This window comes from Erythrolamprus reginae, chromosome Z (assembly GCF_031021105.1).
Source record: "Erythrolamprus reginae isolate rEryReg1 chromosome Z, rEryReg1.hap1, whole genome shotgun sequence".
In the NCBI taxonomy this organism is placed as follows: Eukaryota; Metazoa; Chordata; class Lepidosauria; order Squamata; family Dipsadidae; genus Erythrolamprus; species Erythrolamprus reginae.
The window spans coordinates 137961191-138105369 of NC_091963.1; the positions used below are offsets into that span (position 1 = coordinate 137961191).

The 144179-nt window shown below is 43.9% G+C and overlaps 3 protein-coding genes and 1 long non-coding RNA gene across 6 annotated transcripts in view; 1 reads left to right on the top strand and 3 right to left on the bottom strand.

Moving 5' to 3' along the window:
• The window catches only part of SETD1A (SET domain containing 1A, histone lysine methyltransferase), a 33945-nt gene extending 31473 nt beyond the window's left edge, over positions 1-2472 (bottom strand). The window contains 2 exon segments of the mRNA XM_070767087.1: positions 395-536; positions 2272-2472. The gene's annotated coding sequence lies outside the window, so the exon portion shown is untranslated.
• A 13535-nt stretch (positions 2473-16007) lies between these two features.
• Positions 16008-44604, bottom strand: ORAI3 (ORAI calcium release-activated calcium modulator 3). The gene is made up of 2 exons (XM_070726803.1): positions 43991-44604; positions 16008-19699 (listed from the first exon to the last, which is right to left on the bottom strand). Exons 1-2 carry the CDS (start codon positions 44243-44245, stop codon positions 19127-19129), a joined length of 828 nt encoding a protein of 275 aa, XP_070582904.1. The 5' UTR covers positions 44246-44604; the 3' UTR covers positions 16008-19126.
• A 13796-nt stretch (positions 44605-58400) lies between these two features.
• On the bottom strand, positions 58401-109002 carry FBXL19 (F-box and leucine rich repeat protein 19). 2 transcript variants are annotated; one of them, XM_070726800.1, is made up of 13 exons: positions 107643-109002; positions 107408-107458; positions 96495-96699; positions 91650-91793; positions 91465-91551; positions 88299-88508; positions 85683-85715; positions 84118-84258; positions 78925-79637; positions 73130-73293; positions 67984-68145; positions 64009-64227; positions 58401-62290 (listed from the first exon to the last, which is right to left on the bottom strand). In XM_070726800.1, the coding sequence occupies exons 3-13, from the start codon at positions 96666-96668 to the stop codon at positions 62073-62075; spliced, it is 2265 nt and encodes a 754-aa protein (XP_070582901.1). In that variant the 5' UTR covers positions 96669-96699; positions 107408-107458; positions 107643-109002; the 3' UTR covers positions 58401-62072. The 2 variants fall into 2 exon arrangements, with proteins under 2 accessions (XP_070582901.1, XP_070582902.1); XM_070726801.1 differs by lacking the exon at positions 107408-107458 and having other exon boundaries at positions 107643-107715.
• A 7956-nt stretch (positions 109003-116958) lies between these two features.
• LOC139154963 (uncharacterized) lies at positions 116959-129847 on the top strand. 2 transcript variants are annotated; one of them, XR_011556999.1, is made up of 5 exons: positions 116994-117172; positions 118879-119001; positions 121778-121947; positions 125672-125852; positions 126843-127606. It is a non-coding gene; the product is annotated as an uncharacterized lncRNA (long non-coding RNA). The 2 variants fall into 2 exon arrangements; XR_011556998.1 differs by lacking the exon at positions 121778-121947 and having other exon boundaries at positions 116959-117172; positions 126843-129847.
• The last annotated feature ends 14332 nt before the right edge of the window (positions 129848-144179 follow it).

The window sequence follows — 144179 nt, forward strand, 5'->3', positions numbered from 1 at the left end:
GATATCCATCCCTGAATCAAAACATCTTGGAACTTAAATTATGTAGGTAGATGGCTGACCAAAAACTGTTGGGAAAAACCTCGTAGTAGTATATGCCACAATATTATAAAATTATCAATATATTTTTTTTAAAAAATCCCTGACTATAAATTTTAATTTCCTTCATTTTTACTTGATCCTAAATCATACTTCATACATCAAGGTATTCATAATCTGCCAGCAGATTATCTTTTTTAAAAGTATTGAACTATTTTTAAGTAGAAATGCACTCTTGAAAACCCTTTTAACTTACAGTCTACTCCTGTGTGCAGCTGCTAATTGTGTAAGGACAGGCATACATATCTCAGAGTACATAGAAATTATATCACAGTAAAAGAAAGGAATAAATTTAAACCTGATATAGATGATCTCTTCTGTGGTTAAACTACTGGTAAATTTCAATGTATAGCTAGCTATACAAGTATTATTTTCTCTTTCCCAATAAAATCGGGTAACAGTTGGTTCAATCCATAATTTGAAACAGAATATCTAAGAAACTAGGAAGAAAGTAGAAACGTGTTTTAAAAAGCAAGCAACATGACATATTCTCATGAGGGATTCAAAGTTGAATTCTGAAACATTATCAAGCAGTAATATTATAGCATTCTGATTTTATATGCAAAATTCCAATAAGAGATTAAATCTAGATATGGAAATCCAAATTTGAACTTTTGGGGATGATCACTTCCATATGAAAAAATATATGTGTTCACCAAAAAAACCAAACCCCCCCAACCCTCCCCCAAATTATTCAAATAATTTTAAAAATGAACATTACAGGTATTTAGTCAAACAAAATGGAGCAAACTAAACCCATAAACAATAAGCTAAGCAAATTTCCTGTGAGGAAATTCCCAGAGTTCAGTTCTTTTGCCAAGGGAATAATAAATAATATAAATATATATTTTCTAATCCTACAAAGTCTACTGACAAAGATTTGCCCTCTTGTTTCAGTTGTCTACGTTTTTACATCAAGTATTTAACCTCTATTTCCTTTACAGCTAAAAAAGCCCATCTTCAATCTCTGATTTGCTCCATAGTTTTAATTTCTTGATGCTTCTTTATCTTACAGAGAAGTGTCATTACCAATTACCTGCCCTTCTCAAGCAATTCTCTCAATTTTCCCATCTCCACAAGGAAGATACCATCTGTTTCTCCTTAATCTCCCAATATCCCCACAACTGAAGTGTATTTCCTTCTGTGCCCTTATCTTTAACCTCCAGTGTCCCGTCTCTATAGAATATTGCTCTCCCACTGTATTACTATCTTGTCCCTGCTTGTGTTCTCCAAGGAACACAAGAGACCCTCTCTGACCTCATGCTATCTCTTCTAAATACCTGCTAGATTCTTTTCCCCAATTTACTTAATGACACAAACTGTATGAAAAGGGTTAAGATTGGCTGAAGGAAGGTGCCTGGGACTGGATTGGAGGCATGGATCAATCTGATGTACTGTACTGTAATTTGAGAAAGGGTCCCTCAACAGGACCCCTCAAAACCATTCCTCCTCCTCTGGCCAAATGCCTTCTCACACCTTTTCACACTGAAAGCCTCCCTTTTTCAGACATCCAGCGTAACCGTCTACATTACAGCGTCCCATCCTTAGAAAGATGTCCAACTTCCATAATAACCTGTCTCCCAAATTTTGCTGGTTCAGGAGATGTAGTGGTGATAATGAGGATGATTGTTCGTCCATCGCTTTCGAGGAGGGACCTTGATGGGATGTAGCCCACAGAGAAACACAACCTTCTGTGCAGGTAAAAACGATTTGTCTGTGTGTGGGGGGGGGCTCTTTCTCTCTTTCCTCAGCCAAGACTCACCCCCTCCATCCCACCCTGAGGGAACTTTCTCTTCTTTGCACCTCCTCCTCTCTGGACCCCATTTCGGCTATTGCCCCCATCACCCATATTACACCTTCTCTTAAATCCCCACCCACCCATTTCCAACTCCCCTCAGCCTCCTCTTCCTCAAACCCGCGCCCCCCCCTCAGGGGCTCCCCTTCTCCATCAGGTACCCCCCGACCCCGCCCACCAAATGCGCGGTCCCTCATCCCCTCACGCGCGCCTAACACCCCCGCCCCCCGCCCAACACACCCGTCACTCAGGCGCGAGCCGCTCCTACGGCCCCCCTCCGCCCGTCAGTCCCGAGCCGTAGCCGTGGGGGAAAGGTGAGAGGGTGTCGAACCCTTGTCGTCGCCCCCCAGATCCGACCATCGCGCGTCACCTGCTCCTACCCGCTCCTCCCCCCCTTCCTCCGCTCAAGGGGGCGCACGCGCGGCCCCCTCCTCCTGCTCCTCCTCCTCCGGTGCGGCCTCGCGCTCCGCCGCTTGTCTTGCCTTCCTGCCTCGCGCCCTGTGAGGGAAGGACGAAAGGGAAAAAGGGGAGAAGAAGAAAAGAGGGAAAGGGGGGAAGAAGGGGGGTGACAAGCTGCCGCTTCCACCGCCACCGATAGGGTCCAGTGGGCGGGGCCAACGCACTCAAGAGAGTGCGTCTCACGTCGGGCCTCGCGAGATTTCGCGCTCCTTTTTTCCCCTTCCTTTCTATTAACCCCGCCTCTGCGCGAGGCTGGGCCCGACGGGTCTCTTTTTGTTCCTCTAATCGGTACTTTCGAGGCAAGCAGGAAAGGGGAAAAAATCCGATTCTCACCGCCTGGCCCTCCGAGTACGCCGGCACAAATGACAGGAGTTTTCGGGCGGCTCGGCGGCGCTCTGAATTTTTTTTTCCGGCGTTCTCGCCGAGCGTTTCCTCGAGACGAATCGGTGGTTCCGAAATGGCCGCTAGACTCCGACGAAGGGAAACGAGGCGGCGATTCCGTCCTCGCAGATTCTTTCCTGGCTGATAGGGGGGGAGAAGAAAAAACTGTCACTTCAAGGACCCGACGTTCCGCCCTGGCGTCGGGATGTCTTGTGAGGCGCGAGGTGGCCCCGGTGGAAATTTTTCCCTCAGTTCGGCAAAGGGCGAAAGGGCGAATCGGCGTGAGGGAAGCCGACGCTCCTTCTAACGGGACAGGCGACACTTCTCGCCTCAGAGCAGAAGGGCCAGAGCTACTTCTGCTGCGAGAATGAAGCTAAAATGGAGACTCCAGTTCCTCGAAAGCCGCCTTTGGCTCGTTCCCTCCTAGCTAAAACGGTGTAATCTCGTGGGTTTGAATCCCAGAAGAGAAACAAGACGGAAAGGATGCCTGGCTAAGCTGTAGGGCGGTTTGGAGACAGTGGGATCTGCTCAGGCTCCCAAGTCCAGAGGGGACATATTTTAAAATACTGTATATATTTTAATTCGTTATGTGGCAGAATAGCGATTTTTTCAACACAGGTGCATGGGTATCAGCTTCCATTGGGGAATCCGGCAGGGAAGAGCACAACTATTTCTCTGCGGTATTGCGTCTATACAGATTTTTATAAGGTTCAGGAGGGAAGTGTTTTTAATAGGGACGTGAACACAAGAAAAAGGGGGCACAATCTGGGGGAAAGATCAGAAGCAACGTTTCACTGAAAGAGATAATAGATGCTTGGAACAAACTTCCAGCAGATGTGGTTGGTAAAACTTGAATTTAAACATGCCTGGGACAAACATATCCACCCTAAGATAAAATACAGGAAATAGTATAAGGACAGACTAGATGGACCATGAAGTCTTTTACTGCAGTCAATCTATGTTTCTATAGGCTTCCTGAAGTTTTCTTAGGGATGGGAGACATACAGGTGGGAGTGGGGGGTACATATATTCCTCGATTTAATGACCAGAATTGAGCCCCAATTTTTATATTGCTACATTTGCAGCAAGTAGGCATAGCTGAGAGCCAATAGCAGAAGGCTGTGCTAATACTGTACAGATAATCCTCAACTTGCCACCACAAGTGAGTCCAAAATTTCTGTTGTTCAGTGAGACGTTTAAGTGAGTTTTGCCCCATTTTACAATATTTCTTGCCGCAGTTGTTAAGTGAAGCATTGCATTTGTTACTAGGGTGTATAAGTGAATCTGGCTTTGATTTTGTTTGCCAGAAAATTGTACAAGGGCATCACATGACCTTGGCACACAGCAACAGTCTTAAGTATGAATCAGTTGCCAAGTGTCTGAATACTGATCAGATGATCATGGGGAATGTTACAAAAGTTGTAGGTGAAAAACTATCAGCCACTTTTCTCAGTGCCGCTGTAACCGAACAGTCTCTAAATGAACTGTTGTAAGTCGAGGACTATCTTTATAGCAGTCCTGTCAAATAAAGACGCATGCATTTCTCCTCCACTCAGGAGTGGGTTTCCCTTAATTTCAACCAGTTCACTTGAAACTGATAGCGACCTGCTGGTGACATCATGATGACATCACAAATTTGGTTTGGTCGATGCTGGTCCATGGGCACTGCCATCTTTTTAATTTTTTTCTGAGCATCTACAGACGGCAAGTTTCTGGCACTGCATGCAGTAGCCATTTTGTTTTTGGCTTTTGGGCGGAACAGTGCACATGTGTGCATAAATGCGCATGGTCCATTCGGCGCAGGAGGAAGCCAACCGGTAGTGAGGTAAGTTAGAACCACCTCTGCCTCCACCACCCCACAGCCAAAAAAACCCCCCTTGAAGACTAACAAATTCACAAGGTTCTGTGCAGCAGAAATCCATCCCATGATTAATATGCTGGAAAAAGTACAGTAGTCCCTCGCTATACCGCGCTTCACCTACTGCGGCTTCACTTCATCGCGGGTTTCTGAGGAAGTCAATCGGCAGATTTAAACAGCCCGCCGAACTCAATCGGCAGGTTTTTCAAAAAAAAAAAAGAATCTAAAATTGTAAATACTGTATTTAAATACTGTATCTAAAATAAATACTGTGTGGGAAGGGTTTATAAACACTTAAAACAATGAAAACTTACCAAACAATTACAATATAAATACTTAAATAAGTACTATCAGTCGATAAATTCCCCATCGCGGATTTCACCTATCGCGGCCAGGTCTGGAACGTAACACCAGCAATAGGTGAGGGACTACTGTATTGTTGCTTTATTTGTATCGCCTTCAAGTAGAATATCAGTAATGCATGCATGATTTGACCTGTTATTGAAAATTTTTGAAGCTTTGCCACTTCAGAAAATACAGGGAAAGCTGGGAAAGAATAAACATTCCCAGATATTCCTTCTAATTAATGCCCAAGGAGCCTGTTGAGGTCTTTATTAGATGTGTAATAATGCACAGAGGACGTAAAATTTAACAATTGATTATGCTTTCCTGAAAAATGATATTTAATTCTTGATTATTATAATATTTTTTTAAATATAACAATCATTGTGGCTTGATGATAGTGATCAGATTTTTATATTACAGTCCTTGTCGCTAACATATTGGTTTAAATATGCAACTACCATATTTTTCAGAGTATAAGACGTACCTTTTTCCTCCCTAAAAGAGGCTGATAATTTGGGTGCGTCTTATATTCTGAATGTAGCTCCCCTCCCCCCCCCAGCCTTAACTAACTGCTAACATATTCCCAGCTCTTAGCTTGCAAGCTCTTTCATTGTTTTTCTCTGTGAAGAATGTTTTCCAAGTCTTAAGCCTTTGCAGGTTTTTTTTTTCGTTGCTCTAACTTGCTCTGAATAAGTTTATTTCCATCCTTAACCAGGTACTAAGGATGTTCCCAGCTCTTACTGTCTTGCAATCTCTTTCATTGTTACTCTCTCTGAATAAGGTTCTTTTTAAAGCCTTATTTAAAATAATGTGTTGAAGCTGACCAGACTAAGGACGCTAGCCAGATGAATATCTGTTAGACAGATTCTTTTCCCTATTTTCCTCCCCAAAAACTAAGGTGCGTCTTATACTCCAGTACACCTTATACTCTGAAAAGTACGGTAATATATTGCTCCATACACCCACAGAAAGTTACTTTTCTGGAAAGTCCTCTATTACATTTCATTATGCTTTCTCCAAAGAAATAGTGTTGTATGGTGTGGAAGACAGTGTGAAATTTTGATGAATGACTGGGAATCCAGAACAGGGAGACAAAATCATTGCAGGCCCTTAGAGGATTGTGTTTGACCTTGGAAGGCCAGATGGTGATGGCCGTAGTCGTGAGGCCACATTCAACATACAGTGGTGCCTCTACTTAATTCATTGTGACCAGGTTCCTAAGTAGAAAGGTTTGTAAGTAGAAGCAATTTTCCCATAGGAATCAATGTAAAGGCAAATATAGTAATACCTCGTCTTACGAACTTAATTGGTTCTGGGACGAGCTTCGTAAGGTGAAAAGTTCGTAGACGAAACAATGTTTCCCATAGAAATCAATGGAAAAGCGAATAATGCGTGCAAGCCCAAATCTCACCCCATTTGCCCATTACTGCCGGCATTTGGATCCTTGTTCGGGGACAGGTGGTGACGGGAGGGTGTGTGGATGTGACATTCCCTGCGCTGCTGCTGCTTCTCAAAGGGAAACCGCCACCTCCGCCATTATCCTCTTGTCCTGGCCAGAGGGATGGAATCCATTGGGATGTGGCAGCCCCACCCTTTGGGAGGGCAGGGCTGGAACAGAGGGGCAGCTGCGAAGGGCTGGCTCGACGAAAGCGCTCCCAGTGAAGGGGCTGTGAAAGGGTTTTCTCCGAGCGCTTCGGGGATGCCTGCCCGCCCCTCTCGCAGCCCCTTCACTGGAAGGGCAGGCGTTCCCAAAGCGCTCAGAGAAAGCGCTCTCGCAGCCGCCTCTCTGGGAGCGCTTTCGCTGAGCGCTTCCAGAACGCCTCCCCCGTCTCTCCTGCAGTGAAGGGGCTGCGAGAGGGGCGGGCGTTCCTGAAGTGCTCAGCGAAAGCACTCCCAGCAAAGCGGCTGCGAGAGCGCTTTCTCTGAGCGCTTTTGAAACATTTGCCCCTCCTCTCCTGCAGCCCCTTCGCTGGGAGCACTGTCAGCGAAGGGGCTGCGAGAGGGCCGCTTGAAGCTGCCCGCCAGGATCCTCACTAGCGGCTGGAGGAGGAGGAGGCAAAGCCGCAGCCGCCACCGTCACTGCAGCCACTGCTGCAGGAGGACCCGCACCCCAAGTCGGAAGGCGGAAGAGGAGAAAGCCGGGGAGAGGGGCGGATCAGGCAGGTGGCAGCGTTGGGAGGCCAGGGGCGTGAGAGGGCCGGAGACGGGCAAAGGGGCCCGGACTCCTGCACCCGAACATGGCCTCCTTCCCCGCCGAGCCTCCCAGCCGCAGAGGAGGCACGGAAATATTTGCATATTTCGGAGCCCGGCACGACACGAGTGTATGGGAGGTAGCGCAATGGAGTCACTGCTCTCCAAGTGCCCAGAGAAAGGAAAACACTCCATTTGCTCTGGGCTACCCAGAGTGAAGGGAGCGTTTCTTTTCTCTGGGCGGTGACAGGTTTATTCCCTCTCCAAGCGCCCAGAGAAAGGAAAATGCTCCGTTCGCTCTGGACTGCCAAAGTCTCTTTAAGCGCCACTGAAAGGCTCCTCTGGCAGCCCAGAAAAGCCCGAGATGGCCGGGATTAAATGGGAAATGGCAGGAAACTGTCCAGGCCTATGTGCCGCTCTCAAATTTCCTGGGAAATTTTTCCAGGCTTGGGTTCTTAAGTAGAAAATGGTTCCTAAGAAGAGGCAAAAAAATGTTGAACACCCGGTTCTTATCTGGAAAAGTTCTTAAGTAGAGGCGTTCTTATGTAGAGGTGCCGCTGTATAAGATGCACCAAAGTTTTCACCTCTTTTTGGGCAATAAAAAGGTGTGTCTTATACAAAAAATACAGTTGTTTCCTATAGTTGAATTCAGTTGAACTGAGGTTTTTTTTACTATGAACCACCAAAAGTCACTGTGATGAGTAATATAAAAATATGATGATTTTAAAAATTCTGGATTGTTTGTAACTGTTCTGTAAAAGTTTCATATTCCCAATATAATAATAGTATATTTGCCTAAAAGGAAAAACTGGGATTCTTTTTTAGAAATTTTCCTGAAGGCTAGATATCTGCTAATCTGTATTTTAAGAAATTCAAGTTGGTTGGTTGGTTGGTTGGTTGGTTGGTTGGTTGGTTGGTTGGTTGGTTGGTTGGTTGGTTGGTTGGTTGGTTGGTTGGTTGGTTGGTTGGTTGGTTGGATGGATGGATCGATGGATGGATCGATGGATGGATCGATGGATTGGATGGAAGTCTTCATAAAGTAAACACCTAGTTTCAATACTGTACAGTGGTACCTCGAGATACGAGTTTAATTCGTTCCGGACCTGGGCTCTTAAGTCGAGCAGCTCTTATCTCGAACGACTTTTCCCCATAGGAATTAATGTAAATAATTTTAATTGGTTCCAGCCCTCAAAAAACTCACAAAGTTAGTCTAAATTATGCAGAAAGACATGTTTTTAATGAAGAAATGTACATGTACATATAAATGAATAATGAAGTTTCTTTCACTTAACTTGTAAACTTTCTTAAACTTTTAAATTTACATATGTTCAACTTCTCTGCCACCCAATCCTGTAGGACAGAGGTCCCCAACCCTTTTTGCACCAGGGACCAGCTTTAAGCGATCAAGAGAGGAATGGGTGAATGAATGGACGGAGGGTGGGAAGGAAGGAAAGAGGGAAGGGACAGGAACAGAGGAAGGAAGCAAGGAAACTTATGAAAGGGGAGAGTAAGAGAGGAATGAGTGAAGGGAGGGAGGGAGGGAAGAAGGTGGGAAGGAGAAAGAAAAGAAGAAATAGAGGAAGGGAAGGTAAAAGAGAGAAAGAAAAAGAGCAAGAAAGAAAGAAAGGGGGAAGGGACAGGAACAGAGGAAGGAAGCAAGGAAACTTATGAAAGGGGAGAGTAAGAGAGGAATGAGTGAAGGGAGGGAGGGAGGGAAGAAGGTGGGAAGGAGAAAGAAAAGAAGAAATAGAGGAAGGGAAGGTAAAAGAGAGAAAGAAAAAGAGCAAGAAAGAAAGCTGCAAGCACCCCCCCGAGCTCCCCAGGCCGGCTGCAACCTTTTAAAACACGCGCGCCGCTTCGCAGCTGTCTCCTGAAGCCGAACGCGGAAGTTAGCGTTTGGCTTCAGGAGACAGCTCCTTGGCGCTTGTATCTCGAATTTGGGCTTGTAAGTAGAACAAAAATATCTCTCCCCTCCCAGCTCTTATCTCGAGTTGCTCTTAAGTAGAGCAGTTCTTATGTCGGGGTTCCACTGTATATGGCATCTTGCTTCCTAAAGCTGCTTTGTAATAAAGCAATTTTTCCACTAGATGGCAATACTGTAACCCTGCTGTTCTGTTCACAAACACTTGTACTGTTCCAGTCATATGCGACCCGGACCAAAAAAGGTTTATTTAAGGTACTTAAATTTGGTCTTTTTTTTGCTGGGATACTAATTTGAACTTTTCTGAATACAATGAGAGAAAAATTGAGATGAAAAAATTAATGCTTATATTTTTATTTTGCTCATAAAAGCCCCCCCCCCATTTTTTCAAGCATGTCACTATAAATTTTTATAGGCCCCTAGTTCCAAATATTTTCAATAACTTAAGCATTGAATTACTAGTTTGAACATTTCTGAACACAATGAAATGAAAATTGAACTGATAAAATTGATGCTTATTTTTTAATTTTGTTCAGAAAAGGACCCCACCAGGCTGTACTCAATTTTTTCAGTTTATATACAAATTATGCTGTTAATTTCAAAATTACATAATTGTTTTTAGTAAAATGGATTTCTTTCATAAAATTAGGTGTCTGGCCATCATGTACTTGCTTTTCAAAAGGATATTCCAAATATTTTCAGCCAAATCTATATAAAAACTGAAAATAATGGCACATAGCAAGGCTGAGGGGCAGTGGCCCTTTTGTGAGCAAAATAAACAAATAAGCATCTATTTTTTCAGTTCTATTTTCATATCATTTGTTCAGAAAAGTTCAAGTTAGTATCCCAGCGAAAAAAGTTTCAAAAAAGTTGGAACTGGCAGGATTAGGAGCCTAAAAAAAAGGTAAAGTGAAAATCATTGCACACAGCCGTGGCCCTATTTCTGAGCAAAACCCCCCAATAAGTATAACTTTTTTGAGTTCATTTCTATTTTTCTAATGATCAAGGATGCTCAAAATAGTGATCCAACACAAAAAGGTAAAAGAAAAATTGAACTGGCAGCCTGAGCTAGATAAAAATGAACAAAATTGCACAAAAACGCAAGGGGTGGCCTTTTGCAAGCAAAATAAAAATATAAGCATTAGTTTTTTCATCTCAATTTTACTTTCATTGTGTTTAGAAAAGTTCAAAGTAGTATCCCAGTGAAAAAAGGTTTCAAAAATACCAAATCTAAGTACCTAAATTAAACCATTTTTGGTCCGGGTCGTATACAACCCGAACAGTACAAGTGTGACTTTTTTTGCCCAGCAAAAACTAACCCCCCCCCCCCCAAAAAAAAATTCTCAAAAAAAGAACCCCTCACATGATACAAAGTCATGAAATTTCAAATTCCAGATATGCAGGGGGGAAATTTTACAGGGTCTCAAAACATGGCTTCGGGTCACATTCGACCCGAACAGAACAGCAGTAACATTTACCTTCTAGCTGATCCTTTAAAAGACGACTGACAGGCAGAAATAGGATGGTTCTTCCTGGTTTTGGCTTCCATCTCTTCTCAGCAATAGTCCCCTATCATCTCGTAGTCCAGTGATGGCAAACCTTTTTCTGGTTGTGTGCCAAAAATGTGTGCCTGCACTGCAATATTATATGTGTGTGCTGGGACCAAGAATGCAGTGCACTCCCCACCTGCACATAGGCATACATGACTGCCCCTTTGCACATGTGCACATGACTCCCCTCCGTGCATGCACACTTTCCCATCCATGCTCCACCTCTGCACCAAACTTTGCCAGCACGAACAGGCTGCTGCTGCTGCTGCTGCTCCTTATCCTCCTGCCAGCCTCATGCTCCGGCCATCGTCCAGCATGGCTGTTCACACCGGCAAATGTTGGTGCCTTAGATTTCTTCTTAGGGAGCATTCCTAGCCAGCGCACCTCATACCACTTACCGCAGCCACCGGGGAAGCGTCAGTGTGAAATCAGCTGCCGCTAGATGCGAAGGGATGGGGATGGCAGGATCAGCAGGCTGGGGTTTCCCTCCCACCTGCCAGAGGCTTTTTTCCTTTCCAGACCAGCTCCAAGCAAGCTATGCACAAACTTCAGAAGCTCTTGCGCTGCCACCTGTACCACCTGCTTGAAGCTGATCTGGAAAGGGGAAAAAATGCAGCTGAATTAGGCGGGACTCGCCTTATCCATGTCCCTCTGAATGGATCTCCCTATGTAGCCTACACATGAATTATGCGACCCGACAATCGGCCACCCAAAAGGGGCCCACCCTCCGAGCTCTTCCAAGCACCTGCTTTTTGCAGTGAATGAACTGGGAGCACGAAAACCTCTTCCCCTCTACCTGCATGCTGTTTATCACTGGCTCTTCACTCCCCTCTGCACCCAAGTAGTGGCATCTTGTTGGTCTTGGGGAGGGTTGCTGAGCCGGTGACCTCATGCAAGTAGAGGGGAAGCTCTTTTTGTGCCCCAGCTCATTCGTGCAAGAAAGAGCGGGCTCTCAGAAGGTGGGCTCCTTTTGGGTGACCGATCAATGTCAGTTCGCATAATTCATGTGTAGGCTACATAGGGAGAACCATTCAGAGGGACATGGATAAGGCGAGTCCTGCCTAATTCAGCTGCACTGGGGTAGTTCAGCAAGGGGGCTACGTAGGGAGACCCATTCAGAGGGACCTGAGTGGGGTTAATCCAGTTATTTTTCCTTTCCAGACCAGCTCCAAGCACCCCATTTTTAGCAATCCTGGTGGCAGCAGGCAATGAGACTGGAGGCTTCACCCAGCTGGAATCTCCTCCGGCGTCATTGATGCAGCCGGGATGCCAGGCAGCCTAGGGCGCGCAGCCTCCCACCAGTGGGGATGGAAAGCCAGACATCTTGCACTTGGCTGGCTCTGGTGGGCCCTGCTGGGTACAGGGAAACGGCAGGCTGATGGGTGGGCCCTACAGCAAGGAAGCATCGGTGGCCAGCCGAGTGCTCTGCCGAGCCCGGTGCTTGCTTCCCCTTGGGGCGCTCATCCTCTCACCGGCTGCCCCCCACCCCCAACTAAACTGCTGGAACTGCCAGGAAGAGGGGTCAGATGCAGAGTGCAGGCAGGCAGGCAGACGAGTGTCCCGAAACCCAAGCAGGAAAAGGGAGGAAAGGAACCCGAGCTGAGCTTCCCAGTCCTTTCCATCCATTGCCTGCCACTGCGGGCACAAAGAGATTTACTGCTGTTGTTTCCTTTTTGGGGTGGCGGGGAGAGAAGGAGGACGAAATCTGAAGGACAGGTGAGTCATAGCCTTCAATCCTCCTCCTCTGTCTCTGCGCACAGGAGGAGCAAAGCAAGCCAGGGAGCCCTGCCCAGCTGCTTCTTGACTGGTTGGTTGGTTGGTTGGTTGGTTGGTTGGTTGGTTGGTTGGTTGGTTGGTTGGCTGGTGAGCGAGCAAGCAAGATCCCGGGGGGGGGGGAGGGAGAGGTGCACATGAACTAGCCAGTAGTTCTTGCCTTTCCCCCTGCAGTGTGCCATAGGTTCGCCCATGATGGCTCTATTTATTTTCTTACATTTATATGCCACCCAACTCCCAAAGGATTCAAGGTTACTCAATAGCAGAATAAAATATTAAAAATAAGGGCTCTGGTCCCTTACTGCTGTAGTTTTCAAAGCCATTTTTGTAGTTGCTTTAGCTGCATTATTTTATTTCATATGTAATATAGCTTTAGAAAGGATGGCCAGTTATACACAGACAATCTCTTCCACAATTACAAGAATCCTTCAAAATAGATTATGCTGAGTGGAATAATGGCTTGAAATCTTCAATACAGGGAGCCTACTGAGAGAAGACCTGGATCTTCCTGATGCTAGTTCTTGCCATGATTGCTTTCAACAGAGTTCAATTTAGGCATTTCTGGAATTTCAAGGGTAAAGTGTATTGTCTTATTCTGCAATGAGTAGGCTTCACAAATGCTACACTGAGCCCAAAGGGTGTGAGAATGGATTTTTAAAACCCTCTCTTTCTTTCTTTCTCTCTCTCTCTCTTGAATGTAAATTACAAGGTCTTTACCCAATGAAGCCCAAATAAATATCCGTATCTTAAAATAAACAGGCCCAGCTTACATATTGGTTCTTACTTGACAAACAGTAAAGAAAATGACTATAACATAAATAGGCAGGAACTATTACCTAAAGAAAAGGGATTAAAACACTGTTTAGTCCAAAACAGTGATAGAACATTTGGAAATGGTTCAAGCAGATTCCATCCTTATTTACTGAAGTCTAAGGAGGAAGAAGTGAGATATATATATAGTACAAGGTTATTATTATTATAGATAATATCAACATAGTTTTACCTTACCTTTCCTACGGAATTTATTTCCTGATCTAATCTGTTTAGTAGAACTGACACACAGCTATGCCACAGCTACCCCTACAGCAGAATTGATTGTTACAGTAAACCTTTCATTTTTACAAACTTTTAGGGAATAGCAGCTAGATATATATATACAGTATATATATATAGGGTTTTTTTTAATGACTTGACATGAAGATTGACTCCTGGCCAGTATATTATCATTATTTTCTTGGGAACAGTAAGGATATGCCATCCCGTTGCTTTCTTCCAGAATGCTTTTTGGCTTTCCCACCATCTAGAAACTTCCTAGTGGTTTAAGATCCAGTTAACTCTTGAGATCAGCAAGATGAACTGCCGTATTTTTTGGCCTCTAAGATGAACTGGAGTACAAGATGCACTTTAGTTTTTGGGGAAGAAAATATGGAAAAGAATCTGCGCACCAGGAATTCATCAGTCTAGCGTCCTTAGTCTGATCATCTTCAGCACATTATTTCATCCCCTGGTTAGGGCTTTTAAAAAACCTTATTCTGAGAGAGTAACCATGAAAGAGCTTGCAAGCTGGTAAGAGCTGGAAACATTGTTAGCAACTCAACCAAAGGAAAAAAACCCTGCAAAGTGGCTTGGAAAACATTCTTCGCAGAAAGTAACAATGAAAGAGCCTGCATGGTAAGAGCTGGGAAGATTGTTAGCACCTAGTTAGGGCTGGAAAAAATAGCTTTGAAAAAAGCTAAATTCAGAGTATAAGATACACCCAAATTTTTAGGCTCCTTTAGGGAGGAAAAAGGTGCATCTTATACTCCAAAAATATAGTACAGTGGAACCCCGACATAAGAGCTGCTCTACTTAAGAGCAACTCGAGATAAGAGCTGGGAGGGGAGAGATATTTTTGTTCTACTTACAAGCCCAAATTCGAGATACAAGTGCCAAGGAGCTGTCTCCTGAAGCCAAATGCTAACTTCCGCGTTCGGCTTCAGGAGACAGCTGCGAAGCGGCGCGCGTGTTTTAAAAGGTTGCAGCCGGCCTGGGGGGCTCGGGGGGGTGCTTGCAGCTTTCTTTCTTGCTCTTTTTCTTTCTCTCTTTTACCTTCCCTTCCTCTATTTCTTCTTTTCTTTCTCCTTCCCACCTTCTTCCCTCCCTCCCTCCCTTCACTCATTCCTCTCTTACTCTCCCCTTTCATAAGTTTCCTTGCTTCCTTCCTCTGTTCCTGTCCCTTCCCTCTTTCCTTCCTTCCTTCCCACCCTCCGTCCATTCATTCACCCATTCCTCTCTTGATCGCTTAAAGCCGGTCCCTGGTGCAAAAAGGGTTGGGGACCTCTGTCCTACAGGATTGGGTGGCAGAGAAGTTGAACATATGTAAATTTAAAAGTTTAATAAAGTTTACAAGTTAAGTGAAAGAAACTTCATTATTCATTTATATGTACATGTACATTTCTTCATTAAAAACATGTCTTTCTGCATAATTTAGACTAACTTTGTGAGTTTTTTGAGCGCTGGAACCAATTAAAATTATTTACATTAATTCCTATGGGGAAAAGTCGTTCGAGATAAGAGCTGCTCGACTTAAGAGCCCAGGTCCGGAACGAATTAAACTCGTATCTCGAGGTACCACTGTATGTGTACAACCTTCACATACATATGATGATGTGGTAGTTTCTGCACTTCTGGTCGAATTGTATGTTTCAACAAATTATCTATTCATCCATCTATTTGGATTTCTAAGCCGCCCTTCTCCAGCAGACAAATTCCTAACAATGCAAGATAATATTCAATCTATGGTACTAAGCTATATGTGACAACTTTCTGCTAATTTGATGGTTATTCTTTATGTGCAGTTTTTAATAGATTCAAAATAAATGCAAAATGCTGGATATCTTTCAATTTGATTCACTGTTGTGTTTTTCTCTACACCTCGAGTGTCAAACTCGCCACGTCACGCCATCACGTGATGTAGTGCTGTTTTTTTCCGTTTGAGGGGTTGGGGTGGGCGTGGCCTGTGTGTGACGCATCTGACCTGCGGGCCACTAGTTTGACAGCCATACTCTATACAGTTAAAAGGTGATTGACTTAGGCCCAAAATTAATTGGACAAAGATAGCTCCACAGATGAACACTTATTCTAACTCTTCTAACCTTTTGGACTATAAACAGATTGTCTGCTTTCAATAACTACAGTGTAGCCTTCTCTAAACAGCTGCCTTAAGAATTTGAAAATGCAGATTATTGTGACAAAGGGAGAAATGTATCTATTCTGTCTTGTTTCTTTCATGTTTCAGTTAGCATTTGAATTGTGAGAAACATTAGATGGAAATTATATGGAACTTATTGAAATCAAGGAAAAATTTGCCTAGATCAAGAAAAATCTTACAACAACGGCAGATGAAAGGGAGGACATCCAATCCAGGTTGAGCCATTCCAGCTGCATGTCTCAACTTGGGGGAATCTTCCTGTACACAATCCCATGTACATGTAAAGATATTAATGCAAAAGTTGGGCTAAAAAATTCTGATGAGCTACTTTTCAAAAAACAGGGATACCTGTTGGTGGGGGGCTGTCATGTTATATGCAGAGCTTGTAATAATTTTGGGAGTGACATTTAATTTCAGTGTATTTTTAAAATAATTTGTCTTAGACAAACTTTTTTTCTTTAAAAACATTTTATTTTAAATATATATATATATAAACATGCGCCTTTTGGCAGCTGCTGTCCTTCATTAACAGAAATGTTCAAGAATACATGGTAAAGCGTGTACCAAGCTGTTAATTGTGTACCATTCACATGTAAAATCTCTAATCCTGCATGATTAAGATTTAAATCACCTTTGTCCCCTCAGATGTGTTGAACTACAAAACCCATGATCCTTCCAACTCAGAGTTAGGGAAGTTGTGTTCCAGTGCATTCAGAAGAAGCCAGAGTAGCCAGGGCTGACGTAAACTAAACTGGTTTCCTTAATACTTTTTAAAAGTCATGCTCTGAGACGTACGAGCTGGCCTTGTGAAGACTAAATTCATTCATTTTTTAACCAGAAATGAAAGCATTGCTTGATAGAAGAAAGCGTTGAGTATTTAACAGCCACTGCATTTCAAATATTTTTAGTAGCATCCCCAGCCAACTTCCATGCATCTCTTCTTTTCATAACTGGTTGCATGATCCAGCACTCTGCTTTTCAATGTCGGCAACTTTTTTAGATGCGTGAACTTTAATTCCCGTAATTGAAGAATTCACCTTCCCATGCTGGCTGGGGAATTCTAGGAGTTGAAGTCCTTGCATCTTAAAAGTTGCCGAGATCGAGAAACACTGACCTCCAGCTCCTGGGAATGTCAGCTGAGCTTCCTAATTCTGCCTTGATCTCCCTCCCCATCTTCCTACACACACATCTTGAAGATGTGTTTTTCTTCTCCAATAAAACAGCTGTAGAATCCATGATAGAGAAAGGATGGGTTGTTTTTATCCATTCAAAAATCCTTTCCCCATATTTCCAAATTATCTCCCACTTACTTTGCTCCCCCCCTCCCCCCCAAAAAATAACCAACAGATCCATGTGGCTCCTAATCCTAAGGAAGCAGAACTCTTAAGGGAGAACATCTGATTATTCCTGAAGAGATGAACAGCTGAAGACCGAAGGCTTAAGCTGCCCCACTTCCTGTTTAGCAGGAAACTTGCTTCCACTGTGGCTGTTCCCTTGGATAAAGGGCCATATGTACGCTTTGTGATATATTTGATAGAGAGCTGCCCGTGATATCTTGCTTTGACATTCTCACTTTAGACATGTCCTAGAATGTGGCATTTCCTGTCTACAGCTGCCGCTCTCAGCATCTTCAACCATGAGATAAGATTCTGGTCCACATCTGTGCAGAACAGGAAGTTGAGGAAGATGGAGAGGGGGAAGGTTGGTTTTAGCGTTCAGTGGCTCTTCCCCACCAAGGACTGAGACCAAATCTGTTCTTGAGAGAAAACGCAAGAGGCAAGCAAAATTCCGCCCTTATCCCCAAATTCCTAAATTGGCCTTAAGATTTATTTAACTTCTACCACACCCCAATAGTCTGCTTCCTCCTCTGGAAAAATACCCCAAGCAATGAAGCCATCTCCCAGTGGAGCCAAGCAGTCTGTCTCGCCCCCCCTCCCCGTAACCCCAAGATACTATGTGACTTTGTCTCTATAAATAACGATCCCTGGGGAGGGGCAGGCAATTTATGACTGGGGGCAAAGCACATATATGGGGATAATATGCATGTCCCAGGAATTCCTGGGTCAGAAGTCCAACTTTCTGTACTGACCCAAACTCTGACAGTGATCCAAAACTGATGCTAAGTTTCCACAGAGGTAAGCAAACAAGCATTTGAGGAATGGCATAGACTGCATGCAAGAGTTTGGCTACAGCACAGTCTCCTCCATCCCTGTGCCTTCCAGTGCTGGTTCAAATGATCTGCCTAGGAATGAGGGGTTCAGGGCGTCCCAAGATGGGTGGATAGGGGAAGGGATTCAACTGGAAGAATTGCATTTACAATGCCGAATCAAAGACACAAGTACTTCCAGGCCCCTTAGAGCAGTGTTTTTCAACCAGTGTGCCGCGGCAATGATCAGGTGTGCCGCAAAGCTTAAAGAGAGAAAGCAAGCAAGAGAGAGAAAGAGCGAGAGAGAGAGAAAGAGAACAAGAGAGAGAAAGAAAGCAAGAGAGAAAGAGGGAAGGAAGGAGAGAGAGAGAGAAAGACATAGAGTGAGGGAGGTAGAGAGAAAGAGCAAAAAAGAGAGGAAGGAAGAGAAAGAAAGGGATGGAGAGAAAGAAAGAGGAAGGAAGGGAGAGAGAGAGAAATAAAGCAAAAGGGAGTAAGAGAGGGAGAGAATTTTTTTTGTCCAAATTTTTTAGGCCCCCCCCCCCCCCGGCTCAATGTGTCCCAGGGTTTCGTAAATGTAAAAAATGTGCCGTGGCTCAAAAAAGGTTGAAAATCAGGGCCTTAGAGAATCAAAGGCCTTGTGGAGATGAAGCGACTCTCCATCAAATTGATGGAAAGGTTAGGTATTAGGGATATTTTCAGATTCTCCAATAAACAAGCCAGGGAAACTGCACAGTGAAAGCTGCAGAGGACATCAGCTTGAGAACGTCAGGACTAATTAGGCCATAATGTTAAGCGTCTGTCTTGGGACCTAGCAGCTGGAACACCTGTTCAAAAGCTATCCCAACCAATATTGGTTGATGAACTCTACCATTCCATATGTACAAAGATGAAAAGAAATTGGGCTGCAAATGAACAGGCTGCACTAGCTTTTTCAAACCCACCCATTTTGAAATGTTAGAAGTACCTTTTGTTAGAAAGACTTTTGATTATCTTCTTCATTTCTGCAGACAAAGTTGAAAGAGGGCAAAGCAACAGTCCTCCAGGAGAGACTAAAGCTATTCTTTCCCACACAACAACTGCTTCCTGTAAACATTTTACCGTACGATCAAAAAAAATCTACCAAATGGGGAAGAAGTTCCCCAGGGAAGGCTCCCTAGATTTCACTCCCTGCTTTTCAGGAGCAGCCCATTTCCACAAGTTCTCCTAGTTTTGAAAATTGTTTCCTAGGAAATGCAAACAAATGTTGTTGGGACGTTGGAGACTGTTGAGTGACATCAACATCAAAGTGTTGGGTTAAATTCCAACAGTGGCAGTTACTTAACAGTTTTTTTCCGTCAAGACAAAATCAGGATACAACTGACGGCGGGGCCTTTCTCTCTAAAAGTTCACATCAGTTGCAGTTCAAGTGAGGTTGCCAAGTCACACCACTTGCAGAGATGTGACTTCTCCGTCCAACTGATATTTGATCTGGTTGAGTTCTTCCAGCTCTTGCTGGTGCCGATCAGTTTTGTGCCCCACCAAGGAGCGGTAGAAATGCAAAGCAAAGATGATGAATACGACGCCAACTGGGACCATAATCACCGTGGAAGCCATGGCTGCATTCCAGCCAGAGCTGTCTGTAGAGGTGGTGGCGTTGTCTCCATCGTGCAGCCTTTCCGGACCGCAGCACTTCCTGCTTGCTGCCATGTTGCCGACAGGCATAAACTTGACCCAGCAAATCAACACCACTTCAGTGAGGAAGAGGAAGATCCCCAAGGCCGTGGAGAAGCCCCAGGCCAGCTCAATATAGTGGTGCATTCGTTCGTGGGGAGACTCATTGACCGAATTGAGGTTGTGGATATTACTGACAGCTTCGATATTGGGCAAGATGCAAGTGCTGACCATAAGAGCGAAGAGATGGACAGCCACCAGCACCGTCGTGCAGGCACTGAAGGCCACCAGCAGCTCCCAAGGGTAATCATAGTCTTCCAGTTGCACCTCCACCATGGCTACCTGGAGAAGGAGAGATTGTTGTAAATTAACAGAGGGATAGAATCAAGATCACGTGAAGTGTTAATACCACTTTATAAGGCCCTGGTAAGGCCACACTTGGAATATTGCATTCAGTTTTGGTCACCACGATGCAAAAAGGATATTGAGACTCTAGGAAAAAGTGGAGAGAAGAGCGACCAAGATGATTAGGGGACTGGAGGCTAATACATATGAAGAACAGTTGCAGGAGCTGGGCATGGCTAGCTTAATGAAAAGAAGGACCAAGGAAGACATGATAGCAGTGTTCCAGTATCGCAGGGGTTGCCACAAAGAAGAAGGAGTTAAGCTATTCTCCAAAGCACCTGCGGGTAGAACAGGAAGCAATGGGTGGAAACTAAACAAGGCGAGAAGTAATTTAGGACTAAGGAGAAATTTCCTGACCGTCAGAACAGTTGATCAATGGAACAGCTTTCCTCCAGAAGTTGTGAATGTCCCAACACTGGAAGTTTTTAAGCAGATGTTGGATAACTGTCTGAAGTTGTATAGGGTTTCCTGCCTAAGCAGGGGTTTGGACTAAAAGATCTTCAAGGTCCCTTCCAACTCTGTTGTGGTTGTTGTTGTTACTTCCTGGCTCACTGCAAATGTAAACACGGTTTTCAATTTTTCCTTCTGCTGTCAACTTGTTTTTAAAAAGCTAAATATCTTGGCGCTGTCTTTATTCCAGCAGGATAACTCACTACTTCTCTAGTTTTACTACTCTTAGTTCAATACATCAGATAATTTTGGATTGGGTGGGTAATTGCAGATGTGGAATTAGAGACCATCTTAACGAGTGTTCGAACCTTCAGTTGGTCCAAGGCCATTTACTGGAAAATAAATGAATAAAGTTTGCACCCCATCACCAGATATTTTATTTGTTCTACTGTGCCTAATATGCCTTTTCTGTACTTAAACTACTTTCAAGCTAATTTGACGTAGTCATTAAAGCAGTGTTTCTCAATTGAGCAAATTCAAGATGTGCAGACTTTATCTCCGAGACCGCCTTCTGCCGCACGAATCCCAGCGACCGATTAGGTCCCACAGAGTGGGCCTTCTCCGGGTCCCGTCAACTAAACAATGTCGGTTGGCGGGCCCCAGGGGAAGAGCTTTCTCTGTGGCGGCCCCGACTCTCTGGAACCAGCTCCCCCCAGAGATTAGGACTGCCCCTACTCTCCTTGCCTTTCGTAATCTCCTTAAAACCCACCTTTGTCGTCAGGCATGGGGGAACTGAGACATCTTCCCCGGCATATACAATTTATACATGGTATGTTTGTAGGTATGTTTGTTTAGTAAATGGGTTTTTTTAAATATTTTAAATTATAATTTAGATTTGTCATGAATTGTTTTGTTTTGCTGTGAGCCGCCCCGAGTCTGCGGAGAGGGGCGGGATACAAATCTAAATAATAAATAAATAAATAAATAAATAAAATAAACTCCCAGAACTGCTCAGCCAGCCATGTTGGCTAGGGAATTCTGGGAGTTGAGATCCACACCTCTCAAACATGACAAGGTTGAGAAATACTAGGTTAAGGCATCAGGCTAGAAAGCGGAAGACCAGTAATTCTACTCTTGCCCTGGACACGAAGCCAGCAGGATGCCCTTGGGCCAGTCACTATCTTAACCCAAGGTAGAAGGCAATGGTAAAAGACTTCTGAAATCTTGCTCAGAAAACTGAAGGGACTAGTTCAGAAAGTTGTCAGAAATCCAGAAAGTTGGCACTGATCAGAAGACATCCTAAAAATCAAACGTAGAATATAAGCCATCTGTTTTTACCTTGAGGTAAAGAGGCTGGTTTTGCAAACAGCACTAAATTGATTACGCACGCACACCCCAATTTTTATTTCCGTGAATACAAGGCGATCAGTGTCATGCTGAATTAATGAAACAACCAAATTGGTGCTTTGCTTCGCTGCATGTAACTTCCCTTTCTTTAAACACGTATTAAAACAAAAAACCCCACACACCTTATAATACCAAGGAAGCTTTGCTGTAAACAGCACAATTTGCCTAACTTTTTTTAACCTACCCTGCTTTCAACTCAGGAGGAGCCACAGGAGCAAAGTTATTCTAACCCTGTTTGCTCAGAAATAATTCCCTGGGAGATCAAGGAGTCCTGCTCCTCGGTAGGTCTGTTTGGAATGGCACTTTCCACTTCCTTCCAGAGAAATACACGGGCTTTGTAATGTTTTCTTTTTAAACTATTAAAAGAAAAACGGAAAGCATAGCAAAAGCTGAAGGGGAAACGTGTTCCAAACCAGCACGGCCAGCTGTACTCACATTGGTTTATGCAATTTATGCTCCCATGTCCAGACCTAAACCAGCCTTAACAAACTTCTAACCTTAACAACTTTACACTGGGTGGACTTCAGCTCCCAGAATTCTCCAACTAGCATGGTTGACTGCGGAATTCTGGGAGCTGAAGTCCACATAACGTAAAATTTGCCAAGTTTGAGACTTCTTCAATCTGGTGCCATCCTGGCTTGATGTCCATCTCTAGCTATCATAGCCTAGGATAATAGGGGCTTAAGTTTAACACACCTGAACAGTCCATTTATTCAGTTGAGTATCTCTCTCTCTTTCTTCTGCTCTCTCTCTCTCTTTCTCCTCCTCGCACTTTCTCTCTCATCCACATCTACACATGAAGACCTAGGACCTAGATGGTAACAGTTACAGGTCGTCCTGGATTTACAATAGTTTGTTTAGGGTCCATTCAAAGTTACAACAGCACTGAAAAAAGTGGCTTATGACCATTTTTCACAAAACCATTGCAGCGTCCTCATGATCATATGATCAAAATTTAGACACCTGGCAACTGACTTCTATTTATGACTACAGCAGCATTGGGATCGTCTGATCCCCCTTTTGTGGCTTCCTCACAAGCAAAGCCAATGAGGAAGTCAGATTCATTTAACCATCGAGTTTCTAACTTTACAACTGCAGTGATTCACTTAACAACTCTGGCAAGAAAGGCTGTAAAATGTGGCAAAACTCAAATGCCTCACAGAAGAACAGAAATATTGGTGGTAAGTCGAGGGCTACCTGTATTAGCACAGCCTTTGACTATCAGACCTTCTTGCTGTTGGTGGAAGGCCAGCCAAGTTTGATCAAAATTTGATTCAAACGTGCTTTTTCAGGAGACAACTGGACTTATTTTGAGTTCTTTCCTTTTAAGACGTTTTGATTCTCATCCAAGAATCTTCTTCAGCTCTGACAGGATACTGAAGAATGGAAGGATTTAATGGGACAACCATGGCATGGGTAACTGAGAATCTCTACAGACTGCCATTTTTTAAGCTTTTTATTGATAAAATTGAACGGGTCCAAAGACGGGCTACAAAAATGGTGGAAGGTCTTCAGCATAAAACCTATCAGGAAAGACTTCATGAACTCAATCTGTATAGTCTGGAGGTCAGTAAAGAAAGGGGGAACATGATCGAAACATTTAAATATGTTAAAGGGTTAAATAAGTTTCAGGAGGGAAGTGTTTTTAATAGGAAACTGAACACAAGAACAAGGGGGCACAATCTGAGGTTAGTTGGGGGAAAGATCAGAAGCAACGTGAGAAAATATTATTTGACTGAAAGAGTAGAGATGGTTGGAACAAACTTCCAGCAGACATGGTTGGTAAATCCACAGTAACTGAGTTTAAACATGCCTGGCATAAACATATATCCATCCTAAGATAAAATAGAGGAAATAGTATAAGGGCAGACTAGATGGACCATGAGGTCTTTTTCTGCCGTCAATCTTCTTATGTTTCTAAGCTTCCTTGGGGCTGCTTAGATCAGTGTTTTTCAACCAGTGTGCCACGGCACACTAGTGTGCCATGAGACATAGTCAGGTGTGCCGTGGGGAAATTAAACATGGGTCCCCAAACTACCATTCCTGCCTGGATATCCCTTTTGTATTCATCGAAACAGGCCCAGGTTTCACACCAAGTATAAATACATTTAGAAACTATATTATCAACTATATGTATAATATGTACTGTGTTAGAGTGTCATTTTGTGTCATTTTGGTTGGTGGTGTGCCCCAGGATTTTGTAAATGTAAAAAATGCCGCGGCTCAAAAAAGGTTGAAAATCAATGGCTTAGATGATCCCAATTCTCCACGAGTTGATTGGATCATGATGCAGAACAACAGTAAATAAATCTCGCCGGTAGGGTTGCAATTCTACCGCCATCCCTGGAGGAATCTCGGCTTCAGAAAGAGGAGACCGTGTGCAATTTGTCCTGGTGTTTGCCTCTACGGCCAAGTGTGATCCGTAGTGCCTCTTAAAGCTATTAATCCCCAACTTGGCACACGAGTGTGCTGCTTGAAGAAAACTGGGGGAGGGCAGCGTCCCATATTCTGGTCTGACTGGTTATAGCTCCAGCTTTGGCTTAAGTTCCAGTTCCTTGGCAATTTCCCCAGATAATTTGGGGAGGGGGAGAACAAGAGGAGGGAGATGGAAAAGGCAGCTGGCTTTAAGTCCCAGCAAAATGGCCCCCTCCATCTGACTCAACACCACCTGCAGATGCATAAACAGCAGTTTTAATAAAGTTCTTGAAAAGGGGAGACTTTCCAGACTCCACAAAAAGCAAACCTCTCTTGTTGAGTGGGTCTCCCAACAAGAAGGGGGTTAATATGTCCCAGGAAAGCGCCCAACTGGAAGCCATGAATCAAGTTACTGGAGAGGAGGCGGGGAGGGGGGGAGAAGCAAGAGGTGAGCAGTTTATTTTCCAAAATTGGGCCACAGTTAAATGGAGTGGTGACAGCTAGTTGGCCGAAAGTCCAAGAAGGTAGCACGTGCTGCCCAACTGGGGGATAAATAGGAGGAGGTCGAGGACACCGATTCCATGCTCAGTTCCAGGGTGAGAACATCCAGCTCTAGATTTTTTAACGGTGCCCTCCCCAAATCTTAGCATTAAAAAAAACCCAAATTTGGAGTCTCTTCTACTTCCTGCTTTGCAAGAGAAACAGGAAGAAAGGGCTCCACCGCACAGATGCCTCCGCTTAAACGTTTGCTGAAAGTATAGGGAGAACCGTTCAGTACAGTTCATTTAGTGACTGTTCGGTTCGAAGTGACAACGCCACTGGGGAGAAAGTGACTTTTTCAGAGTTGCAACCTTTGCAGCACTCCCCATGATCACGTGATCAAAATTGAGATGCCGGGCGACGGGTTCGTACTTGCTGAGTCCCAATGTCACGTGATCACCTTTTGCAACTTTCTGGCACTTAACAACCAGGTTACTAACTTATCAACTGCAGCGATTCACTTAACGACTGTGGCAAGAAACATTGCAAAATGGGTCAAAACTCACTTAACTAATGTCTCATTTAGTAACTGAAATTTTGGGACTCAAATGTTGAGGACTTACCTATGATGATATCAGAAGACGAGCACGTAAGATGGGCAGAAGTCAACTCCCAGAATTCATGCTGGCTGGGGAATTCTGGGATTGACGTCTGTCCATCTTAAAGTGGCTCTGGTTGAAAAAATGCTACACTAGACTTTTTTTCCCCCTAAGAATTTGAAAACCTGGCCCTTGGGCTGCCCTTTTAGGAATGACCCAGATGACCTAAGCTGAGATGACCTTTAGCTTCATCAAGTTTATTAAGACGTTCCATTCTGAGAGCAACTGGGTGAAAAATGCAATTCAGAATCCCAGAGGGACTTTGACAAACATTCCAATTTTGGCTCCTGCAAACCCTGACGGGCCTCCTGCCATCAGCCGCCTCTATTCCCAGAGACTGAAAGCTGCCTCATATTTCCCCTCATGTGTATTTTCTGCAGTTGCTTTTAAAGGTACAATCCTATTTTCCCAAACCCAGGGCAGGCCAAATTTCCTAATCCAATCTCAAGAGAAAGCTGCCCTGTTAAACAAAAAAAAAAACAGCCGCAATTGTGGTCAACGTTTTTGTTGCTAAGAGAGACAGTTAAGTTGCTTACGTGAGCTTTGTCCCCTTTTACAAGCTTTCTTGCCAAAGTGAATCACAGCAATTGTTAAGTTAGTAGTACAGTGATCCCTCGATTTTCGAGGGTTCAAACTTCGCGAAACGGCTATACCACAGTTTTTCAAAAAATATTAATTAAAAAATACTCCGCGGTTTTTTTTCTATACCACGGTTTTTCCCATCCGATGACGTCATACGTCATCACCAAGAATCACTTCTCTGTCTCTTTCTTTCCTGTCATTCTCTGCTTCAATCATTTTCTCATTTCTCTTTTTTCCTCCCCTTTTTTCTATCATTTTTTTTATCTCTCTCTACCTTCCACTCTCCCCCCTCTTTCTCTCTCCTTCTCCCTCTCTCTCTCCCTCTCTGTGAGAACGCCTGCCCCACCTCTCCTGCAGCCCCCTCACTGATAGCTGGGACGAAAGCACTCTCAGCTAAGGGACTGTGAGAAGGGCGAGGCAGGCATTCTCAAAGCGCTCAGAGCGGCTACCGGCCGAATGAGGAGGATGAGAAGCCGTAGCCGCCAGCGCTGTTGCAGGAGGACCCGTGTCCCAAGAAAGCCGGTGAGAGGGGTGGATCGGGCGGGCGGGCGGTAGCGGTGAGGGGGCCGGAGGCGCTGGGGTGGCGGGGGCAGCCAACATTCAAAACAATCTTTGCCGGCCTCCGCACTTTTGTCGCTCCCCGCCTCCAACTTCAAGCCCGGCTCCTTGCGCTGCCTTGAAAAAGGGTGCGTGGGGGTAGTTTTTGGCTGTCCATAGCCAAAAATGGTGTTTTTACTTCCGCACTGCTATTTCGCGGAAATTCGACTTTCGCGGGCGGTCTTGGAACGCAACCCCCGCAAAAATCGAGGGAACACTGTACAGTCTAACTCGAATCTGGCTTCCTCGTTGATTTTTCTTGTCAGAAGGTCACAATGGGTGATCACATGACCTGGGGACACTTGACCCTCCTAAATATGAATCGGTTTGCCAAGCATCCAAATTTTGGTCACATGACCATGAGGATGCAGTCATAAGTGCGAAAAAAGTGGCAAGTCACTTTTTTCAGTGCTGTTGTGATTTTGAAGAGTCACTGAACTAATTGTTGTAAATCAAAGACAAAATCAAAGAGGTTCTTTTTGAATCACCATGTATGATTATATCCATTATGCTTCTAAGCATCCCAGCATACCTCCAGGTGTGTGGAATCTGCTGAGAAATACAATTTTGGAAAAGAAGGACTGGGGAGACAGGATAGCAATGTTCCAATATCTCAGAGGCTGCCACAAAGTAGAGGAAGTCAAGCTATTCTCCAAAGCACCTGAGGGCAGGACAAGAAGCAACGGAAGGAAACTAATCAGCAAAAGAAATAATCTAAAATTAAGGAGAAATTTCTGACAGAATAATTAATCAGTGGAACAACTTCCCTTCAGAAGTTGTGAATGCTTCAACACTGAAAGTTGTTAGGAATGACTGGACACCCCATTTGTCTGAAATGGTATAGGGCAGAGATGGCAAATCTACTGGCATGTGAGCTGTTGCCCTAGCTCAGCTCCAATGTGCATGTTTGTGCTGGCTAGCTGATATTTGGCTCACACAGATACCAGTGTTCCCTCTAATTTTTTTGGGGGGTGGGTGGAAAAGTATAGTGTCTGAGCGGCAGTCCCTTCGGGACTGGACGGCACATAAATAATAAATAAACAAACAAACAAATAAAAAACCCACCCTGTTTTGCCTCAGAGAATTTCAAAATAAAATACTGTACTGTGTGTCTATAACAGTGAGCTCATAATAGGGCAACTCTATCAATATCAAAATGCCACTTAAATAGTTGAGCTGGTTTCAAACTAGATTTTGATTTTCTTTCTCTCTTCCTTACGCCCATTCTTTTTCTTTCTCTTTTCCTTCCTCTCTTTTTTCTATCTGTTTCTCTCTCTTCCTCTCTCTCTCCTTCCCTCTCACTCTTTCTCTTTCGGCTTCTGGGCAGGTTTGGAAAACTCTAAGTTGATGATGATTTTTAAGTGAGCAATTGCTCACTGCTCAGCTTAGAGGGAACTATGACAGAGACTCTGGGAGAGCATTTTTTACTTCCAGAGAACCTCCAAGGGAATGGGGAGGGCGTTTTTACCCTCCACCAGCTCCAGGGAAGCCTTTGGAGCCTGGGGAGGGCAAAATATGAGCCTACTGCCCCCACCAGAATTTGGGAAACAGGCCATTTCCGGCCTCCAGAGGGCCTCTGGGGGGTGGGTAAAGCTGTTTTTAATTTTCCACCTGCTCTTTCAGCACCCAAGGAAAAAAAGGTTCACCATAACTGGTTTAGGGTTTCCTGTCTGAACAGGAGGTTGGGCTAGAAGACATCCAGGGTCCTTATTCTGACTACCAGAAGAATACGTTTCTTCAAATTAAATTATGCAGGCTAACCTATTTTCAAAATGTTTAGGGGCTGGTATCTCTCAGTAGGTTGAGTGAGAAATCTCTCTCCACATGCTCGGAGATGCTCTGTTTTGGTAGGATTTCTACTCTTCAACTGTCCCAGTCTCTGAAGCAGGATTCAGAACAACAAAGATCAACAACAACACAGTACAGTGATACCTCATGTTACAAATGCCTCGTCATACAAACTTTTCAAGATACAAACCCGGGGTTTAATATTTTTTTGCCTCTTCTTACAAACTATTTTCACCTTACAAACCCACCGCTGCCGCTGGGATGTCCGGACTTCCATTGCCAGCGAAGCACCTGTTTTTGCACTGCTGGGATTCCCCTGAGGCTCCCCTCCATGGGAAACCCCACCTCCAGACCTCTGTTTTTGTGATGCTGCAGGGGAATCCCAGCAGTGCAAAAACGGGCGCTTCGCTGGCAACGGAAGTCTGGAGGTGGGGTTTCCCAGCGAGGGGAGCCTCAGTGAAATCACAGCATCGCAAAAACACAGAGGTCCGGAGGTGGGGTTTTGAGGACTTCAGTGTTTTTGCGATGCTGCAATTTCACTGATGCTCCCTTCACTGGGAAACCCCACCTCCGGACTTCCGTTGCCAGCGAAGGGCTCATTTTTGCGCTGCTGGGATTCCCCTGCAGCATCGCAAAAACACAAAAGTCCAGAGGTGGGGTTTCCCATGAAGGGGAGCCTCAGGGGAATCCCAGTAGCGCAAAAACGGATGCTTCGGCTGGCAAAAGAGGTGAATTTTGGACTTGCACGCATTAATCGCTTTTCCATTGATTCCTATGGGAAACATTGTTTCGTCTTACAAACTTTTCACCTTAAGAACCTCATCCCGGAACCAATTAAGTTTGTAAGACAAGGTATCACTGTATATTGTTGCTGGTTTCTCTAAACCAGTGATTCTCAGCCTTAGCAACTTTAAAAGATGTGGACTTCAACGCCCAGAATTCCTTAAACAGCATGCATGCATGCTGGCTGGGGAATTCTGGGAGTTGAAGTCCACATATCTTAAAGTTGCCAAGGTGGAGAAACACATTAAAATATTCAAATTGGAGCTCTGGCAGAGGAACTGTGACTGCTTGCTTGAACTGAAGTGAAATGAGAATTTGTAGTACAGTATTTTCTCCTTCTTTAAAATGCTACTTCACTCACATTATATGATATTTTGGAGGGGGGGGGGACATACACACATTTCCAAAACAAAAATTGTTGATTCTAGAACAGGCCTTACGACCGGTTCAGTACTCAGCCTGAACTCCCTGTTGCTTTGGTTTCCAACAACTAAGATCTGGCAAGGTACACGCAGCAAGGCTACCGAAGAGTTGTTTGATCCCACACTTCCCGCAAGAAATGATGGCTGGCATCCAGTGACACACCCACATTTTGTAATTCTGAACAACCCCCCAGTGAGGTACTTTATGCTGGGCTGAATGTCAGCCTACAGGTCACTCAGCTGCTCTTGTGACTAGATTTGAACTCGTTTCAAGGTTCACAGTTGGTTATAAGTGGGGTAACTATATAAATATTTTGAATAAATAAAGTTGGTCAGAAATTTAACTACAGTAGTCAGAACTCTTGGGTTTTAGCTAAGTTTTTAGTAGGTAAGTCTCCGGATGCAGAGACTTCAATTCCCAGAATTCCCCCATTAGCAGGGCTGTTTCTAAGAATTCTGGGAGGTGAGATCCCTATACAGGGGATACTAAGTGGGAAAAGGCTAACTGCTGCCCCTCACTGTCTATGATGAAAATAAAACAATGCTTATTAAAAACTAATCTGATAAAGCTATTCAGGATCATTATATGGATGAAAGAAAATGTGTTGGATGCAAGGCTCTTTAGACGCAAAACACAACATAGAAACACATTTACACCTAATAAAAGAATTCTAATTCTTTAGTAGATATGGATTTATGCAGTAGCATAAAACCCAGCAGTTTAAATAAATATTTAACATACATATGTAAGTATATAGCATGTCTAAATGCGTATTATGTATGTGTACATTTTTGAGATCAGGCAACAAAATTTCATTTTTAATGTGTGCCATTAAATGTGCCCGTAGACAAAAATGTCAATAAATCTTGTTGTTCTCTTATCTTACATATACACACACATATATATGCATGCACACACACACACACACACAATCATAGTTCTCAAATTACAACTGTTCATTTAATGACCATTTGAAGTTATAGCAATACTCAAAAAACTGGCTTATGACCAGTCCTCACACTGACTGTTGAAGCATCCCCAAGAAACTATGTGTGTGTATATGTAAGATAAGACAGTTCATGTGCTCAAAATTCAGGCATTTTGAAAACAGGCAGGTATTAAACAACTGTAGTGATTTGTTTAACAGCCATGGCAAAAGGCCATAAAATTGGGTGCAACTCACTTAAATTCTGGTCATAAGTCAAAGACTGTAGGCAATCAATCACATCCGCAATCCTCCAGTGGTTTTGCGCCTAAAAGAGGGCTGCTGTGTTGCGTAAGAACTGTCAGGCTAAACCTACCAGAAGAGTGTCAATTTAAGGGGAGCTGTCCTAGGAAGCAGTATTCCAAATTCAGCAAACAGAGACGGCAGAGCCCCCAATTGGTAGGAGAAAGCGAGATGTAGGGGTTAACTTGCAATCTCTTATTGATTGATTGATTGATTGATTGATTGATTGATTGATTGATTGATTTAGAAGATTTATATCGCTGCCTTTTTACACATGGCAACTCAAGATGGCTTACAAAAACATAAAAACATACTAAAAACTATAAAACTAACAAAAGAGAGATCTTATAATTAATAAATAAAATAATAAAATAGCCCCTCCAACCTCTGATGACAGCAAATCACATGAGACATTTAATGGGCTCCATCCAGTGGTGGGCTGCTGCCCGGATGGGGAGGAACGCAGTGGAGTAGCAAAAATGGAGCTCCACCCTAGAGCCCCCAATTTGCACTGAAATATGTTGAAAGAAAATGCAGGGCGTCCTGCAAAGGCCTCATCCACAGTGTGTTAGTAAAAAATTTGATAGCCCTTCACTGGCTCCATCCCACTTTGGTTTCTCCAGATGTGCTGGCAGAACCAGGTCTTCAGCGCCTTCCAGAAGCAAGCTAGAATGGGGGCTATTCTAATCTCTGGGGGAAATGATGTTCCAGAGAGAGGGGGGCACAATGAAGAAGGCCCTTATTCTGGGTCCCACCATGTACATCTCACTAGAATATTGTTAGCATATTGGAACTTAGAAATTTGTCAATGAAGATTCTCAGTCATCCATGTAAAGTCATCTGAACATTAAGTCACGCCAACCTCTTTTCTTGTTGGTCCAAAACCTTTCGCTGCTTTTTCCAAGTAGCATGAGCAAGTTGGTTAGGGGGGACCCCATAGATGTCCTCTGGAATAGGAAATGAAATCTCCCTGAAGGACATGCATGGGGTCCACATAACCAAGTTGCTCAAACTGAAGATACCACTTGGATAAGCAGTGAAACATTTTTGACCCATCCAGTTGACATGAACTAGGCAAGATTAGAGATTCTTAGCAGCCAAATTTGGCTCCTCTGTCCAAGAAAACCTACCTACACCTAATCCCAATCTGATGAGTGAGAGGGTAGTGCAGATGGGTAAAACCGAGGAGTGCAGGAGGAGAAGCAAATACTTACAGGACTGTCTCCTGCCTCACCTATCCCAGCGGCTGGTCAGATACCACAGAGTTGGCCTTCTCCAGGTCCCATCAGCCAAGCAATGTCGCCTGGCGTGGCCTAGGGGAAGGGCCTTCTCTGTGGTGGCTCCAATCCTTTAGAACCAACTCCCCCCTGGAGATTCGCACCAGCCCCGCTCTCCTGGCTTTTCAAATGGCTTTGAATACACAACTTTGCCAGCAGTTGATACTTTGCTGTGGCTGATGATATGATTGGTGTTTTGAATGAGTCTGGTTGAATGGTTTTAAAATTGTTTGGGCTTTAGTCTTGGTTTATACTTGGTGGTTTTTAAAGATTTTGTACTTTGTATAGATTTTATTATGTAAGCCGCCCTGAGCCTCTTTGAAGAAGGGTGACCTAGAAAGCCAAGTAAGTAAGTAAGTACTTCAGATGACCTAATCACCTAAGTGCCAAATCCCACTGCAATAACTTTACCCAAAAGGCTTCAAGAGTTGTTAACCTAATCCTACGTAGCTTCTGCTCCGGTAATCTCACACTACTAACCAAAGCAAACAAAACTTTCACCAGACCAATCCTTGAATACAGCTCATCTGTCTGGAACCCACACCGCATTTCGGACATAAACACTTTAGAAAATGTCCAGAGATACTAGAAAATCCCTCCACTCCTCCACTCGCAGCAGAATACCCTACACAGACCTACAATCCTAGGTTCAGAAAACTTAGAACTATGTCACTTTAAACACAACTTAAGCATAGCCCATAAAATCATCTGCTAGAACGCCCTTCCTGTCAACAACTACTTCATCTTCAACCACGACACACAAGCAAACAACAGATACAAACTTAAAGTAAACCGCTCCAAACTAGACTGCAGGAAATACGACTTTAGTAACAGAGTAGTTGAACATGGAACTCACTACCAGACTGTAGTATCATCACCTAACCCCCCAAACTTTACTCTTAGACTATCCACTGTTGACCTCTCCCGATTCCTAAGAGGTCAGTAAGGGGCGTGCATAAGTGCACCAGAGTGCCTTCCGTTCCTTGCCCTAATGTTTCTCTTTTACTAGTATCATGTATACCGCCAATGCATACAAAACAAACAAATAAAATAAAAAGTAGGCAGGCAGGCAAGCAAGCAAATAAACAAATAAATAAAATAATAATAATAATAATAATTAATAATAATAATTAGTTATTAGATTTGTATGCCCCCCCCCCTCTCCATAGACTTGGGGCGGCTCACAGCAATAATTAAAACAATGTACAACAAATCTAATATTTAAAAATATCTAAAAAACCCTTATTTAAAAAGCCAAACATACACACAAACATACCATGCATCAACTGTATAGGCCTGGGGGAGAAGTCTCAATTCCCCCATGCCTGATGGCAGAGGTGGGTTTTAATGAGTTTACAAAAGGCAAGGAGGGTGGGGGCAATCCTAATCTCCAGGGGGAGCTGGTTCCAGAGGGTCTAGGCCGCCACAGAGAAGGCTCTTCCCCTGGGTCCCACCAGACGACATTGTTTAGTCGACGGGACCTAACTGGTCGCTGGGATTCGTGTGGCAGAAGGCGGTCCCGGAGGTATTCTGGTCCGATGCCATGAAGGGCTTTATAGGTCATAACCAACACTTTGAATTGTGATTGGAAACTGATCGGCAACCAATGCAGACTGTGGAGTTTTTGGTGTAACATGGGCATACCTAGGGAAGCCCATGATTGCTCTCGCAGCTGCATTCTGCACGATCTGAAGTTTCCGAACATTTTTCAAAGGTAGCCCCATGTAGAGAGCGTTACAGTAGTCGAGCCTCGAGGTGATAATAATTTATTAGATTCGTATGCCGCCCCTCTCCATGGACTCGGAGCTAAATACAAGATGATTGCATCCAGGAAGCAAATAATTGATTGGGTGGTCCATGCCAACACCCAGCCATGGACATCCAAACCCATCCCTCCGATACCAACAGAGGGAAGAAGACACATCAAAGGCTTTATCATCAGGACTGTTTCTGTTTCCATGGCCTCCTAGGAAGAGCATCACAGCAAGCAGGAAGACCAACCTCAACCCACCCACCAGCTGGAGGTGCGGCTGCAAGAGACTTTTCTTACCCTTCCTGTAGATCTGAAGAAAAGAGGAACCCCCCTCTAATATAACAGCCAGAGAATTAAGACATGCTGTGTTGGCTGGGATGTGAATATCTTTTCAAAGCCACCTTTGATCTAATAATTATTTGGGAGGGGGGACGGGGAGGGAAGTTAACAGCACTGTTTTTTGTTTCTTTCATACAACCATGTCCAGTTTTTCAAAGATTCCCTGGACAAACCTCTGCAGTTTTGTTCCACAAGGTTTTTCAGAAGTTGCTTGCTGTTGCCTCCTTCTCCAGGTTGAGAGAAAGTGACTGGCCTAAGAGGTCCCCTACCTGGGTTTGTACCCAAGGTAGGATTAGAACTTGGGTTTTCTGGGTTCCTAGTCTGATGCCTTAATCGCTAGACCAAAGAGCACAATATCTTTGACCATATATGGAGCATAACCGTTTCTGAGCGTACAAGCAACACAATTCCCTTCTGAATAACATGCTGTGAATTCTCTTTCTCGGGGTTGCATCATTCCAAAGCCACTGTGCATTTAAAAATAAAACATAGCCATACTCATGTTTTTTGCCAACAATGAGGCATTTTCTCTTCCAGCAGGATCAATAAATTAAATCTGTCCAGCTGTCCATCTAGTTAGAGCCATATTTAAGACTTCAAGCCTGACTGTTGGGAAAATAGTACTACTTTACCCCAAGGAGTATATGTAATTAATTAACTGTGGTCCAAATTATGGCTTTTTAACTATCACTGCCAAATTAGAATCAAGCTCAGTCTTCAGAAGGCTGTGCAAGATTCCAAGACCTGGAAGAAACACTAGAAAGTTGGTCAAAATGTAGACAAATATGCAGTTTTATTCCCTTGAAAAGTTTTAAGATCTGTACAAATTCTTTTCTCTAGTTTTGTCATTGCAATTACCTATTTGATGACACCGGGAAAACAGTTTCCTAGACCCCATAATCGCCATTTATTTGAATTTTTAATTTTTTAAAAAAAATGATTAAAAAAACCCACGTTAGATCAGGATTTTTTTCTTCTTCTCCCAATTAAAAAAGCTTCAGAATATGTAAATCAGTGGTTTTTCAAACTTGGCAAGTTTTAAGAAGTATGGACTTCAACTCCTAGAATACCCTAGCTAATATTTCACATATATTAAAGCTGCCAAAATTCTGATTAGATAAGAGGAAGAGACATTTGTTGCTATTAAAAAAAAACAACAGCAAGTGTACAGGTAGTCCTTGATTTATGACCACAAATGAACCCAAAATTTACTTGTATGTTGCTAAGTGAAACATTTGTGAGTTTTGACCCATTTTACAACTTTTCTGGCCACAGTTGCTAACTGAATCGTTGCAACAGTTAAGTCAGTAACACAGCTGTTAAGTGAATCTAGCATCCCCCCCCCCCATTGACTTTGCTTGTCAGAAGGTCGCAAAAGCAGATCACATAACCCCAGGACACTACAACCGTCATAAAAATGAATCAGTTTCCAAGCATTTGAATTTTGAGTATGCGACCACAGAGATGCTGCAATGGTCACATTACTTTTTTCAGTGCCATTGTAACTTTAAATAAACCGTTGTAAGTCGAGGACTACCTGTACTAAAAAAAAATATCAAAGATGCTTTGAAGGAAAAATAATTCAGGAGACTATTGCGTTCTAGCTAGACTTGTTTTTTCAGAGCTAGAAGAGAAACAGAAATAATAGGGATAGGATAGGACAGGACAGAAAACAGAGTTGAAAGGGACCTTGGAGGCCTTCTAGTCCAACCCCCTGCTTAGGAAGAAAGGCCTAAACCATTTCAGATAAATGGTTGTCCAATCTCTTCTTTAAAACTTCCACTGTTCACTGAAAATGCCTGATTGGTCGGATTGTAAAAATATGTTCCAAGGCGCCAGAACGGTAGCTTTAGTTCCCAACACCATGGGAAATTTGTCTTTTCCCATGGTCTCAGGCAGACCCTGTGAAACGGTCATTCAACCCCCAAAGGGGTCCTGACCCCTAAGTTGAGAACCACTGTTAGCTGAAACTGGCAGGATAAATGGCAACCTATTCAACTAGTTTTCTAACTAGTTGTCTGCATTGGCTGCCAATTGGTTTCCGGATGCAATTCGTAATGTTGGTTATGACCTATAAAGCCCTACATGGCATCGGACCAGAATACTTACAGGACCACCTCCTGCCGCATGAATCCCAGCGACCGATTAGGTCCCACAGGGTCGGCCTTCTCCAGGTCCCGTCAACTAGACAGTGTTGCTTGGCGGAGCCTAGGGGGGGAGCCTTCTCTGTGGGGGGGCCGACTGTGGAATCAGCTCCCCCCCCGGAGATTCGTACTATCCCCACCCTCCTCGCCTTCCGCAAGTGTCTCAATACTTGCTTATGTCGCCAGGCCTGGGGCCATTATATTCTTGCCCCCTGACCGATGAATGGACTGAGAGAAACTGATTGAATGAGAATGACTGGTTTTTTTTAGGGTTTTTAGTTTTAGATTATGCAGTGTTCCCTCGATTTTCGCGGGTTCAAACTTCGCGAAAAGTCTATACCACGGTTTTTCAAAAATATTAATTAAAAAATACTTCGTGGTTTTTTCCCCCTATACCACGGTTTTTCCCGCCCGATGACATCATATGTCATCACCAAACTTTCATCCACCTTTATTAAATATTTTTTAAAATAAACTTTAATAAATAAATATGGTGAGTAAATGGTTGCTAAGGGAATGGGAAATTGCAATTTAGGGGTTTAAAGTGTTAAGGGAAGGCTTCTCATACTGTTCATAGCCAAAAATAGTGCATTTACTTCCGCATCTCTACTTCGCGGAAATTCAACTTTCGCGGGTGGTCTTGGAACGCATCCCTCGCGGAAATGGAGGGAACACTGTTATATTTAATTAATTGGACCCGAAAAGTTATGTATTGTTTTATTATATGTTGTGAGCCGCCCCAAGAGGGGCGGCATAAAGGTACAATAAATAAATTAATAAATAACACTCAAAAGCAACTTTTCCACCATTTTGCTTCCTAGTGCAGTGTTTTTCAACCAGTGTACCGTGGCACACTAGTGTGCCGCGAAACATGGTCAGGTGTGCCGCGAAGCTCAGAGAGAGAAAGAAAACAAGAGAAAGAAAGAAAGAGAGCGAAAGAAAGAAAGAGCAGGAGAGAAAGAAAACAAGAGAGAAAGCAAGCAAGAGAGAGAAAGAACAAGAGAGAAAGAAAGCAAGAGAGAGAAAGAACAAGATAGAAAAAGCAAGAGAGAGAAAGAAAGAAAGAGAGAGAGGGAGGGAAGGTGGGAGAGAGAAAGACATAGAAGGAGGGAGGGAGGGAGAGAGAAAGAGCAAAAAAGAGGAAAGAAGGAAGAGAGAAAGAAAGGGATGGAGAGAGAAAAAAAGAGGGAGAGAAAAATAGAGCGAAAGGAAGAGATATTTTTTTTGTCCAAACTTTTTTTAGCCGCCCCCCTCCCCTCAAAGTGCCCCATGGTTTTGTAAATGTAAAAAATGTGCCGTGGCTCAAAAAAGGTTGAAAACCATTGTCCTAGTGAATGTGACAGGCAACTGAAGAACCCCAAACCCTGATTCATTTCCTTCGACTGCCATGCAGCTCAGCGACTGATCGTAATCAAGGCAGAGACTGTGTCATTAAACACGGTGAAAAGCTGGCTGCCTCAGGCGGCAAGTGTTAGCAGGGGCAGCCAAGAAAGCCTTCCAGATTTTTCCCGATCGCCTCAGGCCTTCCCTTCTACTGGAGCCCAAAGCTCTGATTCACATCAAGCCGCCTTGATTGCCCGCTAAATTATCCTTCTGCGTTAGGTGTGGCCCCAAATGAGGAAATGTAAGGCTCTGGCTTGGAGAAAGGAAACTTCTCATTTTTTACTTCAAGCCACCTCTGTCTTTTTCACATTATACAGACTCTGAAAAACGGCAGAAAAGAACATCTAAGACGATTAGGGGCCTGGAAACTAAAACACGTGAAGAAGGATTGCAGAAATTGGACACGGCTAGTCTAGAGAAAAGAAAGACCATTCTAATATTTAAGGGGTTGCCACAAAGAAGAGGGAGTCAACTTATTTTCCAAAGAATCTGACCGCAGGACAAGAAGCAATGGGTGGAAACTAATCAAGGAGAGAAGCAACCTAGAACTAAGCAGAAATTTCCTGACAGAACAATTAATCAGTGGGACGTTTTGCCCCCAGAAGTTGTGAATGCTCCAGCACAGGAAGTTTTTAAGAAGAGATTGGACAACCATTTATCTGAAATGATATAGGGTTTTCCTGCCTAATGAGGAGGTTGGACTAGAAGACCTCCAAGGTCCCTTCCAACTCTGTTATTCTGACTATCAGGAGACCATGCCTTGTTAGAAACTTCCTAGCCAAGTTAATACAGCTTCTAGTTTTAAGATAGAAGAAAATGGACTACCACTTGTCTGAAATGGGGTCCCCTACTTGAGCAGGAGGGTTGACTAGAAGACCTCCAAGGTCCCTTCCAGCTCTATTCTCTAGCCTCAGTTTTCCACCTAACCCACTAATAGGGTTGTTGTAAATAAAGGAGTGAGTGGAAAACCTTATCGGTGAATCTGAGTCCTCCCAGACGAAAGGAGGGACAAAGCTAAATAAAAATCTATGATATACTGAAATTGTGGCAATTTTTTTTTTTTAATTTATTGATTGATTTGATTTGTATGCCGCCCCTCTCTGTAGACTCGGGGTGGCTAACAACAATAATAAAACAGCGTATAACAAATCTAATATTTAAAATAACTAAAAACCCTTATTAAAACCAAGCATACACACAAACATACCATGCATAAATTGTATAGGCCTGGGGGGGAATGGAGTATCTCAATTCCCCCATGTCTGACGACAGAGGTAGGTTTTAAGGAGCTTATGAAAGGCGAGGAGGGTGGGGCAATTCTAATCTCTGGGGGGAGCTGGTTCCAGAGTGTCAGGGCCGCCACAGAGAAGGCTCTTCCCCTGGGTACCGCCAAACTACATTGTTTAGTCGACCGGACCCGGAGAAGACCAACTCTGTGGGAGCTAACTGGTCGCTGCGATTCGTGCGGCAGAAGGCGGTCCCGGAAATATTCTGGTCCGATGCCATGAAGGGCTTTATAGGTCATAACCAACACTTTGAATTGTGACCGGAAACTGATCGGCAACCAATGCAGACTGCGGAGTGTTGGTGTAACATGGGCATATTTAGGGAAGCCCATGATTGCTCATATATGTTCTATGAGGGCGTAAGGCAAAAGATGCTCTGATATCCAAATTTTATTTATTTATTTCCAAAATGTATTGGCTGTTCTTCTTACCACAGGGTTACTCTGGGTGGCTTACAATCTTAAAAATATAAAAACTGTGCAAAATCCAAAAGACATGGGGGAAAATATTGCATTTAATAGGCCATAGATAGCAATCTTACATACAGGTAATCCTCAACTTATGACCACAACTGAGCCCCAAATTTCTGTTGGTTAATTGAGATATTTGTTAAGGGAGTTTTGCCGCATTTTACGAGCTATCTTGCCACCGCTTTTAAGTGAATCGCTGTAGTTAGAAAGTTACCAGCCTGGTTGTTAAGTCAACAACTTTGCTTGTCAGAAGGTCACAGAAAATGGTCACATGATCCTGGACACAGCAAAGTTATAAATATGAACCAGTTGCCAACTATCTGAATGTTGATCATGTGACCGTGAGGATGTTTCAAAGGTCACAACCTGGGGCGGATTTCACTTGCCGCCATTACCGGTGCGCTTCCCATGGAGCTTGGCGACGTCAGCACGCGTGACCCCGTGAGATTTTGCTTCTGCGCATGCACAGGGAGCAAAATCTCGCAAGATCTCAACGGGTTTTTTTGCTTCTGCGCATGGGCACAACATGCTTCTAATCACGAGATTTATCAATTTTCTTTTTTGTTTTCGAAAACAAAGTAAGACCTTTTATTTTAGGGTTTGTAAGTAAGGCCGTGAGTGTGTGTGTGTGTGTTTGTGCAAAAGGTGGAGAAAGTTAAATCCCTTTAATCTGACACATCCTCCTATTTTCTCCGCAATTACAACCCTGTGAGATGGGTCAGGCTGATAGAGAAAGAAGGGGACCAGCCGAAAGTCACCTAACTGGCTTTCTTTTAAGGCTTTCTTTCAAGTAGGACTTGAACTCACAATCTTCCATTTTCTAGCCTCAAGCCTTAACTGTTAGATTAAGCTGGCTCTGGGATGGCTTTTTTAAGCATAGTTTTTAATAATGCAAGCTACTGGAGTTATGAATCTGAGAGGAGTGGCCAGTGAAAATATTTACTGACCCTTCACATCCTGGACACAAACTGTTTCAACTCCTACCCTCAAAATGTCTGCACAATAAGACAACTAGACACAAGAACAGGTTTTTCCCCGAACGCCATCACTCTGCTAAACAAATAATTCCCTCAACACTGTCTAACTTTTTACTAAGTCTGCACTACTATTACTACTAGTTTTTCTCATCATTCCTATCACCCTTTTCCTCCCACCTATGACTGTATGACTATAACCTGTTGCTTGTATCCTAAGATTTTTATTAATATTGATTGTTTCTTCATTGCTTATTTGACCCCTAGGACAATCATTAAGTGTTGTACCTTATGATTCTTGACAAATGTATCTTTTTTTTTTAATGTACACTGAGAGCATAGGCACCAAAGACAAATTTCTTGTGTGTCCAATCACACTTGGCCAGTAATGAATTCTATTCTATTCTATACTAAATAATTGGGCACCCCCCACTATAGAGGTTTTCCCAGTTGCAATCTATGGCTGTGAAAGTTGGAGTATAAGGAAGGCTGCGCACCAAAGAACCGAGGCCTTTGAACTACAGTAGTCCCTCACCTATCGCTGGTGTTACGTTCCAGACCTGGCCGCGATAGGTGAAATCCGCGATGGGGAATTTATCGACTGATAGTCCTTATTTAAGTATTTATATTGTAATTGTTTGGTAAGTTTTCATTGTTTTAAGTGTTTATAAACCCTTGCCTCACAGTATTTATTTTAGATACAGTATTTAAATACAATATTTACAATTTTAGATATATTTGTTTTTTGAAAAACCTGCCGATCGAGTTCGGTGGGCTGTTTAAATCTGCCGATCGACTTCCTCAGAAACCCGCGATGACGTGAAGCCGCAGTAGGTGAAGCGCGGTATAGCGAGGGACTACTGTATATCATATAGTTATTTCATATGATATATCACGTATCATATCTACTATTCTTCTATTCTATTCTTCTTATACTACTCTCAAAATACCCTTCTATTCTCTAATTCAGTGTTTTTCAACCAGTGTGCCGTGGCACACTAGTGTGCCGCGAGAAATGGTCAGGTGTGCCGCGAAGCTCAGAGAGAAAGAAAGCAAGAGAGAGAAAAATCAAGAGAGAAAGAAAGCAAAAGAGAGAAAGAAAGAGAGAGAAAGAGCGAGAGAGAGAACAAGAGAAAGAAAGAGAGAGAAAGCAAGCAAGAGAAAGAAAGCAAGAGAGAGAGAGAGAAAGAGAGGGAGGGAAGGAGAGAGAGAGAAAGACATAGAGGGACGTAGGGAGGGAGAGAGAAAGAGAGCAAAAAAGAGGAAGGAAGGAAGAGAAAGGGATGGAGAGAGAGAGAGAAAGAAAGAGAAAGGAAGGGAGAGAAAGAGGGAGGGAGAAAAAAATAGAGCGAAGGGGAGGAAGAGAGAGATAATTTTTTGTCCAAACTTTTTTTAGTTCCCCCCCCCCCCCCCGGCTCAATGTGCCCCAGGGTTTCGTAAATGTAAAAAATGTGCCGCGGCTCAAAAAAGGTTGAAAATCACTGCTCTAATTGATATATTCTATTCCTAAATTTTCACTTCTATTCTTTCTCTAATATATTTTACTCGAGTATAACCTCTATAACCTTCATTGTGTATTGTTGTGCATTGGACAAAATAAATAAATTAAATTAAATTAAATACTGGAGAAGTGCTGGAGAAGATGCCTATGAGTCCATTGAACTGCAAGGTGATCCAATAGGTCAGTCCTAGAGGAGATCAACCCTGGCTGCTCTTTAGAAAGCCAGATCCTGAAGATGAAACTCAAATACCTAATGGGAAGGAAGGGTCACTGGAGAAGAGCCTAATGCTGGGAATGATTGAGGGCAAAAGAAGAAGAGGAATGAGGTGGCTGGATAGAGTCACTGAAGCCGTCGCTGTGAGCTTAAATGGACTCCAGGGGATGGTAGAGGACAGAAAGGTCTGGAGGAACATTATTGTCCAGGCGGTTGTGATGGGTCAGGACACGACTTCATAACTGACAACAACAGCAAACTTTACAGAGAGACTCAGACCATGTGCATGAATGTAGCCTTTTCCCAAGCAGAATGCTCTTGGTTGTTTTGGACTACAACGCCCATCATTTTAGCCAGCCGTATTGTAGACCGTGGGATTGGCACTCCAAATTTTTTTTGAAAAGCACGCCTGGTTTGAGAAAGGAGCCTGGAAGCTGCACATGGCAAATGCTCCTATCCCAGAGCCATATTTTAAGGCGATGTTAAGTCAACCTGGGGAATTCTGGGAATTGGAGTCCGCTCATCTTTAAATGGCTGAGGTTATCACAGTGTTTTCTTGCTTGGAGATGCCACAAGTCTGTTCGGGAGGGGAGCCAGTGGGCTGAGCCACAGGATGAAAAACATTTCCGAACAGTTTTGCAAAGTTCAGGTCTTTCCCAGGCACGAAACACACTTCCAATTTTGCACCTCTTTTGGGAGAAGAAAGCACAGATCCAGAGAGATCCAAAGCCTGCTTTGATGTTCCAAATTAGCCAGTCTTGGATTGATCTGCTCGGGCCCGATTAAAAAAAAATGCAATGACTTCTAAAAAATTAGATAGGGGTTACCATCACCTGGGGCATTTAATCCCTGGCCTTTTTCTGGAAGTGAAGGAAAGATGTCCAGCCATGCCAGGGACCACTGAAGGAAAAGTAAATGGGAAGGGGTGTTATCTGGGGTGGGAAAGAAGGGAAAGAACCAATTGTCCATGGGGATCTTGAGCAGAAAGAGAAGGCAGAACCCTCCCTTTCCCTTGACCCCCAGCAAATGGTACCCAAGGGAATCGTGCTTGCCTCAACCAACATAGAGGCGGCACTTGCACATCCATTGATGACCGTTTGAAGTTACGACATCACTGAAAGAACGGACTTAAAACTGTTTTTTTCACACATACAAACCATGGCAGCATCTCCAGGGTTACATGATCAGAATTCAGGTGCTTGGCAACCGACTCATTTTTATGACAGTAGCAGAAACCAAGGGCCATTGGATCACTTTTTGCAACCTTGTGACAAGCAAAGTCAACAGGGGATAGAGATTCACTTAACAACGGTGTTGTTATTAATTTAACCAGCACGGTGAGTGAATTGCTTAACTGCAGCAAGAAATGACGTCAAATGGGGCAAAACTCACTTAGGCAAATACCTCACTTAGCAACATAAATTTATGGCTCCACTCTGGTCATATCTTGAGGAATACCTGTATTTATGACAGTTGGCTAGGATAGGCAAAGTTGGCTCTTCTAGGACTTGTGGACTTCAACTCCCAGAATTCCCGAATCAACTGTGCAAGAAATGACATCAAATAGGGCAAAACTCACTTAGGCAAATACCTCTTAGCAACATAAATTTGGGGCTCCACTCTGGTCATATCTTGAGGAATACCTGTATTTATGACAGTTGCGATATCCCAGGGCGAGGATAGGCAAAGTTGGCTCTTCTAGGACTTGTGGACTTCAACTCCCAGAATTCCTGAGTCAACTGTGCCAGCTCAGGAATTCTGGGAGTTGAAGTCCAGAAGAGCCAACTTTGCCTACCCCTGTCCCAGGGTCATGTGATGTCCATTTGCGACAAGCGGGGATTCCACATTCACTTAACAATGTGAAACTAATTCAACAAGCTCCGTGATTCTCTTAGCAAGAATGGGACAAACGTCACTTACCAAACGTTTCACTTAGCAACAGAAATGAACGTAACACCGAGGACTGCCTGGATTTGTCGGCGATGCGCCCACAAGACACATGGCCCAGGGCAGCGCGGACCACCGGATAGAGCGAGCCCACCCTTATACACACACATACATACACTCACGCACACACTCCGACCGCCGGGTCAATCCGGACGGCAGGCGCTTCCCTCCCGTCTCCCCACACTCACCATGGCGAAGCCGGAGAGCAGAGCCGACGTGCGGCTGGAGGCTTTGAGCTTGGCCCGGCTGAGATAAAGCCGCCGCCAATTCAGGGCGTGCAGCGAGTGCTGGTTGGCGCTCATCAGCTCCAGGTAACTTCGCCGGACAAACTCCCGGTAAGTGGCGGAGACGCCCAGCGGCTCCGACGACTCAGGGTTCAGCGGTTCCCGCTCCCCTTCCGCGCCTTCGCCCTCCGGCGCCTCGGCTCCCCCGCCGGGTTTCATCGGAGCTGCAGACGAAGGCGGGCGGTTGGCAAGCACTTGAGGGGCGGCAGGCAGGCAGGGGCGCGCCCGCCTTCGCCCGCCGGGCCGAGCAAGCGGGACACGGACCGACCCCTCGGGGAAAGCGAGCCGAGCCGAGCGTGGACCGGGAGAAGAAGTGCGAAGTGCCCGGCTCACCTTTCCGGGCGAGGCCAGAAGCGAATTGCACGGAGGCAGCAGATCCCGAAGGATCAGAGCCGGCGGAGAGCGCCCGAAGACCTGCAGGGAAAGGAGGGAGATCCCGCCGAAACCCGGACGCGGAGCAGCGCCGGGGGCAAAAGTTGCGATTCGCGCACGGGCGGCTGCGCTGATGGGTGGGGCGAGGGAGGCCGGACCGACAGACGGGGCGGGCGGGGAGAAGCAGCGGGGATTTGCTCTGGGGCTTAAAGGGGAAGCGGCGAGGGAAAGGGGCGGCGGCAACCAGCCGCGGAAGTTGCTACTCCGCTGGGTTGCTTTGCTGGACGTCGCCAAAGTGCAACATGTCTGGCTGGGAAGCTGAGCAGGTTGCTGGAGATTTGACCGGAGACCACCAGGCGATGCACGCCAGGGAATACAGCCAAAACAATCAATCTGGGAGAAAGCGGTGCCAAACCACTTCTGTAGAACGTGACCGGAACACTCTTGTAAGGTTTTGTCCCAAAGGTGCTTTTTCAATTGGACTTTATTCTGGGTCTTTTTTTTTTCTTGAAAGACATTTGGCTTCTCACCCAAGAAGCTTCCTCAGCTGAAGAAGCTTCTTGGATGATAAGCGAAACAAAGCAAAGCAAAGTTTTAGAAATCTCCTAAGAGGTCAGTAAGGGCTGTGCATAAGTGCACCAGAGTGCCTTCCATCCCTGTCCTAAAGTTTCTCTTTGTCCTAAAGTTTCTCTTTTACTAGTATCAAATATTATTATACCTTTGTATACCACCATACTTGACAAAACAAATAAATAAATAAAATAAAATAAAGCAAAACAAAACTGAAAGTCAATTTGGATCTTGGAAAAGCACCTTTGGGACAACCATGACCTGGATGACTGAGAATCTCCATAGACATTATTTAAGATTTTAAACTTTTGCTAAATAAAAGCAGGAAATCAACTAGATTGCAGGGGTCTCCAAATTTGGCGACTTTAAGACTTGTGGACTTCAACTCCTAGAATTCTCCAGCCAGCTATGCTAAGCTGGCTAGAGAATTCTGGGAGTTGAAGTCCACAATTGCCAAGTTTGAAGACCTCTGAGCTAGAATATCCAAGTACAGTACATTAATTAAAGCTGGGTGGTACCTTCCCCAAACTTGTCAATGTCTTTGGAATTAGGGAAGTTGTGCAGGACCCCACAAATTCCAACTGGGAACTGCAAATGCAGATTTACTTAGAAGTAGGCCTTCTGTGTCCAGTAAGAATAGAATAGAATATAATTTTGTATTGGCCAAATGTGATTGGACACACAAGGAATTTGTCGGTGCATATGCTCTAAAGATTAGTCTAACAAGGTAATAGAAATGCAGGTGTGATTTTCAACTTGCATACAGCATTACAGAGACAACAGAATAGATATTTTTATTTTATTTATTTATTTATTGGATTTGTATGCTGCCCCTATAAAAGGCTTATTTTAAAATGGGCCACCTGAAATATACCATGTGGATTTTAAAGGGTGAAGCATCTGCTTGAGTTCTTTGCAGGTATAATAGCAGTGACTTTTAACTCTGGCATATTTAAGAATTCCCCAGCCAGCATGTAATGGTTTGGGGCAGCAACTAATCCTTTTTCTTGGATATTCCAGTACATATAATCCCTGGTGGTCTCCTTTCCAAGTATTAGCAACATTGGCCTTATTTAGCTTCCCAGCCAAAACAAGGTCATGAGCCTATGGCCAACAATTTAGATATCTTAAAACTAGAAGTGTGCAAATGTTTCAAGATGAAAATCTCTTAATCCTTACTCCTGAAATGTCTCCAAGTCTTAAATGATTCTGTTCCCAGAACAGTTTTTACAAGATTGTAGGTGAAAGTGAACTTCAGTTTGAGACTGAAATGCTTCGGCCATCAACTGGTGAAGGCGCCAGGCTAGAAGCCAGGGGACTGAGAGTTCTAGTCCTGTTTTAGGCATAAAAATTGGCTGGTTGACTTTTGTCCAATCATTAGAAGACTATGAGTTCTAATCCCACTTTAGGTATGAAAGCCAGTTGACTCTTTGAGTGCTAGTCATTTTTTATCAGCCCAACCCAACTCAAGGGTTGTTATGGGGAAAATAAGAGGAGGAAAGTGTGTTGCATATATAAGCTACCTTGAATTATTTATCAAAATAATAATGACAGCTGCGTGAGCAGTCATGGGCTTGCCAAGGTATGCCCATGTTTTTCCAGCACTCCACGGACTGCACTGGCTGCCAATTGGTTTCCGGACCTGATTCAAAGTGTTAGTTATGACCTATAAAGCCCTACTTCGCATCAGTCCAGAATACCTATGGGACCGCCTTCTGTTGCATGAATCCCAGCGACTGGTTAGGTCCCACAGAGTCGGGCTTCTTCAGGTCCCGTCAACTAGACAATGTCACTTGGCAGGTCCTTCTCTGTGATGGCCCCGGCCCTCTGTAATCAACTCCCCCGAGAGATTTGCACTTCTCCCACCCTCCTTGCCTTTCATAAGAATTTGAAAATGTATTTATGCTGCCAGGCTTGGGGTCACTAGACCCTAGCCTCTGGCCAGTGAATGTGTAGGATGCTGTAGGATGTTTCTGAATGTTTGACTTTTAAATGTTTAGCTTTTTAATATGTTTTAAATTCATTATTTCTGTTAATTGGATTTAGAAGTGTTTTATATATTGTATTTTTATTGAAATGTTGTAAGCCGCCCCGAGTCCATGGAGAGGGGAAGCATATAAATCCAATTAATAAAATAAATAAAAATAAAATAAATGAATAATAAAGTTGGAATGTAAACAAATAAAATAAACTTGGAAGCACATTCAAATTAAACTCTTTCTTCCTTGAACTTTCTTTTGACTTCTATTTGAATGCTCAGAGGTAGCTTTCACATTTGGCAGCTTTTCCTTTTGTTTTGAAAACTGCTGGAGATCAAGTTGCAGAATCCCGCACTTCACCTCTAGTCATGGAAATCCACCCTCTGTGTCCAAAAAAAGCAAATTTCTCTGCCACTTCAGTATTTTATGCAGCTATCATTTGCTACTTAAACCAGGCCAATGTAGGAAGCCAATGTGAGAAAGAAGTTGGAAAAAGGGGGAGAAAACTAGAAAGAGCAAATAAACGGGGCAGGAGCGGTGTGGGAACTGAAGGATTCAATTCTGGGGAAAGGGAAGAGTCAACAGCTTTCAAAATCAGGTGTGTGAATTCAACAGAATTAAACTTGAAACAAGGACATATCATTTTCAAACTGTGACTGTCCCCCTGTGGCAGACATGGGAAGTGCAGGGAACTTTGAAGAAGCTGCCATTCACTGGAGGATTTATTTATTTATTTATTCAATTTTTATGCCGCCCTTCTCCTTAGACTCAGGGCGGCTTACAACATGTTAGCAATAGCACTTTTTAACAGAGCCAGCGTATTGCCTCCACAATCCGGGTCCTCATTTTACCCACCTCGGAAGGATGGAAGACTGAGTCAACCTTGAGCCGGTGATGAGATTTGAACTGCTGACCTTCAGATCTACAGTCAGCTTCAGTGGCCTGCAGTACAGCACTCTACCTGCTGCACCACCCCGGCTCATTGCTAACACTTGCCATGTTTTCTCCTGGTTTAAGCAGCTTCTAATGAATTTCACATATTTTTTTGTACCATCAATAGAGACAAGGATGAGCGATCTATCTATCAGAATGGTGCATACAGTCCACTTTGCCTAAATTGCCAGAGCAGAGAGAAACAGATGTTGCATTATTTATTTATTATTTATTTATTTATTTATTGGATTTCTATGTCGCCCCTCTTCGAGGACTCGGAGTCCCCACTTACAAAGTATCCCCATTTACAAAGTTATACATAACATCTAGGGGAGGAGGGAAAATAGTGGAATTTACTTTTTTTACATAGTGTACATCCTGTGTGAGTTGATAAACTTACAAGAACATCAGAAGGCAGCATGTGACCTGTTTCCTCCTATTATTGGGACTCATTATATGTATACAACCAGATATTTGAGGAGAGCTGAAATTGTAGGGTCTCCTGCTTGAGCAAGGGGTTGGACTAGAGCAGTGTTTTTCAACCAGTGTGCCGTGGCACACTAGTGTGCCGCGAGACATGGTCAGGTGTGCCGCGAAGAAGGAAGCTCAGGTTCCGGTCTTGCAATTTTTTGCTGAGAGAGAGAGTGTGTGAGAGAGAGAAAGAAAGCAAGAGAGAGAGAAAGAGAGAAAAAGAAAGCAAGAGAGAGAGAAAGAGAGAGAGAGAGAGAAAGCAAGAGAGAGAGAAAAGAGAAAGAGAAAGCAAGAGTGAGAGAGAAAGAGAGAAAGAAAGCCAGAGAGAGAGAAAAGGAGAGGAAGGGAGAGAGAGAGAAATGAGCAAAAAGGGGAGGAAAAAAGAGAAATGAGAAAATGATTGAGACAGAGAATGAGAAGAAAGAGAGAGAAACAAAAGAGAGAGAGAAGTGACTCTTGATTTAAAGCATATGATAAAAAGCACCCAAAAGAATGAGAGAAAAACCCCAGCCCTCACCTGTTTTTGGAAATGGTTCAAGAGTGTGTATACACACACACACACAAGGGGGGGGGAGGAGACAGGGATGGAAAAAGAGAGGATGTCATTTTGTGTCATTTTGTGTCATTTTGGTTGGTGGTGTGCCCCAGGATTTTGTAAATGTAAAAAATGTGCCGCGGCTCAAAAAAGGTTGAAAATCACTGGACTAGAGGATCTCCAAGGTCCCTTTCGGCCAAAGTTGGGTTCCTCCGGTTTGGACCAGTTCACCCGAACCCATAGAGACATCACAATAACATCACGGATCCAGTTTGGTTGGTGCTGGTCCGTGGGCACAGCCATCTTTTTAAATTTTTTTTTAACCTTCTGTGCATGTGCAGAAACCGAGTTTATGGCACTGTGCATACATCACTATCTTATTTTCAGCTTTTTTATTTATTTATTGTTTTGCACATGTGTGAAGGAAATGAACCAACTGCAAGGTAAGTTAGAACCCATCTCTGCTTTCAGCTCTATTCTGATTTTGAGCCTCAGAGAAAGTTACTTGAGTAACTTCATGGCATCGGACCAGAATATCTCCGAGACCGCCTCCTGCCGCACGAATCCCAGCGACCGATTAGGTCCCACAGAGTGGGCCTTCTCCGGGTCCCGTCAACTAAACAATGCCGGTTGGCGGGTCCCAGGGGAAGAGCCTTCTCTGTGGCGGCACCGGCTCTCTGGAACCAACTCCCCCCGGAGATTAGAACTGCCCCTACTCTTCCTGCCTTCCGAAAACTCCTTAAGACCCACCTTTGCCGTCAGGCATGGGGAAACTAAACATCTCCCCTGGGCATGTTAAATTTATATATGGTATGTTTGTGTGTGTGTTTGCTATTACATGGGGTTTTCTTAAATCGTTTAATATTTTAATTAATTGGATTGTTGTGACTGTTTTACTTGTTGTGAGCCGCCCCGAGTCTTCGGAGAGGGGCGGCATACAAGTCCAACTAATAAATAAATAAACAAACAATACTGTATACAGTAGTCCCTTGCTATACCACGCTTCACCTACTGCGGCTTCACTTCATCGTGGGTTTTCAAGAAATATTAATGAGAAAAATCATTCGCGGATCTTCGCTGGTTCGCGGGTTTCTGAGGAAGTCAATCGGCAGATTTAAACAGCCCGCGGAACTCGATCGGCAGGTTTTTCAAAAAATATATATCTAAAATTGTAAATACTGTATTTAAATACTATATCTAAAATAAATACTGTGTGGGAAGGGTTTATAAACACTTAAAACAATGAAAACTTACCAAACAATTACAATATAAATACTTAAATAAGGACTATCAGTCGATAAATTCCCCATCGCGGATTTCACCTATCGCGGCCGAGTCTGGAACGTAACACCAGCGATAGGTGAGGTCTTACTGTAGACATACTCACTGCCTCCTGGTGGTCTTTTTGGGAATGGCAAATATATTTATGTCAGCTCTCATCCAGCCACTGGACTGTATTTATTGATCAAGCTATAATCTCACCTTTCATTCAGAAGCCCAAAGGAGCATACATACCTCTCCTTCCTCCTGTTTCCTTGCAGAATAACCACAGAGTAGATGGTTGGGCTGAGAGTGACTGGCACCTGGCAGAAGGTGGGCTCCTGACCTACCCCACCCCTTAACCCCACTGGCTTTCATCTTGCTCCAATGCCAGACTCATAAAGCTCCTGAATACTTCCTGCACCCATTAGCCATCTTGGTTATTGAGGTTTGATGATGGCCACTATTTCTTTCAGAACTGGATTGAGGAGAAGGTGGCTACCTTAAGAACGATCTAAATTTTACTAAAGCAACGATGAGTCTTGCAGTATTATAAAAATATCATGATATAATGCAGTGATGGCAAACCTTTTTTCCCGTGCCATAGGTTTGCCATCACTGATATAATGATTCTGATATAATGTGTCATTGATTGACATCTACCCATCCAGAGAGTCTCATCTCAGTCAAGCAATGAATTAAAATGGACAGCCTTCCACCAAAAATAGGCTTCCATAAATGTGTTTTGCCTCAAGATACCCACATGATCCTTAGTTGTTTCTCCTAGGACTCACAAAATGTAGAAAGACACAACTGAACACAGCACAAGTTCAACCACTATTCGTGAAAGAGCATGTGCGAGTGCCCATACCCATAATTCAATGCCTGTAGAAGGCGAAAACAGCTTCCCCCGCCCGCTGAAGGCCCTCTGGAGGCTGGAAACGGACTATTTCCCAACTCCTGGTGGGCCCAATAGGCTTGTGTTTCACCATCCACAGGCTCCAAAGGCTTCCCTGGAGCTAGAGGAGGGTAAAAACACCCACCCCCACCCCCAGAGGCTCTCTGAAAGCCAAAAACGCCCTGCCAGATCCTCTGTGTGAGCTAAAATTCAGCTGACTGGCGCACACATGCACATTGGAGCTGAGCCAGGGCAACAGCTCATGTGCAAGCAGATATGGTTTCATAGGTTTGCCATCACTGATATAATGATTCTGATATAATGTGCCATTGATTGACATCTACTCATCCAGAGAGTCTCATCTCAGTCAAGCAATTAATTAAAATGGACAGCCTTCCACAAAAAATAGGCCTCCATAAATGTGTTTTGCCTCAAGATACCCACATGATCCTTAGTTGTTTCTCCTAGGACTCACAAAATGTAGCAAGACACAACTGGACACGGCGCACAAGTTCAACCACTATTCGTGAAAACAGATGCATAATGGAAGACACAGCTACCTCCAAGACAGCAAGACCTTCTTGTCCATTAGGCTCAATATTGTCCAGATAAGAAGGTGAGTCTAAGGAGAAGAGCTGCATTTTTTAAAAAAATATTAAATAAATAAATAAATAAATAAATAAATAAATAAATAAATAAATAAATAAATAAATTTTAAAAAAATCTCAGCAAGATTTCAGAAGAAACTCTTCCCCATCCTTATCCGGAGGAAACAGAAATTAAACCTTGGATTTTTTGCTGTCAACTTTGATAGTTCTACCAGCCTACATTAGTTCATGTCCACGATGAAATCTACTTACCTTCCCTACAAGTTCAGAAGCACACAATTTGTGTGTGTATGCTCATTTCACTTGTGCTATGCAGGTTTTTTTTTAAAAAAATGATGGCATCAAGGCGGAGTCTCACGCTACAGCCGCTACCAGTTCGAACCACCAGCGGCCATCACTACCAGTACAGTGTTCCCTCAATTTTCGCGGGTTCGAACTTCGCGAAAAGTCTATACCACGGTTTTTCAAAAATATTAATTAAAAAATACTTTGCGGTTTTTCCCCCTATACCACGGTTTTTCCTGCCTGATGACATCATATATCATCACCAAACTTTCATCCACCTTTAATAAATATTTTTTTAATAAACTTTAATAAAGAAACATGGTAAGTAATAATCTAAAAGGTTGCTAAAGAAATGGGAAATTGCAATTTAGGGGTTTAAAGTGTTAAGGGAAGGCTTGTGATACTGTTCATAGCCAAAAATAGTGTATTTACTTCCGCATCTCAACTTTGCGGAAATTCAACTTTCGCAGGCGGTCTCAGAACGCATCCCCCGCGAAAATCGAGGGAACACTGTATTCCTGAACCAGGCCGAACTGGTAGCATTTCACCCCTGGTTCATGTCCTATTTAAGCAGGTTCCTAAAACCTCATTCTGCAAAGTCAGATTTGCCAGAGAACATTGGCTTGTAGCTTGTCACCCAACAACCTTTGTCTTGTTTTGCAAGGGGAACAAGTGCTTCCGAAAATTAGAAAAGTATGTTGACTTTTCTTAAGAATTTTCCTTCTTAGCAAAAAACAGAAGTCATTCTGCCTCTACTTCCTCCTTGAGGGGTGAAGAAAGTGTCAGGATATAAACCTGAAGTATTTTTCCCCGTACAGTAGAAGTAACGTGAATGTTGAATCATGGTGCTTTAGCAGAATGATGGAATCTTTTCTATTATCTGATTGGTATATAATATAATACATCTTTTGTGTGGGTGAGATCTGGTCTGGTTTGATGTTTGGTTTAGTGTTCTTGTTAGATCGGTAAACCAGGCTGGACACATTGTAGTTAAATCAGGTACACCGGGCTGGACACGTTATTAACAATTAACTGGAACCGCAGCAAGTGATTGCTAACAGGCTGGGCACAAGAAGCACCCTAAAATAACGGCACACTTTTAAAAAAAGTTCAACAAGGTAGGTGTGGCTATGACAGCCATTTAAAACTGGCAGCAGCTATCCAATCAGCAGTTGGTATTCAAATGGCAGCGGCCAGTATGCAAATTTCCTTGGACAGAACAGTTCTCATTTTAAAGGCGGTTCTTGCCAGTGGACTGGCTAACCAGCCTTATGACATGTAACCTTACCTGAATAAATTATTCCTTGAAGGAGAGTCCGACATGAGTTAAATCAAAGGAAAATCTGATAAAAATTCATAGAGATAAGGTACTAACATCCCTAATCTACAACTGAGTTAAAAAAACGGAACCCTTTGACTTGTGGACTTCAATTTCCAGGATTCCTGAGCCAATCATGCTAGCTCAGGAATTCTGGGAGTTATCATGTCCCCCCTAGCCCTTCTTTTTACTAGACTATCCATGCCCAGTTCTAGCAACCTTTTCTCGTATGGCCTGGTCTCTAGTCCCTTTATCATTTTAGTTGCTCTTTTCTGCACCTTTTCCAGAGTCTCTATATCTCTTTTGAAGTGTGGTGACCAGAACTGGATGCAATACTCCAGGTGCGGTCTGACCAGGGCCTTGTAGAGTGGTATTATTACCTCTCTGGTCTTGGAGTGTATCCCCCTGTTCATGCAGCTTAGGATTGTGTTGGCTTTTTTAGCCGCTGCTGCACATTGCTGGCCCATGTTTAGCTGGTTATCCACCAAGACTCCAAGATCCCTTTCACAGTCACTTATGGTGAGTGTGGTTTCACCCAGTTTGTATGCATGTTTTGGGGTGTTTTTTTTTGCCTAGGTGCAGGATTTTACTTTTCTCTACATTGAACTTCATTTTGTTCATTTCGGCCCACTGTACAAGTCTGTCTAGATCTTTCTGTATCCTGTGCCTATCCTCTGGGGTGTTGGCCAATGCTGCCAGCTTGGTTTTCTTATTTTGGCTAATTCTCTCCCCCGCCCCACACACCTTCTAATGGGGTAGATTAAATACTGTTTGGAGTTGATCTTCCACATGTCCCAGGTAAAGTGGAAAGGCTGACTTCAAATGATAATAATAAGCTAAGCCTTGCCAAAGCATCACACAACTAATAGTAATACATTTAAAGAGGATTATGACTATGTTTTTAATCCTCCTAGAATCTTGTGGGGTTTTTTGGCACATCTGCAACCATTTCTTTATTTTTTAATAATCTTCATCTGAGGTATTTAAAAAAAACAACAACATATGAGGATCGCCTAGAAAGTAATGCACCGCATTTCCCCCCCTCAGCCTACAGTAATGGTACAAATGCAAAACTTTAGATATACATTATTTGAATTGTCAGGAGTGTGTGTATACATTTTGTGTTTCTTCAGACAGATAACATAGCTGCAGCAGTGTTTCAAAATGGCGTCTGACTGTAAGTGATTTTTTTTGGCATAGTTCTGAGTATTCAAATATGTTACCATGTTCTCTTTTAATCTGGACCTCTTGAAGGCATGTAACGTCTGCATTCTGTTTATAACTCGTTCTGCCGCACGAATCCCAGCGACCGATTAGGTCCCACAGAGTGGGCCTCCTCCGGGTCCCGTCAACTAAACAATGTCGGTTGGCGGGCCCCAGGGGGAGAGCCTTCTCTGTGGCGGCACCGACTCTCTGGAACCAACTCCCCCCGGAGATCAGAACTGCCCCTACTCTTCCTGCCTTCCGTAAACTCCTCAAAACCCACCTTTGCCGTCAGGCATGGGGGAACTAAACATCTCCCCTGGGCACATTTAATTTATACATGGTATGCCTGTGTGTGTGTCTGTTAGCATATGGGTTTTTTTAAATCTTTAAATATTTTAATTAATTGAATTATTTATGATTTGTTTTACACTTGTTGTGAGCCGCCTCGAGTCTTCGGAGAGGGGCGGCATACAAATCCAAATAATAAATAAATAATAAATAAAATAAATAATATCTGATCAGTACAGTATTTTCTTCCTTTTAATTGAGGAGTTCAAACCATTTATGTTCAGTGAGATTAAATGTATTTCTCCTTCATTTCTTTCTCACTTTGATAGTTCTTTTGGGCCCTTTCCTTAATTCTGCATGAGCTGTCATTCCTTCTCTTTCGTTTCTATTATCCGGAGAGGGGCGGCGTACAAATCTAATAAATAAATAAATAAATAAATAAATCCTCTCTCTTCTCTCCTGTTCTAACAATTTCTCTTCTGATCTTTGCTCCTCCAAACTTCCTTCCCTCCCCCTCCTGTTTACTATCTTGTTCTTCTTCCCCTTTAACATATTGGTCATAGAAGTCACTCATTTCTTCTATGGACTCTATTCTAAATCTCTTTCCTAACTGTTACTAACATTGCATGATTGAACTGGTATGATTGGTTTTTCAATATTGGATTTTTAGATTGTAATTTTAAATTTAATTAGATTTGCCATTGTACTGCATTGTTATATTATATGCTGTTAGCCGCCCCAGGTCCTCAGAGAAGGGCGGCATAAAAATCTAATAAATAAATAAATTCCTTCTGGAACCAACTACCTAAACATTACTTTTTGTTTTATGAGAGGGTCTTTCGCAGCACTGCGATTTGGGTCCTGGTTAGGTCTGGAAAGTGCTGCGCCAGAGAGAAACAGTATTCAACCCGTTGCTCTCTGCCTGGCTTTCCGGATGGGACTTACACAGAGAAACAGCCTGGTTGAAGGCCGGTACTTTCAGTGCCCACAAAGAACTGACTTTGGATCAGTTTTGGAGCTTGTTTTCAAGCCTGGGCTAAAAACTATTGCAACAGCCCAGGCTTGAAAATGCAGACCTAGGGCCGAGGAGCGGTCCTCTCCAACCAGCTCCAAAAACTGTTCCAAGTGTCAGTTCCTCATGAGGTCTAGCATGCCTTCCCCACTGCCACTAGGCGTGGATGGCAAGATTGGGAGCCTGGTGGGGACAGCGGGGGCCCCATGGCAACTAGGCTGCAGGCAGTGCGATCTGGAATGGAGCCGCAACAGGCCTTGGTGGCTTAGCCAGCCAGGCGAGCTTGGTGAGGATGGTGGAGGGGCCACAGCAAGGTCCGGGAATGGGGCGGGGGGGGGGGAACCAGCACAATCATGAAAAACAAACAAATAAAGCCGAGAACAAAATGTAGACGCATGCACAGTGCCAGAATCTTGGCTTCTGTGCATACTCAGAAGGAAAAATCCACAATTTTTTTTTAAATTTTTTTTAAATAAAGGAGATGGCGGTGTCCATGGACTGCCATCAATCCATCCAGCTTGGTAACATCATTGTGACATCACCAGTGGGTTGCTGCCAGTTCGGGCGAACCAGTTCGAACTGGGAGGAACCCACCCCTGATGCAAACACATCCAGTGTGTAACACTAAGGCCTAAGAGAGGCCTAAGGCCTGTAAAACTTCTAATTGTTCCTAAAATGAACTGAGTTACAGTGCAGTAGCAGCTGTCACCTCAATCTATTCCCCAGAAGGCTGTTGTGAGAAAAGGATACTTTTGTCCATCATCCTTGGCTTTTTTCAAGACACACATTTAATCCAAAACAAGGGCCGGTATCTCACTGGCCCCCCTTGCCCTCCTCTTTAGAATTACCCCTTGAGAAGTGCCTAATTTTGGTGCAAATATGGAGAACCTTTTTGTCTCGTGTTGTGACTTCTTCCTGCAAATGACAACTGTTACAGAAATCTAAGAGAGGCACCCATTAAAGCAGGGGGTCCCCAAACTTGGCAACTTTTAAGAATTGTGGACTTTAACTCCCAGAATTTTCCAACCAGCTATGCTGGAGAATTCTGGAAGTCCACAAATCTTAAAGTTGACAAGTTTGATGACCTTTGCCTTAAAAGAAACAGGGTACAGATTCACACCTATGGCTTTCCTTCAATTTTAATTTAACTGATTAAAGGTATCTCCTGTACCATCAGTCCCTGAACCAGAACACCCCCCCCCCAAGGCAGCATTGCTAACAATAACAGTAACGGAAAAAAAACCAAAATAAAACCTTTGAAAAAACCAAAAGAAGAGTTTATAAAAAAATATTTCCAGAAAATATAAAATAGAAACCCATTGAAAATTAAAAAAGAAAATAATAATTAACATTCCCCCCGAAACATTTCTTTTTATTCACAACATTTCTTTTGCAAGGAGATAGAAAGGAATATATGTTTTGAATGTGCATGATATGTGTGTAAAAGGAAGGGGGAGGGAATAATGAAAAACAGGCTTTTAAGATCAAAACACTTCCGGGTTTTTTTGATTTTTTTTTTTTTTGTTTATATAGCAAACAGTTATTATACAATAATCGAACCCCTGAAATTCAGATTGGAACCTGGTCTCACTTCCCCCTCCCTCCCCACGTGTAGAGTCCCAAGGGGCCGGGATGGAGATATGTAGGTCAAACAACACGGAGACGCATCGCTCCAAAAATTGGATTTTTACACTTTTTTTTTAAATTTCACCCCCTTGCTTTCTTTCCCATCCCCAGCAGTCTTTGTCTTGATTTCTAGGTGAGGAGCAATAAGAGTCTATTGAAGATTAAAGTTTGTAGCTGGAGGGTAAACAATTGGCGGGAGATGATATTGGCGGTGGAAATACAGCTTTGGTCCACTGAGTTGAGCGGGGGGGGGGGATGCGTGGGGCATGTTTGTGTGTGTGTTTCTGTGGGTTGGGGAGACCTATTGGAATAGCTCAGCCGTACCCAACGTGATCTTCTCTAAGGGATGGTGGACCACGACATCTACCATTTGCAGCCAACAAACAGGCTGGTTGAAAACACCAGGATATAGACTCCGACACAACTGAGGTTCAAGGTTGATGGGAGTCTTGGAATACTTTCTGAAGCTAAATCGGGGGTTAGAGACACCAGACACGTTTCTCCGTGTTCCTTTTCCACTCGGATTGAGACGGGCCTGCTCCCTGATGCAAGCGCCTGTCTTTGGAGTGATAATGGGTGAGGAAAACTGAGGTGAGGGTTAGGGCGATGGAAGGGAAGAGCGATCACTTGTGTCCATCTCTACCCAGCACTGAGCCATGGATGCCTCTCCACACCGGTGTAGTGGGCTTCCTGCCCAACATGTGCAGTCCCTAAAGCGGAAATCTATAGCAGGGAGTTGGCAGTGATGGCCCCTTTACGACCCAGGGACTTCCAACTCCCAGAATTTACGAGCCAACATGGCTGCCTCACGACTTTTGGCAGTTGACGTTCATGGATTCAAAAGGGGCCGTAACTGCCCCACCTTCACTCTAGAAGAGTAATGCAAACCCTGGGATGGCATTCCCACATTTTCCCTCTCACTCTTCACCGTTTCTTTTTTTAAACCTGAGGTATTTTTCTTTTCTTTTTCTTTTTTCTTCAAGAGATAAACATCCATTTAAAAAAAAAAGACAATGGTAAAAAAATTTAAAAACCCTCAAACGATATGCTTGAAAAAAAGCACTTCCCTCCTCTTCTGAGGAGAAGCAGACGAGGTGGGAGGGTCACCATGGCAGCCCCCCCCCCTCTCTAAATATCTGGATCTAGATGGCTCTTCCCTCTTAGTGTACACATCTCCTTTTACACGAAGGAGAAACAAAGAATGGAGGCCCCAAACCAATGAGGAGGCTGGTTGTGAGGAGTCAAACTCAGATTCCTTGTTTGCACCATGGAGTGTGGGAATGGGACATGGGCAGGATCACTAAATTGAGGAACAGGCTATACAGTACATATTTATGCTGTGCCATAAGGTCTGGAAAAGAGACATTGACACCCTCCCTCAAATATACAATATTTCCACCCAAACGTAGCCCCAAAGCTTCCACTCCTCAAAATTGTTTTAATACTTGTTCCGTTAAGAGTTGCGAGTAAAGGACAGAACACTCCGAGGCAGAAGAGAGAGAGAGAAAGAGAGAGAGAAAAAGAAACCCTCCAGAAATGGAGTTGGAGGAGGGAGAAACAATTAAGGTACCTTGTCCCTCTTTGGTTAATGGAGTGAGAGGGAAGGATTTCGTTGAATCAGACAAATAAAAAATAAAAAAATAAAAAAAGGAAACAACAAAACCAATATTCTCAAAACAATTTAAAAAAGCACCCAACAGAACCGTAAAAATAATAAAAAAAACACAACCCAACACCTAAAACCTCGCCTCCGATTCCACAAGCTATCGCTGCGTTTTTTTTTCAAGTAATGCTTTAGTAACAAATGAACGTTCAAGTATATATTAAAAGAAATAAAAAAGGATATGTGACCAAATTTTAAATCAGTCTTGTGCCATCCTCACCCCCACCAAGACGCAGAGAAAGGCGGTGCCTGTCTGATGCCATCTGAAAAAAATCCAGATGTAGCACAGGGTCAGAAGTATGACGGGCAGGGCAAGGGAAGGAAAAAGAAAGGGAGAGGAAGAGAGGAAAGAGAAGGGAGGGAAGAGGAAGGGAGGAAAGAAGAACTTTTTGAAAAAGAGGGGGGGGGGACAACAAAAAAATTATAATCCTATTCTAGCCAAGAGAGAGGAGGGTCGCTGGACTGGATGAACAATCTCTTTTGCTGCACTTCCCCCAATCCAGCCGAGACCGTTTCTAGCAACGCAAAAAGGACGGCAGTAAAATAAAATAAAATGGGATGGTGGGAAAGACAGGAGAGGACAAATGAAAGAATGAAAAGAGAAATGGAACAGAACTGGGCACCTATTTTGTTAGGAAGAATGAGTCCCCACTTGACCCAAAAGACGAACGTGGCCCAAAAGGGATGGAGAGAGCAGCATTGCGCAACATGCTCCCATCTCCAAGCAGGAGGAGCAAAAAATGACCGACGGCAGGCCCTGCATCGGTCCAGGACATTCGTTTTGCACCACTTTTTCTTTTCTACAGTATTTCTCTCCACCCTTCACCTTTAAAAGAAAATAGAGAGGGGGGAGGAATCCCACATGCATACATACCCAAGCACACACACGCACACCCAAATTGGGGGGGGGGGGGGGGCTTCAAGTTTGAGATTTGGAGGCTGCGGAGAGCGGCCGGAATTAAGAAAAGGCCCAGCCGACTCCTGCTCAACCATAGTTGGCACTGTGGGTAAGGAATGCAGGCAGACCTCCCCTCACTGTCCCCAAAGTGGTTATTAAAGCTTAGGGCCCAAAATAATAAAAACCAAGAAGGAAAGGGAAGGTCGGAGGGGAGGAGAGGGGGAGGGAAGCCGCGAGGATTTTTTTTCTGTCCAGAATAGAAAAAAAAAGAGAATTTCTAAGAGAAACAGGAAGGAAGCACCCTTTCTGGGAAGAAGTGCCGGGAAGCCTTGTGAAAAAGCCGTTCCACAGAAGGTGATGCAAACACAGTTTGAATAGAGAGAGCTGCAACCTGCCAAAGGTGGGATCAAAACAGCCTGGGAGAGAATTTCCTCCAGGTAAAAAGCCCAGGGACATGAAACAATACTGTACATTTGTGAGGGGGGGGGGGGGGAGAGTTCAACCTCAGCAATTTTTTAAGACATGTGGACTTCAATTCCCAGAATTCGTGCTGGCTGAGGAATCCTGGGAGTTGAAGCCCCCATATTTTAATGCTCGAGAAACACTGGGCTGAGCAGACACACTGCCCAAGAGCTGAGGGGTCTTAGAGGCAGAGGGAAGAGCGGAATTTTAAGACCTTTCCTCATGCCAACACATGCCAAGTGAGATGGGGGGGGGGGGGGAGATAGCGCCTCCCTTTCACACATGCTACAAGTTTAGTTTTACACCTTTCTTTTTGACAAAGCATTCTGCCTTGTCATTTTGCTCCTTAAGCAAAACTCTTCTATCTCCTCACCTGCAGTCCACACTGGTCCAAAGCAGCGAAGACACACACTGACGTGTGTGTTTATGTGTGCGTGTGTGTCTGGGATGAAAGTTGGTAAAGGGGGAGAGGGCCAAAGCTTGGCGAAAGGACTGCGTCCACACGTGTGGCTTGCGAGCGCATGCATATGTAGGTTTGATGCATAAACAAGACAGCAGCAGGTACACTGTGCGTACGGAATGCAGCAGATGTGTTTCACAGGTGTGGGCATCCAGTGAGGCACCAGGAGTCAACATTTCGGGGGGCTGCACCCCCAGGAGGTCTCAGCTGCATACCGGGAAGGAAGAGTGAGGAGAAGAGATTCTAGAGGGAAGGATACCTATGGAGATGTTTTTCTGGCCTCCCAACTGATGGGAGAGGAGAGAATTAAGGGTACGTAGGGCAGGAAGCAGATCAAATGGATGTGATACGGCTCCAGGAACCACCCCGTGCTGTGGAAAAGAGGCAGGAGGGAGCCACAGTGGGGAGAAAAGACCAGGGCAAAGGAATCTGGGAATCAGCTGCCTGGTTCTTGCTTGGCCCCCTTGGAAAACCACACTGCTGATGCACCACTGGGAAGAGAGGAAAAGGAACTGGGGGGGGCAGGCTGACAAGCACGCACACACACACAAGCACCCTTTAAAAATAATCAAGGCAGCATGTGGGAAGAGGGAGGACCGATGAGGATGGAGTGCACATTTGCATTGGGCGAGGGATGGGGCTGGAAAAAAAAACCCCACGCTGTTAATCTATCCGACCCCATCAAAAGAAGCTGCCTTCCTCCCAAGCCACCATTTCAAGGCTGAATGTCAACTCCCACCCTCCCCTGCCGCCCCGAGATAGCGGGGTGTACCAATGGTGGCACAGAAGGATATTTGGAAGAAGGGGAGGGGGGAGAGAGGGGACGACGACGCAGTGCATGGTGGGAGGAATACGCATTTCCCCAGCATTGTAAAGCGACAAGGCTACCTCGGACCCCCACTTACTCCGTGGCTGTCCAGGAAGAAGTGGGTGGAGCAAAAGGCCACCCAGCCCTCAGCGGGCTAGGCCTGGGGAAGGGGGTACGAACACCCCGCTCCCCTCCCCTGCTGCACAAGTAAGAGGGTGGAGATGCCACTCTGGTTCAGTGCATGGCTTTAAGTAAAAAGGTTCTCTCAGAGTCCGTGTCCGACGGTCGGATTGGTGAAGTTGAGTCTTTCTGTGCCTCCACCCCAGGGCGAGTATTAGCTGTCCTTTAGCAGCAATTTCTCCTCGGGGCAACGAAAAGGAGGTGAGGGTGCGCCAGGGGTGGGGGGCACGGCGCCACTGTTGGAGACCGAGTCCTCGGCAAATCGGGCACAGGCCTCCGTCGTGATGTGGTGACAGGAACGCAGGTCGATACGGGAGAGGCGTGGGCAGCGGCGGAAAAGGGGCAGACACTGATCCGTCAGCCGGTTACATCCTGTCAGGGCAGGAAGAAGGAATAGCAATAAGATTTATATATTCTCCCGCAGTATTTTAGAGTAGGGGTTCCCAACACTTGGCCCGTGGACGAGCCGTGGTCCTCAGCATGCCAGAACCAGGCCCGTGCAAGCAAGCCGAGCCCCATCCGTGGGATGCACGCAGCATGTAAAATCAAACTCCCTCCGGTCCGTGGAATAACCTGTCTCCATGGGAACTGGTCCCTAGTACATAACTGGTTGGGTTTAGCAATATACACTGCTCAAAAAAATAAAGGGAACACTTAAACAACACAATATAACTCCAAGTAAATCAAACTGTCCACTTAGGAAGCAACACTGATTGACAATCAATTTCACATGTTGTGTGCACATTCAACTTTGTACAGAACAAAATATTCAATGAGAATATTTCATTCACTAAGATCTAGGATGTGTTCTTTGAGTGTTCCTTTTATTTTTTTGGGCAGTATATAAACAAACTATCAACCCATGTTTAAATGAATTATATCACTATAGCTTTAAGAGTTAGTGTTGCAGTTAGCCATTAGAGGGAGCTAGAAGCCCCCCCCCCCTGTTTATTCTCTGCTATTAGTTACGTTCTCTGTGACTTCTTTGTGTTAAATGCTGGTTTATGTATTTGTAAGCTGAACAAGTAAGATATAGTATTGTATATATATTGACTGATTTAACTCTATGACTAGGATTGCTCTTGACTAAGATAAAATAATATTTATACACTTAATGCATCTGGTTTATCTTACTGAACCATTATTCATATCTCTGAGTTATCAGCTGGATATCTGCTAGGCCTCCACGTTTCCTCTGAGCATCCTTGGTAACTGAAGGGTCACTCTGCTCATTCCTTAACACATGGTACTGAAAAGGTTTGGGGCCACTTCTTTATAGAGTGTTCTCTAAGCAGTTCATATAGTATATTGCTGCCAAAATTTGGGTCCTCATTTTACTGACTTAGAAAGGATGGAAGGATGAGTCAACACTGAGCCCTATCAGTGAGAACTCCAGACTGTGGGCAGTTTACCTGTAATACTGCATTCTAACCTCTGGCCCAGCAAATGTCAGGAGGTCATGAAATAACATTGGTTTGAGACCATGTTCTGAGATCATGAGATAGCAATGGTTTGCTTGGATCCTGCTGTGGGGAGATAGGGTCTGGCTCAGGAAACCACGCAGGATTTGGGGCTGCTTTTATAGGGGAAAAGACAATTTTACCCAACTAATTAGCAACAGGCACATTCTTAGGAACGCAGACAACAGGTGGCACATGGGACAATGTCATGGCCTCTACAGGTAATCCTAATCTATGACCATAGATTGTGCCTGGAATCACAGTTGTAAGTCATGATAGCTGTTAAGCAGATTCATTTAATAATTGTGAAGTTTGCTTAACGACTTAAATAAAAACTGCTGTAAAATTGGGCCTGGTTGACTTAACAACTGCAGCACAAGATCCAGTTCCAAATTGTCATCTTAAATCAAGGACAATCAATATTAACCAAAGACAATATGTGGTAATGGGACCTGGACAAGGGGCGACAGGATAAAAACAGGGCTGCAAGCATGCTATGGAAGAAGAAAGAAAAAATGTTGAGAAACATTGGGACAGATGTTCAATTCCTTTAACCACTACACTGAACTGCTATTCTCTCAGGCGGCTGCATCGATTCGGCACCCATTCAAGCAGTAGGTATCAACTCACCGGTGAGGTTGAGTTCAGCGAGGGTCTCTCGGAGTGGAGAATTAGCAGCGGTCAGCAGGTTAACAGACTGGTCACCTACATGGTTGCAGTGGCTCAGGTCCAGTTTGGCAAGCTGAGGGATGTGCCGGATTACCAAGCGCAGAGATGCATCAGTGATGTCCAGACCGGAGAGCCGTAGTTCGGAGACATTCTGGAGCCGGCCCCGACTGTCTGTCTGTCCTAGCAGGGTCAGAATACAGATGGGGGGAATGAGCCCTCAAGGGACAAGCCAGGACCTTTGCCCTAAACCACAGGTGCAGGACTTGGAATGCTTATTTTAACAGGCCTGGCCAAAACGATACACATTTGTTTCACTGGAGTGACTAGGACCACAGAGTCGATCTGATTTCCCCCCCTAAAATGAAGAGGCTACCTGGCTCCCCCCAACTAGATGCATTGGATGCCCTCAAACTAAAGGTGAAATCAAGCAGGTTCTGGAGAAATTGAAATCTAGCGGAAATTTTGAGTACTTTGGAGAATCGGTACATATCACCTCTGGCTGGTCCCAGAGTGGGGAAGGAATGGGGATTTTGCAATATCCTTCCCCAGGAGTGGGAAGGGATGGAGATTTTGCAGAATCCTTTCCCTGGAGTGGGAAGGAATGGGGATTTTGTAGTATCTTTCCCCCAGCAGTGGGGAGGGAATGGGGATTTTGCAATATCCTTCTTCTGGATTGGGGAGGGAAGGGGGATTTTGCAGTATCCTTCCCCTGGAGTGGGGAGAGACTGGGGATTTTGCAGTATCCTTTCCCCTGGAGTGGGGAAAGAATGGAGATTTTGCAGTATCCTTCCCCCTGGAGTGGGTAGAGAATGGGGATTTTGCAGTATCCTTTCCCCTGGAGTGGGGAAAGAATGGGGATTTTGCAGTATCCTTCCCCCTGGAGTGGGTAGAGAATGGAGATTTTGCAGTATCCTTTCCCCTGGAGTGGGGAAAGAATGGGGATTTTGCAGTATCCTTCCCCCTGGAGTGGGTAGAGAATGGAGATTTTGCAGTATCCTTTCCCCTGGAGTGGGGAAAGAATGGGGATTTTGCAGTATCCTTTCCCCTGGAGTGGGTAGAGAATGGAGATTTTGCAGTATCCTTTCCCCTGGAGTGGGGAAAGAATGGGGATTTTGCAGTATCCTTTCCCCTGGAGTGGGTAGAGAATGGAGATTTTGCAGTATCCTTCCCCCTGGAGTGGGGAAAGAATGGGGATTTTGCAGTATCCTTTCCCCTGGAGTGGGGAAGGAATGGGGATTTTGCAGTATCCTTTCCCCTGGAGTGGGGAAGGAATGGGGATTTTGCAGTATCCTTTCCCCTGGAGTGGGGAAAGAATGGGGATTTTGCAGTATCCTTTCCCCTGGAGTGGGTAGAGAATGGAGATTTTGCAGTATCCTTCCCCCTGGAGTGGGGAAAGAATGGGGATTTTGCAGTATCCTTTCCCCTGGAGTGGGGAAGGAATGGGGATTTTGCAGTATCCTTTCCCCTGGAGTGGGGAAGGAATGGGGATTTTGCAGTATCCTTCCCCCTGGAGTGGGGAAAGAATGGGGATTTTGCAGTATCCTTTCCCCTGGAGTGGGTAGAGAATGGAGATTTTGCAGTATCCTTTCCCCTGGAGAGGGTAGAGAATGGAGATTTTGCAGTATCCTTTCCCCTGGAGTGGGGAAGGAATGGGGATTTTGCAGTATCCTTTCCCCTGGAGTGGGGAAGGAATGGGGATTTTGCAGTATCCTTCCCCCTGGAGTGGGGAAAGAATGGGGATTTTGCAGTATCCTTTCCCCTGGAGTGGGTAGAGAATGGAGATTTTGCAGTATCCTTTCCCCTGGAGTGGGTAGAGAATGGGGATTTTGCAGTATCCTTTCCCCTGGAGTGGGGAAGGAATGGGGATTTTGCAGTATCCTTCCCCCTGGAGTGGGGAAAGAATGGGGATTTTGCAGTATCCTTCCCCCTGGAGTGGGTAGAGAATGGAGATTTTGCAGTATCCTTCCCCCTGGAGTGGGGAGAGAATGGGGATTTTGCAATATCCTTCTTCTGGATTGAGGAGGGAAGGGGGATTTTGCAGTATCCTTGCCCCAGGAGTGGGTAGGGAAGGGGGATTTTGCAGTACCCTTCCCCTGCAATGCCCACCAAGCCACGCCCAGCTAGTAAAAAAAGAAGTTGGATTTCACCACTGCCTCAAACTTGACAGAATTAATTTGGGATGTTCCTCAGTGTCCATGAAGATGTGGCATGCTCCGGAAAAACTCCAAGGAAAAGGATTTCCAGCGCAAGAAATCCTTTTGCTGAAGCTTTCCAGCCTGGAAGCACTCAGCCAGCAGTGCAGGGAAGGATCCTCTTAGCCTTCTCCCATGGCTTCCAGCTCTTGCTCACCTCATCCCTACAGGAGGGCCGTGAAAGAAGAATTTCTGCCCTGCTGCCTCTCCCAGCCACCTGCCAATAGCAATATAGGGTGAGTGGGACCCCAGATGTGCTGAGGGAGCTTCAGGATAGCCACCTCTAGCACTTTTAGCAGCCTAAATTTGAAGGCTCCTGGGGGCACGGAAAATGGACACTGGGCTTGGTGCCTCAAGTAAATATGCAGCAGCATCTATGGCTGTTCAGGCTTGGGACACTCCAGTTCACAGATCAAAAATTCAGACTGGGCTACTCCAGCCTGCAGTGCACCCAAAGGCCCCTGTGTGAGTGGAGAGATTTCTGAGACACAATAGCTGAGGTGGAGGTTGCAGGCAATCCTATGCCAGACACGATGAGCTCCAAGCCTTAATGTGCAGAGAAGTGTCTTAGATTGGGCACTGATGCTAGGGGAAGGTGGCTTGGCCTTAGCAGCTCAGACACATGGACCAGGGCAACGGCTGCACCAGAGCCCCACACTGTGGTAGATCAGAAGATCTGCAGAATAATCAAATTCATTACGTTTTGTCTGAATATAAGGAGAGACATCTTGGTGGCAAGATCTGCATACCTGCGGGTCTTCCATTTCTAGAGTTTTTGAAGAAGAGGCTGGACAAGCCCCTTACCATGGATGGTTTAACTGGTTCACCTCTGTGTGGTAGAGCAGGGGTCTCCAACCTGGGTGACTTTAAGACTTGTGGACTTCAACTCCCAGAGTTCCTCAGCCAGCAAAAGTGGCTGAGGAATTCTGGGAGTTGAAGTCCACCAGTCTTAAAGTCGCCAAAGTTGGAGACCCCTATTGTAGAGGACTTCACTAGGTGTTCCCAGTCATTCCTTCTGATCTTACAATACCTTTAGGTGATGACCAGGCTGAACCCGAGGGAGGATGGAGGGAGTCAAACGTGTCAACGGTCATGAATCCCTCTGCACCCACAAGATATCTAAGTCCAATTCATCGTGAATTCTTATTTTCCGGCAAATTGGTTTAACTATTAATAGTTCAGATTCTTGTACAGAGCTTACACTTACAGTAACTCTTCATACCGTACTACCTTTGATCTCCTGACTTCTCTGGTGATTGATGGTACCCAACAACTCAATGCGAAGGCCCACGTAATACTCTGAATCATAAACTGCCCTTATTATGGGTTAGGTTGTCATGAGACAGGTTAAAATTGAGTTGGCTAGTTTGCAACTCAGCGTCCTGTTTTGAGTACAGCCAAAGTTGGTCAACTCACAGTGTGGGCTGGCAATTTTTCTAGAGGTTTACATTCAGCCTGCCTCCGCAAAACCACTTTGAAAGATCGGCAAAGCTTTGAGAGATTTCATGCAGCATTGTCAACATCCCGCAAGATTTCAGCCGTTCTCACATCTAGGTATTTTACAAAACTTCTTTACTGTGGGGAAAGTAAAAAAAAAAGGGGTGGTGGTGCCAGAGGTATGTATGGATTGGCGGGCAGGTTTTTCCACTTCCTTGGGATGGGAAGAAAAAAAATAAACGTGGCCCCGTTATCCCTGCCCTACGTCTGTCCTAGAGACTGTTTCCTCCGCTACAGGCAGCTTTACCAGGCTTGGCATCTGTGGCAGGCAAGAGCAGCTCGCGGAGGTGAGAATCCTTGACATCCTCAATCCAACGCAAATCTAGGAGCTGTAGGGAGGGGAAGTTGGCGGTGCCAAGGGCCGACACTGAGCACCAAGAGCAGCCTGTTAGGATGAGCTCCTTAAGGCCTGTTGAGAGAAAGAGAAGCTTACAAACACGCTATTTCTCTCCGCTTCTAAGAAAAACCCCAACCCATATCTCCTTCCCCTGAAGTCCCACCATGAACTCACCTTTCTACCCCCAAAATTTTGATTCCTGGCTCCCAGATAACATTCTGTCCCATACGACACAGTTCCCCAACATTTCTGGCTTTGCGGATTGGCAGGAGAGAGCAGGGCAGGCAACAGTTCATTTAAATGGCCATCAAGCGCGAGCGTGCGTGGCTCCATTTCCAGAAGAAGCATGTACCTACGCCTGTTCATAGAAATGGACAGCGCACACGCATATGCTTGGCCATTTCCATGGCCCAGCTGCAAATAGTCACAGCCCACTAGGTTGTGATCCCTACTATAAATCCCTACTATATGAGGTTTGCTGTAATGCTCTTCTCTCTCTTGTGGGCCAATACTTTTCTGATGGCTCTCCTGCTTTGGCTCTTGTCCTCAAACTGAGGACTTGTCTTACAACTGAGCTACGTGACCTACAGATTAAAAGAATTGGAAGTCATCTAGCCCAACCCTCTACCCCGTTTCTGACAGATGGCAGTCCAGCCTCTTCTTGAAAACTTCCAGTGATGAAGCTCTCACAACTTCCGAAGGCAACTTCTGTTCCACTGGTTGATTGTTCTCACTGACAGAAGAGTTCTCCTTTTTCTAGGTTGAATCTCTCCTTGATCAGTTTCCATCCATTATTTCTTGTCCGGCCGTCAGATGCTTTAGAGATAGCTTGACCCCTTCCTCTCTGTGGCAGCTCCTCAAATATTGGAACACTGCTATCATGTCTCCTCTTTTCTTCATTAAACTAGTCATACCCAGTTCCTGCAAGTATTCTTCATATGTTTAAGCCTCCAGCCCCCTAATCACCCTGGTTGCTCTTCTCTGCACTCTTTCTAGAGTCTCAACATCTTTTTATAGTATGTTATAGTGTGGTGACCAAAATTTGATGCAGCACTCTAGCTAGGTGTGGTCTTATAAAGCCCTACACGGCATGGGACCAGATTACTTGCGGGACCACCTCCTGCCGCATGAATCCCAGCAACCGGTTAGGTCCCCCTTCTCCAGGTCCTGTCAACTAGATAATGTTGCTTGGCGGGACCTAGGGGAAGAGCCTTCCCTGTGGAGGCCCCAACTCTCTGGAATCAACTCGCCCTGGAGATTCATACTGCTCCCACCCTCCTCGCCTTTCGTAAGAGTCTGAAGACTCATCTGTGCCACCAGGCCTGGGGTCATTAGACACGGCCCCCTGGCCAATGTATGTATGGTTGGTTTGTTGACTGAATGTGTGAATGTTAATTGGTTTTCTGATTTTAGATTTTTAACTTTAATTAATTGGATTTCAATGTACATTATCTTTTTATATGTTGTAAGCCGCCCCGAGTCCTCAGAGTGGGAAAGCATATAAATCTGATAAATAAATAAATAAATAAATAAATAAATAAATAAATAAAATATTAGGGCTTTATAAGTGGTATTACATTAAGTTCTCAGCCATATGCTATATTATTATTATTATTATTATTATTATTATTATTTATTGGATTTGTATGCCGCCCCTCTCCGCAGACTCGGGGCGGCTAACAACAGCAATAAAAACAGCATATAACAATCCAATATTAAAACAATTAAAAAACCTTATTATAAAACCAAACATACATACAGACCTACCATGCATAAAATTGTAAAGGTCTAGGGGGAAAGAGTATCTCAGTTCCCCCATGCCTGGCGGCAGAGGTGGCTTTTAATAAGCTTACGAAAGGCAAGGAGGGTGGGGCCAATTCTAATCTCTGGGGGGAGTTGGTTCCAGAGGGTCGGGGCCGCCACAGAGAAGGCTCTTCCCCTGGGTCCCGCCAAGCAACATTGTTTAATTGATGGGACCCAGAGAAGACCCACTCTGGGACCTAACTGGTCGCTGGGATTCGTGCAGCAGAAGGCGGTCCCTGAGATAATCTGGTCCGGTGCCATGAAGGGCTTTATAGGTCATAACCAACACTTCGAATTGTGACTGGAAACTGATTGGCAACCAATGCAGACTATATGGGCATCCGGTGTCATTACTGCAGTGGAAATTTGCCGGCGCAGGTTCTTTGCTTCTTGAATTTGATTCAAGTTAAGAAATTTCCCATGCCCAGAAATTCTGGCTATCTGTCCCTTAAAGCCTAGACCGTTCAATTACCTTTTAATCCATCCAGATTAACACAAAGTGCAGGGTCTTCAGACTGCGAATGCTCCCCCAATCCTAAAGGGTTAAACCAGCTTAAAGAGAGGGAGCCTTGAGGGCTTTGTTGAGGTTAAAACAAGGCCGCTGGATTCACTTTTTCTTAAATAAATATGCAGAGTTGAATTTTCTGGAATGACCTTTTGAATCTGCATTTCTTGATTCAAACACATCCTTGTTCTAAGTGGAATTCAAATCTGATGAGATTTGGCTTCACTCTAGCTGGCCCTTGACTTACAACTGCAATAGAGCCCAAAATTTGTTGCTGTGTGAGACATTTGCTAAACGAATTTTGCCCCATATTACAACCTTCCTTGCCACAGTTGTTAAGTGAATCACCGCAGTTAAGTTAATAACATGCTTGTTAAGTGAATCTGGCTCCCCCAATGACTTTGCTGGTCGGAAGGTCACAAAAGTGGATCACAGAACCCCTGGACACTGCAACTGTCATAAATATGAGACAATTGCCAAGCATCCAAATTTTGATAATGTGGCCACGGGGTTGTGGCAGTGGTTGTTAAGTGAGAAAACCAATCATAAGCAACTTCTTTTTCGGTGCCATTTTAACTTAAAATGGTCACTAACCGAATGGTTCTAAACCAAAGAATACCAGCAGTGATTTTGGCCAGTTTGGTTTTTTTTAAACCGGTGAATTCTCATCTCTGGATGGTATCTGGGAGTTTTGCAGAATTGTCAAACCCTTGAGCAACCAGATTTAGAAATAAAATATACCGTATTTTTGGAGTATAAGACACACCTTTTTATTCGCCAAAAGAGGGTAAAATCTTGAGTGCACCTTCTACACCAAATGTAGCCACCCCACAGATTTCCCCCCCCCCCCTGGCTTCTATCACCTTGCAGCAAACAGAACAGAGCCTGTTAAGCCAAGACACTGATTATCAGCTTCCCAACCCTCATCTGATTGGAGCTGCAGGCAGGCTATGTGCTAGAGTAAAACTATATCTGCAAGGAGGCAAATTGCTGGGAAGGAGAGGCAGAATTTTATTTTCTTGTGCTAATCACACTGCTGAAACTGGATGCAAGGAGGTAAGTCAATAACTATAAATGTCTATAGAAGGTTCAAATTGTTAGACTCATTTTTAAAGACTGATTTATTATTGTTCTAGACCAGCGTTTCCCAACCGGTGTGCCGCGGCACACTGGTGTGCCGCGAGACATCATCAGGTGTGCCGCGGCGAGAGGCGGCGGAGGAGAGTGGGCGGATCGGGCGGGCAATGGGGCAGGGCGGAGAAGCCAGGGGCGCGTTTGGCCGGAGGCACCGTGGGGAGGCAGGGGCAGCCGCGGCTCCCTTTACTCCTACTGCCGCACCACCCTGCCCCTGCTCCCCACGGTGCCTCCGGCCATACGCGCCCCTGGCTTCTCCGTCCTGCCCCATTGCCCGCCCGATCCGCCCACTCTTCTCCGCCACCGCCTCCTGCCTTGGGGCGAGGAATCCGAGAGTCCGGGACTGTGTGGCTTTGCGCCATGAAGAGAAAACGGCCGACTTTTCCCTGCTGCCGTTTTCTCTTCATGGCGCAAAGCCACACAGTCCCGGACTCCCGGATCGCTCGTTTCTCCGGTCAGCAAAGCCATCTGCCCAGGAAAGCGCCGCGCTGGCCGGAGAAGCGAGCAATCCGGGAGTCCGGGACTGTGTGGCTTTCGGCCGGGCTAACGGGAGGGGGCGTGAGGCCGGGCGCTGGGGACGTCTGGGAGGGCGAGGAGGCTGATGGCTGCTGCGCACTCCACTCTCTCTCCGGCTTTCTCTCGCTCTTTCTTTTTCTCTCTGTTGCTGGCGTGGTGAACGAGAGAGAAAGAGAGAGAGAGAAAAAGGAGGGGAGAGAGAATGAAAGAAAGCAAGAGAAAGAGAGGGAAAGAAAGCAAGAGAGAGAGAGAAAGGGGGGAAGGAGGGAGAGGGAAAGACAGAGGGAGGGAAGGAGGGAGAGAGAAAGAGAGCAAAAAAGAGGAAGAAAGAAAGAAAGAGGGATGGAGAGAAAGAAGGGAAGGAAGGGAGAGAAAGAGGGAGGGAGAAATAGAGTGAAATGGAGGAAGAGATATTTTTTTTGTCCAAACTTTTCTTTAGCCCCCCCGCCCCCCCCCCCTTCAGTGTTCCCCAGAATTTTGAAAACATGAATAATGTGCCGCGGCTCAAAAAAGGTTGGGAAACACTGTTCTAGACAACTTAACAAGATGAAGAAGCTTTTTAACATAAATGCTTGATCTGAAGAGGCCCAGTGCTTTTGTATCTTCTTTTAAATAGCAAAGAATAATGTATACTTCCAGAAAGTCACATCAATTTTAACAGCATCTGTACAAGTATAGTCTGAAATGTAGTAGTGCCCTGTTTTAGTATTAATCTAAGGCGTCTGAGTTAAACCCTGACTTAATCATGTTTGAAGTAGATCTATTTAAATAATTGGGAGGAGTTTGTGTGATTACATTTAAGAAAACTTTCTGGCATTGATATACTGCCATAATGTACATTCCTCCAATTCTTTGCTATTTTTATGGGTCAGGCACACATGCACAGAAATACACAGCAAGCAGTGCATATGATCTGTACTATTTGCTAGGAGGCAAATTGCTGAGAGGCAGAGACAGATTTTTTTTCCTCCTTGTCTTCATCCCCCAAAACTAAGGTGCATCTTATACTCCCAAAAATACGGTAAGTGATCCAAAGAAGGAAGTGTCTGGCTACCACTTCATCTCTCCCCCCACATCCCCAACTCATCCCCCAAATACCTTGCAACCTGTTGAGGAGCCACATTAGCTGCTTCTTGGAGATGTTGGTCCAGCTCAGATCAAGACTGGCTGGCTGTCTTCGGATGATTCCGCTCAGCATGGAGGGAGTGATAGATTTCCGATGGCTCAAGTCAATGTATGTCCAAAGCCGCTTGTCACAGCACCTGGGAGGAAGGAAGGACGGCCAAAAGGAGACAATTATTGACAATGACTGGCAGAATCGGAAAGAATTCCAGGTAGTCCTCGACTTACGACCACAACAGAGTCAGAGATGGGCTTCACGTACTGTAACAACCAGTTAGCCCAGCATTGGAAATGTGACCACGCAGATATGTGCGGTGTCACAAAACATGGCAATTCACTTATATACACTGTCCATGTCAAACAAAAGGGCAATTCGTGCACACATCCCATCTGCGCATGCATGTCACATAAGACCCACAGCAATATAGCAGGTCGTCACTACTGGTTTGCTTGAACCAGTCCGAACTGGTTGAATTCCATCACTGAGTTACAGAGCCCAAAATTTGTTAAGTGGCTTTCCTTCTATCTTATATTATTTCTTGTCACAGTGATTAAGTGATCCACAGCAGCTGATAAGTTAGTATCCCGGTCGTTAAGTGAATCTGGCTTCCCCATGGACTTTGCTCATCAGAAGGACACAAAAAGTGATTATGTGACATAGCCACCGTCATAAGTATGAATCATCTGTCAAGCATCTGAATTTTGATCACAAGGTTATGGGGATGCTATAAGAATAGGAATTGTGAAAAATGGTCGTAAGTCCCCCCTTTTCAGTGCTGTTGTAACTTTGAGTGATCACTAAATGAACTGTCATAAGTCAAGGACTACTTGTATTTCTGATTCCTCAGCAGCAGAATCCAAATGAATGCACCTCAGAGAGATGACTGGCCAGCCTCCCTCTGAATGCATCCAAATCCAGATCCTGAAGATGAAACTCAAATATACTGCTCAAAAAATTAAACGGAACACTCAAATAACACATCCTAGATCTGAATGAATGCAATATTCTCATTGAATACTTTGTTCCGTAAAAAGTTTCAGCATGTGAAATTGATTGTCCATCATTGTTGCTTAAGTGGACAGTTTGATTTTACAGAAGTTTAATTTACTTGGAGTTATATTCTGTTGTTTAAGTGTTCCCTTTGTTTTTTTGAGCAGTGTACTTTGACCACCTAATGAGAAGGAAAGACTCACTGGAGAAGAGCCCAATGTTGGGAACGAATGAGGGCAAAAGAAGAATGGGACGACCAAGAATGAAGTGACTGGACGGAGTCACTGAAGCAGTTGACGTGAGCTTAAATGGACTCCAGGGGATGGTAGAGGACAGGAAGGCCTGGAGGAACGTAGCCCATGGGGCCGTGATGAGTCGGACACTTTGCAACCAACAACAGCAACATTTCTGCAAGTTGCGGTTTCCATTGCTTGAACTGCTAGAACTGAGTTCTAACTTACCTTGCTGTCAGTTCACTTTCTCCCGCACCACGTGGGCATGTGCTGCATGCGCAGTGCCAAAACCCAAGCTTTTGCACCTGCACAGAAGCAATAAACAGCTTCTGTGCATGCGCAGAAGCCAAAAATAAGCTGTAGGCACTGCCATTAGAGCAGGTTCAGGGGGCTGGCCAATCCGCGATCACTTCCAGTTCAGCAAGTGGTGGGAAATTCCCACTACCGGTAGTAATACAAGCGAACAGGGAGCAACCCATCTCCACACACACAAACACACACATACACACACATGTATATGCACTTTTTACCTACTTTCAATACAGTATATCAAATACTTACTATATACTTTTGTCCCAGTCCTATCTGTTACTGAGTATGTGTGTGTATGGTCTCTGGCATGCTATTCAAAATGCAAACAGAGCCACCTGCGTAAATATTACGAATCCCTGAATTAAACTTTGATTCTTTAATCAGCATGCTACATTCTGAGGGAAAAACAAAGTTATTCAGAGGCAGGCACACGAAAGATTTCCTTTATCTATCCGCACGACTGCTGTTGGGGTCAAGCGGAAGCATTTGTATTTCATGATTATAGAAATAAATCTTCAACAATGACACCCACTCTGAGCCGGGAAGTTTTTCAATATGGAGGGAACTCATTCCATACAAAGATGGCAGTGCCTGAGTAAGTGTTGATTTCCTGGTATTTCGGGTGGAGAAGCCAAAAGTCACCTGTGATATGATGTACAAAACAGCTCAGGGAATAGCCAGCACAGATGTCCAGTGCAGGACACTAGTGTAGTGATGGTGAACCTTTTCTTTCCTCGGGTGCTGAAAAAGTGTGTGCGCGCGCTATTGCGCAAGCACAAATGCCCGCACCCTAATTCAAGGCCTGCTGAAGGCGAAAACAGCTTCCCCCACCCCTGGAGGCCTTCTAGAGGCTGGAAACAGCCTGTTTCCCAATTTCTGGTGGGCCCAGTAGGCTCGTGTTTCACCCTCCCCAGGCTTCAAATGCTTCCATGGAGCTGGGGGAGTGTAAAAATGTCCTCCCACCCACCCATCCAGGCTCTCTGGAAGCCAAAAATGCCCTCCCAGAGCCTCTGTGTGTGAGCCAAAAATCAGCTGGACGGCACACACATGCATGTTAGAGCTGAGCTAGGGCAACAGCTCGAGTGCCAGCAGATATGACTCCATGTGCCACATGTGGCACCCGTGCCACAGGTTTGCCATCACTGCCCTAGTGCATGCGTATAAATCATATCGCTGTGGCCTCCGTGTTAATTGCCATGACACGTTTTTAACGCTGCAGGATCCAATCTGGATTGATCACTGAGACCAAAGCTTTAAGTCTTCTGAGTTTTCGGTCTTGTGCTGGAGTCCATTTTCAGGGAACTTCCCTCTCACCTTTCTGTTCACCTGAGGATGAGCTCCAGCACAAATCTGAAAGTTCAAAGACTAAACCTCTGATCCCAATAACTGACCCCCAACTTTACCTGGGGAACACCTGTTATTTGCCTTCGTTTGTGAGTTTCTAATCCCATTAACAGTTGGCCACATCGTGGATTCCTGAGTACAGTGTTCCCTCGATTTTCGCAGGTTCAAACTTCGCGAAATGGCTATACAGTGATCCCCCGGGTATTGCGCTCCCGATGATTGCGAAACGGCTAATTTGTGATTTTTGAACCCGGAAGTAAAAACACCATCTGCGCATGCGCGCCCTTTTTTTTCTATGGGCAGGCATGCGTAGATGGCGCCGGGCAGATCAGCTGCTGGGCGGCTTCCCTAGGTCTTCCCCCTCTTGGCGGGCATCAGCGAGGAGTTTCCCCACCGCCCACGCAAACTCCTCGCTGCTGCCGCTTCGCTCGGGCCGCTTCCCAGCTGAGTACTCAGCTGGGAAGCGGCCCGAGCGAACGGCTTGTCCGCAGCCTTCCTGCCCGCGCGCCCGCGGCTCGCCTGCCCTTCTCCCGCCCACGCCGTTCGCTCGGGCCGCTTCCCAGCTGAGTACTCAGCTGGGAAGCGGCCCGAGCAAACGGCTTGTCCGCAGCCTGCCCACGCCACTCGCCCGCCCTTCGCCCGGCCACCCACCGTTCGCTCGCTGCTCGCCCGGCCACCCGGGTTCGGGGGGGTGCTGGCAAGCTGCCCATGCCGCCGGCGACGTTTTAAAACAGCCGCGCGGCTTTCCAATGAGTCCCGAAGACAAACGCGGAAGTTTGACGTTTGTCTTCGGGACTCATTGGAAAGCCGCGTGGCTGTTTTAAAACGTCGCCGCCAGCATGGGCGGCTTCCTAGCAGCCCCCCAAACCCGGGTTGGGGGTCCGGGGGGCGTGCTGGCAAGCCGCCCATGCCGGCGGCGACGTTTTAAAACAGGAACCCCAATCTTCGGCTCCTCGCTAGCGCTGCGGGAGTAAAAACACCATCTGCGCATGCGGTGTTTTTACTTCCGCAGCGCTACTTCGAGAAAACCCGATCATTGCTAGGGGTCCTGGAACGGAACCCTCGCAATGATCGGGGGTTCACTGTACCACGGTTTTTCAAAGATATTACTTAAAAAATACTTTGCGGTTTCCCCCCCTATACCACGGTTTTTACCGCCCAATGACGTCATACGTCATCACCAAACTTTCGTCTACCTTTAATAAATATTTTTTTTAATAAACTTTAATAAATAAACATGGTGAGTAATAATCTAAATGGTTGCTAAGGGAATGAGAAATTGCAGTTTAGGGGTTTAAAGTGTTACGGGAAGGCTTGTGATACTGTTCATAGACAAAAATAGTGTATTTACTTCTGCATCTATACTTCGCGGAAATTCAACTTTTGCGGGCAGTCTCGGAACGCATCCCCTGCAAAAATCGAGGGAACACTGTATATGGGCTGTGGTGGTGCAGTGGTTAGAATGCAATACTGCAAGCTGCTTTTGCTGACCGCTTGCTGCAGTTCGAATCTCACCAGGGCTCAAGGCTGACTCAGCCTTCCATCCTTCCGAGGTGGCTAAAATGAGGAGCCAGATTGTTGGAGGCAATATGATGATTCTGTAAACTGCTTAGAGAGGGCTGTGAAAGCACTGTGAAACGATATATAAGTCTAAATGCTATTGCTATCATCACATAGAGGAACACCCATGCTCCCCAGCAGCATCATTTGGCTCACCGAGGTGTAACAGGTGAGGTCAGAAAATTGAGTAGTGGCCAAGATACCCAAGAGTTGTTTGCATTCTACCTATTCAGTTTGCAATAAAACAACAGGAGTGTTGCTAAAACCAGTTAACAAGCAACACCATAACAACTTTTGTTGCCTAAGCCAACAGTTCCCCAACAAAACTGCTATCCATCCACCTACCCACCCCACATACACACACTAAAGAGGTTTTGCAGAAGAGCATAGCTTTAACTGCTTTGCTAATTAACAACCTGGGGCAATAGGTTGTAAACCACTTATAGAGGGCTGTAAAGTAGTACATAAGTCTAAGTGCTATTAGAAACATAGAAGATTGATGGCAGAAAAAGACCTCATGGTCCATCTAGTCTGCCCTTATACTATTTCCTGTATTTTATCCTAGGTTGATGTTTATCCCAGGCATGTTTAAATTCAGTTACTGTGGATTTACCAATCACGTCTGCTGGAAGTTTGTTCCAACCATCTACTACTCTTTCAGTCAAATACTATTTTCTCACGTTGCTTCTGATCTTTCCCCCAACTAACCTCAGATTATGCCCCCTTGTTCTTGTGTTCACTTTCCTATTAAAAACACTTCCCTCCTGAACCTCATTTAACCCTTTAACATATTTAAATGTTTCGATCATGTCCCCCCTTTCCCTTCTGTCCTCCAGACTATACAGATTGAGTTCATGAAGTCTTTCCTGATTAGTTTTATGCTTAAGACCTTCCACCATTTTTGTAGCCCGTCTTTGGACCCGTTCAATTTTGTCAATGTCTTTTTGTAGGTGAGGTCTCCAGAACTGAACACACTATTCCAAATGTGGTCTCACCAGAGCTCTATACAGCGGGATCACAACCTCCCTCTTCCTGCTTGTTATACCTCTAGCTATGCAGCCAGCTATTGCTATACACACGCCATTTTTCTCCCTCCCCTCCTCTTTGTTCACAGAATGTGCTTTTCGAACTCAAGGCTGGAAGGAAGGCCGGCCAAAAAACAAGTAGATCAAGGCAACACTGAGTTTCTGATATTCACTGCAAGGAAATGGGCCAGGAGGCAGCTGTCAAATTTGATCCCATGGCCTCTTCTTCCTTCCATTACTTCTCTAGCTTGCCAGGTCAAATCTCTCTGCCAGCCTGTCTGCCCGCCCGCCTGCCCGTTCACTTACCAACGGCTCCATGTCCGGCACACCCTCATGCAAACGCATAGCTCCCGGTAGCTGAGGTACTGGAAGACGGCCAACCAAATGTCCCGCTGCACAATATGGTCAGAGCCGCTGTCCAAGGGCAGGGAGTCGGGTTCGGGGCTGTCTGGGGGAGGCCGGATCACGTGCCTCTCCAGCTGCAGCAGAGGCTTAGGAGGGGATGGCACTAAAGGCCAGTTCAGAAATTGAGTCCGGGCTACCATGCGGAGCCCTGTCTGTCCGGCAGGCCGGCCGGCTTTCCGGCCTCCCGCCTGCTGCTTGGCCCGTTCGCTCCCCCGGCTGGACGGGCGATGATTGTTCTCCTTCTCCTGAGAGTTCCCCCGAGCTTTGGGCTGTTTCCCGTTACGTGTTGTCTCCGAGCCGCCATTGCGCCGCCCACCCTCCTCTTCGTCCTCCTCCTCGTCCTCCTCTTCCTCACTGGCACTGAAACCCAGGGCGGCCAATCGCTGCGAACGGGTGGTTGGGGAGTTGGCTCGGCTCGACACCCCTCCGCTGGAACCGTCGGAGCCCCGTGAATCGGTGTCGGAATCCGAGTCCGAACTGGAACTGGAACTGCTGCTGTTCTTCACCCGCTCCAACATCTGGCACATCTGCTTGAAGCGCTCCAACTTCTCCCGCTGATGGGACTTGTCTGTCTGGGCAGAGGGCTCCAAAGGCCTGGGTGGTCCTTTTGGTTTCTGGCAGGAAAAGAAAGAGTATGGTGAAAAACTTCACAACCTATTCAACACAGGTCCATTCCCGACTTAAAACTGCTCGTTTAGTGACCGTCCGAAGTTAAGGCACTGCAGTGACTTACGACTGGTTTTTATGCTTTTGAGCATCCCCCGGGGTCATGGGGTAAAAAATCAGTGACTTGGGCTCTGACTCACATTTATGACGGAGGCAATGTCCCATGTGCATCCCCCGAGGTCTTGTGATCATTTTTTGCAACCTTCTGACAAGCAAAATCAATGGAAAGCCAGATTCACTTATCAACATTGTTGTAACTGAACAACATGCATCAATTCCGTGGAGAGAAAAAGGCACAAAACGGGGCAAAGCTCACTTAGCAATTGGAATGAGCAACATCAGAAAGTCCAACTGTGATGGTAAGTGAAGGGCTACTTATAACTGCTTAATTTGGCTTTTTGCAACCTTACCTCCTTCTAGTAGTTGACAACATCTGTGTCTCTTCTCAACTAATAAAGCTACTAGCCAAATAGCAATAGCATTTAGACTTATATACCACTTCATAGGGCTTTTACAGCCCTCTCTAAGCGGTTTACAGAATCAGCATATCACCCACAACAATTTGGGTCCTCATTTTACCCACCTCGGAAGGATGGATGGCTGAGTCAACCTTGAGCCGGTGGTGAGATCTGAACTGTTGAACTACAAAGCAGTTACCTGAAGTAGCCTGCAGTGCTGCACTCTAACTACTGTGCCATCAGTGGTGGAATTCAAATAACAATTCAAGGCTTCACTGCCCTAATAACCAGCTGGCTAGGAGTGGTCATGTGACCGCGTGGGTGTGGCCAACTCAACATCACTCATGTCAATGGGTGCTTCACCTTAGCTGTTACAATGTACAGTGGTACCTTTACTACAAACGCCTCTACTTACGAACTTTTCTAGATAAGAACCGGGTGTTCAAGATTTTTTTGCCTCTTCTCAAGAACCATATTCTATTTACAAATCCAAGCCTCCGAAACTGTAACTGGAAAAGGCAGGGAGAAGCCTCCGCGGGGCCCCTCTGGGAATCTCCTGGGAGGAAACAGGGCCGGAAAAGGTGGGGAGAAGCCTCAGTGTGGCCTCTCTAGGAATCTCCTAGAAACAGGACCAGAAAAGGAGGGGAGAAGCCTCCATGGAGCCTCTCTAGGAATCTCCTGGGAGGAAACAGGGCCTCCACCCTCCCTGTGGTTTCCCCAATCGCATGCATTATTTGCTTTTACGTTGATTCCTACGGGAAAAATTGCTTCTTCTTACAAACTTTTCTACTTAAGAACCTGGTCACTGAATGAATTAAGTTTGTAAGTAGAGGTACCACTGTAACCAGAGAGGCAGTTTCTATAAGCAAGGCAATAAACATTAGTCTAGAAACAATAACGGAATGTTTCCTTCTTGATTTCTTCCAACAACTGGTTCTCCAAACTGCTTAGAAAGTTAACAACCAGTTCTCCCAAATTGGTACGAACTGGTTGAATCCCACCACTGGCCATATTGGGAGGAGGGGGAGAGGGCAACACCAGGACAAGGGAAACAAAGATTTATGTCTTGAATCTTCCTTCTGAATGTTTTTGTCCTTAAAGTAGCCAGCAAAATTAAAACTAGAAATTTGGACTGAAATATCTTTAGGACCCCTACATTTGTTCATATAAACCACACACCATTTCCAGGAAAACACACACAAAAAGAGAATTCCATTGCATTTCAGCCAAGTCTCATCCAGATTTCTTTTGATTTTTATGCCAGATATCAACCCACTTTATAAATAAAATATTTCCAGTATGTGAAGAAGGTAACCTTTAGCCAATTCTCTAACCACAGTCCATGGCTAGATGGTCAAGGCTACTAAGAATGTGTTACCTACAGGAGCGCCAAGCCAAAAGCATTCGGATTGATCAGATATGCAATGGGAACACAGGATAAAAAAGCAAAATAAAGATAGCTTTGAAACAAAACAAAACTGCCTGCAATTTCCCAGAACCCAACTTTTAGGAGCAGTGGGCAATAGTTAAAGCCAACAGCAGACAGGAACAGCATGAAGGCCAAGAATTGGGCTTTTTTAAAAAAATGTTTTTGATATGTTATGGTTTGCCTGAAGGGCTCCTTATGGTAGAGAAATTATAAATCAAAAGTATGCGAAGTCATGCTGTTCTCCTAAAGGCTAAAAGTTTATTTCGTTCTTTTAGTGGATTTGTTGTACGCTGCTCAGGAGACAATTTCTGTGAGATCGCCAGCCATATAAATTTGATCAAAAATAAAAATAAAAGATGTTTCTCTCCTTGATGGCCTTCAAGAAGCATTTCTTTCTGGTGCATTCTATGCCCACTTTGAGATCATTCAGCTGGATGCCGGCCAGACCCTGAGAAAGGGGCTCATCATAGCCATATACCAAGAATACTGCATCCGGTTTTGGTCACCACACTATAAAAAAGATGTTGAGACTCTAGAAAGAGTGCAGAGAAGAGCAACCAAGGTGATTAGGGGACTGGAGGCTAAAACATATGAAGAACGGTTGCAAGTACTTGGCATGGCTAGTCTAGTGAAGAGAAGGACCAGGAGAGACATGATAAGTCTTCCAATATTTGAAGGGCTGCCACAGAGAGGAGGGGGTCGGACTGTTTTCCAAATGACCTGAAGGCCAGGCAAGGAATAATGGATGGAACTGATCAAGAAGAGATTCAAGCCAGAATGTTTGTCTGGTGGCGGGCACAATCACTGAGCACTTGTTATATGTTGTGTGTGTGTTTTATATTATAAAATCAATAAAAATATATTTTTTTAAAAAGCTAGAAATAAAGTGAAATTTTCTGACAGTGAGAACAAAGATTTGCACGATCTCCTCCCTACCAGTCTTCGGAAAGCCGTTAAGACCTGGCTTTTCCGACAGGCCTGGAATTAGATTGACTGCTGTGTGTATATGGTTCTTTTAAAGATTATTTTATTGTTATTATATTACTGATTTTATTATGCAATTTTGACTGTATTTTAATGCTATTGTATTTATTCCACTTGTTAGCGGGACTGAGTCTGCTTTGGATTGAGCGGCACATAAATATAATCAATCAATCAATCAATCAACCATCCAGTTGCCTTCAAAACCTGTGGGTACTTCAACACTGGAAGCTTTCAAGAAGAGATTGGACTGCCATCTGTCAGAAATGGTGTGGGATCTCCTGCTTGGACAGGGGGTTGGACTAGATGACCTACAAGGTCCCTTCCAACTGTTAAAGCATTCATTCTTCTTACTTCCAGAATGGCTATTGCTATGAATGGCCCGTCTTACATGACCACAGCTCCTTCTAGAAGCCCACGAAAAGTGGGGCAGAGCATGGAAAACTGACACCCACTGAAAACTGTCTAAGCCACAGCGATACATATCTAAACCCCCTATTCCAGTTCCTTGCACTGCGTGACAGCATGGCGGAAGCAATGGGACCAGAGGTGTGTGAATCTTGTATAGCTACCAGAATCAACCCTGCAGTCTTAACAGATTGGTTAAACAAACCACAGTTGGATGGGTTCACACAATGTATTCAGTTACAAACCAGAAGTGGGCAGCCACAGTCTTCAAACCTACATACCCATGTGGGAAAGACTGGCATGAGGCCGTGTGAAAAATGACAAACAAAACATCCCAAAATCTGTTTCTCAAACCAAATGCTGGCTGAGGAATTCTGGGATTTGAGGTCCACAAGTCTTAAAGTTGCCACGTTTGGAGACCTCTGACTTAGATCACCGGTCCCAGACATACAGAAAGCAAATGAGCAAAGCCCCATCCATGCATGTACAGGATTCAGGCAACATGCAAAGCCATGCTCTCTCCAGTTCGTGGAAAAAACTCTCTTCACAGCCTGGTGCCCTAAATATTAAGGGTTGCTGGCTTAGAATACTTAATAATAATAACAACAACAGAGTTGTAAGGGACCTTGGAGGTCTTCTAGTCCAACCTCCTGCTTAGGCAGGAAACCCTACACAACTTCAGACAGATGGTTATCCAACATCTGCTTAAAAACCTCCAGTGTTGGGGCCTTCACAACTTCTGGAGGCCAACCGTTCCATTGACTAAGTGTTCTGACTACTGGGCAATTTCTCCTTAGTTCTAAGTTACTTCTCTCCTTGTTTAGGTTCCACCCATTGCTTCTTGTTCTACCCTCAGGTGCTTTGGAGAACAGCTTGACTCCTTCTTCTTTGTGGCAACCCGAGATACTGGAACACTGCTACCATGTTTCCCCTAGTCCTTCTTTTCATTAAACTAGCCATGTCCAGTTTTTGCAACCATTCTTCATGTGTTTTACCCTCCAGTGCCCTAATCATCTTGGTTGCTCTTGTGTGAACTTGTGTGAATACAGCTAACCTCTCTTGCCCCAGATTTGTCAAGGTCTTAAGTAAGGGAGCAGCTTTGTCCTGGGGCGTGAGCCGATTCCTCCCTCTGCCCCCCACCTGCGGGCTCACCTCTAAGTCACCGGCTGTGATCTGGCTCAGGTGAATAGATGGGTGGGAGATGGCTCCTTTCACCTCGAAGTCACCACCGCCCATGCGGCTCCAGGTCTGCATGGAATCCAATTTGTTTCCATCGAGTGGTTGCTCGGCGCCCTTAAAACAAACAAAAAAGCCCCACACAAGTGAAATGGATTGCGGGAAGAAAAAAAAAAGGGGGAAAAAAAGCAGGTAGAAAGATGAGTGAGAGGCGCCAGTCAGCTTCTTGCCAAAAAAAAAAAAAAAAGGAACTCGGGCATTCGCCCTGCAACGGTAGCCAGGACAGAGTATGAGGACCCCTAATGGCCTTCAAAGGTAGTGCAGGTAGCATCCGATCTTTCCGGAGCACAAATAAAACAGACATCTTTCGATGACTCAGTTCTTGGGAAAAGGGCCAAAGTATTACAAAAACAAAAAGAGCTGGCAATGAGATGCCAGCCATTACTTAATACATTAAAAAAAAAAAAAGTAAATTGGATGGAAGGGCCTCGTGGATGCCATGAAGGTAAATATCGCCCTGGCTATGTGATCTGCCTGGAGGTGAACCACACTATATGCATGCAGGTAGACCTCAACTGGCCACCACAATTGAGATCAAGATGTATGTTACGACGTCTCTCACCACGTTTGCTAAGTGGATCACTGCAGTTATTAAAATTAGTAACACCCTGGTTAAGGGCAAACTCAGTTCACCCATTCACTTTGCTTGCCAGAAGGCTACAACTGGCGGTCGCATAACCTCCGGACACTGAGACCGCCTTAAATGTGAATCGGTTGTCAAGCATCCAAATGTAAATCAGGTGACCACGGGGATGCTGCAACAGACATAAGTGTGAAAAAGGGTCATAAGTCCCTTTTCCCCCCAGGACTGGTAATTAAATGATACAGGGGGTATATATTACCAGTCTGTTAAATATAAGATGAGCTATGAGGGTTATCTGGAAAGTAAGGTTACAGTGCACATAACTCTCGTGGGGAAAGTTCGCAGGGGGAGTTGGTATTACGATCGTCTAGTGGGAAGCCAGCGGAAGCTAATGAGCAGGTCAGCAGATCATCAACTGGTGTGGTGGTGAAGGCTAGAGATGAGCGTCCTCATTCCCTCCAAGTGCCAAGTGCGCGCTGTAATACGCTACCTGAATGCTAAGAGCATGAACCCTGCTGCGGTGGGTGCCCAAGATTTCTGCGCGACGTGTTCCCAAGATTTTTCTCGCCGATTGCCGAGTTTTGAATTTTTTGGTTCAAGGAGAATGGGTATGGCCCAAGGCATTGATTGACGTTTGCTCTCTGGAATATGGTGATAAGCCCAAGTTTCATCTCCTGTCACTATACAGTTGAGAAAAAACCCTCGCCTTCAATCCTGAAACAGTTAAGAAATTCTCGGGCGGCACTGGCTCTGTTTATTTTGTGCGCTTCAGCAAGCATCTTGGGCAACGGGCACCCACCGCAGCAGCGTTCATGCAGTAGCTCCCCCTTGGCGTCTTATGCACAGGCCCTTCTTGCATAATGAGGTCCAGCCTGGTGAGAAAAGCAAAACTACTCACCTTTTTCAAATGTTTTTCCCGGGTACCTTTCAACTGGAAAGAGAAAGAAAGAAAGAAGACAGTAAGAATTCTTGACCAGAGCATGTTACTTAAAGTCACCTCTTCTGATACCGAAAGTAAGGAATTTGGGGTTCAGAATATTGAAAACTGTTCTGGTTTCTGGTAGAAGTTTAGTAATTACAAATAACTCTCATTAAATGCATCGTTTCATGAATAAAGCAACTCCGTTTATTTCTCTGCTCTCCTGTACTTCAACACATTCCAGACATCACTCGGTCCGTTATCTCTCTCTTAGCTGCATTTCTCACATTCCTTTTCCTGCTTCACTTAGACAAGATTTATTTCCTAACTACATAGCTTTTAAAAAGACAGCAGCACTGACTAAATACAATACAAAACACTTTGGCTTACTTTAGCGTGGCGAAAACACACCCATATTTCTTTTCAGCAACGTTGAAACGCCACCCTTCTTCTCCACTAGCCCCCTGACGTGCCAATTACCTCACTACAATATTTAACCCATTCCTCTCCTTAATATCTTCTTCCACACCTTTGCTCTCTACGTTTCTGAATCCTTCTAAATTTAGGATTAACCCAGCGAGCGTCTGATTCTCCCTCACTAGATCTTGAACTCATAGTCCCATCCTATGGCTGGCCTCCCACCTGTTCTACTACCTGTAATCCCGCCCCCCCCCCCCACTACTTCATAAACACTATCTGAATCCGAGTCCTCAATATCTTCATCATCCTCCAACTGATCAGGAGTATGTACAACAAAAACAAACAAGCAAACAAACAAACTGGAGAGCCAAATTAAGCACATGAAAAGTCCAGAAATCTAGAATGACTTTCCACCGGCTGGGAAAATTCTGGGATTTTAAAAGTCCATGAGTCTTAAAGTTGCCAAGTTGGACACCTGATTTAGTACGCAGGCAAAAAAATTAAAAAAAGTATTGACTTGCTAATGCATCTTTTTAGCAGTTATTGCAGCTTTCGCAGAATGGAAATGAGCAAAACAATCTGAAAAACTGGAATCGTGGAATTTTTGTTGGATTGTGACCCTCAGCATACTGCACAAAGCCCAGGGTGGCTCTCAAATCCATAGCATTTAACACATCCTCAATCCAGAGATTCCTACTTGGGGCGGAAAGATAGGCAGTGTGTAGAAGGAATATAAACTGGAATAGTCTATTGTGGGTAGAGGCAGAAAGTCATAAGGCAGGACTCAGTATAACCCCTGGTGTAGTTAGCATGATTCCTTCAGATAACCAGAAAAAGATTTAAAGTTGATAATCAACTTTGATAGTAGTAGCACAAACACCACAAATTAGGCACTAGCCATGTGATCTCTATGGGTATGGATCCCTCACCACATAGAGGAACACCCATGCTCCCCAGCAGCATCATGTGGCTCACCGAGGGGTAACAGGTGAGGTCAGAAAAATTGAGTAGTGGCCAAGATACCCAAGAGTTATTTGTATGCTGCCTATTCAGTTTGCAATAAAATAATAGTAGCGCTGCTAAAACCAGTTAGCAAGCAACACCATAACAACTTTTGTTGCTTAAGCCAACAGCTCCCCCAACAAAAATGCTATCCACACACCCACACACCTCTCATACACACACACACACACAAAAGCTTTGCAGAACAGCATAGCCTTAACTGATTTGCTAATTAACAACCTCAGTTGGAACAGAGAAGGGAAAATGATTTAATTGGGATCAAGGAATGTCAAGAACCTTTGGAAGGGGAGTAAGGTATACACCACGATTAAAGGGTGACATCATTAGGAGGATGTGGGGGACAAAGTGACAAGGACAACGATTTGATTCTTCAAAGTCTCTTTGCGATGGGGGGATTTTTTGAACTGCATGGGAAAAGAGACAGTGCTGAAGGAGAGCTAAACAGGTCAAGGGAAATTACTTTGCTGTAATGAAGAACGAAACGATCTCGGAAAAGACCACCCACAGTTAACCAACTGAGGTGAAGTGGCCTAACATGACCTACGTACAGCTCATAGAATCATCTGCTACAACGACCTTCCTGCCAACGACTACTACAGCTTCAACTACAACAATACACGAGCACACAAACGATACAAACTCAAAGTAAACTGCTCCAAACCTGACCGTAGAAAATACGATTTCAGCAACCAAGTAGTTAATACTGTACCTGGAACTCACCACCTGACTCTGTAGTTTCGTCACCAAACCCCCAAAACTTCACCTTTAAGACAATCCAATACTAAAACAACTAAAAAACCCTTATTTATAAAACCAAACATACATACAAACATACCATGCATAAATTGTAGAAGCCTAGGGGGAAAGAATATCTCAGTTCCCCCATGCCTGACGGCAGAGGTGGGTTTTAAGGAGCTTACAAAAGACAAAGAGGGTGGGGGCTATTCTAATCTCTGGGGGGAGTTGGTTCAAGGGGGTCAGGGCCACCACAGAGAAGGCTCTTCCCCTGGGTCCCGCCAAACGACATTGTTTAGTTGACGGGACCCGGAGAAGGCCCACTCTGTGGGACCTAACTGGTTGCTGGGATTCGTGCGGCAGAAGGCCTGACAGGGGGCCTGAGAGTCATAGTCCGAGCCCGGGGCCACAATTCACCTTCTTCTTGGGTCCCGTCTCAGGGGCTGGCAGCTCCTTTTTGCGCTTATGAGCACTCGGCTGGACCGGACTCTCCTCGGGAGGTGGCGGGGGCAAAGGCGGTGCTGGCAGCAACTTCTTCTTGTTCTGAGCAGGCTCATCGGTCAGCTTCCACCGGACCCCTTCCTCGCCGTTGTCCGAACGCCGCTTCCCGGTGCCATCCCCTGAATCCTGAGAGGAGGAGGAGGAGGGTGGACAGAAGAGAGGTAGAGATGAGCTCACACGCTTGCACGTAGCTCATTTCCCCCCCCATCCCATTTTGATGAATAAGCCACAAGAAGGATGCCTTCACCAGGGATGCTCCGTCAAAACAAAAACAAATGTATTATGGCTTAACTCAGGGGGGTCTGAACCCCCCCCCCCCCCCCAGTCCGTGGCATACCAGAAACCAGTCCGTGCAAACAAGCTTAGCCCCATCTGTGGGATTTCATCAGCACACAAAATCTTCTTTCTCTGGTCTATGGGAAAAAAAACCTTCTCTCCACGGAACAATCCCTAGTGCCCAAAAGGTTGGCTTAATCTACTACAGTAGTACCTCTAGATACGAGCTGCTCCACATGCGAGTATTTCAAGATACGAGCCACGAGGGGAGAGAAATTTCTGTTCTAGACCCGAGCTGAAATTCGGGATACAAGCCGAGCGTCTACTAGGTGGCGTAAGAATCCTTGCTTTTGGTTATCTCGGAGGGGAAAAACAAAGTGTAAAGCGATTTGTTCCAGATACGAGTTGCTCGACATACAAGCTCCCTTCTGGAACCAATTATACTCGTATCTAGGGGTACTACTGTACTTCTCAATCATTTTCTGTTATGTCCCCCCCACCCAGGAAGAAGTAAAACGTCAGGCTCGCTGTTCCATCTTTCAACTACGTTTCAGCTGTCATATGTAATGGAGGGTGGGGGTAGGGGTTTGGGGAGGGGAGGCTTTCCGGAGGGGCCCTAGTAATTTTCATTTCTTCTGCTGAAGGCCAGAGGAGTTTCGTTTCTCCTGAGTTATAGGGAGGTCCGTTAGTGGCGTGCATTCAAAAAGCATGACGCGACGGTGAAGATGCGTCCACCTGACGAAGATGGACAACGGGGATTGGTTGTTTTCCAAAGGGGGCCAAGTGGGATACTTTGATACGGGCAACTATCGCACCTTTTCCCCCAGACTTTGCTTTGCTTCTGATGCATTCACTTCTGATTTAGTAAAGTTTACTTTTGAAGTTCAAGATGGACTCTTCAGTGTTACTTTCCTTAAATACTGAAAGGAGCCACCCTGACATAAACATTTCAACACCCCCCCCCCCCAAAAAACCCTCTCTGATCTGAGCCCAAATGGAATTTTAGTGTTTTGACACGGGGCCAGGACAGCTTAATCGAGCTGATGTTTTGGGGGTCGCCGGCCTGGTCCATAAGTGCTATCTGCCGGGCACTCACAGCGAAGGGTGTGGAAGGAGGCTTTAGGGTGCCGTTCGAAGCTTTTGCCCAACTGCAGAGGATGTCCCTCCTTGTCCAGCAGCAGTTCGCCATCCTGTTCATGGGTACTGCGGAGCCCGCCGAGAGAACAAGAACCGGAGCGGCCGCCCTGCCCCGCTACATTTTCCTCTGGCCTCGGAGCCGCTTGCAACGGGGAAAACATTTGCCTATCTAGGGGAATTGATTGAGAGGGACCATGCATATTCCCTGGAGTCACACACGCCACCCTGCCATCGTTCTGTGGCTCCACAGAGCGGGGGGGCGCCCCATTATTTGAGAAGCACTGGCTTAACCCAACCTATCCAATCCTCCCCAATGCTTTCAGGACACGAAAGGCATTGCTTGGAGGCAGGGCTCAGGAAAGCAGGCCAGATAGATATTTTCTGGACGTTACATCCAATGGAGCCAGCTGAATTGTTCTGCACAAAGGTCCTAAGCAGAGGGCTCTATCCAAGAGACGGTCCTCTTCTTTACAGGTAGTCTTTGACCTATGACTGTCAGTGAGCCTGGGATCGCAGTCATAAGCTGGGCCAGTCGTTAAGCAGGGCCGCCGCATGACTGACCCCATTTGATGATATTTTGTGGTTGGGGTTGTTAAGCAACTGTAATGGTTAAGTCATTGTATGCAATGGGCAGGGTTTTGTTTTGGTTTTTTTTGCAAGAAACCTGAAATAAACATGATGTTTCCAACAAAAAAAGAAAGCCATAAATCATGGTCACATGATTGCAGGATGCTGCAAATGACCACTGTGGGTAGAGGCAAAAAGTGTCCAAAATGCAACCACATAACTATGAAGGATGGTAACCGTAAAAACCAATTGGGGGAGGGGTGTGTGTTTCATTGTAATTTTGAACAGTCGCTAAGCGGCCAGTCATAACTAAAGGACTACTTGTCTTAGCTACAGAGCATTGCTCTTCATTGGGGGTATGGAGGGGGGACGGGGGGGGACTGTAGAAAAAAGGGTATCAACTTGGAGCTCTTCAAACTTGGCCACGTTAAGACTTGTGGACTTCAACTCTCAGAATTCTCCAGCCAGTTTTGCTAGAACAGGAGTAGACAAAGTTGGCCTCTTCTACGACTTGTGGACTTCAACTCCCAGGATTCTTGAGCCAATCATGCTAGCTCAGGAATTCTGGGAGTTGAAGTCCACATGTCGTAGAAGAGCCAACTTTTGCCTACCCCTGTGCTAGAATAGAACATCAACATGCTGGCTAGAGAATTCTGGGAGTTGAAGTCCACAAGTCTTAAAGTTGCCAGGTTTGGAGACCCCGATCCATCGTTGCAAATGGTAGGTGTGAGTAATTAGAGCATGAAATAAGGGGGGGGGGGGAACCCCACCCTCTAGGACAGTGTTTCCCAACCTTGGCAACTTGAAGATATTTGGACTTCAACTCCCAGAATTCCCCAGCCAGCGAATGCTGGCTGGGGAATTCTGGGAGTTGAAGTCCAAATATCTTCAAGTTGCCAAGGTTGGGAAACACTGCTCTAGGAGACCTATGTAAATGGTTCCTCCTTTATATCCCCATCCTGTTTTGCTTTGAAGCAAATGAACCTGTGGGGGCTTCTACCCCACCCACTCTTTGATTCTCCCTTCTCAAAGATAATACCCCTTCCCCCCACCCTTACACCCATCCGCCCACACATACCCCCACACACCCCAAACTACCTACTTTCATCGATTTGCCTTCCCTCTTGCACTTGGGGCATTCCCAGCAGTTTGGAATTTCGTTGTTGATGACCCCTTCAGCGGTTCCCATCTGCAAAGAGAAAGACCGGGGCAGGTGAAGGGAGTGGGTGCAATATTCCTGAGTTGGGGCGTGGCCGCGACGACTGTGCAGTGCCTCTCCTCTCTCACCTTCAAGCAGCCTGGATGCACAATCTCGTTGCAAATGGTACACTCCATGAGCGACAGGTTGAACTTCTCCTCTTCACCCTCTACTGTGTCCTCTTTCCCGGCCTCCCCACAGACCAGGCACACGGCCGTGTGGGGTAGAACTGGCTGCAAGGAGACGAGAGGAGAGAAGTCAGATGTAAGAAATGCAAAACGGCCATAGTGCTTAGACCTACATACCGCTTCACAGTACAGTAAGACCTTACCTATCGCTGGTGTTACGTTCCAGACCCGGCCGCGATAGGTGAAATCCGCGATGGGGAATTTATCGACTGATAGTCCTTATTTAAGTATTTATATTGTAATTGTTTGGTAAGTTTTCATTGTTTTCAGTGTTTATAAACCCTTCCCACACGGGATTTATTGTAGATACAGTATTTAAATACAGTATTTACAATTTTAGATATATATTTTTTGAAAAACCTGCCGATCGAGTTCCGCGGGCTGTTTAAATCTGCCGATCGACTTCCTCAGAAACCCGCGAACCAGCGAAGATCCGCGAATGATTTTTCTCATTAATATTTCTTGAAAACCCGCGATGAAGTGAAGCCGCAGTAGGTGAAGCGCGGTATAGTGAGGGACTACTGTACTGTCCAGCCTTCTCTAAGCAGTTTACGGAGTCAGCGTCTTGCCGCTAACAATCTGGCTCCTCATTTTGCGGAAGGATGGAAAACTGACTCTACCTTGAGCCTGTGGGAATTGAACTGCAGGCAACCGGCAGTCAGTAGAAGTGGCCTGCAGTAATCAAGCAGGGATGCTCTTTCTTTCAACTACCCCTAGTAGACATCAATAGTCTTTGGAAAGTTTCCTGGAGGCAGCTGAGCCAAAGGAGGCCAGTAGGGACAAACCTTCCTTTGATCGCCTATTAGCACTGAATAAAACTGGACTTTAGAAGCTGCATTTAAAACATTACAAATATTTAATGTAAATTTAATACGAAAGAGATAAAATGAGAAATATGTGAGCTTTGGTCTTCAGTCCCCCTGAGCTACTTATTTTGAAATCTTGTTTGCTTTGGAGAACAAAGTGATAACAACCTCACTGATTACCAAAATGCAAACGGCAAGTTTTTTTCTTTTTAAATATAAATATAATCCCAAATAATACATTATTATTTTCAGGAGATAATTTTTTTCTATTGGAGCACTCTGTTACACTATAATATATGTTTTACAGGTATTCCCTGCTTAATGACCATTTGTTCAATGATAGTTCTAAATTGCAGTGCTGTGGAACTAAGGGACTTACAACCAGAGGTTTTGGCCATTGCTAAGCCTCCATGGTCAAATAATAAAAATTTGGGTGGCACACTTGCCCTTACCACTGTGTGGGTACTGCAACTCCCTCACCTGCCTATCTCCTTGGATGACAAAAAGAGAAAAGGAGGCAGCATTAGGTCAATATGTAACATATACCAAAAATTAAATTAGAACAGATTGGAAATAGAAATTAAGACTTAGGAATATGATTATCAGAATGGAAAAGTGAGAAAGAATGACTTAGATTTAGTCATTTATCAAATTAAAATTAGCTACTGGAGTTATATTTTTGTTCCTTTTTAAAAAGACTGAATAATTGGAAATTTGAAATGTGATTTAGGATATTCTATTATTTTTTATGTAAGATATATTACAAACACGATTGGTTATTGAAGGTATATGTGTTATGTACCCTGTTTCCCCAAAAATAAGACGTACCCCGAAAGTGAGGCATGTCAGAGGTTTTGCAGAATTTGCTAATATAAGGCACCCCCCGAAAATAAGGCGTAGTCAAGTTTACATACGGTACGGTGGAAAAACATACGGTACCATTCAAAGCTGTTCATAGCGGTACCGTATTAATGTGGTGTCCCCTGCTGGCCCCTTCCATCGCTTTGTACTGTCCAGTACAGCAGACAGTCTGCTGCTGTCTCACTGCCATTAGTCTCCACTACAGTGCGTAGACTGTAGTTCCTCTGGTGGCCGGAAGCTGCAATAGCGGGAGTATACTGTTATACCATATAAGTGCCGTCGTTTGTGTGTGTGGGTGCCATACTGACAGGTACCGTACCGTAATCAGTGTACCGTACGGTACACTTTCTTTGGGGGTGTCAGCTTTTCTGCCTGTGAATTTGTCTTATTTGAGAAATATAAGGCACTCCCCGAAAATAAGACGTAGCCCAACTTTTGGAGCAAAAATTAATATAAGACAGTGTCTTATTTTCGGGGAAACACGGTATGTGTTTTTAAGGTGGAGAAAAATAAAAAACTTTTAAAAAAAATATTACAAATCCAAAAGGAAGGGAACTTTTCAGTTCTCGTCTCATAGGACGTGTTTCTGAACAGGGTGCTTCCAGCTTACAATATTTTCAGTTTGAAAATACATTTTGTACTTCTTGCTTTTAAAATATGGGTCCCAGCCACAGAAAGAAATGGTATAGAAAAGGAAAGAGAAGGAGGGGTTCATAGGAGCCTACTGCAGGGGTAGGCAAAGTTGGCTCTTCTGACTTGTGGACTTCCACTCCCAGAATTCCTGAAGTAATCTTGCTAGCTCAGGAATTCTGGGAGTTGAAGTCCACAGGTTATAGAAGAGCCAACTTTGCCTACCCCTGGCCTAGTGGATGGAGCATAACTTCAGGCACACAGATACCAGAGGGGACTGCACCTGATTTTCCAGAACAACTTCATACATGCAGAAAAGGCATTGGATGACTCAGTTTCTCAGCCGCCCCGTCTTGAGCGAAGTTGTTGTGTGGGAATGTCCAGCGATGAAATGGCTGCATGCAGAAAGCTAACATATGAACGGGGCAACCACTTAGAATTGTAGCTTTTTCAACATGATATGGATTGCTTGTTTGCTTTATGTAACGCATCTCTGCTTTTACTTACAGCTCTCAGCAGACATGAAATATGCATGAAAAGCTAAGGATTAAACCCACATCAGCCCGCAGACAAGAACTATATGGAAAAACTAATCATGTCAAGAAAACTAGTTTGAAAGCCTTCGGGCTAATCAACTTTCCATGAACTTTAAAAGGTGTGTTCTTTTTAACCCACCGAGAAATGTACACGAACTCTAGAATTGGGATCCTGAAGACAGTTTAGTGATGAAATGTGCATTCTTTCTCCTTTTTATTTAAACTATGGGAGAGCTGGAGGCAAAGCATGTGTCTCTTGCTTTTTTTCCATTCCAATTTGAGGATTCGGGAATATTTAGCCGAGGCAGATCAGATCCGGGGCCATAGTTCCCTCTAAGCTGAGCAGTGAGCAATCGCTCACTTAAAAATCATCATCAACTCAGAGTTTTCCAAACCTGCCCAGAAGCCGAGAGGGAAAGAGTGAGAGGGAAGGAGAGAGAGAGGAAGAGAGAGAAACAGATAGAAAAAAGAGAGGAAGGAAAAGAGAAAGAAAAAGAATGGGAGTAAGGAAGAGAGAAAGAAAATCAAAATCTAGTTTGAAACCAGCTCAACTATTTAAGTGGCATTTTGATATTGATAGAGTTGCCCTATTATGAGCTCACTGTTATAGACACACAGTACAGTATTTTACTTTGAAATTCTCTGAGGCAAAACAGGGTGGGTTTTTTATTTGTTTATTGGTTGTTTATTTATTTATTATTTCTGTGCCGCCCAGTCCCAAAGGGACTGCTGCTCAGACACTATACTTTTCCGCCCACCCCAAAAAAAAATTAGAGGGAACACTCTCCGGGGCACATTTTTCTTGACCCTCAATAGGATGGGGAACCTGTGCCCTTTTAAGGGTCTACGGCAACTCACCACAGCCAACCCACCATGGCCAGACTCACCAACTAAGCGCGGGACAATTCGCCATGGCCAATTTGCAGTGGGGCAAGAGTTACACTAATATCAAAGAAATGGTGGAATAGAGTCTTTATAGAGAGGATGCCAAAGAAAAAAAATGAAAAGTGAATGACAACAATTAAAATTATTATTTTAAATGATTAAATTGAATTGTTGGAATTGTCCCACAGTGAGTTGTTCTGTGGCAAGTTGCCTGAGTCGAATTGTCTCACACTGAGTTGGTCGTGGAGTGTTAACCCTGGTCAAGTGGCCGCGGTGAACTCTCCCATTCCAAAGACAAAACCCAAACTAATAAGCTTCACCAAGTGGATTGATCTGAAGAGCTGTGGTGGCACAGTGGTTAGAGTGCAGTATTGCAGGCTAATTCTGCCAAATGCCAGCACTTCGATCCTGACCGGCTCAAGGCTGACTCAGCGTCCGGTCCTTCCAAGGTTGGTAAAATGAGGGCTCAGATTGCTAGCGGCAATGTGCTGACTCTGCAAACCGCTCGAGACTGCTTTACAGTCTAAGTCAGTGATGGCAAACCTTTTTTTCCTGGGTGCTGAAAGAGCGTGCTCCATGCTATCGCGCAAGCTTGAGTGCACACACCCATAATTCAATCCCTGGAGAGGCAAAAACACTTCCCCGCCCTCCGGAGGTCCTCTGGAGGCCAGAAACGGCCTGCTTCTCAACTTCTGATGGGCCCAGTAGGCTCATGTTTTGCTCTCTCCAGACTCCAAAGGTTTCCCTAGATGGTAAAAACGCCATCCTCCATCCTCCCGGAGGCTCCCTGGAAGCCAAAAACACCCTCCCAGATCCTCCTTGCGAGCCAAAAATCAGCTGGCCGGCATACACATGCACACTGGAGCTGACCTAGGGCAACATCTCGTGTGTCACCTGTGCCATAGGTTCACCATCACTGGTCTAAGTACTATTGCTATGGAGGAATTGAAGAGCCAGACATTGCATGCAAACAGAATTCCACGCCACGGGGCCCCCTCGGTGTTGGCTGCCCCAACTCTCTCGCTTACCGCTGTGCACTGCCTCTGCAGGCAGGACTGCTTCATGCGTCCAGGACCCCCAAACTTCTTCATGTCCTTACAGAAATGGCACTCCCCACACTCTGATCGCAGGCACGCTTTACACTTCCGGCACCGCGTCCGCCGCCGGCGAGCTCCAGCCCCTGCCCCTTTGCTGGACGACATTGGCTATGTCCCGCTTCAGCTACTCTCTGGGCTGTGAGGAGGAAAGGCAAAAAGAGGCAAAACAGGCAGGTGAACATGGCGCTCAAGGTGGGCAAGGTGTGACGGATAATGAAGGTTTTTTGGGGGAGGGGTAAGAGGGAAAAGATGGATGTGCAATACAAAGGAATCAAGAGTCTCGTATACAGTAACTGTAGCCCGACTTACAACAGTTCATTTAGCGATCGTTCAAAGTTATGGTGGCACTGAAAAAAGTGACTCATGACCATGTCCAGTCAATGAAGCAGTGGAAGTGATGTGCCGGTGCCTGGAGGCTGTTGGGGTCTGGATGGGTGTCAACAAGCTCAAACTCAACCCTGACAAGATGGAGTGGCTGTGAGTTTTGCCTCCCAAGGACAATTCCATCTGCCTGTCCATTACCCTGTGGGGGGGGGGGGGGGAATTATTGACTCCCTCAGAGAGGGTTTGCAACTTGGGCGTCCTCCTTGATCCACAGCTAACATTGGAACACCATCTTTCGGCTGTGGCGAGGAGGGCGTTTGCCCAGGTTTGCCTGGTGCATCAGTTGCGGCCCTATTTGGACAGGGAGTCATTGCTCACAGTCGCTCATGCCCTTATCACCTCGAGGTTCGATTGCTGCAATGCTTTCTACATGGGGCTACCTTTGAAGAGTGTTCGGAAACTTCAGATTGTGCAGAATGTGGCCGCGAGAGCTATCATGGGGCTTCCTAGATTCGCCCACGTTTCTACAACACTCCATGGCCTGCAATGGCTGCTGATCGGTTTCCGGTCACAATTCAAAGTGTTGGTAATGACCTTTAAAGCCCTACATGGCATTGGGCCAGAATACCTCTGGAACCGCCTTCTACCGCACGAATCCCAGTGGCCGATAAGGTCCCACAGAGTTGGTCTTCTCTGGGTCCCGTCGACCAAACAATGTCGTTTGGCAGGCCCCAGGGGAAGAGCCTTCTCTGTGGCGGCCCCTCCCCTCTGGAATCAACTCCCCCCGGAGATTAGAACAGCCCCCACCCTCCTTGTCTTTCGCAAGTTACTCAAGACCCACCTATATCGCCAGGCATGGGGGAACTAAGACATCTCCCCCAGGCTTTCTTATATTTTATGTTTGGTATGTATGTGTTGTATGGTTTTTAACAGTTGGGGTTTTTTAATATAATTTTTATTATTAGATTTGTTCCATTGTTATACTGTTTTTATTACTGTTGTGAACCGCCCCGAGTCTTCAGAGAGGGGCGGCATACAAATCTAATAAATTATTATTATTATTATTATTATTATTATTATTATTATTATTATTTTTCACACTTGTAATAAACACGGCAGCATCTCCTTGGTGACATGATCAAAATCAAAAGCAGGTAGAGTGTAGTACTGCAGGCCACTAAAGCTGACTCTACAGGCCAGCGGTTCAAATCTCATCACCAGCTCAAGGTTGACTCAGCCTTCCATCCTTCCGAGGTGGGTAAGGTGAGGACCCGGATTGTGGGGGAAATAGGCCGGCTCTGTTAAAAAGTGCTATTGCTAACAAGTTGTAAACTGCACCGAGTCTAAGGAAAAGGGCGGCATAAAAAAACCGAATGAATGAATGAGTGAGTGAGTGAGTGAATGAATGAATAAATAAAATTGAGAGGCTTGGCAACTGATCCGTATTTATGACGGTTGCAGGATCATCCCCTTTTGCGACCTTCCGACAAGCGAACTCAATGGGAGAGCCAGATCCACTTAATAAGCATGTTAATAACAACCGGCAATGACTCACAAAACAACTGCAGCAAGGAATGTTGTAAAATAGGGCAAAATTCATAATCACTGTTTTGCTTAGCAATATAAATTTTGGGCTCCATTGTGATCGTTAAATCGAAGACTGCCTGCATTAGAAAACACATTTGCAAGGAGAAAAATGCCCTGCAATCCAAGTCATACATGATCAGCCATCACCAACACTGGGCAAGGGGGGGGGGGGGATCAAAATTAATCACATCAAAATGAATTTGAGTTAAAAAATATTGCACCTCAATTTGATTTAAAAGAATGGTTTAAAATCAGTAGCATTGGTAATTCTCAACATGCGACCATGATTGAACTTAAAACCTATGAATTTGTTAATGGGTTTTGCCCTGTTTTACAACGTTTCTTGCCACAGTCGTTAAATGAATCACTGCAGTTGACAAGTTAGTAACCTGGTTGTTAAGTGAATCTGGCTTCCCCCTTGACTCTGCTGGCCAGGAGGTCGCAAAACCAGATCCCACGGCCCTGCGACACTGCAACTGTCATAAATATGAATATAGATATAAAAATCTAAATATGCTGAGCATCTGAATTTTGATCACACGACCATGGAAATGCTGCAAAGGTTATAACAATGAAGAAAACGGGTCATAAGTCACGTTTTTCAGTGCCGTTGTAACTTTGAACAGTCACTAAACGTTAAATCGAGAACAAACTATACCATACAACCATACAAAATAGACAAGATGGTATTAGTTAGCACACTGATCCAAGAAAAGAGGTCGTATGGGGGGGGGGAAAGCCAAATTGAGTTGGCTAACTGGATTTAGTTTTAGCAAGGCCATTCAACAGAATTTTCAAGGGTCATTCTCAGGTTTTCGGCTGATCATGGCTGATCACGAGTTCTCTACTATCTCTGTGAGCACATTGAAGGTTATACAAAGAGCTCAAAGGCAGCCACTCCTGGAAAGATAACTGGAATTTCCCTGCCACCTCAACCTTGGATAAGTTAGGATAACGCTCCTCAACCTTGGCCGCTTGAAAACATCTGGCTGGAGAGTGATGGAAGTTGGAGGTCCACACGTCTACAAGTTGCCAAGTTTGAGAAACGCTGGTTTAGGAGCTAAGACTTTTGCCTCTTTAAAGAACTCTTGGCACTGCCTAACAGTTGTTTAAAATTCGCAGATTTAATCCAGTGTTTTGCAAACCTTGGCAATTTTAAGATGTGTGGTGGTCAACTCCGAGAATTCCCCAGTCTGAAGGTTGTACATCTTAAAGTTGCCAAGTTTAATTGAGATATTCCCTTCCCCCTAGGCTTATAAAATTTATGCATGGTATGTCTCTATGTATGATTGATTCTTTAAATTGGGGTTTTTTAAATTACTTTTAATACAGTAGTCCCTCACCTATCGCTGGTGTTACGTTCCAGACCCGGCCGCGATAGGTGAAATCCGCGATGTGGAATTTATCGACTGATAGTACTTATTTAAGTATTTATATTGTAATTGTTTGGTAAGTTTTCATTGTTTTAAGTGTTTATAAACCCTTCCCACACAGTATTTATTTTAGATACAGTATTTAAATACAGTATTTATAATTTTAGATATATATTTTTTGAAAAACCTGCCGATCGAGTTCGGCGGGCTGTTTAAATCTGCCGATCGACTTCCTCAGAAACCCGCGAAACCAGCGAAGATACGCGAATGATTTTTCTCATTAATATTTCTTGAAAACCCGCGATGAAGTGAAGCCGCAGTAGGTGAAGCGCGGTATAGCGAAGGACTACTGTATTAGATTTGTTTACATTGTCTTTTTACTGTTGTTAGCCGCCCTGAGTCTGCGGAGAGGGGTGGCATACAAATCTAATAAATAAATAAATAAATAAAGTTTGAAAAACCATGGATTAATCGAAGAGCAGGACAGGCTACTCTATGACAATCCTTATTCGGCTCTGCAACAGGAGAAAATTATCCAAACTCACACGAAGAACCTCTTAACATGCACAGAGAAACATTTCCCCCCTTCAAGAATAATGTCAAAACTTTTGCTTGTGGCTAGTTTTTTGACTGTGCTCCTCAAAAACTTATTCAGGTCTCAGGGATAAACCATTTTGTTAGAGCAGGTGGGGAAAAGAGTGATTGTTTACAGCCTCCTGATTTCCAATATATATTCTCTACTAGGGAACAACTATAATCAGAGGCAAATCTTAACCACCTCATGATGGTTTCAAACATGGCAAAAGTAAAAATAAATTTTTGACAGGTATTTAAAGTCCAAAGATCAGTGTATCGTGGCAACTGCTGTTGTCCAGGTGAGGTGAATAAAATCCAGCTGTGTTTTTCCAGGTATACAGTTACTTCAATTTAGCTCAAATGTTTTTGCAATTAAGCAAGAGAGTTAACTGGGTTTTGCCCCAATTTCTCGCCACGGTTGTTAAAGTTGATCCTTGTCGTTGTTAAATTACAAACGCAATTGTTAAGTGAATTTGGCCTCCCCATTGACTTTGCTTATCAGAAAGTCACAAAACCTGATTACTTGACCCACGGACACAGCCGCCATGATAAATATGAACCAGTCTTAAGGGCATATGATACACGCCACCATTCGTACTTGGTTCTGATAGCCCCTTTGGCATAGCATTCCGAGCTCCATTTGGTGCATTATATTACATAACAATGAATATATTTATTTTATTTATTTTATGTGATATTTGTATGCTGCCCCACTCCAACAGAACTCTGGGCGGCGAACAATAATCACAACCACTAAAAACAATGTAAAAATATGACAATAGCGAAAACACCAAGTAACATGAAATACATAAAAACGCTAAAAGCCATGCATACACTCACTTATTCCTAATCCCAAGACTGCTGGAAAAGCCAGATCTTAACGGCTTTCCGAAAGAGTGGTAGGGTGTTGGTAGTATGGATCTATGGAGGCAGTTGATTCCAAAGGGTCGGAGCCTCCACAGAGAAGGCCCTTCCCCGTGGCCCCACCAGCCGACATTGTTTGGCAGACGGGACCGGAGAAGGCCTACTCTGTGGGCCCTTATTGGTTGCTGTGAGGTATATAATATAGAGCCATTGTGATTAGCAGCAGCTGACCACAAACTAGGTCCTGCCCCCTTTATTAAGGGTATTGTGCGAATAATGTACAGATAGTCCTTGACTAACAACCACAACTGAGCCCAAAATTTCTAACATTTCTTAAGCGAGTTTCGCCCCACTTTAATGACTTTCCTTGCCACATTTCGTAAGTGAATCATTACACGTGTTAAATTACTAACACCATTGTTGAGTGGATCTGGCTTCCCTCCATTGATTCTGCTTGTCAGAAGGTCACAAAATAGAATAGAATAGAATAGAATGGAGTAGAGTAGAATAGAATGGAGTGGAGTAGAGTAGAATAGAATGGAGTAGAGTAGAATGGAGTAGAGTAGAGTAGCGTAGAATAGAATGGAGTAGAGTAGAGTAGAATTCTTTAATGGCCAGGTGTGATTGGACACACAAGGAGTCTGTCTTGGTGCAGATGCTCTCAGTGTACATAAAAGAAAAAGATACATTTGTCAAGAATCCCGGGTGGCGCTGCAAGTGTCATAAATATGGGTCAGTAGCCAAGCCTCTGAATTTTGATCGCGTGACCATGGCGGATGCTGCAACGGTCATTAATTGATAAAAAAAGGGTCACAGGTCACTTTTTCTTAAGGCTGTTGCAATTTTGAACGGTCACTAAATGACCCGTTGTAAGTCAAGGACTACCTGCGGACGAAGAGAGGAAAGAGAAAAGCCTTTAAAAAAAAGAAAAGAGGTAGGCACAGTAAAAGGGGAAAAACAACCTGCAGTTATAAAAACGGCAGCACATCACTGCGAATGACAGGGCTGAAGTGCCAGATGGTGGAAGACCGATGTAAGAACAGCTCCCTTGAGAGAGATCCCGGGAGTTGGATCTGGTTTCAACATTGATGGCGGCCAGAAACTTAGGACATAGGTGCAGTCACTTATAGCCCTGTACATAAAACAGTTAATGCCATCGCTTCTCATCTTGTTAGGGGGTTCAGAGAGATCAACCTATATCTGTGATGGCAAACCTATGGCATGCACTCCATAGGTGACACGCGGAGCCATATCTGCTGGCACGTGAGCCATTGCCCTAGCTCAGCTCCAGCGTGCATGTGTGCAACTACCAACTGATTTTTAGCACAGAGGCTCGGGGGGGGGGCATTTTTGCCCTCCGAAAGGGCCCCCAGATGGGCAAGGGAGCGTGTTTTTGCCCTCTCCAAGTTCCAAGAAAGCCTCTGGAGCCTGGGGAAGGTGAAAAATGGGCCTATAATAGGCCCACCAGAAGTCAGAAAATGGGGGAGCAGTGGTGCATTGAATATGGGTGTGGGCGCATGCATGCGCAAGAGTGTGCATGTGCACTGTTTTGGCACCTGGAGGAAAAAAGGTTTGATATCACTGATCTATATGGATTACAAATAATGTATAATAATGTTGTAGATGGTTAAAAAGAAATTGGACTTAATCTGGACTCTTTGAGGGAGATGGGCAGCTCAGAAATGTGATAACAGATTAGATAGATAGATTAGATGGAAGGATGGATAGATAGATAGATAGATAGATAGATGGATGGATGGATAGATAGATAGATAGATAGATAGATAGATAGATAGATAGATAGATAGATAGATAGATAGATAGATAGATAGATAGATAGAAAGAAAGAAACATAGAAGTCTGACAGCAGAAAAAGACCTCATAGTCCATCTAGTCTGGAAGTTTGTTCCAAGGATCTACTACTCTTTCAGTAAAATAATATTTTCTCATGTTGCTTTTGATCTTTCCCCCAACTAACTTAGATTGTGTCCCCTTGTCCTTGTGTTCACTTTCCTATTAAAAACACTTCCCTCCTGGACTTTATTTAACCCTTTAACATATTTAAATGTTTTGATCATGTCCCCCCTTTTCCTTCTGTCCTCCAGACTATACAGATTGAGTTCATTAAGTCTTTCCTGATACGTTTTATGCTTAAGACCTTCCACCATTCTTGTAGCCCGTCTTTGGACCCGTTCAATTTTGTCAATATCTTTTTGTAGGTGAGGTCTCCAGAACTGAACACAGTATTCCAAATGTGGTCTCACCAGCGCTCTATATAAGGGGATCACAATCTCCCTCTTCCTGCTTGTTATACCTCTAGCTATGCAGCCAAGCATCCTACTTGCTTTCCCTACCGCCTGACTGCACTGTTCATCCATTTTGAGACTGTCAGAAATCACTACCCCTAAATCCTTTTCTTCTGAAGTTTTTGCAATAGATAGATAGATAGATAGATGGATGGATGGATGGATGGATGGATGGATCTATTACAGGAATGTCAAACTCATGTTGTCACATTGTCGTCACATATTATGACTCCCCCCCCCCTTCGTTAAATTGGGTTTGGGGCAGCATGTGACACATTTGGCCCATGGCCCACGAGTTTGGCACCCCTGATCTATTATGTTAAAACAAATGATAGGGCTCTTTTACATTTCTGCCTTCTCCTCTCACCAATGCGGTGAAGGTCACCATGTTTTATAGATAGACTCACATTGTTTTTGTAAAAGAAGCCAAAAAAAGAAAATAGGGCAATTTTTTCCCAAGACACAACAAACAGGAAGGAGATAAAAAGAGAAAACAAGACTCTACAAATTAAATAAAAACAGCTGCTTTCTGCATTGCTTTAGAATGGTTTAGAGATAGGCAGATTCTTTTGATGTCGTTATCCAAAACAGGACTCCCTCTCTCTCAAAAATATATCCTTGACAGCAATTATTTCAATCTTATGAGAGCCAAGGTAAAGAAAATAAAAAAGAATAAATTTATTGTTCGAATTGAAAAAAGTAAGCGATGTCCCCAAAATCTCCAGTCTTTTTTTTAAAAAAAGCCTCTAATTTGGCTTAACTGTGAAAAACAAATCAAAATCAGACCCAAAGCTGAGATTTATTCTAGCTCACCCAGTAAGGTTAAATGCGTGCAATTGAACTCCCAGAATTCCCCAGTCAGCATGCTGGGAGTTGAAGTCCACATCACGTATCTGAGATTGAACAATATTGGTCCAGACCAGGGGGTAGGCAAACTTGGCTCTTCTATGACTTGTGGACTTCAACTCCCAGAATTCCTGAGCCAATCATGCTAGCTCAGGAATTCTGGGAGTTGAAGTCCACATGTCATGAAAGAGCCAACTTTGCCTACCTCTGGTCCAGACTGATTCCAAAGACTGCTTGAGTTCTACTTTCAGAAGACGAAAGAAACTGAAAAGGTGAAGGTTTGAGAAAAGTGTCAGGAAACCGAGGTAGCTGTAGACTGGCAAGGACAACAATGGAAGGGGGAAAAAACCAAGTGCAAATTTTGCAGATCAATCCTCACTTAGATCCCTTGTAGATCCCTTGTCAACCCAAACATCTATGAATTATAGAATCCCAAGGCATGACATCTAGAAGGCAAAAGCGTTCTCTCTGCCATTTTTAAAAAAATGGCATCCTACTAAAAAAGCAATATATTTCTCAGGCCTTTTTTTCTGTTGTCCAGAAAGATAAGAATGGAAAAATGGAGAAACAGAAATTCAGAAGAAATCAACTTTCTATTATCAACTGCAACTACTATAAAGGACATGTTTACATATAAAAACTTCCGCTGATGAGTGTATGGTTTAACCATGTAAGAAAAAAAGGCATAATAATTCAGGAGGCTCTCTAATAGAATAGAATAGAATAGAATAGAATAGAATAGAATTTTTTATTGGCAAAGTGTGACTGGACACACAAGGAATTTGTCTTGGTGCATATCTCAGCATCAAGCATCAGCAGTTCAGATTATGATTTTTTTTAAAAAAAATCCTATTTTTCACACAAATAACCAACAACATTTAGGTCCTATCGCTGCCAACCAATGCTATGAACAGAATAATATAGAATGCCATAGGTCAGGACAAAATTATTTCAGACTTTGTGCGAGAGAGAAAAATACAGTTGCCATTTTCAAATCTCAAGCATCTTTCTTTTTTTTTTGGTTTCTATTTAAAAACAAAACCACAGCAATGTGGCCCTTAAAATGTATTTTTTATTTAGGATATGGTATGGCCATTAAAGGTATTTGACTATGACAGACAGGAGAGAAGAGAAACAGCGAAATAATTAACCACGCTGGGGAGTCATCTCATCTGAGAGTCACAAATGAAACAAACCAAGACCAGGCTGAAAGGGAAAATAGTGAACTACTAAAATAGAATGCAAATATTGTGAAGTGGAGATGCCTTCATAAGGCGCTAGGCATCATTGCATTTTCAGTTTATCAGTATCCCATCAGAGCTGGGGAAAACCTACTGATTTCTTGCAAAGGAAGAAAGGGAGAGAATAAGATTCGAGGATATCTGCAATGAATAAACAGTTCTCTATTTCTAAAGTAAAATAAAAATAATAAAAATTATCTAAGCGTGTGCTTTTCTAAGGATTAACCCAGGAAAAGAGCGAGACGGTTAGGTAGAAGAAGGCATGTAAAAGAGAATCAATGAGGATGAATGACTATCTCTTTCTTGCTTGAGCAATCTGTGCTCATCCTACCTAACACACACACACACACTCATATATACACACACACACATTCTGTTGATTGAACATTTTGTCTCCTGCCATCATTCCACCCCACCCCCCTACCTCTTTCTTCCAAGCGTTTAAGAGCAGGCAAAACAACTGAAAGGGAAAACAAATGTTATGTATAAGGGAACTTGGCTCCGATACCTCATCACGCCCCAGCCTGGCTTTCAGAGCTGACAGGCCCGTTCTTGGCAAGGGTTCCCACACACCTCAACCTGGCCTTCCATGGTGCCGGTTGTTGGGTTCCCCTTCAATTCTCTCCGCCAGCTGCAACCTGCTTGACACAACATCTTTTTTTCCGCTTTCCCTCCCCTTTGAAAAAGCCTTTAAGCCAAGCTGCTTGGCGGAGGCGATCCTCCACGGCTCAGTCCTTCTGGATCACGCCGCTTCCTAGTGGACATAACCGGAGCCATCCTCTATAGAGGGCCCCCTGAAAATCGGCATGAAACAGCACCTCCCCTCTTTTCCCTTCCTCCCTCCCCCCCCCCTCCCCGGTTAAAACATGAGAAATACACAGAGGCAAGAGCGTTTTACGGCTGGTAATTCCTTCCCCTGGAAATCATAGAGGAGAAACTTTGGTTCCACGTTTGCACCCCCCCTCCCTGTCCCTGTGTACCCCAAAGCCACACTGCTCATCCCCTCTCCTTGCTATCTCTCTCGGCTCGAGTCTACCTTAGAGGTGACCAGATCCCTTGGAAAAATACCTGGGGGGAAAATAATACAGCCTAATCTTGATTTGTTTATTTTTTTCCCCCTTTCAACCAGAAGAACAACACAAATCTGAACACACCAGAGCCCAAGGTGACAGAACAGAGCCTGGAAAGGAAAGAATACCCAAGAAAAGAAAACAACAAAAGAGATTAAAATGAATAAAGGGGAAAACACAATAGTAGATCGGGCACTGGGGTGGGGAGGGGGGGCGGAGAGGAAGGAGAGGCAATAGAAGCACTAGATTCCACCCTCAGCAAAAAAAAAAATATGTGCAACCAGCCTGATAGCTTAACATCCCTCCCTGGTTTCTGCATCTTGAGTTGTTGTGATGCTTTCACATGCTGTGTGCATTCCCCCACAATCCACCCATCTACAAATCTATATTTTGGGAAGTGGGTTCGCAAAGCATGGGGCAGTCTTGCTCAAAAACACTGAGCTGCACAGGACTGGAAGGAGAAGAGCTAATTAATTTTGAATGGGAAGATTAAGGTGGGGGGCGGAGGAGGAGGGAGAAAGAATGTGCCCCTAAAAAGGGAGAGGGAGGGAGGTTTTATTCCTGGGGAGGGGGTGGTGGAGGACATGCTTTGGCAAAGCCAAAAAAGGAGGGGTGGGAGGAGAGGGGGCAGGAGGGAGAGGAAGGTTACAGACTTACCTTTGGGAAGCGCATCTAGGCACCAAAGACTCTTCCCCGTCCATCAGCAGCCTCCAAGAGAGAAAAAGATGTAGCACATCTTAGAATTCTTACACACAACCCAGGCAGACACTGGCGGAAAAAAAGGTGCCAGAGGATGGGAGGAGAATGGAGGCGGGGAGGGATCGCCCCCCTTCTCCTAAAACCCAAGGAAAGGCTTAAGAAGTAAGGTGGGGGGCGAAGATGGGTTACTCACCTGCTGTGTGGCCATGGGGTGGATGGCGATTCTAATGCTAGATTTGTTGTCATGGTGGGAAGTGAGGAAAAGGGGGGGGGGAAGAAGACAGAGAGCAGATCCAGCCAGTTGTGTGCGTGCGGCTCCGAGTCACCCCCCCCCCCTCCAACAAAAATGAGGAGTGGGGTGGAAAAAAGGGGAAGAGGGGCGGGCCAATCTCCCCAAAGAGGCTATTACAAATCCATAGCAGCGGTTCACCCCCCACCCCTACACACACACATATACACTCTCTCTCTCACACACACACACACCTCTCTCTCTCTCTCCCTCTCCAGTTCTATCCTCCACTATTTCCTGCTTTGCCCTTGGGAGAAAACAAGGGAATGATATGGGAGAAGAGTTCTCTCCCCCCCCCCTCTCCACCGTGCAGTAATCAGAGAAGGAAGCTCACACTGTGCCACACACACACACCTATTGGTGCACCTCCTGCACCCCTAATTTGGGACAGAGCCTTGGCATTCCCTAGGCGGGTGCACCCTCCAGTCGCCCCCCCCTTCTCCCCAGCCCTCCTGGCTTCTTCTTGACTCCTCCTCCTCTTCTGCCCACCACTGAGATTTTCCTCAGTTGCCTGAATTACCCACCCTCCCCTTTTCAAATGCAGGCAAGACCACTCCCCTCGCTCTTGCTGGAGGTGGAAGAAGAGGAGGAGGAGGAGGCACTGCCCTTTCTGGCTTCTTCCTCCAACTACATCTCCCTTCACTTTGCAGCAGGAAGGGGAGGGGGGTCTCTGAAGCTGCGCCCCCTCCCCAATAATCAGCTCACAGCCCCTCGTCCCTCTTTTTCAATGTAAGGGCTCTTCTAGGGCATGGTTGGTCCTCCTCCCCAGAAAGAGTCCCTAACACCCTCCTCCACCACCACTGGCACGGCGGCTCCCCTCCAAAGCAATGCGAAGGGGGTATTTGCGAGGGTCTATCCACCTCTGCGAGATTGGGCGGGATGGGGGCTCTCTCAGCTCTCCCCCTCCCCTCCCTGCTAAGAGAGAAACGCTGCTGCTGCTGCTGCGCCCCCCCTGCTCCTTCCCTCAAGGGGGCTCTGCGCTGCCCGGCTGTCCCTCCCCCCACATAAGGGAGGGCTTTAAACCCACCCACCCCCCTCCAGGTTGGCAAATCGGGGAGTGGGCTTCAGCCCCGGCCACAACTCCCTTAAGAGGAGAGAGCGAGGCTCCACGGTCCTGGCGGGGGGCCCTTCTCCCGTCTTTCTCATTCTCTCCCCTTCCTTCCTCCTCTCTCGCATTCACTCACTCACTCTCCCTCATTCGCGCATTCTGATGCACGCACACACATCTTCGCATACATACATACACACACACATACATACACACAAAACCATCATGGCGTCCCCAGGAAGCCCAAAAGGGAGCGCTCGTCGCGCGCGGGCTAGCGGGAGTGGTAGTTTTCGCCACCCGGCTTGACACATCCGGCTCTATGAGCGCTGTGGGGGAATAGGGACTACAGTTAATATGGCAGGCCAGGATTCCGCGCAAGGCAGTATGGGGAGTGTGGTTTTATTTTTTCCGGCTCGATGCCGTGGGTGCGTTAGTTGCTACGGCCAAAAAGAGGTGTTTTGGACTACAGCTGGGATGGCGGGCGACCGCTGGAACAACACTGCTTCATGGGAATGGTAGTTTTCTTTATCCACTGTATTGTATTCGTACAGTATTGCGTATTTGGACTCCATGCAAGGTGACCACTAAGCATCATGGGTATGTAGTTCGTTCTTCAACAGCCCGTCCCTTCATACTGTATCTTTATACCATTGGAGAGCATCTGGACTACAATTAATATGGTGGGCGGAGGGGGGAGGGAGAGAGGAAATTCAGTCGAATGGAATTGTGGGAAGTGGCTTTAACGTTTTCAAGATCCTCACTTTCCATTGAAATGAATAATTAACTGTGTCTTATCTTAATTAACAATTTACACCCTGCCTATACCAATTCACATGTGTAGAACTGCCCCTTTCTGTTTTGGTCTTATGTCTGAGCATGTGCAGGTCCCCCCCCCCTCCTTTACGAACGGGAAGATATTTTGATTTTTTTTCTTAAAGTGGAAAGAATTTGCAAATAAAAATGGACCAGTTGTCAAAGTGAATTCAGAAAAATAAAAGTCTAAGGAAAGTAATGGTTTTAATATAAATTACGTGTTTTACAATAGAAACCAGAGTTCCAACCAGCTAAAAACTCGAATTTATAATGGCCATTTTACTTTGGACTAAGTAATTAATCCATTTAAAATCCTTTTGGACTATATGACTTACCAGATGTCTTCCAATTCTGTTAATTTGTTTTTTAAAAATCATAAAATTGGATTCCGGAGGCTTTAAACAATATACAATGCAATTCATAAGCAATATTTCAAGTGCTGAGATAAACATTTCTATTATGAATGGATATTCTAATTGCAACTGAATAGCAACATACCCAGAGCTAAAACCTTTATCTGACAATTTAAGCTTATCTGTGGCTTGACTATACATTCATGCATTAATTTCTTCCCAAAATCCCAGGTTGTCATAATTTATTGGTGTTGTTTATTTTGTGGATCCAAAATGTGTGTGGCCTTTTGCATTTGACTGATGGGAATTTTGTCAATGCAAATTTTTAAGGTGCCATCCAGACCTTTTTTTTGGCATGGCACCCAATGTGCTAATCACCCTGGACTACCACATCCTATTTATTCCATACTGTAATCTATCAATTTGAATTTCCAGATCTTCATACTTTGTGACCTTCTCCAATTCTTTGTCTTTGATGTTACTCTCCCCTGGTATTGCCAAATCAATTATCCATACGTTCTTCTCAACCAGTTGTATCTGATGTGTTTATCATTATTACTTAACCTGATCACCTATCTCCGGCACTTTGAATTTTCTCCCTTGAATCTCATGGAAATAAACCCCAGCTAAATGTTGCCTCCTAGTGGTCAAACATGGTGACTTCTAATGTAAATATTTTAAGTTGCAAGACTGCATGCCTGTTTTATTTTATTTGTTTGTTTGTTTTGTCAAGTACATATTTAAGGTATGTAAAGATATAATAATATTCATATACATGATACTAGTAAAAACGAAAAGAAACATTAGATATAAGAATATTCATATAATGATACTAGTAAAAAAATAAAAGAAACATTAGGACAGGGAACGGAAGGCACGCTGGTGCACTTATGCATGCCCCTTACTGACCTCTTGGGAATCAGGAGAGGTCAACAGTGGATAGTCTAAGGGTAAAGTTTTGGCAGTTGGGAGATGATACTACAGAGTCAGGCAGTGAGTTCCATGCATCAACTACTCGGTTACTAAAGTCGTATTTCCTGCAGTCGAGTTTGGAGTGGATTACATTAAGTTTGTATCTGTTGTGTGCTCGTGTGTTGTTGTGGTTGAAGCTGAAGTAGTCATTGACAGGAAGGATGTTGTAGCGTATGATTTTATGGGCTATGCTTAGATAATGTTTAAGGTGACGTAGTTCTAAGCTTTCTGAACCTAGGATTGTAAGTCTAGTTTCATAGGATATTCAGTTTTGAGTGGAGGAGTGAAGGACTCTTCTAATAAAGTATCTCTGGACATTTTCTAGAGTGTTTATGTCGAAAATACGGTGTGGGTTCCCAACAGATGAGCTGTATTCAAGGATTGGTCTGGTGAAAGTTTTGTATGCTCTGGCTAGTAGTGTGAGATTGCGGGAGCAGAAGCTACGTAGGATTAAGTTACCAACTCTTGAAGCTTTTTTGGCGACGTTGTTGTAGTGGGCTTTGGCACATAGGTCATTTGATATGTGGAAATTATCTATTTTGACTTTAAAACGATTTTGGACTGTCAAGACCCCAGAAGGACAAAACTCCCGAAGATATCTTGCATGCCACCAATGCCTTCTTCCAATATTGGCTGATTCTGTGGCCTTCAGTATTTCTGTGTCTCTGTTTTTGCCATCCGAGATGCAGTCTGAAAATGTTTTTGCTGCTGATCTTGGTTGTTCGTTGCAGACATTTTATTAGCCAGCTAGGCCACATTATCACTGTTATCAGCCACAAACCTCACACTCGCATTGATGATGTTCCTTAGTTGGGTAATGAAATGTTTGCAGTGAACAAACAAGCTCAGATAGTTCCAGGAACTTTACAGTTCCTCTGAGTTATAAATATTCTACCTATACTGTAGATGTTCAGAAAATGCTTCCTTGTGATCAGGAAAGTGGATAATTCACAATATCAATAGGGAGAAAAAGATCAGGAGTCTGGAAGCATCTTTTTCAATGAATACGTTTTATTAAAAGGCACAAGTGAGCGCACTAAAACCTATCTCCATTAATAAAAAGTCAGAAAATGTACGATTCCCACCAAAGACCAACATTCTCTACACGGTTGTTGGGTGGTGTTCTGCTTGGGCCTGATCAGATCGGAACAAAGGAGCACCCACTTGCAGAAAATCCAATCCAAACACATTTATATTTAAAAGTGATTCCTACAAAACAAGGTCAGGCTTTTAGTCCATGTTGGCAGCATTCCAAGTCAAATTGTCTAATAGATAAGGAGAGGCCAGGAGCCAAGTCCAATTTAGACATCCCTCAGTGTTCTAATGTCCTTTAAACACAGAGACAGCTGCATCTCTTCACAATGAACTTAAAGGGATAACAGCAGTTTGCCAGCAAAGCATTTCTGGAACCCCGGATCTAGGTAATATCCACCATTACAAGCGTTGATTCTCCACACACCTTTCCCCATAAATCCTCACTTATATACACTCTCTGGATGTGGTCAACTGTTTCTTAGAGATATTCAATGTCTAGACTTTCTTCCATAGAGATATTCATCTTCTAGAACTTTTCCCATAAAGATATTCCTGTCTGCTTCGTGATCTTCTTACCCTCGCATCTAATAGGGGCTCCTAATCCCCAATGTTCCACTCCTCCACTGAGTCAGATATTGCCATGATTGGGGTTTCTACAGTCTCTGGTGGTTCTCCAGATTTCTCAGGTTCCAATTCTCCCTCACTCTCACTCTCTGACTCATCTGTCAAGAACACTGGCCTAGGGTACCAAGATGGACCCGGTTCATCCTCCTCAGAGTCTGTGACTGAGCTGGTCATGCATCACTCACAACAGGGGGGCGTGGCCATGGGGGCATGGCCTACTCGGCCTTCTGCACTGGTGGGGGAGCTGTTTTTGCCCTCCCCATGCTCTAGAGGCTTCCCTCAAGCCTCCGGGAGAGCCCTCTGGAGGCCGAAAACAGGCCCATTTCCAGAGTTCTGGTAGTTCTGGTAGGCCCATTTTTCACCCTCCCGAGGTTCTGGAGGCTTTCCTCAAGCCTCTGGGAGTGTGAAAACAGCCTCCCCAGCCTCCAGAGGCCCTCCAGAGGTAGGCTCATTTTTTGCTCTCCCAGAACCTCTGTGCGGGCCCAGCACTTACCTGGAATCCAAAACAGGTCGCATGGAGACTCCTGGGAGGAGTGGAGTGGGTGAGGACAGCAAGCCTTTGCATCTTCCAGTTCGGTGAACCAGATGTAAAATTAACTGAATCCTACTACTGGTTTATTTATTATTTGGATTTGTATGCTGCCCCTCTCCCAGAACTCTATACATCTTAAAGTTGAGAAAACACTACCTTATGTAAATACCTTGGTCAAATCAACCCACCTAGCACCTTAAGAAACTAGTCCTTATGAAAAAATAAGAAAAAAGAGGAGATAATGCTTCAACAAGACATACTGATAACGTCCGAAACTGTCAAAAAGCCCAGGAGAATTGGTATCTTTGAAAATCGATAACCAAATTTTTAAACCTGGATATTATCAATGGCACAGATTTCTAATTCAACTGACCGTTACTAATCTCTCTTCTCTCTTGCTGCATTCACATAGTTGGTAGACAGATCTGTTCTCTTAATTTTCCAGGGCCTCATCAGATAATCATGAGCAAGGAATTTCTTGGCCAGGCAGGAAAGATTCAAAGCATACTACAATTGAAAGTTCTCAGGTGATCCATTCATTAAAGAAGAAGGCATGTCTTGCTTGGAGCAGCCAGTAGTAGCAGTAGCCAATGCTGCTTCTTTAACCTTTTTGAAAACCTATCAGATAGGACTCTGGAATATAAACTAGTTCTAACTATCAGTGTTACAGTCACAGACAGTGTTCTACATAGCGGGTCATATCTTAATTGAAAATGTTAAACTGAGATTGGAAAACAGCTGATGTGTTGATCAAATTCTCACTGAGCCATTAAATTAAGGATTGGGACCATTCGCTTTGTCTTAGCGTGAGCAATTCAGGAAAAAAAATTAAATCAACTCTTCTCTATACCCTAATTAATTTAACTTGCCTGCTATAAGTTTTAACCTAACTAATTTGCTCCCTAACCACGTATCTTTTATTTTATATAAACTGAGAGCATATGCATCAAGACAAATTCCTTGTGTGTCCAATCACACTTGGCCAATCCACTCCCCATCCTATCCCATGTTCTGTTCTGTTCCGTTCCGTTCCATTCCATTTAGATTTTGCAATCTAAAGTTCTATCTAAGGAAAAAAGTGGAGAGAAGATGCATTTAATTATTGTGAAAAGCAAATAAGGAGGAAACAAGGACATATGTATTAGGAACATTTTTCACAAAGGAAAATACAGTTTTTAAAATAGGTATGTCGCTCCTGCAAAAAGGATATTCATTTTTAAATAGTTCTTCACAAAGAGATGGGCTTGGTTGGACAAATGTTATGACAAGGATCTTCTTCAAATGTATAAAGCTAAAAAGAGATCAAGATAAGCTTTTACCAGCCTGATGATCTCTCTACACGTACCATCATCTAAATCAGATGATCAGATTTCAAAGGAATCATGCAAAATATTCTCTACTATGAATGGAACTGAAAGACATTTGCTGTTGATGGCTGATTTAGGCCAGTGTCTCTCAACCATGTCAACTTTAAGATGTCATTACTTTAAGTAATACCTGCCTGAGGAATTCTGGGAGTTGAAGTCCACATAACTTGGCAAAGTTGGCAAGATTGAGATTTTTTGCAACCTTTCTGACCTCAGGGACCACTAAATTCATAATTTTATTTACGGTATTTTTTATTTTTTAAATAATCTTTATTGAGTTTCTACATACAAAAACAATTTAAACAAACGGGACATACAAAGAAAAAAAGAAAGAAAGAAAAATGAAAGAAAATGGACAGATAAGTCAACTTATAAGCTTAAACAACATATAAGGCGTTCAGTTTCAGTGGTGTTCGATATATGCACATAGATAAATTCATAATTTTAAATCATGCGGACCAGTAATGCAATTTTTAAAAAGATAAATAGTATTTAGTGCCATATAAAAATGCAAATAATTTTTCTGCAGACCACAAACATTTTCTAGAGGACCATCGGTGTTCCATGGATGATCGGTTGGTGATTGCAGATCCATGGGATTCCTAGAAACTTGAGCTTGACTCAAAGGAAAACTTACTTTTAAGTGACAGCCTTTTACTAGGAATAAATACCATGAGTCGAAAAGAAGGCTGTTAAAATATCTACATACCTGTGCAAAGTCTGCAGATATTCTACCTTCAACTTCTACCCTTAAAATGATGTTATAGAACAGTGATGACTAACCTTTTCTGGACTGAGTGTCCAAACCATGTGTGTGCACTTGTGAATATGTGCATGTACGCACCCCAAAATGCGATGCACGTGAGTCCCCTATGCATGTGCCCCTGCCACATGTACACATCCCCCCACATGCCTCCCACGCCCCACATGTCTGTGCATCACCCTACATGTCCCCAGTGCATGCGCAGCAGAGACTTGAAGACCAGCTGGCTGGCGGGAGGTGCACACCTATGTATGACGGAGCTGAGATGAGCTCAAAGATTCACGTGCCCACAGAAAGGGCTCTTTGTGCTACCTCTGGCATGCGTGCCATAGGTTCGCCACCACAATTGTAGAGCGTTGTACCCCAGAAGAACTAGACCCAAGGACAGTTTTTTCCCTGCAGGCCATCACTCTGCTAAACAATTAATTCCCACAACACTGTCAAACTTTTTACTAAGACTGTATTACTATTATTCTTCTCATCCTTCGTATTACCTATCTTCTTTCTAGTTAGGACTATAACCTTGTTGCTTGTATCTTTATTTATTTTATTTATTTATCTATTGCACTTATATGCCGCTCACTCCGAAATGGACTATTTACAATTTATATTGTGTTATTTAGTTTCCTAATATGATTTTGATTGCTTATTTAGTATCCTGTGACTATCACTGTGTTGTACCTTATGATTTTATTTATTATTTATTTAATTTATATGCCGCCCAATTCCTGGAGGACTCTGGGCAGCTTAAAACAAAAAGGGACATCTAAAAAAAAAAGTTTTAAAACAATTTAAAACCCCTTTGTAATATCATGCATAGCTTTTGTGGCAGGATCTAGAAGATGTGCCATTGATCAATGTGTCATGATTCAAGATGAATGTATTTATGATGACTATGATCATGATTTATCACTTATAATTTTTATGTACACTGAGAGCTTTTGCACCAAAGACAAATTCCTTGTGTGTGTCCAATCACGCTTGGCCAATAAATAATTTTATTCTATGAACAGCAATTAAGTAAGCTTCATAGGCAGGGTACTAACCATGCATCCACCTTTTCATGCACACCACATAACCTCACAGTAAGATTTGGCAGCACGCAATACCCACAGGCCAAACCCCCAAAATATACTAATGTGGAAGTGCAAGGCTTTCTCACTTTCATTCAGGTTTACATGCCACATTAAGGCAAAGTGTTGTTTTGCTTGTTTGGCTGAGCCGGCTTCTGGCTCATGTGTTGTTCCAAAGCCCCTTAGGATGCATGAGTCCAAATCCTCAACCCTGTTTCTTCCCATGCCAGAATGCGCACCATGGAAATTCTGCAAGCAGAGTTTAATACCAGAGTTTGGGGGGGGGGGGGGGCTTAGAGGTCTTCTAGTCCAACCCCCTGCTCAAGCAGGAAACCCTTATACTATCTCAGACAAATGACTGCCTGGTCTTTATCCCCCCCTTTTTTTTCCCCCCATTCTTTCCCCGCAAAATCTGGGTCTGTAATGCATTCTCTGCTTTCAGGGATCCTCTGATCCAAACCATCAAATGCAAAAAAAAAAAAAAAAAGAAGCCACCGTGAATAACAATGAGTTAAAATGATAGAGCTTCCGCTTCCTAGACAGAAAGAAGGCAGCCGATGAAGCTTGGAGGGACATTGAATTGGGATGGGAACTTCCTGTTGACGGCAGGGAGTAGGAGGTAAAGAGAGCGTATGTGATTGGAAAAGGGCGCATGCGCAAACCGCCACAGAGAAGCAAGAGGGGCTGGCGTGCCTTTCCAGCAGCTGGGCGTGGTTGTGGATAAAGGGGGAGGGTCTCTGAGAGCCCCGCCTCCCCAGAGCCCCCTGCCCAAGAAAAAAAAAAGCGCACTGGATGGAAAAAAGAGATGGGTCCCGGTCCCAGCTACCCATATCGCAAAGAAAGACTTGTTCTGCGTGAGTATTGTTGGGTTTTCCCAGCAAAACAGCCATGCAGAAGTTAGGCTGGGTAGAGTTTGGGTACCAGCTGGAAAATTGGGGTTGCCGAGAGGGAAATCTTTGCTTCCTCCGCCCGGGTGGGTGGAATCCGGAAAGGCAGGTTGCAAATGGGCATCTCTCTTTCTTCTCCTCCTCCTCCTTTCCTCTCCGTCTTTAAGAAGAGACTGGGCAGGGGCTTGTCTGAAATGGCATACAGGTGACTTTAGGATCACAATTCTGCCCAGGATTGATGTTACTAAGGGAGAAATTTGTTCACTCGCCCCATTTTGTGACTTGCCACAGTTGTTAGGTGTGATGCACGGCACTTGTGAAATTAGTAACACGGTTGTCCTGCGAACCTGGCTCCCCACGTTGACTTTGCTTGTCAGAAGATCGCAAAAGAGAATTGCGGCACCCACACACCCAGGGGTGGGCTACTGCCCGGATGGGGTGGGGGGAGGACGCAGTGGGGTAGCGAAAATGGAGCTCCACCCCAGAGCATCCAATCTGCACTAAAAGATGTTGAAAGAAAATGCAGGGCGTCCTGCATAAGCTACATCCACAGCGTGCTGGTAAAAAGTTTGGTAGCCCTTCACGGCACACACTCCTCCTTCTCCCCCAGATGTTGCAAGCTTCACGAATATGAACTTGTTGCCAAGCATGAGAAGTAGAGTAGAGTAGACAATCTCAGTTTTATTAGAGTATACATAGCCCAGGATTAAATGCTGGAATCCATGGTGCTTTTTGAGATTGTTTTCTTGCAGACATTTCATTACCTGACTAGATAACATCTTCAGTGCTTTAAGGGAGTGGATTTTTTCTCTCTCTCTATTTATTATTATTTTTATTATTATTTATTAGATTTGTATGCCGCCCCTCTCCGAAGACTCGGAGCGGCTCACAACATAGCAATAATGCAATACATTACAAATCTAATAATAAAATGTAAAAGGTCAATTAAAAACATTAATACAACATAATCAGTGTCATAAAATCACCAACTACACAATCGCACACATTCAACCCAGTTTATCATACAACAGAGATCAGAAGACACAACGAAGGGGGGAGGTAATCATCTCCATGCCTGGTGACAGAGGTGAGTCTTCAGCATTTTACGAAAGTTGAAGAGGGTGGGGCTGTTCGAATCTCTGGAGGGAGTTGATTCCAGAGAGCTGGGGCCACCACAGAGAAGGCTCTTCCCCTGGGCCCGGCCAACCGACATTGTTTAGTCAACGGGACCTGGAGAAGACTTCCCTAGTCTTGGAGTGTATCCTCCTGTTGATGCAGCTTAAGATTGTGTTGGTTTTTTTAGCCGCTGCTGCACATTGCTGGCTCATATTTAATGGGTTATCCACCAAGACTCCAGAGTTTAGAAGTTTGTTCTAAATTCAACTTTGAGAATGGAAGCAAATTTTCTATGCTGGTCAGAAGTGACTTGACAGCCGAAGAATATATTTTATGAAGCTTGGAGGGAAACCTTGATAACCAAGGATTTGAATTAGGGTTTCCCTCGTCTTTATCTTCCACTCTTGCCACTATTGTTACCCTGGGCTGTACATCCATTCCTGCATCCCAGAAGATGGCTCATTAGAGATGCTTGGAAAGGAAAGAGATCCTCCCTGATCAATGGAACAGGGAGACCAGCAGATTTCACAGCATATTTCTTTCTCTGTCTTGGACAGGACTTCTTGGAGGGAGATCCAGCATGATTTCTTGGATGGAGCAAAGGGAAGAACTACAGGCTGCGAATGTAAACCTAGGCCAAGAACCAGAAGAAAAGGAAACCAGGCAAGATGCCCACACAGGTGAGTGGGACAGCAGAACTCTGAATTGGATGGTTTGGGTGGATGAGTGGATAATATCTACAGTACAAATTTACTGGTAGTAGCAAAAGCAATAGCACTTAGACTTATATATGTCTCCACAGTGCTTTACAGCCCTCTCGAACGGGTTTACAGAGTCAGCCTATTGCCCCCAGCAGTTTGGATCCTCATTTTACTCACCTCGAGAGGGATGGAAGGCTGAGTCAACTTTGAGCCTGGTGAGATTCGAACTGCCAAATTGCAGGCAGCTGGCACTCAGCAGAAGTAGCCTGCAATACTGCACTCTAATCAGTGTGCCACCAGGGCTCATACCGTGTTTTCCTGAAAATAAGACGTACCCCGAAAGTAAGGCATGTCAGAGGTTTTGCAGAATTTGCTAATATAAGGCACCCCCCCGAAAATAAGGCGTAGTCAAGTTTACATACGTTTACAAGATCTGAGGGGACGGGGTGAGACGGAATGGGAGTCGGGATCTGACACGCCCCTCCTGGCCGCCCGCTTAACAGCCTCCCGGTCTCTACCGTCTAACTGCTCCAAGCTGCAGGAAGGGTAAGGCGGGCTGCAATACCGGCAGCTTCGGGGGCTCCTTTCCTCAGGGGTTCGGTTTGTTATCTCTGGGCAGCTGCACCAACTTTTTCCTTCCCAGCGGCGGCAATGGCGGCGGCTTCCCTTTGAGGAGCAGCAGCGCCGGGAACGTCACGTGATGAAGGGAAGCCGCCGGAGCCATCGCCGCCGGGAAGGAAAAAGTTGGTGCAGCTGCCTAGAGGTAACAAACCGAACCCCTGAGGAAAGGAGCCCCTGAAGCTGCCGGTATTGCAGCCCGCCTTACCCTTCCTGCAGCTTGGAGCGGTTAAACGGTAGAGACTGGGAGGCTGTTAAGTGGGCGGCCAGGAGGGGCGTGTCAGATCCCGACTCCCATCCCATCTCACCCGTCCCCTCAGATCTTGTGGCAGCTGCTTTAAGTAAGGCACCCCCCCCCCCCGAAAATAAGACGTAGCACAACTTTTGGAGCAAAAATTAGAATAAGCCAGTGTCTTATTTTCGGGGAAACACGGTAGTAGAGACATAAAATGGAGTTTGAAACATTTACTGAATCATTTGTTTATACATCGTCAGGTTTAGAGCAGCTGTGAAATCTACTCACCTTCCCTAGTGGTTCGGAAGCACATGCTTTATCACCCGCACGAATCCCAGAGACCGATTAAGTCCCACAGAGTTGGCCTTCTCCGGGTCCAGTTGACAAAACAATGCCCTCTGGTGGGACCCAGGGGAAGAGCCTTCTCTGTGATGGCCCCAGCCCTCTGGAATCAACTCCCCCCGGAGATTAGGATTGCCCCCGCCCTCCTTGCCTTTCCTAAACTCTTGAAAACCCACCTATGTCGCCAGGCATGGGGAAATTAATATATCCTTAGCTGTTTTGTTTTATGTATGGTTTGCTCGGGTTGTATGATTGTTTTTTAATAAGGCTTTTTAAAACTGTTTTAATACTGGATTTGTACATGATGTTTTTGCTTGTTGTGAGCCGCTCCGAGTCCTCGGAGAGGGGCAGCATACAATCTAATAAATTGTTATTATTATTATTATTACCCAGGCTACTTGAAGGAACTGTTGCTGCAAACTGTTGTTTACAGAGCAGCGACAGTTCCTTTAATTTCAAATTTCGGCGCAGAGGTCGGTCCTGTGCGCTGGAATTTGAAATTCCCAGGCTGAGGGTTAAAAACCTCTGCGCTATAGCGCGCTGCGCAGCTTAGAGGGAACTATGCTTACAGGACCGCCTCCTGCCGCATGAATCCCAGTGACTGGTCCCACAAAGTCGGCCTTCTACAGGTCCCATCAACTAGACAATGTCACTTGTCGGGATGTAGGGGAAGAGCCTTCTCTGTGGGGCCCCTGGTCCTCTGGAATCAGCTCCCCCCGGAGAGTCATACTGCCCCCACCCTCCTTGCCTTCCGGAAGAGTCTGAAGACTCATTTATGCTGCCAGGCCTGGGCGCCATTAGATCCTTTTTCCCTGGCCGATGAATGATTGTTTTTTATGATTTTGGGATTTTTTTAGATGTTTTAGATTCATATTTAATTAATTGGATTTAAGATGTTATGCTTTGTTTTATTATATGTTGTGAACCGCTCGAGTCCTCGGAGAGGGGCGACATAAAAGTCCAATAAATAGATAGATAGATAGATAGATAGATAGATAGATAGATAGATAGATAGATAGATAGATAGAAATATAGACAGACAGACAGACAGACAGATAGAAATATAGAAATATAGATAGATAGAAATATAGAAAGATAGATAGACAGACAGACAGACAGACAGATAAATAGATATAGAAATATAGATAGATAGATAGATAGAAATATAGAAAGATAAATAGATAGATAGATAGATAGATAGATAGATAGATAAATAGATAGATAGAAATATAGAAAGATAGATAGATAGATAGATAGATAGATAGATAAATAGATAGATAGAAATATAGAAATATAGATAGACAGACAGACAGATAGAAATATAGAAATATAGATAGATAGAAATATAGAAAGATAGATAGATAGATAGACAGACAGACAGACAGATAGATAGAAATATAGATAGATAGATAGAAATATAGAAAGATAGACAGACAGACAGACAGACAGATAGATAAATAAATAAATAGATAGATAGAAATATAGATAGATAGACAGACAGACAGACAAACAAATAATTCCTTTCTATTTGTAAGGAATATAAATCCATTCTATTCCCAGCTTCTTGGATGGGAAGCGAAATGTCTTCAAAAAATAACAAGAAAATCCAGTTTCCTCCTGAAAAAAGAAAACTTTGGGACAAGATTTTTAGCACAACAGGATAGTTAACACAGCAAAGCAAAAGAACAATTGTCTGAGTTACAAAATGTGAGTCCCTTGGTTTGGCTGGGGTAAGTAACCACCAGGAGAAGGTGTTGATTGCCAAGGTAATCCGTGAGGCAATAATTTGGTTTCTGGGGCAACATTGAAAATGGAAGAATGTTGTTGATTTATCAGTTGCATGGATACTTGCTTCCTAAGGCCAGAATAGGTTGTTTTTGGCAGCTGGTAGCTGAGAGGGGAAAAAAATGTTGCCTTGGAACCCACATAAGTTAAACAGCGGAGATTTTAGTAAACCTTTTTGTTGTGGAAAGGAGAATAAAAAGGGGGGGGGGCACATGTCATTGCACATGGTTGTCATGGTGACAGAAGAACATTAAATGGGTTGATGGCTAAAAGAGTGTAAATCAAGGGACTGGATCGTCGGCTTAATTTGGCTGCTTCACCAAAGGTGGGAGGACAGCTGACTGAGTTGAAATGCTCAGCAATTGTGTGGTTGTGCTTACAGAAACGTTGGCATATGCTTACATAAGACTGGATGTTTTGCTGATTTGGAATCCAACTGCATCTTGAAAATTGTCTGCTTTCACCAGTTTATTATACCCATCTTGTGCCTTCCAGGTGCATAGGACTACAACCCCCATCACTCCGGCCTAGGCCAGTGATGGCGAATCTACGGCATGGATTTGAGCAGTTAGATTCTATGGTCAAATATGGACGATTCCACCAAGTACCACATTTTGAGAGAACATGCATTTGCGGTGCACCAGAAATAGAAGACATTGCACACGTGCTACTCAATTGTAAACTATACTCCTCAGTAAGACCTCAGTATTTACAGCCCCTACTTGACAAAATCATACACTGGGACTGTAATAAACAATTATCATATTTTCTTCAGGGTACAAATATATATGTAGTTTCTAGAACCGCTAAGTTTATAGTCAGGGCTGTTCAGATGAGAATACGTTTTATAGAACATATTGGGGTGGCATGCAAAGGAGATGAACTCACTTAAGAATATTTTATATCAGTATCTTAGATTTGTTTAATATAATCCTTTGCACGAGTTATATTCTCATGTTTTACTACTCAATTTTAGCATATTATACTGCATTTTAACTTATTATTTATTCAGATTCCCTCTATTTTAGCCAATTTTATTGTATTTTAACCAGTCACAGTTTTATGACGACCTATGTGGTCCCTTTCGTCACTTTGATATGGTCGATTGACTAATCAAATAAAGTTGATATTGGATGCCACAGGTGGCACATGGAGCCATATCTGCTGGCATGTGAACCATTGGCCTAGCTCAGTTCCAACATGCATGTGTGTGCTGGCCAGCTGATTTTTTGCTCGCAGAGGCTCTGGGAGGGCGTTTTTCGCTTCCAGAGAGCCTCCGGAGGGATGGGGGAGGGCATGTTTTACCCTCCCCTGGTTCCAGGGAAGCCTTTGTGGCCTGGGGAAGGTGAAACACCAGCCTACTGTGCCCATCTGAAGTTGGGAAACAGGCCGTTTCCGACCTCCAGAGGGCCTCCGGGGGTAGGGGGAAGCTATTTTCACCCTCCCCAGGCATTGAATTGTGGGTGTGGGCACTCACGCATGCACGATAGCTTGCGCCCATGCTCCTTCGGCACCTGAGGGAAAAAAGATTTGCCATCACTGGGCTAAGCGTTGCTGAGTTGCCCAAATAAAATAGAAAGTTGGGGGGAAGCCACAATTACTTCACAATTGTTAGGCAAGGTAAATTTGCGTCACCCTCTTTTGTTCTTCTGAAGAGGCTCAGGAGAAGGGCATTCAAGTCTGGTGTTGCCTACATCAGCGGTCAGCAATTGGTGGCCTGTGAGAAAATTTTAGTGATCCACAGAAAAATTATTTGAATATTTTATATTGCACTAAATCCGGGCCCTCAAACTACGGCCCCAAACTATATTGCACTTTAAAATATACTGCTCAAAAAAAATAAAGGGAACATTCTAATAACACACCCTAGATCTGAACGAATGAAATATTCTCATTGAATACTTTGTTCTGTACAAAGTTGAATGTGCACAACAGCATGTGAAATTGATTGTCAATCAGTGTTGCTTCCTAAGTGGATAGTTTGATTTCACAGAAGTTTGATTTGCTTGGAGTTCTATTGTGTTGTTTAAGGGTACCCTTTATTTTTTTTGAGCAGTATATATTGCAGTATGAAAAATATATGCAATGACCCTTTGTGTTGCTGCATAATGTCTCCCCCTTTGGGGTCTTTTTGTGTGGGTTGGAGCGGGGGCGGAAATTCCAACTTGGGGCCTGCTTCAGCCTCCTGTTGTGGGGCTTTGGGCGAAGGTTGGAGGGAAGTGGTGACCTTGTTCCAGTGGGACTGCATCATGGCCTGAAACTGGCTGACCATCTCAGCCCGTTGAACCTCCAAGGCGCCTGTACCTGGTCTTGCATTCCCGCAGGTCTTCCCTCTGCTTGCAAAGCTTATGCTCATAGTCCTCAGTGAGGTGCTTCTGCTGAGCTTCCTTCTTGGGCAGATCCAATTTGAACTGACTTGTTTTGCAATTCCTTCTCATGGTAGCAGCTTAGCTTCAAGAACTGCTTCCTGTTAGCCCAGGTCGGGGAGGCGAGGAGTGGCTGGCAGGGGAGGAGCAATTAGAGGCCAGTGAGGCGCCCCTTGCCACATACCTCCCAGAGACCAATAAGAGTTGGCCTTCTCCAGGTCCCATTGACGAAGCAATGCAGGTTGGTGGGACCGGGGTGGGGGGCAATTCTCTGTGGCTGCCCCGGCTCTATGGAGCCAACTACCCCCTGATGTCCGTAGTGCTCCCACCCTGCTGGCCTTCCGTAAGGCCACAAAGACTTCGCTTTGCCAGCAGGCCTGGGGGAGGCCATGAACTATTATTATTATTTAATTATTTATTACATTTGTATACTGACCCTCTCCGTAGACTCGGGGCGGCTCACAGCAATAGTAAAAAACAATGTACAATACAAATCTAATACTGTATTTAAAAATCTAAAAACCCATAATTTAAAAACTGACAGAGCCACGCTGTATGAATGGTATGTATGTATGGGATTATGACTGCTTTATAATTAATGGGTTTCTTTTAATACGGGGTTTTATAGTTTTTGATTATATTTGACTTCTTTTTATTTTTCTGTATCTATTTCTATTACTATTGTAAGCCCCACTGAGTCCTTCGTGATTGGGCGGCATAGAAGTCGAATGAATGAATGAATGAATGAATGAATGAATGAATGAATGAATGAATGAATGAATGAATGAATATTGAGTTGACCACGCCCACCCAATCACACGACCACCTAACCACACCCACCCAGTCGGTCATTAGATTGGTCATATTAATAATTTAAAACTATGAATTTAGTGGTCTCTGAGGTCTGAAACCAGCGGTGGATTCCTATTATTGCCAGTATCAGTGCGCTGTGCGCACAGCTTCAGTTATTTTGCGTGTGTGCGCATCCCAGCATATTTTTGCTTCTGCATATGCACAGGAAGCAAAATCTCACAAGAAGATGCATGCAAGAGATTTTGGTGATTTTTTTTGCTTTCGCACATGCGGGTGTGTTTATTTTGGGCCCAAAAGAAAATAAGACCCAGTTTTATTTATTTTTATTTATTTATTTTTGAGGGAAACATTTTGGGGGAACATGGGTACATAGAAACTCCAAATACCAAATTTCCCAGGATGTTTGAGAGGTGAATTTGCGATGCAGAATTTTTTTAAAAAGTATATTTTATTGCTCTTGATGATAACGATGGACATTTTTTTTTTGCAGAAAGGATTCTTTTGGTTTTTCAAAAACCTTGTGTTTCATTTTCAACATACAAATCATCAACAAGAATTCCTGGCTCCTGCACAACCTCACACTGGGCTATAACATCCATGAGAACTATCTGGACATTTTCTCCTTTTAAATATTTTTATTAATTTTCCACTTTTAAAAAGAAAACACGATAGTAAGTACAGAAGAAAATAAAAGAAAATTAAATTAATAATAGTGTATACAGATATTAAAGTCACTATATTTATATTATATTTATTATATTATGTTTATTATATTGTATTGTATTGTATTATATTATGTTACATTACAGTACATTATTTATTTATTTATTTATTTATTTATTTATTTATTTATTTATTTATTTATTTAATTAGATTTGTATGCCGCCCCTCTCCATAGACTCGGGGCGGCTCACAACAATAACAAGAACAATGTAAGAACAAATCTAATAATTTAAAAAACACTAAAAACCCCATTATTAAAAGTAAACACATACACAAACATTCCATGTATAAACTGTATAGGCCCGGGGGAGATGTGTCAGTTCCCCCATGCCTGACAGCAGAGATGGGTCTTAAGAACTTTACGAAAGGCAAGGAGGGTGGGGGCAGTTCTAATCTCCGGGGGGAGCTGGTTCCAGAGGGTCGGGGCCGCCACAGAGAAGGCTCTTCTCCTGGGTCCCGCCAAACGACATTGTTTAGTCGACGGGACCCGGAGAAGGCCAACTCTGTGGGACCTAACCGGTCGCTGGGATTCGTGCGGCAGAAGGCGGTCCCGGAGGTATTTTGGTCCGATTATATTAAATTAATTTCCATGCAGTATTTTGTTAGCGCTGTATGCCAGGAATCACAAATTATGCTTCTCACCTATTCATCTCACTGTTTACAATTCAGTCTCCTCCAGATGTCTTAGAATTAAAGTCCAATTGTCCTCAGCTAAGAAAATCAGCCTACCTGGGAATTACAGCTGGTGTAGTCCACATCTCTAAACATCCAGGATGGAGGCAGGCTGCTGTTTTCCTTGAGTCTCTTCATAACTTTGGGATCAGTTGCTAAGACAACTCCTGTTCATTTAGGACTTGGATGAGAGACCACCATGTGTGTGTGTTTTTTCCTTTACTTTTTTTTTTTAATTGCTCATTGCTTTCCTTCTTTGCTCACAGATGTCCCAACAAGAGAAAAGGAAGTCAAAATTTCCAATTTCACAACTCCTCGTATAAACGGTTACACTAAGCAAGTGAAGTACTTCTGTTCCCAGCTGTCAATTACACCAGTCACTTGTGTCAGAAATAAGTTTAACTCCGAAGGCAATATCACAATGGAAGTAAACGGTTTGTAACCATGGGAGAGGCTGATGTAAGCCATAATCGGCATGTAATCATGAGTTTTCTGATTGTGCTGCAACCTGATTGGCTGTATCCTATATAAGGAGGAACACCCTTGCATAGGTATGGTTTGTTACAGAGTAGTTTGATACAGAGTAGTTTGATACAGTGGGTGGTTTGTTGTAGTAGTGAGTGGTTAGTGCTTAGTGATTGCAGTGGTGGATTTGATAAGAGTTATATAATTGTATTGTATGATAGTTTATTTAGAGAAGCAGTTTGGTAAAAGAAGTAAAATTTATTTATTTATTTATTTATTTATTCAATTTTTATGCCGCCCTTCTCCTTAGAACTCAGGGCGGCTTGCAACATGTTAGCAATAGCACTTTTTAACAGAGCCAGCATATTGCCCCCGCAATCCGGGTCCTCATTTTACCCACCTCGGAAGGATGGAAGGCCGAGTCAACCTTGAGCTGGTGATGAGATTTGAACCGCTGACCTTCAGATCTACAGTCAGCTTCAGTGGCCTGCAGTACAGCACTCTACCTGCTGCGCCACCCTGGCTCTTTATAATTATATAAAGTCAAATATATTTTTACAAGAAAGCCCACTGCTGTGTTTCATTGAAGGCTTCAATTAGGTATAGTGGTTAACTGTGGCTACTTGGTGGGTTAACTTCTATGTGTGCAAAACTCTCTCTGCCCAACAGGTTATGGGCTCAGTACTAGCCAACAACTTGATGGTCTGTTAGCTCCTATTCTCAGTTAATACAATGCAGTATTTTGTAAATATGCGAGAAAAATCTGGTAGTTTATCATGGGTATCCCGAAGGCTGGTGTGATTGGGGTAAACAGAACCAATCGCTTTAGATCTTTTAATGCACTGTCAGCATTGCAGCTATTTGGAGTGAATGCCCACAAGATAGTCAACGTTTTACTAGATATTCCTACAGGACCTCAGCACAAATACAGCAAGATTCGGGTTCCATATTGATTCAACTTATTGTGGTTGGTTACCTTAAAAACCCCTTGCTCCCACAAAATTCATAGCTAATTTTGCTTGCGGGATTTTATGAGAACAAACAGTTCATCCATTTGGAAGTTGCCGGCACAGAGAAAATTTATTTGAACAACTGCCTGGACCAGTGATGGTGAACCTTTTTTGGTCCGCATGCCGAAAGAGTGTATGTGTGTGTGTGCTATTATGCATGCACACGCCCACACCCATTTCTTCCCCCATCCAGACATGCGCATGCCCATGCGCTGCCCCTACACATGTGCACAATCCCCCCTGTCCTTTTGCATGCGCAAAGGCCTCAATGAAGCCTGGCAGGGTGAAAAACTGACCAAACAGGCAAAGTAGAAGTTCGAAAAAATGGACTTCTGGTTTGTCTGTTGTGCTGTTTTTGACATTCTGGAGCCCTTAGGGGAGGTTCCTGAAGCCCCAGAGTACAAAAAACAGCACAATGGGTAAATTGAAAATCTGTTTTTCTGAACTTCCAATTTGCCTGTTGAGATTTTTTTAAAAAAGCTCTGGGGCTTCAGGGAAGGTCCCCTGGCCTTGGGGAAGCCCATTTCCCCCTCTGGAAGGTTCAGAGTGTTCTGTCGGGCTCTCTGGTAGACTCCTCCCAAAAATTCACAGGTATAAATTTCAGAGACACACACGTTTGAAAATTCAAAACAATGTCCTTTATAATGAAAATTCACTTAAACTAAGCCCTCTTTTGGTATAGCAAAGAGCACTCGTCTCCAAACAAACTGGTAATTTGTACAAGTCCCTTATCAGTTCTGTGATACTTAGCTTGCAGCTGTGAGGCAATTCACAGTCCTTCTTCTTTCACAAAGTGAAACACACTTTGCCCTGGTTTAGTTTCAAAGCGGGGAAAAATCAGCACACAAAAGGTCAAAGTCAGTAAAGCAGTCACGAAACACAATGATCAGATAATCCTCCACCATGGCCAAACCCACAGGCTGCTATTTATAGCAGCCTCACTAATCACCACAGCCCCACCCAACCACAGGTGGCCTCATTTTCTTTGATAATAATCTCTCAGTTGTTGTTGCCTATTCATCGCTCTCCTCATGCGTGGCTGTATCATTAACTCTTGTTCCGAATCCAAGGAGGAGCTAGATAATTGATCTCCTTCTGAGCTGTCTGCCCCACTCTCCTCCTCCCTGTCACTCCTGTCTTCTTAGTCAGAGGAGCCTTCATCAGCAGATTCCACCAGGGGGCAAAACAGGCCTGCAGCATGTGGATGTCTCCCCCACATCCACAGTCCTTGGGGCAGGAGCTGGGCCAGAGCTAACCACAACACCGGGAAGCTTCCCTGAAGCCTCAGGAGGGAAAAATGGACGTAACATCGGCCAAAAATCAGCTGGCTAGCGCGCGCCTATACGCTGGAGCTGACATGGGGCAGCACCTCACGTACTCTCTGATATGGCTGTCAAGGATTAGTTCAATCCTAGGTGATACTCCATTATGTTAGGTTAAGGTTAAGGTAAAAAAGTATGTTAAGCAGTAATGAATGCTGAGTCATAGGGTGTAAACTGCAAGCTGATTGGGCCTGAGCGTTATAAAATGCAAAGCAACTTTACCATGATTGTTAGCTGTTGGCTTTTGCTATTGTTGTTAGTAATATTCTTAGTTGGCTGGCTGGAACAGTTTTGAGCATGAGGTAATTATTGAGTTAGAGCTGTAGTGTTGATACGAAGGAACCTGGACTAGTTAATATCTATATGTAAGTAAGCTTTATTGTATATAGTTAAAGCAAAGTTTGTTCCTGTAAATAGAAGACTAAGACAGAAGATATTTTGAATGCATTGAAGAATAAAACTGTTTACTAATCTTTTCTACAAAAGTGTCTTCGTTATTTTTCTTCACTGGTTCCTAAATTGTCACACTATAAATTCCGGTATCTTGTCAAGTCCTGCTGCATAGCTCTGTATATCTGGACAATGGCTCCGTGTGTCACCCATGTGTGCCCAGAGGGGGGGCTGCTAAGGTGGAACGGTGACGTGTGCTCGCCCCTATGGCTCTGAGTGCTAGCGGAGTCCAGCGCGATTCTACTACTGCACCTGTGCAGGTAGCGAAATTGCGTGCGAAGACGCAGGTGTGCCCGTGGCAGAATTGCGCAGACTTTGCTAGAACTCAGAGCCATGGGTGCGAGCACACGTCACCGTTCCACCTTAGCAGCCCCCCTCTGCGTGTGCCATAGGTTCACCATCACAGGTCTAGACTCCAGAAACTAGCACATTGAAGATTGTGAGCCAGATTTTGTGCAAATGATCCACAAGAGGGCAGCACTGTATCAAAACTAGGAGATGTTTCACACAATCTGTATAATCTACAATAGAAAAAAAAAAGCATTGTTACTGGATAGAGAAGTGTGGCTGTTTTTTATGAATGATAATTGTGCATTTCTTTCCATTGAAGTCACAGAGGGTGGTGGAAATTATTTGGATGAGCTTCAGGTTACGACATTAGTGGGAACTCCAGTTCCTAGTTTTTATGAGATGAGAGGCTCTATAAAATGGACAAATAAATAAAGAAGGGAGTGACCCATTCATCACAGCAGTGGGGTTGATTTTCCTTAGCAACTTCTTTAGCAACAATCATTGCAGTATAGCCCAGATTTTTAAAAGCTTATCAATTTTAAGATGAATGGACTTTAGAATTCCCCAGTACACTGCTGGAGAATTCTGGGACTTGAAGTCCATTCTTCTTAAAAATGATAAGTCTGAAAAACTGATTTGGCCTACTGGGGACCAGGATTTGAATGAAACCATGATTAGGCCACTCTGAGTCATTTGAGAAGGATGGCATAGAAGTTGATTCATTCATTCATTCATTCATTCATTCATTCATTCATTCATTCATTCATTCATATATATCACATGTTTTTGCTGAATTTTTAAAATTAAGGGAGACTAGGATAGCGCTATTTCAGCCTTGTTCTGGCCTCATTAGCTAGCCATACCCTTACTGGGATTTGATCCTGGGGCTTCTGCCTTGTAAAGAAGAGAATTAACGTCTAGGCCACCAGACCTGATCCCTTCAGCTTTGTACCAGAGAGGGGCTATATGTTTTTTCTGTTGGATCACCCTGGTATATTGAAGGAACGTCACAGCTCCTTTTTGCCGCTAGGTCCAACCCAGGGCCATTTCAAGGCCATTTTGAGGCAAAAAGGAGCTGTGACGTTCCTTCAATATACCAGGATGATCCAACAGAAAACACACACACACATATATGTTTTCGTAGATTTTCACGCTGTGTTCACCCTAAAAAAAGGACAGAAGCACTAGCCTGAAGATGACGAGTGGGACCTCATCGAAACATCGCCAGAAATTTCTGAATCCTACACGGGAAGAAACCAAAATATGCCAAGACTGTCATATATATATATATATATATATATATATATATATATATATATATATATATATATATATGTGTGTGTGTGTGTGTGTGTGTGTGTGTGTGTGTGTGTGTGTATATTGTTGATTGTCACTCAAAATATTACATGGGGTAAAACCCGAACTCAGAACAATACATACATATACCCGTGAAAATCTACAAAAACACACACACATATATATATATATAAATATATATATAAATATACATATATAAATAAATATATATAAATAATGCTAGTGTGCAATCTGGGAGCACATTAAAAATGAGGACTACTCATTTTGAAATTTATGGCATGATCTGCAAAAGAAAAATGAGGTAAGAAAAAAGCTATTGGAACAGATAGAAAAAGTATTCAGAGGTCCATAATCCTGCAGATCTATGTAGAATATGGTTAAATGTTAATTAAGGAGCGGGGAGACTCAATTTCTAATCACCCTCCATCCATAGAAGCTCCCTGGAGAACTTTGGATCTATCATCTCTCTTAGCCTCTCTTAAAAGAACTGGCAGATATCATCGCAGAGCCACTACTTCTTATCTTCCAAAAATCATGGAACACAGGAGAACGACCAGAAGATTGGAAATGAGCTGAAGTAGTCCTCATCTACAAAAAAGGGAAAAAACAGACCCAGGCAACTACAGACCAGTCTGACATCTATACCTGGAAAAATACTAGAAAAAATAATTAAAAAACAGCTCTGCCACTACCTAGAAACAAACAAGATAATAACCAACAGCCAACATGGGTTTGACAGAAACAAATAATGCCAAACCAATCATGCCAACCATAACCAAATCAGTAGACCAGTGTAATGCAATAGACCTAATATATTTGGACTTTAGTAAAGCTTTTGATAAAGTTGGCCACAACCTACTACTGTACAAATTGGAAAAAAGTGGAATAGACTACAACACATGTAGATAGATTAACAGTTGGCTGACTAACTGCATCCAACAAGTTGTCTTCAACGGTTCCAAGTCCACATGGAAGGAGGTAGGCAGTGGAGTACCTCAGGGTCCAGTCCTGGGCCCAGTGCTCTTCAACATATACATCAATGACCTAGATGAGGGAATAGAGGGGGAACTAATCAAATTTGCAGATGACACCAAGCTGGTTGGGGTAGCCAATACCCCAGAGGATACAAATACAGAAATACAGAGGATACAAAATACAGAAGGATCTAGATAGATTAGTACTGTGGGCTCAAACTAACAAAATGAAATTTAATGTTGAAAAAAGCAAAATCTTACACCTAGGTAAGAAAAACCAAAGACACGCATACAAATTGGGAGAAACCACACTTAATAGGAGTGACTGTGAGAGAGATCTTGGAGTTTTGGTGCATAACCAACTAAATATGAGCCAGCAATGTGCAGCGGTGGTTAAAAAAAGCCAACACAATCTTAAGCTGCATCAACAGGGGGATACACTCCAAGACTAAGGAGGTATTAATACCACTCTGTAATGCCCTCGTCAGATCACACCTTGAGTACTGCATTCAATTTTGGTCACCCCACTACAAAAAGGACATTGAAATTTTAGAGAAAGTACAGAAAAGAGCAACTAAAATGATAAAGGGACTGGAAACCAAGACATACAAAGAGAGGTTGCTGTAACTGGACATAGAGAGTTTGGCAAAAAGGAGGGCTAGAGAGGACATGATAGCAGTTTACAGATATTTGAGGGGTTGCCGCAGAGAGGAGGGGGTCACACTATTTTCCAGGGCACCAGAGGGCCAAACCAGAAGCAATGGGTGGAAACTGACCAAGGAGAGATTCAACCTGGAAATAAGGAAGAACTTTCTGATGGTGAGAGCGATCAACTAGTGGAATGGCCTGCCCATCACTTGACACATTCAAAAGAAAATTGGACTGCCATCAGGTTGGGGGTGGGTGGGGGGTGTAGGGTTTCCTGCTTGAGCAGGGGTTGGACTTGATGACCTGCAAGGTCCCTTCCAACTCTAATAATAAAGGATCATTGCAAATAATTGCTTGTGATCAGAATGAATAGAGATAGCAATAGCATTTAGACTTATATACCGCTTTACAGTGCTTTACAGCTCTCTGGATCTTCATTTTATCAACTTTGGAAGGATGAAAGGCTGAGTCGGCCTTGAGCTGGTCAGAATCGAACTCCTGTCAGTCAACAGAATTAGCCTGCAATATTGCATTTTAACTACTGTGCCACCACAGCTCTTAGGATAATAGTAGGACAATCATATAATTTTCATTTTCATTTATAGCTTGACAGGAAACAGCATCTCAGTAGCTCATTGTCTTTCTTTCAATGAAAACTGGAGATCATTGTTGGACTTTTGCTCCACTAATGTGCTGATTACTCAAATCTCCGGTTGTACAGCAATGGCAATATTGCAGGGAGAGTGTGTCCAATTATTGACCTGCTGCTAAACTCTCAGATCTAAAACACACCCACGCAAGCACACCGATCACCGAAAGTGCCCTTCATTCAGGCTTTGTGCTTAAGCAGGAGGAAGTGACTAGCTTACCTTTCTCAGGACAAGCTGCCTTCAGATTCACATAATTTTCCCTTGGTATTGTGTCACCGATGCCGGAGTGATTCTGAAGAATCTGACGATGTCATCTCTACACAATGTTAATCCTGCTTCCTTTCTTGGCCTGCCGATTCTGTGATTCTATTATTATCTCTATCTGTCAATTGCAAAAGGCCGCTTTACAGGGATCGGCAAACATAATTCGCCGCTACATCACGCAATCCTAGGTGCTTGGGAAGCGCCCGACTGGTGATGAAATACAAAATCCAGCATAGTGATCCCGTTTGCTGTGTTGTATTGACAATAATAATAATAATAATAATAATAATAATAATAATAATAATAATAATAATATTTTAAGAGAGCTAATGTCGATAAACTTAGAGCTTGGGAAGGATTCCATAGATGAGAATCTTCAAAGGAAAAACAACTCTCAAGAAGCTTGAGAAATTTGTGGGTGTGAATAATGTTCTAGAAAGGAGTATTTTCGATTCCAAATCAAAATCAAGAATTTAGGGGCATGGCCTCAAATTGACAGGAGGGAAGTTCAAAAGTCACGTTAGGGAGTATTATGTCATAGAAAGAATGGTTGAAACTTAGAAGCAACTTCCAGCGGAGGGAGCAGGTTGATCAGCAGTAACTGAGTTTAAACATGCTTTTCTGTTTTTCTGAGTTTGAACAAATTAAAAAGGCAAGGAAGTCTGCTTTTAGCTGCAGAAGTGTCCCTTGGAATTAAATAGAAAACAGAGAAGGGGGAGGGCGGGAGGGGAGAGAGAGAGAGAGAGAAGCTGTGATTTGCTACCTGAGAAATATGGTTGGTGTTTTCTGATTGTACACCAGCTGCAGTAATTCTTTGCCTACCATTGTAGGAAGTTAGCACCTACCCACCTCCTAGAGCAGTGATGGCAAACCTTTTTTGGTTCGTGTGCCAAAAGAGAGTGTGTGCAGGCACTAGTGAGCACACATTTGCCCACAACCCCTTCTCCTGCTCAAATGGAGGATGTGGTTGTAACCAGGCATTCTCAATATATAACAAGGGTGATGATGCAAATCAATCATTTTATGACCGAAAAGCCACCCAGAGTCCTTTCGGTGGCATATAAGCAAGACAAATAAATAAATAAATGAATGAATGAATGAATGAATGAATGAATAAATGAATAAATGAATAAATAAGCAAGTAAGTAAATAGGTAAATAAGTAAGTAAATAGATAAATAAATAAGTAAGTAAATAAATAAGTAAATAAATAAGTAAATAAGTGCTTTCTTTCAAAAGATGACTTGACTTACTTGTTTTGCTAGAATTTGTTTCACTTCTCTTCCAAGAAGCTTCTTCAGTTCTGACTGAATGGTGGAGAATGTAAGGATTTTTATTCCTTGCAGCCATATTTTACTCCTTGCTAGCCCACTTTCTGAGAGTCATTGAGACCACTCGGAGGTTTATCTGAATTCTGCAGTCTGCGTTGTTTTTCTGCAAATCCTTTCATATTCTTGCACGGTCCTGTATGAAAGGATTTCCAGAAAACAAAATTGCAGATTACAGGAGTCAAAGGTGACCCTGAGAGATAAACCTCCAAGTAAGTGGCCCTCAACGACTCTCAGAAAGAGGGCTAGTGACCACATGCCCGCAAGGAATATACTGAAAATCCTTCCAGAACTGAAGAAGCTTCTTAGATAATAAGCGAAACATCTTCAAGCAAAAGAGTTTCCTTTTGAAAGAAAAAAACCTTTGGGACAACCATGATCTGGATGACTGAGAATCTCCGATGACCATTTTAGGGGTCTGGTTGAAATGCAAAAGCAACAGATGTGAAAACAACAGATGGATTTCCAAACACCTGTCAACTATTGTTCCCTCTTTTAGATTAAAGCATTATATCTTTTTTAATATCCAGTATTTCTGAGCCACAGAAAACCTTACCTCCCAAGTTCTTCAAATCCATGGTTCTTCAGATTGATAACCTTCAATAAGCCACGGTTCCACTTTAAGCCTCAGAAGCCAATCCATTTAGGCCAGTGATGCCGAACCTTTTTTCCCTCAGGTGCTGAAAGAGTGTGCAAGTGCCCACACCCACAATTCAATGCTTGGGGAAAGCAAAAACAGCTACCCCCAGCACCTGGAGGCAATGTTCCCTCTAATTTTTTTTCAGTGTGGGCGGAAAAGTATAGTGTCTGAGCAGCAGTCCTTTTGGGACTGGGCGGCATAGAAGTATAAATAAATAAGTAAGTAAGTAAGTAAGTAGGTAGGTAGGTAGGTAGGTAGGTAAGTAAATAAATAAATAAATAAATAAATAAATAAATAAGTAAATAAATGAGTAAATAAATAAGTAAACAAATAAGTAAATAAATAAGTAAATAAATAAGTAAATAAATAAGTAAGTAAATAAATAAACAAGAAAAAAATTTCCCTTCTTTTTTATTAAAAGAAATTAATAATAAAACAAAACCAAAATCTATTACTATTATTACTATCTTCTCTTTTTCCATCCCTGTCTCCTCCCCCCTTGTGTGTGTGTGTGTGTGTGTATGTATGTGTGTGTGTGTGTGTGAACTCTTGAATCATTTCCAATAACAGGTGAGCTATTGGAAATGGTTCAAGAGTTCACACACACACACACACAAACGGCTGGGGGTTTTTTGGAGGCCAAAAATGGCTTGTTTCCCAAGTTCTGGTGGACCCAGTAGGCTCATGTTTCGCCCTCTCCAGGCTCCAAAGGCTTCCCTGGAGCTGGGGGAGAGTAAAAACACCCTCCTCCACCCCCCCAAGGCTCTCAAGAAGCCAAAAACGCCCTTCCAGAGCCTCTGTGTGAGCCAAAAACCAGCTGGCCGGCACACACATAATGTTGGAGCTGAGTTAGGACAACAGCTCACGTGCCAACAGATATGGCTCCATGTGCTACCTGTGGCATCCATGCCATCGGTTTGCCATCACTGATTTAGGCCTTGGGTGAGACCCCGTGAGGAAGTATAAAAATGTTGACTAGATTAGGAAACGGCGGTGTGTGTGTAGTAGTAGTAGCCTTACCAAGAAAACTATATGAATGTATCCATGCAATCATCAACACCCAAATACAAACTGAGGAAGTTTTCACCTTTTTATTTATTAGTTGATGTTCTCTGCCCCGTACTTCCCAAACAATGGCAATCTTTTCTTTAAGGATAAAGCAGAACCACATGGGTGGTTCTGATACAGCTGACCACATAGAGTTGAGAGTGGTGAGCGGGGTATTCATTAAGGTGTATAAAAGCAGGGAAATTTTGCCTGTGAATAGAGAGGCTTCTTTCAATATACTCTTTATCGCTTAAATGTTGACATCTGCTCCCGGCTATTAGGAAAGGTTGGGGCTGCTTTAAAAAAACATATTTCCCCATTTTTCCCTCTGGAAAAATATAATAATCTGCCTTTTTAAATATTCCTTTAAATATTTCATTCTTCTAGGACAGGCATAGGTGCTAATTTTCTGCAATAGAGAAAATTAGTTTCCGTAAATCCCTTTTTGTCATTAAATTCCCATTCTTCTTCAAAGAAAAGGAGGCCAAAACATCCTCTTTACCTTATCTCAAAAAATGAACACATTTCCTATTTCTCTCCCTTAAAAAAAGAAACCTCAAAGTGATTTCAACCATTAAGGAAAGAAGCCCCTAAACTTCACAGAACATGTCTGATAACCAGTGTAGGCAAGAACTGTGGGTTTTTTCAAATCATTCTTTACTGCCCAAAGCAGGAAATGCTTTAATGATTTAACGGACAAATAAACAAACGAGTATCCCTTAGTTCTGTGATGGAATGCCAGGTGGCTAAAAATAGATTTCTTTTTCCTTTTATCAGAATGAATCATCATTATACCTTTAAGGAAAAAAATGACTTTAAAAAAGGAATGCAAATGAAATTCTTCAGAAAGGATTTACCCGGTAAACTACCGGGTATTTTTGATTTCTAGGAAGGACTGTCTGTACTCCTAAAGCAATTGTTTTTTTTAATTTTATTTTAATAATATTTTGTTGAATTTTTGGAAACATAAAACATAGACAAAAACGAAGACAGAAAATAGACAATACACAAAATTACAAAAGCATTTACATATTTAAAACAATAATAATTATTTGTTTGTTTGTTTATTAGTTTATTAGATTTGTATGCCGCCCTTCTCCAAGGACTTGGGACAGCTCACAGCACATAATATAACAATACAGTACAATGGCAAATCTAATTTAGTCTACTTCTGGGTCCTATTCTTTTTAATATCTTTGTGAGTGACATAGGGGAAGGTTTGGTAGGGAAGGTTTGCCTATTTGCTGATGACTCTAAACTGTGCAATAGGGTTGATATTCCTGAAGGCATCTGTAATATGGTAAATGATTTAGCTTTACTAGATGAGTGGTCAAAGCAATGGAAACTGCAGTTTAATGTTTCCAAATGTAAAATAATGCACTTGGGCAAAAGGAATCCTCAATCTGAGTATTGTATTGGCAGTTCTGTATTAACAAAAACTTCAAAAGAGAAGGTTTTAGGGGTAGTGATTTCTGACAGTCTCAGAATGGGTGAACAGTGCAGTCAGGTGGTAGGGAAAGCAAGTAGAATGCTTGGCTGCATAGCTAGAGGTATAACAAGCAGGAAGAGGGAGATTGTGATCCCACTGTATAGAGCGCTGGTGAGACCACATTTGGAATGCTGTGTTCAGTTCTGGAGACCTCACCTACAAAAAAATATTGATAAAATTGAATGGGTCCAAAGATGGGCTACAAAAATGGTGGAAGGTCTTAAGCATAAAACTTATCAGGAAAGAACTCAATCTGTATAGTTTGGAAGATACGTTAAAGGGTTAAATATGGTTCAGGAGAGAACTGTTTTTAACAGGAAAGTGAACACAAGAAGAAGGGGGCACAATCTGAGTTTAGTTGGGGGAAAGATCAGAGGCAACGTGATAAAATATTATTTTACTGAAAGAGTAGTAGATGCTTGGAACAAACTTCCAGCAGACGTGATTGGTAAATCCACAGTAACTGAATTTAAACATGCCTGGGATAAACATATATCCATCCTAAGATAAAATACAGGAAATAGTATATGGACTATGAGGTCTTTTTCTGCCGTCAATCTTCTATGTTTCTATGTTTCTAATTAAATTTAAAATTACAATTTAAAAATCCAATATTTTAAAACAATAATACCAGTTCAATCATACAACATATATCTCATTTCGTTGGCCAGGAGGCTGAGACCTAATTACCCATCATAAAAGTTGCAGATTTAAAAAAAAACACTGGTTTAAACCCTCTTTTCAATCAGACTCCAGGTTTCTAATGTTTTCTCCTGGCTTGGAACTGAAGCAGATGGACGCTGTGATGTTGGCAGGACTGGCCCTCTCCTGCCTCCAATCTTACAATGGGTGATGAAGTGGGTAAGCAGCCGCAAAGCTGAGTGGACCACCAGACAGGGAACAGTGGGAAGAAATGGAAGTGGATTGTTTGGAAGAGTGACTTGATCTTCTCAGAAATTATGGCACTTGAGGAATCCAGAAATTGCAGTTCCTAAATCACACCAAGACAACTAGACACAAGAACAGTTTTTGTCCGAACGCCATCACTCTACTAAACAAATTTCCTCAACACTGTCAATTTTTTTACTAAGTCTGCACTTCTATTTCTACTAGTTTTTTTCATCATTCCTATCACCCATTTCCTCCCACTTAGGACTGTATGACTGTAACTTGTTGCTTGTATCCTAAGATTTTTATTCATATTGATTGTTTCTTCATTGCTTATTTGACCCCTACGACAATCATTAAGTGTTGTACCACATGATTCTTGACAAATGTATCTTTTTCTTTTATGTACGCTGAGAGCATATGCGCCAAAGACAAATTCCTTGTGTGTCCAATCACACTTGGCCAATAAAATAATCCAATCCTACCCTACCCTATCCCATCCCATCCCATTCCATTCTATTCTTTGGGTAGATACTAGGAGCTTCTGGGATGACTGTGCTCTCCTTGGCTTGTTCAAAGGGTAGAATGACGTCTATGGTAGCTTGCCTGGGAATACTCCGCATCTCCGAATCCCAGCAACTGATTTGGTCCCACAGAGTTGGCCTTCTCTGGGTCCTGTCGACGAAACAATGTCATCTGGCAGGACCTAGGGAAAGAACCTTTTCTGTGGTGGCCCCGACCCTCTGGAATCAACTCCCCCTGGAGATCAGGACTGCCCCCACCCTCCTTGCCTTTCGCAAACTCCTTAAAACCCACCTCTGCCGTCAGGCATGGGGAAATTGATTCCCCCGGGCCGTTCCATTTTATGCATGGTATGTCTGGGGTGTATGATTGTTTTTATATTAAGGGTTTTAAATTGTTTTTAATAATTGGATTTGTACTGTGCTTACTGTACTGAGTCTTCGGAGAGGAGCTGCATACAAATCTAATAAATAATAATAATGATAATAATAATCTTGAAGTTTTGAGTTGGTCCATCTTGAGCAGAGTTGTTTCCCAACCTTGGTAACTTTAACATGTATGGACATCCAGAATTCTACAGGCTGACATTGATCTTGTCTATTGATTCACAGCTTAGGTCTGGTTGCCCTGGGGATGAAAAGAATTTACCAGCAGTTAGGACTGCTGTTACTTCCCCAGCAAACTTTTTGCGGAATTATTATTATTATTATTTATTAGATTTGTATGCCGCCCCTCTCCGAAGACTCGGGAATTCTGGGAGTCAAAATCCAAACATCTTAAAACTCCCAAGATTGAGAAACACTGACCTAGATATATTTTGACTTCTTCCAAATCCTTCCTTCCTTCCTTCCTTCCTTCCTTCCTTTTCCCCAGGCATTTAGACCAGGAGGTTGAGTCAGCTTTCCTTGAGGAATTTTTTTTATTGTTGGCTTTATTATAATCCTTGTAGGTTGTCCAGAGCCATTTTGATGAGATAGGCAGTTATCCACATTGTTTAAACCAATATTGTCAAACTTTCCATTGGGGTTTGTCTGCTTTGTAATAATCTGCTATCTGAACTATCAACGCATATCGGTTAAAGCCAATTATGATTTATAAATAACAGAGTAACAGAGTTGTAAGGAAACTTGTAGGTCTTCTAAACCAAGCCCTCAAGGCAAAGGTTGCAGGTTCAAGTCCCAGTGGGTATGGCTAGCTGATGAGGCCAAAATAAGGCCGAAATAGATCTATCCTAGTCACCCTTAATTTTCAAATTCAGCAAAAAAACATGTGACACATACAGATAGAATTGTCGGCTATCAATAAAATTAACTGCCTTGGAAAAGGACCTGGGTTGAGCCGAGAGGCAAATAAGGAGCTGTGATGTTCCTTCAATACACCAGGGTGATTCGACACAAAAATATGTAACTCTTCCCTGGTGCAGAGCTGAAGGGATTGGATACTGAAGCCTAGAGGATAATTCTCTGCCTTACAAGGCAAAGGTTGCAGGTTCAAGTCCCAGTGGGTATGGCTAGCTGATGAGGCCAAAATAAGGCCGAAATAGATCTATCCTAGTCTCCCTTAATTTTCAAATTCAGCAAAAAAAACCCCATGTGACACACATATATACACACACACACACACACACACACACACACACACACACACAGACAGTAAAATACATGATGAAGGTTATAGAGGAGATACTCATAGTAAAATATATCTATGAAAGAATAGAAAAGAAGATTCTTAACACTCATGGCACCCCAATGCTTGTTCGCAAAGATGGATCTTCAGGGCCTTGCGAAAAGCGGTACGAATCTCCAGAGGAAGTTGATTCCAAAGGGTCGGAGCTGCCACAGTGAAGGCTCTTTCCCTAGGCCCCACCTGCTGACATTGCCTGGCTGACGGGACCTGGAGAAGGCCGACCCTGTGGGACCTGACCGGTCACTAGGATACATGAGGCAGAAAATGGTCTCTTAAAGTCTTCACATGTGTATAATCCCCCCGCAGTCCCCTCCTCCACATGTGCACAGGCCTCACTAAAGTGTCCAGACTTCCGGCAGGCCCAATTGGGCTGTTTTTTGCTCTCTCCAGGGTTCAGAAAAATGGCCAAACAGAACTTCCGGTTGGAAGCGAACTTCCGGTTGGACTGTTGGGCCATTTTTCACCATCTCCAGGCTTTAGGAGGCCTTCCTCAACCCTGGGGACAGTGAAAAACGGCCAAAAATCAGCAGGCCATCACACATATACGGCCTAGGGCAACACCTCACGTGCCCTCAGATATGGTTCCGTGTGCTAACTGTGGCATGCATACCATAGACTTGCCATCACTGTGGTAGTAAATATTTTATTCATTAGATGTGCAGCCTAGAGACCCATCCCCCCTCTAGCAGTTAATGTGGAGAAAGTGAAACTGATAAGGAATAATAAAATAATCATTCGGGAATGTAACATTAAAGGGATTATATGTGGCAGGCTGTTTGTTTTAGAAGCTGTAAAAACATAAACTTCTTTCCTCCTTCATTCAGGCATTCATTATGAAAGTCATTCATAACCAGCCTCAGTTTCCTTTTTGATCTAATGATGGCATTAGGGAAGAATGGGGAGGGGGAAAACGTTTTTTGTAAAAAGTCCCTTTTGCTTTGCTTAGTTAGCTCAGCACCATGGGACCCCCAGGATTTTCAGACAATGCTCCTTCTGGACTTTCCAGTTCCTGTAAAATCTGGTTGAGTTCCTTATAGTTAATATTTGTAAGGTGAATTTATGCACGGAATTTCATCTTATTTCTACTGAAATTGGTTGGGCTTAGTCTCAATAGTCTCAATCTTAGTGTGGGAAATGAACTGTATGTGTCTCCAGATATTGGATAACAACTCCCATTCTCCCCCAACTCTTTCTAGAGATACTCCGCCATTGAGGGTCTCAGCCATTCCCTCTCTAAAGCAACTTATACTCTTCGGTAAACATAGAAACATAGAAACATAGAAGACTGACGGCAGAAAAAGACCTCCTGGTCCATCTAGTCTGCCCTTATACTATTTCCTGTATTTTATCTTAGGATGGATATATGTTTATCCCAGGCATGTTTAAATTCAGTTACTGTGGATTTATCAACCACGTCTGCTGGAAGTTTGTTCCAAGGATCTACTACTCTTTCAGTAAAATAATATTTTCTCATGTTGCTTTTGATCTTTCCCCCAACTAACTTCAGATTGTGTCCCCTTGTTCTTGTGTTCACTTTCCTATTAAAAACACTTCCCTCCTGGATCTTATTTAACCCTTTAACATATTTAAATGTTTCGATCATGTCCCCCCCTTTTCCTTCTGTCCTCCAGACTATACAGATTGAGTTCATTAAGTCTTTCCTGATAAGTTTTATGCTTAAGACCTTCCGCCATTCTTGTAGCCTGTCTTTGGACCCGTTCAATTTTGTCAATATCTTTTTGTAGCTGAGGTCTCCAGAACTGAACACAGTATTCCAAATGTGGTCTCACCAGCACTCTATATAGCGGGATCATAATCTCCCTCTTCCTGCTTGTTATATCTCTAGCTATGCAGCCAAGCATCCTACTTGCTTTCCCTACCGCCTGACTGCACTGTTCACCCATTTTGAGACTGTCAGAAATCATTTGTTCATTTGTTTAAGAAAAGGCAAAACAGAGCCAGAGTGATACAGCAAATATAATTCCTAGTTAGTTTGATAACATTTAAAATGCAAACAACTAATTCTTTACCTGGAAGTTGTTAATAAAAAGATTATCATTATCATTATTTGGACCAGGTATTGCAATGCAAGGTCAATGCTCACCCCATATTGATCATCATGAGTTCTAAAGAATTGAAGGCTGTTTGTTTTTTATCTTCCACTTTTTATGTTCCCAGTAGAGTCAATGAGGTTCAGAGAATCTGACTGACAAAAGAAGGTGGCTGAGACCCACAGCTCCTGATACTAGACCAGTTCTCCTTATTCAATGTTTCTTAGAAACATAGAAGACTGACGGCAGAAAAAGACCTCATGGTCCATCTAGTCTGCCCTTACACTATTTCCTGTATTTTATCTTACAATGGATATATGTTTTTCCCAGGCATGTTTAAATTCGGTTACTGTGGATCTACCAACCATGTCTGCTGGAAGTTTGTTCCAAGGATCTACTACTCTTTCAGTAAAATAATATTTTCTCATGTTGCATTTGATCTTTCCCCCAACTAACTTCAGATTGTGTCCCCTTGTTCTTGTGTTCACTTTCCTATTAAAAACACTTCCCTCCTGAACCCTATTTAACCCTTTAACATATTTAAATGTTTCGATCATGTTCC

Excerpts from the sequence above, each read along its gene's own strand:
- ORAI3 (XM_070726803.1), bottom strand. The coding sequence starts at position 44,245 with ATGAAACCCGGCGGGGGAGCCGAGGCGCCGGAGGGCGAAGGCGCGGAA. Across the intron at positions 19,700-43,990 it reads TGCTCTCCGGCTTCGCCATG|GTAGCCATGGTGGAGGTGCA; the intron begins GTGAGTGTGGGG and ends CTCCTTCTCCAG.
- FBXL19 (XM_070726800.1), bottom strand. The coding sequence starts at position 96,668 with ATGTCGTCCAGCAAAGGGGCAGGGGCTGGAGCTCGCCGGCGGCGGACG. Across the intron at positions 64,228-67,983 it reads TGCCACAGATGCCAAGCCTG|GACAGACAGACAGTCGGGGC; the intron begins GTAAAGCTGCCT and ends TGACCCTGCTAG. Across the intron at positions 62,291-64,008 it reads CGCTGAACTCAACCTCACCG|GATGTAACCGGCTGACGGAT; the intron begins GTGAGTTGATAC and ends CTGCCCTGACAG.